At 40.4% G+C, this 139,438-nt stretch overlaps 9 protein-coding genes across 9 annotated transcripts in view; all 9 read right to left on the minus strand.

Annotated features, from left to right (window-relative positions):
* The window catches only part of LOC308401546 (extracellular calcium-sensing receptor-like), a gene marked incomplete at both ends in the record, with an annotated part of 3,166 nt that extends 1,268 nt beyond the window's left edge, over nucleotides 1-1,898 (minus strand). The window contains 4 exons of the mRNA XM_080889817.1: nucleotides 91-312; nucleotides 416-1,240; nucleotides 1,351-1,636; nucleotides 1,780-1,898. Coding sequence (XP_080745943.1) covers nucleotides 91-312; nucleotides 416-1,240; nucleotides 1,351-1,636; nucleotides 1,780-1,898 — 1,452 coding nt within the window. The remainder of the gene's footprint in view (nucleotides 1-90; nucleotides 313-415; nucleotides 1,241-1,350; nucleotides 1,637-1,779) is intronic.
* Nucleotides 1,899-16,704: 14,806 nt separating this feature from the next.
* LOC308401548 (extracellular calcium-sensing receptor-like) lies at nucleotides 16,705-19,918 on the minus strand (the record flags this gene model as incomplete). Its single annotated transcript, XM_080889823.1, has 6 exons — nucleotides 16,705-17,609; nucleotides 17,840-17,963; nucleotides 18,096-18,317; nucleotides 18,405-19,229; nucleotides 19,400-19,685; nucleotides 19,830-19,918. 6 exons carry the CDS (start codon nucleotides 19,916-19,918, stop codon nucleotides 16,705-16,707), a joined length of 2,451 nt encoding a protein of 816 aa, XP_080745949.1.
* Nucleotides 19,919-25,913: 5,995 nt separating this feature from the next.
* LOC308401549 (extracellular calcium-sensing receptor-like) lies at nucleotides 25,914-29,089 on the minus strand (the record flags this gene model as incomplete). The annotated part of the gene is made up of 6 exons (XM_080889824.1): nucleotides 25,914-26,818; nucleotides 26,974-27,097; nucleotides 27,186-27,407; nucleotides 27,542-28,366; nucleotides 28,482-28,764; nucleotides 28,890-29,089. The coding sequence occupies 6 exons, from the start codon at nucleotides 29,087-29,089 to the stop codon at nucleotides 25,914-25,916; spliced, it is 2,559 nt and encodes an 852-aa protein (XP_080745950.1).
* A 3,452-nt stretch (nucleotides 29,090-32,541) lies between these two features.
* LOC308401550 (extracellular calcium-sensing receptor-like) lies at nucleotides 32,542-56,912 on the minus strand (the record flags this gene model as incomplete). The annotated part of the gene is given in 4 exon segments (XM_080889825.1): nucleotides 32,542-33,208; nucleotides 33,210-33,453; nucleotides 56,567-56,693; nucleotides 56,811-56,912. Coding segments are annotated over 4 exon segments (1,140 nt in total).
* LOC308400996 (vomeronasal type-2 receptor 26-like) lies at nucleotides 55,368-56,138 on the minus strand (the record flags this gene model as incomplete). Its single annotated transcript, XM_080889063.1, is given in 3 exon segments — nucleotides 55,368-55,821; nucleotides 55,823-55,874; nucleotides 55,877-56,138. Coding segments are annotated over 3 exon segments (768 nt in total).
* Nucleotides 56,913-57,085: 173 nt separating the features above from the next.
* LOC308401551 (extracellular calcium-sensing receptor-like) lies at nucleotides 57,086-67,241 on the minus strand (the record flags this gene model as incomplete). Its single annotated transcript, XM_080889826.1, has 2 exons — nucleotides 57,086-57,931; nucleotides 66,978-67,241. The coding sequence occupies 2 exons, from the start codon at nucleotides 67,239-67,241 to the stop codon at nucleotides 57,086-57,088; spliced, it is 1,110 nt and encodes a 369-aa protein (XP_080745952.1).
* A 14,816-nt stretch (nucleotides 67,242-82,057) lies between these two features.
* On the minus strand, nucleotides 82,058-93,293 carry LOC308400650 (extracellular calcium-sensing receptor-like; the record flags this gene model as incomplete). The annotated part of the gene is made up of 6 exons (XM_080888487.1): nucleotides 82,058-82,971; nucleotides 90,675-90,798; nucleotides 90,996-91,223; nucleotides 91,400-92,194; nucleotides 92,440-92,737; nucleotides 93,061-93,293. The coding sequence occupies 6 exons, from the start codon at nucleotides 93,291-93,293 to the stop codon at nucleotides 82,058-82,060; spliced, it is 2,592 nt and encodes an 863-aa protein (XP_080744613.1).
* A 12,636-nt stretch (nucleotides 93,294-105,929) lies between these two features.
* On the minus strand, nucleotides 105,930-113,933 carry LOC308400649 (extracellular calcium-sensing receptor-like; the record flags this gene model as incomplete). The annotated part of the gene is made up of 6 exons (XM_080888486.1): nucleotides 105,930-106,843; nucleotides 111,459-111,582; nucleotides 111,767-111,994; nucleotides 112,171-112,965; nucleotides 113,192-113,489; nucleotides 113,701-113,933. 6 exons carry the CDS (start codon nucleotides 113,931-113,933, stop codon nucleotides 105,930-105,932), a joined length of 2,592 nt encoding a protein of 863 aa, XP_080744612.1.
* Nucleotides 113,934-122,332: 8,399 nt separating this feature from the next.
* Nucleotides 122,333-127,299, minus strand: LOC308400652 (extracellular calcium-sensing receptor-like; the record flags this gene model as incomplete). The annotated part of the gene is made up of 6 exons (XM_080888489.1): nucleotides 122,333-123,246; nucleotides 125,020-125,143; nucleotides 125,271-125,498; nucleotides 125,654-126,448; nucleotides 126,537-126,828; nucleotides 127,067-127,299. 6 exons carry the CDS (start codon nucleotides 127,297-127,299, stop codon nucleotides 122,333-122,335), a joined length of 2,586 nt encoding a protein of 861 aa, XP_080744615.1.
* Nucleotides 127,300-139,438: the final 12,139 nt, after the last annotated feature.

Raw genomic sequence — 139,438 nt, forward strand, 5'->3', positions numbered from 1 at the left:
AGGTAAATGATTATGTGTTAACAAGAGAATAATAAAGGATGAGATACTAAAAGTGTACTGCATGTAAAAATAGAGAGACATCATGATTACTTTTTTCCCTGTCCTCCACACTATCTTTTCCTCCTCGATGCTGAGCTTGTAATCACCATTTGCAGCAAATGTCAAATGACCAAGTGTCACATGTTGCACTTTTCCATTTATCAACTGCCAGTTAATGACATCATAAGAAGCAGGAGGATCGCCATTCTCATCAAAAAACACCTCATCACCAAACTGATTTGTGAAATTCACCTTTTGTAACTTTTTACTGACCTAGAAAGGAAAGGATTATGTATTAGGTATGTATAAACGTTCAATTATTGGTTTTGTTTAAACAATTTGAACTATTGTAACTTTCAGTTAAACAATTTCTCACCTCCTTGGGCTTTATTTCTGACAGGTTTAAACATCGCTTTACTGTTTGTGCTCCAACTGGTTGGCAGAATACCAGCTGATGCAGAGCATGTGCAATAGCATAAACTGCTTTATAGACATTATAGGTCACTCTGAGCTCTGTGACATTGAAGAAATCATGCTCGGAATTCATTAATGTTTCATTGCCTGTACATCTTTTGGTTGTGTCCTCAGTAGCTGCATGTACCCCTTGCAAAACAGGTGTGCAGCCCACCATAATCTCCCAGAAATCCTTCACAAAAGGTGCATTGGGATCTGTATAAGGACTAATACTTGTAAGAAAGTGTTTAAGTTTAGGAATAGCCATCTTCTGCATTACAAATCCCACTGTTCCGCCAAAGGATCTATGTATTTCAGGTGTGGATGGTCGAGGTGCTGTTATCCAAGCCACACAAGAAATCCACTGAATTCCTGTAATGTTCTGGTTCACAATCTCTTGCATCAAAGGATAAAAGTCACCCTCAGAAGAAAAAGCCAAAATTACTTTGACAGATGACTGTTTTATTATTTCCACAACTTCTAGAAATTTATCTCTTGTGTACGTGCGTAGAACTGATGCAACAAAAGCAACACAAACCCCAAACTTTTCAACCTCCTCCTTAAAGGCAAGAATTCCATTACGTCCATAATCATTGTCTGCCTGTATGGCTCCAATCCACTGCCATCCAAAATGTTTGACCAGTGCAGCCAAAGCTTTTGCCTGGAAATAGTCGCTGGGGATTGTTCTAAAAAATGTAGGATATTTAGTTCTGTCACTCAGACAAGCACACGTTGAGAAGTAGCTGATCTATAAAAGAGAAAAGAACACTGAAACAGTGTGCATGCAACGATACATCATACAATGCCAAAACATCAAATATCATTTAGCATCATAAAACATACAACTTTATCTCTTACTATTGGCATATGAAATGGTCCAAGAATTCCAGCAGCAGCTATTGACTGAGATGACCCAGACTCTGCTATGAGGGCAGATATAGCTGGAGGGCAATGAGAAGTCACACTTGCCTCCTCTGCTCCACTAGCCAGCGTTAGAGCAGCACGTAAAGTATTTGTAGGAGATGCACAAGAGTTAAGGATCCTATAGCCAAGAGATATGTTTGGAAGCAGAGCAGGATCGTTGTTGATTTCTTCAATGGCAAATATCATTGCCTGTGTCCATCGATAAATTCGCAGGTCAAATCTAAGGACATTTTAGTGATTGATACAAGTCATAAAGTAACCCAGCCATTGCTTCCCATGTATGTAAAGTACAATGTCAAGAATGAAAACACAAATAAACATACATGCATGACAAATGAAAAAGCCACTTGTGGTAACTCATACCCTTCACACTGCACTTTAGGTGGCTCCTTGTCAAATGTATAAGTGCTGAGTATCTCTTTGTTTAAAACTGGGAAGATTCCTCCGATCATTATGTCACCTTCCTTAAACAAACTTGGCATATCAAACCTGCCAAAAAGTTCACAGCCAGATACTGTGTCTGTGCTGAGAACACACAGAAATAGGAGGATACCTCTTTGCATGTTTGCACTGCATTGCCATATAGGCATGAGAGCACAGTTCTTATAACAACAGTATCACATGTAGTCAATGTGCTATAATTTCCCTAAGGCCTCAGTGATCTTAGATTGGCAAACTTGGAATCAGGAAATTAATGCTCTACACGTATTGTTAAATGTCAGTAAACTATCTTGTATCGAAAAGTGTCTAAAACTACTTTTGCAATGCACATTAATCATAAAGAAATTTGAAAGGGACTTTAGAAAACTCTTTAGCTAGGTAATGTATAAGTTATCCATAGTCTTTCAGTTTTTCAGTTTTTCACAGACAGGGTAAATACAATTATTGCCCCTATAAGTAGATTAATTTAGCTTTAAATGATGAATTATTCGTTTTGATTTTGCTTTTTAACCCTTTACAGCCGATCGGAGCGGGCACGCTCTGTTTTGCGTAACTATTTTTAAATCCCGGTAGCTCTGCAACCAAGTAAGCTAGCGCAATAATTTTTTTTGCATATGAAACTGGAGGAGTTGTACTTACATCTTATGCCATCAGCTTGTCCTAGGTCACAGTTTCCTTCCACATATAGCTTTGCAAAAACTGCATAAAAATCACTTGCAGCAACAAAAACATGATATTCCAGAAACACGCTTCGCCGATCCATCAGCTGTTTGTAACACTTCCTACGTCCATCAGCGCGAACTATCACATGACCGCATGACCTGCCCGAAACCGGAAGTGACGTCATTTTGCGGAAATGTAGTTTTTTACGATCGGGGCCTTATGAGCTTGTGTTTTACTTGTTATGTGTTTTAAAAAGTTATGTTTGACTTTATGACTTTCTGTGTCGTTTCTGGGATGCTTAAGACTCATATTGCACTGCTGGAAATAGTTTATTTTGATGCATATGCTGTTATTTTGCAAATTTGCACTATAATATTTATTTTCGTTTTTCCTGCAGTATATAAAAATTGGTGTATTTCAAAAATAAAACTATGAAGACACTCAAAATAAATTTCCTGTGGTGGGAAACTAGTTTGTGTAACTTTTTTGTATTTACAGTTTTGAGGGATAAGCCTCTTAAATTTCTCTAACTAGAAATATATGTTAAAAAAACAAAAACGATTTTCAATTTTTTTGTAGTTTATTGCACTTTTTTGCAATTTATGTAATTACTATGCACCTAATGCAGACATATTATTAAAGTTTGGGCTATAATGGTTGTATTGATGTATAGCAACTTGAAATGCTCCCAAAAATGGCTCCACAGCATGTAAAAATATAATATAAGCTCTGGCGAACTTGGTTCTATGGTAGGTCTTAAAGGGTTAAAAGTTAAATTGCATTACATTTTTGTTTTTGTACACAAAACTATCTATCTATCTATCTATCTATGTGTGTGTGTGTGTGTGTGTGTGTGTCTATATTGCATGAAAAAAAATCTGTCGTGATTCATTGGCAGCATTATTATTAAATTACAATTTTGTGTAATCTATACCTTTGTGCCAATTCCTTGTCTCATAACAGATCTTAAAGGCAGCGATAAACGATTTCAATAGATATATTTAATAATAATAGCAATAGCAACTGGACAGGCAAAACAGAGAAGCAAAAAAGTTCTTTTTTTTTCTTTAGATGGGCTTATTCATCATAAGGGCAGTGCCCTGGGGCGCACTGCCTCTGTCATTGCGCCCCAGGGCAGCTGTGGCTACAATGTAGCTCGCTATCGCCAGTGTGTGAATGTGTGTGTGAATGGGTTAATGACTGAATGTAGTGTAAAGCGCTTTGGGGTCCTATGGACTAGAAAAGCGTTATACAAATGCAGGCCATTTACCATTTACCATATAATTAATTTTGAGGTTTGATGAGCTGCTTAGTAACATGATCACATGATTTACACATTTTTAATATGAAGGCTTCTGTAAAATCAGCCAGAGTGATCTAGATGTGAGTAACATATATATATATATATATATATATATATAAAACACCCAGCACGCCCCTGCGGGCGGTTTATCCTTCAAGCTCGGGTCCTCTACCAGAGGCCTGGGAGCTTGAGGGTCCTGCGCAGTATCTTAGCTGTTCCCAGGACTGCGCTCTTCTGGACAGAGATCTCCGATGTTGTTCCCGGGATCTGCTGGAGCCACTCGCCTATCTTGGGAGTCACCGCACCTAGTGCTCCGATTACCACGGGGACCACCGTTACCTTCACCCTCCACATCCTCTCGAGCTCTTCTCTGAGCCCTTGGTATTTCTCCAGCTTCTCGTGTTCCTTCTTCCTGATATTGCTGTCATTCGGAACCGCTACATCGATCACTACGGCCGTCTTCTTCTGTTTGTCTACCACCACTATGTCCGGTTGGTTAGCCACCACCATTTTGTCCGTCTGTATCTGGAAGTCCCACAGGATCTTAGCTCGGTCATTCTCCACCACCCTTGGGGGCATCTCCCATTTTGACCTCGGGACTTCCAGGTTATACTCGGCACAGATGTTCCTGTACACTATGCCGGCCACTTGGTTATGGCGTTCCATGTATGCCTTGCCTGCTAGCATCTTGCACCCTGCTGTTATGTGCTGGATTGTCTCTGGGGCATCTTTACACAGCCTGCACCTGGGGTCTTGCCTGGTGTGATAGACCCCAGTCTCTATGGATCTTGTGCTCAGAGCTTGTTCTTGTGCTGCCATGATTAGTGCCTCTGTGCTGTCTTTCAGTCCAGCTTTGTCCAGCCACTGGTAGGATTTCTGGATATCAGCCACCTCCTCTATCTGCCGGTGGTACATACCGTGCAGGGGCCTGTCCTTCCATGCTGGTTCCTCGTCTCCCTCCTCTTTCTTGGGTTTCTGCTGCCTGAGGTATTCACTGAGCACTCGGTCAGTTGGGGCCATCTTCCCAATGTATTCTTGGATGTTCGTTGTCTCATCCTGGACTGTGGTGCTGACACTCACCAGTCCCCGGCCCCCTTCCTTCCGCTTAGCGTACAGCCTCAGGGTGCTGGACTTGGGGTGAAACCCTCCATGCATGGTAAGGAGCTTTCTTGTCTTTATGTCAGTGGCTTCTATCTCCTCCTTTGGCCAGCCTATTACCCCAGCAGGGTACCTGATCACGGGCAGGGCGTACGTGTTGATGGCCCGGATCTTGTTCTTACCATTCAGCTGACTCCTCAGGACTTGCCTGACCCTCTGCAGGTACTTGGTGGTTGCAGCTTTTCTAGCGGCCTCTTCATGGTTCCCATTCGCCTGCGGGATCCCCAAGTACTTGTAACTGTCCTCTATGTCTGCAATGTTTCCTTCTGGTAGTTCAATCCCCTCAGTTCTGACTACCTTCCCTCTCTTTGTTACCATCCGACTACACTTCTCCAGTCCGAACGACATTCCAATGTCATTGCTGTATAGCCTGGTAGTGTGGATCAGTGAATCAATGTCTCGTTCACTCTTGGCATACAGCTTGATGTCATCCATGTACAGGAGGTGGCTGACAACTGCTCCGTTCCGTAGTCGGTATCCGTAGCCAGTCTTGTTAATGATCTCACTGAGGGGGTTCAGGCCTATGCAGAACAGCAGTGGGGACAGAGCATCTCCTTGGTAGATCCCGCACTTGATGGTGACTTGTGCTATGGGCTTGGAGTTGGCCTCTAGTGTTGTACGCCACATCCCCATTGAGTTCCTGATGAAGGCTCTTAGGGTCCCATTGATCTTGTACAATTCTAGGCATTCCAGTATCCAGCTGTGGGGCATTGAGTCATAGGCCTTCTTGTAATCAATCCAGGCAGTGCACAGGTTGGTCAGTCTGGTCTTGCAGTCTCGGCTGACTGTTCTGTCTACCAGTAGCTGGTGTTTTGCGCCTCTGGTATTCTTGCCAATTCCTTTCTGTGTCCCGCTCATGTATTGACCCATGTGCCTGTTCATCTTAGCCGATATGATGCCTGACAGGAGCTTCCATGTAGTACTGAGGCAGGTTATTGGTCGGTAGTTGGAGGGGACCGGTCCCTTCTTGGGGTCCTTGGGGATCAGGACCGTCCGGCCTTCAGTTAGCCATTCCGGGTGTATCTCGTTAACTAGCAGCTGGTTCATTTGTGCTGCCAGACGCTCGTGGAGTGCAGTTAGCTTCTTCAGCCAGTAGGCGTGAACCATGTCGGGCCCTGGTGCTGTCCAACTCTTCATACTGGAGACCCTTTCTTGGATATCTGCCACTGTGATGGTTACTGGACCCTGTTCAGGGAGGTCTCTGTGGTCTGCCCTCAGATCCTCTAGCCACTGAGCATTGCCGTTATGGGTTGCATCCTTCTCCCATATGCTCTTCCAGTATTGCTCCGTCTCCAGCCTTGGTGGTGCTGTTCTCTTATTGTTCCCTTGCCACTGAGAGTACACCTTTGCTGGTTCTGTGGAGAACAGCTGGTTTATTCTCCTGCCTTCTATCTCTCTGGTGTACCTCCTCAAGCGGCTGGCCAAGGCTGTGAGTCTTTGCTTGGCAGTTTCCAAGGCCTCAGGTATGGACAGCTTGCTGTATTTCTTAGGCACCTTATTCGTCGCACCTTTCTGCAACTCCGTTGCAGAGTTGCACCTTCTGCAACTCTGCAACTCAATAGGATGAGGGACCTATGGATATATATATATATATATATATATATATATATATATATATATATATATATATATATATATATATATATAAATAAGATCCTGTGGGACTTCCAGATACAGACGGACAAAATGGTGGTGGCTAACCAACCGGACATAGTGGTGGTAGACAAACAGAAGAAGACGGCCGTAGTGATCGATGTAGCGGTTCCGAATGACAGCAATATCATGAAGAAGGAACACGAGAAGCTGGAGAAATACCAAGGGCTCAGAGAAGAGCTCGAGAGGATGTGGAGGGTGAAGGTAACGGTGGTCCCCGTGGTAATCGGAGCACTAGGTGCGGTGACTCCCAAGCTAGGCGAGTGGCTCCAGCAGATCCCGGGAACAACATCGGAGATCTCTGTCCAGAAGAGCGCAGTCCTGGGAACAGATAAGATACTGCGCAGGACCCTCAAGCTCCCAGGCCTCTGGTAGAGGACCCGAGCTTGAGGGATAAACCGCCCGCAGGGGCGTGCTGGGTGTTTTTTTTTTTTTTGTGTATATATATATATATATATATATATATATATATATATATATATATATATATATATATATGCAGAGGAGGCTACCCCCCCCCCCCCCCCCCGTCCCCTTCTGGCTGCCTCTGCCTCAATTTTATCCCACAACTTAGACATTCACATTATTCACACTCTCATTACACATACATATAGGATCTTGGGGGTGGGCACAATCACGGAGTCCAAATTACCATCAGGGTGTATACCTCACCCCTGACGTCGTTGCCCACCTCTCAATTTTAAATACACTTAGTCATTGAGGGCTAGCAGGAGGGACTATGCGCTTACCTGCTGCTCCTTGGCAGGTAGCTCCATGCCCTCCTGGGTTTTAATTGCACCTTAGAACACATATGCATCAACACTACAATGAGCGGGTGGAGGGAGGTTTGGAGTCTTCTCCCACCCCCATTCTCTGCGGCCTGCTGGAGCGGGAGGGCTAGTAGGAGGAGTTGGCCGTCCGACTGCGGTCTGGGGTGTGGGGCCTCCCTGCTGCTGCGGAGTCGGGGTGGTCTGCCTCTCCCCACCGCAGGGAAAAGGGTAACACCACCTGGGTCTGGGTGCAATTCCCCCCTCCAGGGGCAAGGGTACCTAGACCTGGTTTGTAGAGTACGCTTGGGGAGTGTGATTGTGTGTACAGCGTCTCTTTATGTCTGTCTCCACGTTGGTTGAGTGTGGAGTGAGTGCATATGAGAGTATGAGGGTGGGAATGGATGTTTGTGTCTGTGTGTGCCTGTATGTCTGTGTCTATATGTCAGGTTGGGTATCAGACGCCACCTCTCTGGGGACACCTCAGGCCCTCCAAGGTTTGGAGGCCTATCTCCACCCACCACCACTTCCCCTGCCGGTGGCGGACTCCCTCAGGTGTCGGTGTGTTGGTGGTTCTTTGTGTCTGGGGGTGGGCGTCCGGGTACACACCGGCTCACTCCTTGGCGGCCGCTTGTCGGGGCCTGGGGCCTGGGGCTCGCTCGGGCCCCTTTGGAGGTGGGGTGCCCCCGGCCTCTCGGCCTGGGGCTCGGTCACTCAGGCACAGCTGGGGGCCGGCGGAGCTCACGGGCGCGTCACTGCAACTCCCCCTGACTTCTGCTCCGCGGCTGCTGGGCGAGCCCTCATCTGGGACTCTCCTCAGCTCTTACTGGAACAGTGGCGCGGCTGCCCCTCTGTTGGTCTTCCATGGTCTCTTGTGTTCTGGGGGCCTCTGGATGTCTGGAGTTTTGATCTCCTCCATACCCGCTTCACACCCTGGAGGACGGGGCTGTGGCCCCCCCACACTCCCTAGCAGATCATTACATGGAGAAACCTTTGGAATGCAAGCATGCTGATCCACACAGGTATGCACACATGGGTATTCACAGACGCGGACTAAAGCTTTCTTGGCTGCTGCCTCAAAGCACACTGTGCGCTGTCTATCTTGCGTGCTGCACAATATCGTTTATTATTTAGTATCTACTGTTATCTACTGCTAGCTAGTTTATTGTGATGGTGCTTTGTTTTCTCTATTATTATGTTGCTCTTTGTTGTTTGCTGTCTCCTCTGTTTGTTTTTTTTGTTTGTTTGTTTTTTTTCTCCATACAGGTGACCCAGGAGTTCTTTTTTTTTTTCTCTCTCCTCCCCCCCCTTCTCACCGTCTCTTCTCCCCTTTGGTTTTCTTTCTTTCTCTCCCCCTCTTTCTCTCATTCATTCCCCCTGTCCTATTTATTAAAAAAAAAAAAAAAAAAAAAAAAAATGACAAAGGATGAACTGAAGCTCTGCCATCACGTAATGTCGCATACTGCTGTTTCTGATGTCATTTAAAAAAAAAAAAAAAAAAAAAAAAAAAAAAAAAAGATACTGCGCAGGACCCTCAAGCTCCCAGGCCTCTGGTAGAGGACCCGAGCTTGAGGGATAAACCGCCCGCAGGGGCGTGCTGGGTGTTTTATATATATATATATATATATATCTATATATATATATATATATATATATATTAGGGGTGCAACGATATTCGTATCGATATTGAACCGTTCGATACAGCGCTTTCGGTACGGTACGCATATGTATCGAACAATACAACATTTGTAATTTATTTTATCAACTTTCCTTCTGACGATGCTGTGTGTGTTGAGCGCTCAGTGAATCTGCGTTCGACTACTCCGCCTAGGCTGCACTGTCGAGCGCAGATCCACTGAGCGCTCAACACAGACAGCATAGTCAGAAGGAAGAGCGCAGGGCAAGCTAGCGAGACAGAAGTTAAGCTCTCCTTGCAACATGGACCTCCCCCACCCTCATTCAGATCTGGCGTTTGGAATTATTTTGGTTTTCATGTGACGTATGACCCTGAAGGTAAGCGAGTCATGGACTAAAGTAAAACAGTATGTTGGATGTGCCATGCAATGCTCAATTACATGGGTGGGAACTAGTGTGTTAGCGCAGTTAGCTCGTTAACGTGTTGGCCGTCTAGCCCCATGCACGGGGAGATCTGCGGTAGCTCGTTAACGGAGATTTGCCGTGTTGTGGCGTTAAGGTCATTTCAACGAGATTAACCTGAAAGCACTAGTGGGAACACAACGAATATGACTGCACATTTATGCCAACATCATCCTAGTGCAAAGACAAAAACAACAAGCATGCTACTAACTTTAGCCGAGTCATTTAGACAGCTGTTAGCACATGATTCTCCTTATGCTGCTGAGAATATAGCCCAGAAGAAGCGGATAGTATAGCTTTTATTTTGGAAAGAGACATTTCTCTGTAATAAACTCTCTTTTCCAAAGATGAGTGATTCCTCAATCAGATACAGGGCTCGCAATATCGGTAGCCCAACGTCCTGGGGCTAGCGATTTTTTCAGTCGGGCTACCAAAATCTATCTCTGCCCTGCCCGTCGGGCTATTGTAGGAAGGAAAAATATATGTCAATGCTTTTGCATTCTTTCAGAAATGTAGCTGGGTAATTATGTCATTGGCATCGGTGAGCCACTGTCAATATGTGACATATTGAAATCGCGTTTGAATTTGCACTTGTTTTTTTGCTTTCACTTTGCAATCGTGCGAACTGTGTATAGAGAGCGACAGCACTGATTGGTGAGTGATGATAATTTGTGCACCAATTCCTCTGACATCGTCTTATCAATCGTTAGCTTACTATGCAAACATGACAAGTGAAATCTCCCGCAGCAAGCTTAAACATGTGAGAGGTTGATCGCGCAGAGAATCGCTGAGCTTATGTGAGTGCGTGTGTAAAAGCAGCAGGACATATATTTTAGTTCTGCTGAGCCAAATAAGACAGGTCAGGGTGAAGAAGTGACAGCCAAAGAAAAGCTTACCACAAAATGGAGAAGTTATGACAAATCAGACTATAAGGCAAAAAGAAAGTGCAGCTTTATGGTTTCATGGACAAAAGAATTTCTGTGGCTGCAGTATGACGAGCTGAATAACCAGGGCTGCACATAAGTGGTCCGCAGGTGCGCATTCGCTGTCAAAATAAAAAACACGCACAAGGGTTAGGGTTAAATTTAAAAACTGTACTTTTGAGTTAAAATATATATTTATAATTTTAATAAATGACAAATTAAAAAGGCATGAACATTTTTTTTGTATCGAAAAAATATCGAACCGTGACGCCAAAGTATCGAACTGAACCGAACCGTGAATTTTGTGTATCGTTGCACCCCTAATATATATATATATATTAGGGGTGCCTTTTTAATTTGTCATTTATTAAAATTTTAAATATATATTTTAACTCAAAAGTACAGTTTTTAAATTTAACCCTAACCCTAACCCTTGTGCGTGTTTTTTATTTTGACAGCGAATGCGCACCTGCGGACCACTTATGTGCACCCCTGGTTATATAGCTCATCATATTGCAGCCACAGAAATTATTTTGTCCATGAAACCATAAAGCTGCACTTTCTTTTTGCCTTATAGTCTGATTTGTCATAACTTTTCCGTTTTGTGGTAAGCTTATCTTTGGCTGTCACTTCTTCACCATGACCTGTCTTATTTGGCTTAGCAGAACTGAAATATATATCCTGCTGCTTTTACACACGCACTCACATAAGCTCAGCGATTCTCTGCGCGATCAACCTCTCACATGTTTAAGCTTGCTGTGGGAGATTTCACTTGTCATGTTTGCATAGTAAGCTAACGATTGATAAGACGATGTCAGAGGAAGTGGTGCGCAAATTATCATCACTCACCAATCAGTGCTGTCGCTCTCTATACATAGTTCGCGCGATTGCAAAGTGAAAGCAAAAAACAAGCGCAAATTCAAACGCGATTTCAATATGTCACATATTGACAGTGGCTCGCCGATGCCAATGACATAATTACCCAGCTACATTTCTGAAAGAATGCAAAAGCATTGACATATATTTTTCCTTCCTACAATAGCCCGACGGGCAGGGCAGAGATAGATTTTGGTAGCCCGACTGAAAAAATCGCTAGCCCCAGGACGTTGGGCTACCGATATTGCAAGCCCTGTATCTGATTGAGGAATCACTCATCTTTGGAAAAGAGTTTATTACAGAGAAATGTCTCTTTCTGTTAATGGAAAATTGTATTTAGTAGTCAGTATAATCTTTTAGTGATATAAGTTTGCATATGGTAGAATACTGCATGTAGTTATTTGTATTAGGAAATATTCAACCATGTATACTTAGAGGCATATAATTAATTGTGTGTGATCTCTAACAGGCTGCAAAGGCTTGGTGTGTATTCCACACTAGAATGCACACCCACATCCTGGGAGCACGAGAGAGGTCATACCTTCTCTTATTGTTTTACGGCAGGATTAACGTAGCTATGTCTGTTTTAGTTTAAGTGCTTCTTTACATATAGATGAACTGCTGGACTTCCTCACCATGTTATTTAGGGTGAGGGGGAGACTACCCTTTCCTGACCAAGGATGTATCTTTTGTGCTTTTATGACCCTTTGATCAGCAGGACACACACACACACACACACACCACTGAAGTATAAATAAAGACCAGGGCAAAGCTCAGCGCGAGTCTCTGAGACTGCCCTTGCTAGCAAGAACTCTGTGTGTTTCTCTTCTCTGAGTCTTTACTGAAGAAGTGTTTTAGAATATTTTCCCTAACATTTCCAAAATAAAAGCTATACTATCCGCTTCTTCTGGGCTATATTCTCAGCAGCATAAGGAGAATCATGTGCTAACAGCTGTCTAAATGACTCGGCTAAAGTTAGTAGCATGCTTGTTGTTTTTGTCTTTGTACTAGGATGATGTCGGCGTAAATGTGCAGTCATATTCGTTGTGTTCCCACTAGTGCTTTCAGGTTAATCTCGTTGAAATGACCTTAACGCCACAACACGGCAAATCTCCGTTAACGAGCTACCGCAGATCTCCCCGTGCATGGGGCTAGACGACCAACACGTTAACAAGCTAACTGCGCTAACACACTAGTTCCCACCCATGTAATTGAGCATTGCATGGCACATCCGACATACTGTTTTACTTTAGTCCATGACGCGCTTACCTTCAGGGTCATACGTCACATGAAAACCAAAATAATTCCAAACGCCAGATCTGAATGAGGGTGGGGGAGGTTCAATTTGCCATGTTGCAAGGAGAGCTTAACTTCTGTCTCGCTAGCTTGCCCTGCGCTCTTCCTTCTGACCATGCTGTCTGTGTTGAGCGCTCAGTGGATCTGCGCTCGACAGTGCAGCCTAGGTGGAGTAGTCGAACGCAGATTCACTGAGCGCTTAACACAGACAGCATCGTCAGAAGGAAAGTTGATAAAATAAAAATTTTGTATTGTTCATACATATGCGCACCGAACCGAAAGCACTGTATCGAACGGTTCAATATCGATACGAATATCGTTGCACCCCTAATATATATATATATATATATATATATATATATATATATATATATATATATATATATATGTATATATATATATATATATATATATATATGTGGCTGGACAAAGCTGGACTGAAAGACAGCACAGAGGCACTAATCATGGCAGCACAAGAACAAGCTCTGAGCACAAGATCCATAGAGGCTGGGGTCTATCACACCAGACAAGACCCCAGGTGCAGGCTGTGTAAAGATGCCCCAGAGACAATCCAGGACATAACAGCAGGGTGCAAGATGCTAGCAGGCAAGGCATACATGGAACGCCATAACCAAGTGGCCGGCATAGTGTACAGGAACATCTGTGCCGAGTATAACCTGGAAGTCCCGAGGTCAAAATGGGAGATGCCCCCAAGGGTGGTGGAGAATGACCGAGCTAAGATCCTGTGGGACTTCCAGATACAGACGGACAAAATGGTGGTGGCTAACCAACCGGACATAGTGGTGGTAGACAAACAGAAGAAGACGGCCGTAGTGATCGATGTAGCGGTTCCGAATGACAGCAATATCAGGAAGAAGGAACACGAGAAGCTGGAGAAATACCAAGGGCTCAGAGAAGAGCTCGAGAGGATGTGGAGGGTGAAGGTAACGGTGGTCCCCGTGGTAATCGGAGCACTAGGTGCGGTGACCCCCAAGCTAGGCGAGTGGCTCCAGCAGATCCCGGGAACAACATCAGAGATCTCTGTCCAGAAGAGCGCAGTCCTGGGAACAGCTAAGATACTGCGCAGGACCCTCAAGCTCCCAGGCCTCTGGTAGAGGACCCGAGCTTGAGGGATAAACCGCCCGCAGGGGCGTGCTGGGTGTTTTGTTTTTTTTTGTGTATATATATATATATATATATATATATATATATATATATATATATATATATATATATATATATGTATGTATGTATGTATATATATGTATAGGGAACTGTGAAATTACATAAAAGATGAACAAATACAAAAGAGTCGAATGGGTTGTGGATGGGATCTTTAAATGGGGCAGATTATGTTACAGCTGAGGAGCTGAAAGAGTTAAATCCCATCAAATGTTTAAAACCACTTGAAAAATGGCAAAAACTCATGCAATTTCTTGAAAACAACACTTAAACTGAAACATGTTGTTTTACAGCTTATTAAAAGCTTAGGACCATACCTCCAAAAAAAACCACACCCACCCCCCCAAAACAGAAAGTTCCAAACAAGAACTCAGTAATGAGTAACTCCACTGTTATTGTTTTCACTTAATAAAATGTGTTGCAGCATGCTTGATGCAAGCATTTTCATGAGGTGAGTGGGAACATTTCTCCAAGTGGTGAAGACGGCCGCACGGCGGGCATCTACTGTCTGGAACGGTTGTCCATTTTAGAGAACTTCCCTTGCCATCCATCCCCAAAGGGTCTCAAATGGATTTAGATTAGGGAACACGCAGGATGGTCCTAAAGAGTGATGGTATTCTCCTGGATGAAGTCCCTTGTCCTGCGGGCATTGTGTACTGTAGCGTTGTCCTGTTGAAAAAGCCTGTCGTTCCTACACAGACAAGGGCCCTCAGTCATGAGGGATGCTCTCTGCACCATCTGGACATAGACAGTGGCTTTTTGATGCCCCTGCACCTCCTGAAGCTCCATTGTTCCACTGAAGGAAAAATCACCCCAGACCATTATTGTACCGCGACCACTGTGCCGTGTCAAAAACATGTCAGGTGGGATCTGCTTGGCATGCCAGTAATATTGGGAACCATCACGACCATGAAGGTTACATTTTTTCTCATCAGAGAATAAAACTTTCTTCCACCCTTTAAGGTCCTATGTTTGATGCTGTCTTGTAAAGCTCAAATGGTCAGTTCTGTGGTGTTTAAGGAGACTAGGCCTTTGAAGACATTTCTTGTTTTTGAAGCCCTTCAGTCTCAGATACCAGCTGATGTTTATGGGGCTCCAATCAGCACCCCTTTTGATCAGGACTGTATAATAACTAAGAATTCAATTGCACAATTTTTATGGATCAATTTACAACAATCCTACAAATTATTCATAGTTCACCATGTGGGCTACTTTATCATGATATCCAGATGACACATTACTAAAGTCACTTCATCCTTTCCAAAAATGGCCCACATTTACAATTTTACATGGACCAGTTGATGGTCACAGTAAATTTTTGAGCAAATAAATAACATAGAGAGAGTTTTTGAGGTTTTCTTTTACTTATATTTCAGTTTCTGCCTAAACCTATTTTGCTGTTCAGAAGCTCAAAGAGCATCCACTTGGGTTTATTTATTTAGGAAAAAAAGAGGAAGGTGTGTAATTAGGGAAATTTTATTCAACCGCCAACTAGAAGTCGCACAATATTTGCAGCAGGGCTTTAATGAATATTTACTTATACAAAAGTAAATGTAATTTCATTTCATTTCAGGGAAAAACAACCTCTAAAAACAACAACAACAACAAAAAAAAAAAACCGCTTTAGCTCCATGGTGTTTAAATTACCACAGTTTTTCACTTTTCAAGGTCACAGACAGGGGATATACAATTATTGATAGTATAAGTGGAGTAATCTTGCTTTAAATTATGATTTATTCTTTTTCCATCTGATTTTTCAAAGTTACATTGCATTACATTTTTAATGTTGTACACAAAAGCCTATTTCTCTCCATCACAAGCTATCTATTTATCTATCTATTTATATACATCCATACATGTGTTTGTGGAGGGGGGTGTATGTCTATATTACATGAAAAACAGCACGATAAGATAAGATGAGACTTTATTGATCCGATGGCGGGGAAATTTGTGCGTTATGGTGGGGACTATGAAGAATGCATTGCAATGTCTGAGCTCTCAATCAATCTTTCTTCTCTTTAAAACTGGCCATGATCTAGATGTGTCTAAAATATCCCCAATGTATATATTTAACGAAAGGCCGTATATACAACATATATGTTACATATATTGCTACATTGATAGTGTTACTAAGTTACAGGACATTGAAATACTTATAGCTGTACTAGTGAAATATAGCTTATGTAAATCAAAACATAAATGGCAACATCACTGACCCTTTTTTCACCACTGACCCAGCTGTGGTTCCATTTTTTTTAGAGGTGCTTTTAAATGAAGTAACTTTGCTACTGTTTGTGCTAGAGACAAAATTGAAATGATTTCATTAAAAAAAGAAAACAAGCTTTTTAATAAAAAACATATGTGGTGTTTCGTGTTAGTACAAAGCATACACAAGGTATTGTTGTCCAAACACAGACAACAAAATTAGCTCTGCCTAGATTTTACCATGTGTGCTTTACATTAAAATGACTTGTTAACCACTTATGCTATCAAGTCATCCATCCACTCGCTTCCACTTATCCTTTTCAGGGTCGCGGGGGGTGCTGGAGCCTATCCCAGCTGTCATAGGGCGAGAGGCAAGGTACACCCTGGACAGGGTGTACCTTACATTTACTCCTGCATTCACAACTAGTGGCTATTTAGATTTTCCAATTAACCTATCCCCACAAAGTGCATGTCTTTGGACTGTGGGAGGTAGCAGGTGCACCTGGGGAGAACCCACGGGGAGAACATGCAACTCCACACAGAAACACCCTGTCCTGATGGTAGAATTGAAGGATCATCTTGCTGTGAGGCAACAATGATAAACACAATGCCACCGTGCTCTGAATTATTTTGTAATTTTACACCCAAAATTAGAAGACAACTCCAGGCGGCCTGTAGGATACTTGGTTTATAAAGGTTTAACATAGAACAATATCATGTTTCTTTACTTTATAATTTTTCCCATAAGCCATTTCTTGGTATTTTTTTCTGGCTTAAGAAATATTATGTAACACTTGGGTGCAAAAATACAAATTAATAAGCCAAATGCTGAAGACAAAATTGCAAATATTTCCACAGCTACAGTGAACTTTCCAGGTGAACTGGTGTATGCTGGGATGAAGGTAATCCACACAGCACAGAATATCAGCAGGCTGAATGTGATCAATTTGGCTTCATTGAAATTATCAGGAAGTTTTCTTGCCATAAATGCCAGGATCAAACAAATGATTGCAAGGATCCCTATGTATCCCAACACTGCATAAAAAGCAAACTCAGAGCCTGTGTTACATTCCAGAACAATCATCCTATTGCTGTATGTGAACAACGTATGTGGGTAAGGTGGGCTTAAAGTCAGCCACAACACACATGTTATTAGTTGAATCAAAGTGCAGGAGCAAACAATGATTCTTTGTTGTGCGTGACCAAACTGTCCAGTAATTTTATTGCCAGGAAATGTGGCTTTGAAGGCTGTGACAACAACAATGGTTTTTCCCAAGACACAGGAAATGCAAAGGGCAAATGTCACACCAAAAGTGGTGTGGCGCAGCATGCATGTCCAGACTGTTGGCATACCAATGAAAGTGAGAGGACAGAGAAAACACAGAAAAAGAGAAAACAATAAGAAAGAGCTCAGCTCAAAGTTGCTGGCTTTTATCACAGGAGTTTCTCTGTAGTTAATAAAAACCACCATTGTCGCCAAGGAGAGAGAGGCCCCTAACAGGGATACAAGTGTTAGAGCTATTCCCATGGGCTCATGATATTTCAGGAACTCAATAGTTCTAGGAATGCAATCATCTTTTCTCTCATTGGACCAGTATTCCTTTGGACAAGGTGTGCAGTCTGCTGCACCTGTTGATGATAAACAGAAAGGGTGAATAATGAATTGAGAGACCGTGTTAGTCAAAAATTTAACTTCCTTGACAGAAAAAGCAGTGAAATTAATTAGAAATCAAGATGATGCCCTACCACATTAATATTTTAAATATTACTTATTTGTATACACTAAATATGTGATATTATACTGAGTATGCTCGATTTGATAAGACATATACACTTCATATATTGGTCTACTTGTCTACCTGTTGAGTTGGCTATAGTTCCATCAGCACAGGATACACAGTGAAAACAACAAATTGGTTTTCCATTAATCTGAGCTTTTCTGGTACCAGATGGGCAAATATTAGAACACAGTGATGTGGGGACCTGTGGCAAAAGAAATGTTTAAGTATTGTAGCAATGATAAATAAGTGTTGAAATGATCTTACTGCCACAATTCAAATAAAGTTGAGATACTAAAAGTGTACTGCATGGGAAAAAAAGAGACATCAGAATTACTGTTTTTCCTGTCCTCCACACGATCTTCTCCTCCTGGACATTGAGTTTGTAATTGCCGTTTGCAGCAGATGCAAAATGACCAAGTGTCACATGTTGCACTTTTCCATTTATCAACTGCCAGTTAATGATATCATAAGAAGCAGGAGGATCGCCATTCTCATCAAAAAACACCTCATCCCCAAACTGATTTGTGAAATTCACCCTTTGTAAGCTTTTACTGACCTAGAAAGGAAAGGATTATTTATCAGCTTTTTATGAGCTTCTTCTTCAGTCAGAAGAATTGTAACTTTCAATTGCACCATTTCTCACATCCTTGGGCTGAATTTCTGAAAGATTCAAACATCGCTTTATTGTTTGTGCTCCAACTGGTTGGCAAAATACCAGCTGATGCAGAGCATGTGCAATAGCATAAACTGCTTTATAGACATTATAGGTCACTCTGAGCTCTGTGACATTGAAGAAAACATGCTCGGAATTCATTAATGTTTCATTGCCTGTACATCTTTTGGTTGTGTCATCAGTACTTGTGCGTGCTCCTGGTAAAACGGGCATGCAACCCACGATAATCTCCCAGAAATCCTTCACGAAAGGTGCATGTGGATCTGTATAAGGACTAATACTTGTAAGAAAGTGTTTGAAATTTGGAATAGCCATCTTCTGCACAACAAATCCGAGGGCGCCACCAAAAGCTGTGTATATTTCAGGTGTGGATGGTCGAGATGCTGTTATCCAGGCCTCACTTGCGATCCACTGAATTCCTGTAATGTTCTGGTTCACAATTTCTTTCATCAAAGGATAAAAGTCACCTTCAGGTACAAAAGCCAAAATTACTTTGACAGTTGACTGTTTTATTATTTCCACAACTTTCAAAAATCTGTCTTTAGTGTATGTACGTAGAATTGTACCCACAAAAGCAATGCAAATCCCAAATTTTTCAACCTCCTCTTTAAAAGCAAGAATTCCATTACGTCCATAATCATTGTCTGACTGTATGGCTCCAATCCACTGCCATCCAAAATGTTTGACCAGTGCAGCCAAAGCTTTTGCCTGGAAATAGTCGCTGGGGATTGTTCTAAAAAATGTAGGATATTTAGTTCTGTCACTCAGACAAGCACACGTTGAGAAGTAGCTGATCTATAAAAGAGAAAAGAACACTGAAACAGTGTGCATGCAACAATACATCATACAATGCCAAAATATCACATATATCACATGGCATAAAACATACAGTTTTATCTCTTTTACTATTTGCACGCAGCATCATAAAACATATAATTGTATCTTATTGTCTAGTTATCTCTTACTATTGGCATATGAAATGGTCCAAGAATTCCAGCCACAGCTATTGACTGAGATGACCCAGATTCTGCTATGAGAGCAGATATAGCTGGAGGGCAATGAGAAGATACATCTACCTCCTCTACTCCACTAGCCAGTGTTAGTGCAGCACGTAAAGCATTTGTTGGAGATGCACAAGAGTTAAGGATCCTATAGCCAAGAGATATGTTTGGAAGCAGAGCAGGATCGTTGTTGATTTCTTCAATGGCAAATATCATTGCCTGTGTCCATCGAAAAACTCTCAGGTCAAACCTAAAGACATTTCAGTGATTGATACAAGTCATAAAGTAACCAAGCTTTTGCTTTACATGTATGTACACTACAATCTCAAGAATTAAAACACAAATAAACATACATGCATGACAAATGAACAAAAAAGTTTGTGTTAAATCATACCCTTCACACTGCACTTTAGGCAGCTCCTTATCAAATGTAGAAGTGCTGAGTATTTCTTTGATCAAAATTGGGAAGATTCCTCCGATCATTATGTCACCTTCCTTAAAAAAACTTGGCACATCAAACCTGCCAAACGGTTCACAGCCAGATACTGTGTTCATGGTGAGGATACAGAGGAATAAGATGATACCTGTTTTCATGTTTGTGCTCTATTATCATATATGCATGAGAGCACAGTTCTTATAACGACAGTATTAGATATAGTCAGACATTCTCTCATTTCCCAAAGGGCACAGTGATTTCAGATTGGTAAGCTTGAAACAACAAGGAAAATAATTGCTCTACTCATTATATATTTTCAAATGTCAGTAATCTATTTTGTCTGTTGTCAGTAAAAATTCACATTTCTTCTATACAGACTTCCACATATAACCTGTAGATGACCAAGAGTTTGATGTCAAGAGTTTTGTGTTTAGGACTACAGTATACATTTGAGGTTGGTGAGAATAATATATGTTGTGTCTCCTCAAGAAAGTGACAGTCATTTCTTCCACAACAGTTTATTGTGGAAGCTATTGATGTGAAATGCCTGCAAAGCACAGCACTGGCTTTTCAGTAATTAAGATATTAATTGCTGCATAACACTGCATGCATGATTAAACTAATTATGCATATTCATTACTTTAAAAACAGGCCTGCTAAAATTATTATATAGTATCCTGAATTTTTTTAACAAGATGATCATGTTGATGACTGTAGCCACGCATGTCATTCCATTGCAAGAATGTCTGCATTTGTTTATATTCTTGACTGTGTGATACAACACTTTTCATTTCTACACTCTTGTTGTTTGTGTTGGGTGCTGAAAAAACTTTGAAAAAACTCATTTCTAATTTTAATTTTTACAGTACGACACATGGCTGTGTTGTGCGGCCTTACTTGTTCGTTAGATCTACCCTTCTTTAGAAAATTTTGACCACTTTTAGAGACATTTCTCATCACGATACATTAATAGGGATGGGAATTGATTAGAATTTAATGATTCTGATTACATTATTGATATAATTTGTCGGCTGGATTCCTTACCAATTCTCTTATTGATTCTCATTGGCTTTGCTTTGAGACTCAATTAAAAGGGTTTTTAATGACATCCTTCTGGCATGTGATTCTGGTAACCATGTTGTTCTTGTCTTGCTTGACCTAACTGCTGCCTTTGACACCGTAGACCACAATATTCTAATTTCTCGATTACATGATGTAGTGGGTATTGGTGGCACTGCACTTAATTGGTTTAGGTCTTATTTGTCAGATAGAACTTTCTCTGTCAGCCTTCTCGGTTACGAATCGTCTTCTGCTCCTCTGTCATGCGGCGTCCCACAGGGCTCAATTTTAGGGCCACTGCTCTTTTCACTGTATCTACTGCCTCTGGGTTCTATCCTTAGAAGGCATGGGATCTCATTTCATTGTTATGCCAATGACTGCCAAATTTATTTGCCACTAAAACACAAGGATGGCATCTCCATAAAACCTCTCTTGACATGTCTAGATGACATTAAAGCTTGGTTGGCTTTAAACTTTTTAAATTTTAATGAAAAGAAAACAGACGTGTTGGTGTCTGGACCCAGTGGTCCCTGTGAGTCCTCCTCTGTTGTTTTAGGATCCCTGGAATTCTATTTTAAATCTGTTGTTACTGACCTTGGTTTTAAGTTGGACAGTGATTTTAAATTGGTGAAGTCCAGAGCAGTGGTGAAGTCCAGTTTTTATCATTTAAGGCGACTGGCAAGAGTAAAATCTTTTCTTTTGAGGCAGCACCTTGAAACACTGATCCATGCTTTTATTTCTTCCCGCCTGGACTACTGTAACTCACTTTATGTGGGGGTCAGTCAGTCATTGCTCTCACGTCTGCAGCTGGTTCAAAATGCAGCTGCACGACTCCTAACAGGAACTCGAAAAAGAGAGCATATAACCCACGTGCTAGCCTCTCTGCACTGGCTGCCTGTGTCTTTTAGAGTCAATTTTAAAATTCTTATGTTTGTTTTTAAATGCCTTCACAGTCTTGCCCCGCCTTACCTCTCTGAGCTTCTTCATCCCCACATACCCTGTCGGTCTCTCAGGTCAGCTGACCAGCTGCTCCTGGAGGTACCGAGATCCAGGAGGAAGCTCAGAGGGGACAGGGCCTTCTCTATTGTGGCTCCAAAATTATGGAATAATTTGCCCATGCATGTTAGAGAGGCCCCTTCACTGTCCACTTTTAAATCACGTCTTAAAACCCACTTTTATTCCTTGGCTTTTAACCTCAGTGAGAGTTAGTTTTCTCTTTTAATTGAAGTAGTTATTTAATTAATGATTTCACTCTTCTTTTATTTGTTTTTTATTTATATCTCATGTAATTTTATTTTACAGTTCCAATGTACAGCATTTTGTGTCAGCTGTGGTTGTTTTAAAGTGCTTTATAAATAAAGTTGATGATGATGATGATGATAATAAATTAATTAAAGCAACAAAACAACCTGAAGAGCCGGTTGGGAGCCGAAAGAGCCGGCTCTTTTTAGTGAGCCGAGCTGAAAGAGCCGGTTCTCTAAAAAGAGCCGGAAATCCCATCACTACAGTGGATGCATATGTTTGAGTGTAACCCCCATTTGGAACATGCTTTGTCCTGTATAGTGTTTATAGAGAGTTTTGTATTATATACGTTGTAAGTTGGGGCCTTTAGTCTTTTTGCAGGTCCCATCAAGAAGATGGCTAATGAAGAAGAATCTAATATGATGGCATGGCCATGTCAGTGCTCTGTCATTCTCCTTTTCAGACTCTCATTCGTGCAACCCACCCCCTTCCCATCTCCACCTCAACTGAGTCATTCAGAGCTCCATCAAGTCTACATCTTTACCATCACCAGTGTTCAAACTCCAGAAGATCATGCCCTATATCCTATTGCTGCTAGGATTCTGTTCTGTTAAACCCCAAGATGTGTCAAAGCTGCAGATTCTAAATGAGTGCTTAGAATCCATCAAAGGTTGGATGGCTGACAACTTCCTCCAACTTAATGAAGAAAAGACTGAAGTCCTTGTATGTGGTCCTGACAGACATGTACCTATGATAATGAATGCTCTTGGTCCTCTTTCAACATTTGTGAAATCATCTATCGGGAACCTAGGGGTAATTTGTGACTCTGCTCTTACTTTGGATGTTCACTCAAATCTCTGGTTTGGTCTTGCTTCTATCATTTAAGAAACATTTCTAAATTAAGTCCTATTGTATGGACATTGTTATTGCATATTCATTCATTTCAGTTTGTACTAGTTTGGACTACTGTAACTCATTGTTCACTTGTCTAAGCAAGGGCTCCCTGGAGCGTCTGCAAAGTGTCCAAAATGCTGCAGAAAGGCTTCTGACCAAAACATCTAAGTATTCTCATGTGACACTGTTGCTACTACAGCTCCATTGGCTCCCCATTGAATTCAGAGTGCATTTTAAGATTCTGGTTCTGAGCTTTAAAGCTCTTCATGGACAATCACCAGCCTACATTACTAAACTTTTACAGCCCTATGTCCCTAGGAGGTCCCTGAGATCATGTGATCAGTGCCTACTTGTTATTCAGCATACAAGGCTGAGAACCAAGGGAGATAGAGCTATTGCCACTGTAGCCTCCAGACTGTGGAACTCTCTTCGTCTGAGTTTAAGATCTGTGGACTCATTTAAAAACAACTAAAAACGCATCTTTTTAGAATTGCATTTTGTTAACTTTTGTCTATTTCTGTTTTATACTCTGTCATCCCGTTGTGGAGCACTTTGTGATCGTTTTATCTAGAAAGGTGCTTTAAAAATAACATTTTACTTTACTTACTTTAATTTACTTCTACCACGATGGGTCATCTGAGTCTAATCACCCAATTCAATTAATTTCAATAAACTTCAATTCAGTTCAATTTTATTTACTGTATTTTCCGCACTATAAGGCGCACTTAAAATCCTTTAATTTTTTTCAAAAATTGACAGTGCGCCTTATAATCCGGTGCGCCTTATGTATGAATTCTGGTTGTGCTTACTGATCTCGAACTGATTTTTTGTGGTACATGGCGCTCAAAAATATGTCAAAAAATGTTTTAGTACGACTTTGGTAAGCTACGAACCACACCGCTTGATGGATTGTCGGAGCATTACGTCTACCGTAGTCAAGAGCCTCGCGGAGTAATCTGGGTCCAAAACTCCATCCACTTCAGGCCCAAAGTCAAACGTACACTGCAGTATCACTGAGAGTTAAAAACTCTAAATTCTTTCATCTTTGATAAAATGATGAACGTTGCTGCTTTGCCAGGTGTAACAATTGAGTTTAACATCCAGGCATCAATGAAAACAGAATTTATTAAATTTCAGTTAGAAGTTAGCTCGCTAGCTTCAACCTAAACATGATATACTATGTTCTGACTGAGAGATTAGAAGGTACAGCTCTGCTATCACTTCCAACATAAATGAAGACAGAAAACTAAACAGCAATGACATTTGTAGGGTTACTGAAGTTGGACTAGCTGGTATATAATGATGTGCTATGTGATCGCTTGCGACACAGCTATGTTAGCATAACATAAACACAGTGAAGCTGGAGGATGAATGCTAGCTTTTTTTCCACTCGATAAAAGTTAATGTGAGTGTTCCAGATGGTGAGGGACAAATGCAATCGCATGGCAGGATGCTGTAAACGGACCAAACTTCAGTCACGAGAACAACTGTGATAATCCATCCACAATATGAGGTTAGTCATTAATATACTGCAAAAACATGGGAATACAGCAGCTGCGAGAGAATTCAAATCAATGGTACAGAAGTGGAGGAAGCAATAAGAATGAGTCAAGTAAAATTTGATTGAGCTGACTGTTTTGTTTTGCTTAATGCGCCTTATAATCCGTGCACGTTATGTATGAAAACAGACCCGTTCATCGACAGTGCACCTTATGGTCCGAAAAATACGTTTTACAGTACCAAATCATAACAACACCTCAAGGTAGACCCTACAATAATACATGTTCAGTTCTTCCAAATGATCTCTGCCTGTTAAAATAGTTAGATCTGCCTGTAATTGCACTGAACCTCAAACAAATTCTATGAATCTAATTGAATAAAGCTTTTTCCTATTCTTTCTGTCATTCTGAATTTAGCTGTAGGTCCTCCATTAATAGTAGCTCTATAGGCAGCTGGAAAATTTTTAAATGGGCATTTTCTAAGTAAAAATGAGAACAGCCACTGGAAGAGTAAAACAGAAAAGTCATTAAAGTTCCTTCTGCCAGCCATCATTATTTAAACTGTGTAAACATCCAACTGAAGCTCCCTAAATGTTGTGTGAAAATAAAATGTAAATAGATTGACACTGTATACAGGTATGCAAATAATTACTCACATCCATTTCTTTCTGCAGCATATTTAATGTTTTGCAGTGTACTGTAATTTTGTACATAAAGTATTTACAATATTAAGTGGCTCAATATCTATTATTGAAATATACATATATTTCAAAGGCAGCATGATGGCATGGTGGTTAGCACTGTTTGACACCAATGTCTGGCTGGGACCTTTCTGTGTGGAGTTCGCATGTTCTCCCCGTGTTTACATGGGTTCTGTCCACGTACTTTGGCTTCTGCCCACAGTCCAAAGACCACATGCAGCCACGTGCCTATGTGTTAGCCTTCCAAAAGACTGGCAGTCTGTCCAGGGTGTACCCCTCCTCTTGCCCCATTGGCATAATTTTGTGCTGAACATTGGGGAGGTCAAGATCTCTGTCTGAATAAATAAATAAATAAATAAATCTGGGTAAATTCCCAGATGATTCAACATGCAACTATTTTGCTGGTGATACCTGAAATGAGTAAAGAAAATCAACAGCCTATTTATGCAAAACGATACATAACTTTATTGGGGGGGGGTTACATTGGTTGGGTCCGATTATTGGGGGGGGGGTCGTAACCCCCTAACCCACCTGGAAATTATCCCCCTGGCTTGCCCTATGATGGCTGGGATAAGCTCCAGCGCCCATACAACTTGCATTTAGAAACATAAAACTGGTGTTTTAAAATTGAGGAATTATATATTTTTTTACTTAATACTTTTTCCTATAACATGTTTCTTGGTATTTTTTTCTGGCTTAAGAATTATTATGTAACACTTGGGTGCAAAAGTACAAATTAATAAGCCAAAAGCTGAAGACAAAATTGCAAATATTTCTACAGCTACAGTGAACTTTCCAGGAGAGCTGATGTATGCTGGGATGAAGGTAATCCACACAGCACAGAATATCAGCAGGCTGAATGTGATCAATTTGGCTTCATTGAAATTATCAGGAAGTTTTCTTGCCATAAATGCCAGGATCAAACAAATGATTGCAAGGATCCCTATGTATCCCAACACTGCATAAAAAGCAAACTCAGAGCCTGTGTTACATTCCAGAGCAATCATTCTATTGCTGTATGTAAACAACTCATGTGGGTAAGGTGGGCTTAAAGTCAGCCACAACACACATATTACTATTTGAATCAAAGTGCAGGAGCAAACAATAATTCTTTGTTGTGCGTGACCAAACTTTCCAGCAACTTTGTTGCCAGGAAATGTGGCTTTGAAGGCTGTGACAACAACAATGGTTTTTCCCAAGACACAGGAAATGCAAAGAGCAAATGTCACACCAAAAGCGGTGTGACGCAGCATGCATGTCCAGACTGTTGGTTGACCAAGAAAAGTGAGAGGACAGAGAAAACACAGAAAAAGAGAAAACAATAAGAAAGAGCTCAGCTCAAAGTTGCTGGCTTTTATCACAGGAGTTTCTCTGTAGTTGATAAAAACCACCATTGTCGCCAAGGAGAGAGAGGCCCCTAACAGGGATACAAGTGTTAGAGCTATTCCCATAGGCTCATGATATTTCAGGAACTCAATTGTTCTAGGAATGCAATCATCTTTTCTCTCATTGGACCAGTATTCCTTTGGACAAGGTGTGCAGTCTGCTGCACCTGTTGAGAATAAATAGAAAGGCTGTGTTGTGTATCTAGATGTGCATATATTTTTTTAAACCTGAAACATAAACAAACACTGAGTACATCACACTATGTCTTTTGTTTCCTTCTTTTTGGCAGGATGAGTGGGACTGGGGGGCGGTATAGTATACCTGTTGAGTTGGCTATAGTTCCCTCAGCACAGGGAACACAGTCAAAACAACATATAGGTTTTCCCTTAATTTGAGCTTTCCTGGTTCCTGCTGGACAACCATTAGAACACACCGATGTGGGGACCTGTGGCAAAAGACATGTCACATTAACATTCAGGAGAACATACAGTTGTCAAATTCAATACTGCAATGGAAAATTACAGTATAATTACCATTTTTCCTGTCCTCCACACTACTTTCTCCTCTTCAATGCTGAGCTTGTAATCACCATTTGCAGCAGATGTAAAATTACCAAGTGTCACATGTTGCACTTTTCCATTTGTCAACTGCCAGTTAATAATTTCATAAGAAGCAGGAGGATCGCCATTCTCATCAAAAAACACCTTATCTCCAAACTGATTTATGAAATTCACTTTTTGCAAGCTATTACTGACCTGAAAAAACAGAGTGATTATTCATTAGATTTTTATAAGTTTATAAATGACTAATTATTATTATTATTATTATTAATTATTATTATTATAATTTATCTAATAATTCAGAAAAATTTCAGTTGATTATTTCTCACCTCCTTGGGCTGAATTTCTGAAAGATTCAAACATGGATTTACTGTTTTTGCTCCAACTGGTTGGCAAAATACCAGCTGATGCAGAGCATGTGCAATAGCATAAACTGCTTTATAGACATTATAGGTCACTCTGAGCTCTGTGACATTGAAGAAAACATGCTCAGAATTCATTAATGTTTCATTGCCTGTACATCTTTTGGTTGTGTCCTCAGTATCTGCATGTACCCCTGGCAAAACAGGTGTGCAGCCCACCATTATCTGCCAGAACTCCTTCACGAAAGGTGCATGTGGATCTTTATAAGGACTATTACTTGTAAGAAAGTGTTTAAGTTTAGGAATAGCCATCTTCTGCATTACAAATCCCAGGGCGCCACCAAAAGCTGTGTATATTTCAGGTGTGGAGGGCTGAGGTGCTGTTATCCAAGCCTCACTACCAAGCCACTGGATCCCTGTAATGTTTTGTTTTACTACTTCCTTCATCAAAGGAGAAAAGTCACCCTCAGGAGCAAAAGCTAGAATTACTTTGACAGTTGACTGTTTAATCATTTCTACAGCGTCTAGAATTTTATCCCTTGTATATGTACGTAGAACTGACCCAACAAAAGCAATGCAAACCCCAAGCTTTTCAACCTCCTGCTTAAAAGCAAGAATTGCATTACGTCCATAATCATTATCTGACTGTATGGCTCCAATCCACTGCCATCCAAAATGTTTGACCAGTGCAGCCAATGCCTTTGCCTGGAAGTAGTCGCTGGGGATTGTTCTAAAAAATGTAGGATATTTAGTTCTGTCACTCAGACAAGCACACGTTGAGAAGTAACTTATCTGTAGTGGAAGAAAAAAGCAACACCAACAAAATGTGATGAAAATATTCTAAGAAATTGCCTAATAAAGCATAACAAAGCCTTAACATCGCTTAATAAACAACTTTATCTCTTACTATTGGCACTTGAAATGGTCCAAGAGTTCCAGCGACAGCTAAGGACTGAGATGATCCTGCCTCTGCTATGACTGAAGATATTGTTGGAGAACAAGCAGTAGCTTTTATCCCCTGTGGTCTGCTAACTAGTGTTAGTGCAGCACGTAAAGTGTTAGTAGGAGATGAGCATGAGTTAAGGATCCTATAACCAAGAGATATATTTGGAAGGAAAGCAGGATCATTGTTTATTTCTGCAACAGCAAACATCATCGCCTGTGTCCATCGAAAAGCTCGTAGGTCAAACCTAAAATGTGTCATTACAAAAAATCACAATTATAGAATTGCTGCTGAACAATTCTATGTAACATAACATTAAAGATGCAAGCGTAAAGAAGCATGTATGGAGAAGTCTAATGTATCAAGACTTACACTGCACAATTCACTCCAGGAGGCTCACTCTCAAAAGTATAAGTGCTGCTGACCTCTTTGTTAAAAACTGGAAAAATCCCACCGATCATTATGTCACCCTGCTCAAACAAACTTGGCATGTTAAATTTGCCAAGCAGCTCACAGCCAGAAACTATGCTCAAGTACTGTATGGAAAGAAAAACAAAAACAGTTCTCTGCATGTTTACACTGCACTTCTAAAATCAAATGAGGATAGAGCTTTTATAATGAGGCAAATATCCCAAGGCAGCAATCTGAGCACAACAAGAAAAGGTGACTGCTCAAAAGAAGGTTCACATATCCAGTGCTGCATGTAACGTAACAGACATGTCCACATGTAATCAATTCCCTACAGATAAAGCAGTTTATTCAACACACTGATAATTCAAAGAGTGTCAAATGCAAATAATGTACTGAATAGTAACTAAGTATCTATTCAATTTTATTCAGTTTCATTTATACAGTGCTAAATCACAACAACAGTCACCTCATGGCACTTTGTATTATAAGGTAGACCCTACAATAATAATTGTAGGGTCTATTGTAGGGATATCTGCAATGTCTTAAACTGAAGCAATTTCCCCACGGGGATTAATAAAGTATACATTATATTACCTGAACATCTCAGATCATCATTTTACATGAAACTGGGATTATCTGAGGTTAAAGTTATTAATAATTGTTTCAATTTTGCAGGTTGTGCTTAACAAAGGATAGACTATGTCTTCACCAATGTTCCCTCTAAGCTGTGCGCGTGCGCAATTGCGCACTGCTGGCATGGTCTCTGCTCACAGAAAATCTGTGTTGCGCACAGAAAAAAATCTAACCTGAATTGAAATTAAAATTAATACTTTAACAATTCTGTTTTGCAGTGTTAGTCAGTGAGTGACTGGCTGCTCCCGTATGGGGTTAGAACGATGCCCCCCAATCCCATAGTCCAGCCAATAATGCGATTCACATTCGTATATACGCAGCTAATCAATGTCGTTGACAGGCTATGACAGCGCCCTTACGTGCCGACACCAGTGTTTTAGCTAGCAAACTGTCGTGGCTGATGTGGAGTGAAGCCACGTTAATGACAACGTGTACAACCATTGGAGATGTGAGCAGGACAGACGGAACAATTGACGGAAAAAGTGTGGACTTTGTACCAGTTTTTAAATTGTGTTGATAGGCCACGTAAAACCAGAGTTGTGATAAAAATATATGCAATGTTTGGTTTTCTTCCTGAATACTATCATTGTTTATATTTACTGCGGGAAGAAATGGTAAAAACGGCGTTTTATAAGGAAAACGCTCAAAAGCACTCTCTGCCTGTGAGCAAAGACAAAACTAAAAACCCCACCCATTCCTATTCGTCGAAAAAAGTACCATGTCGACCAATCAAAAAATGATATGGCAACATGGCATTTAGTTGTTTAGGAAGGGGGGAAGTTTTAGGAGTGACGGCGGTGTTTTGAGATGTGAGAGATTTTCGACGTTTAGCGTAAATCTTGTGTAGTTAGTGTGTAGTGTAGTCAATAGTTTTGCTGTGTGTGTCAGAACAATGAGGCCATTGCTGAATGTTACAGGTTTTACAGGAGTGATACATCTCCTGTTGTCAGGCCTGCAGGTATCAGGCTGTTGTTCTCCTTTATCTCATAGTGGACAGAAATTATTTTTTGGAGTGGCACAAATAATTTATGTGGCATCAAATTTAATGCAGAACAGCTGATTGTTCTGTAAATAGTTTGAAATGTTTATTTAAAAAAACGCCTTGGCTGCATTTTTAGGTAAACAGCTGCAAAAAACTTTGTTGTTTGCATAACTCAGTTACTCTTTTAAAGAAGTAACCATATAATTAATTGCCCAGCACTGGTCATTATATACTGTATTTTGCAGACAGAGAGTTACAGGACTCTCTCCCAGACCACAGACTCATACTCATAATACAAGTCAGAGCTTTATTAAAAAAGAAAGAAAGAAAGAAAGAAAGAAAGAAAGAAAGAAAGAAAGAAAGAAAGAAATTTGTGTTTTCAAAATTGGAGTTCAAGTTGTTTTTACTTCCAATAGTGTTAACATACTACACAGGTCATGAACAAGATTTTCTTTTTTAATTTTCATTGTAAGTGGGATAAAGCAGTTAATTAAAAGTAGTCTAACATAAATGTAAATGCTGTAATTTGATTATCTTAATAAACCATGGATGGAGTCGATGCTGGCGTGACCACAGTGCTCTCGTCTAATGTTGCTCACAGTGGTCCAAGGGACCGCTTAGGGAGTTTGTGTGTTCGCTCCGACACATGAAAAATTAGACGGAACATTGGTCTTTACTAAAACAAAGTAAAGTTTTTAGGAATTTAACTATTTTTATTGCTTTGAAAATATAGCCAAATTATTTATATAGCCAAATCGCAACAACAATTCTACTAAATACATACAAAAAGCATGTCACGCCTTCAATATGAAATGCAATTCAAAATCTCACTAAGCAGTGCTAGCTCTATTTGCCTGAAAATGTGAAGGGAGCAGTTAAAATCCCAACCTGATTTAGATGTAGCTAATTTTAGTAACATAGTATAAGACGTCTGTGCTGAGTATGGCCTAGAGTCCCGAGGTCAGAATGGGAGACAATCCCAAGGGTGGTTGAGAATGACCGAACTAAGTTCGTGTGGGACTTCCAGATACAGACAGATAAGATGGTGGTGACTAACCAACCGGATGTTGTAGTGGTAGACAAGCAGAAGAAGACGGCCGTAGTGCTAGACATAGCGATACCGAACAACATCCGAGATCTCTGTCCAGAAGAGTTCAGTCCTAGGAACAGCTAAGATACTGTGCAGGACCCTCAAGCTCCCAGGCCTCTGGCAGAGGACCTGAGCTTAAAGGAGAGACTGCCCACAGGGGCGAGAGTGGAATATGTATAATATATATATTATGATACTTCATAACTTCGTAAAGTAATATATATAATATAATTAATTACTTTTCAAGTAACACTAGTACGCCCCAGAACTGCACAAGGGGGTAATTCTGCCCTGCAATAATGGCATTTTTAAGTAAGATTTGACAAAACAAGTAGAATTTTTAGGCAGTTTATTTGTTTTTAAAGATGATTTAGATATTTTCTTTGCAGGCTGTAAAGTTAAAATACAGAAGAATGTGCCAATAAACAAAGGGTAACAAATAGCTAAAGAAAACAAACCGCTAAACCATCTAAATTATTACATTCTCACTGAAAAAGAACATAATGAAAAAAAAGAAAGAACATTGGAAAAAGCTTCTCTGGTAAATGGTAAATGGCCTGTATTTGTATAGTGCTTTAGTTATTCCCTAAGGACCCCAAAGCGCTTTACACTATATTCAGTCATTCACCCATTCACACACACATTCACACACTCTGTGTGAAAATGTATCAAAGAAGGTTTGAAACATATTACAAATGAAGCTTGTGTCAAATATATGTAGTAGTTAAGTTCAAATTTTATATTCCTTTACTCAACAGCCTCCCGGATAAACAGAAAAGAGGAAAAAAACCTTTAATCTATGTTTTCAGTTTATTCAGCATCTCACAGCTAAAAAAATTAAAACAGACTACACAGATACAGTAAAATTATTTCTATGATTCATACACCAGGACCAAATAAATTACAAATTACATCGTTCTTAGTGGTATTTTTCCCATCAAATGCTTTTTAGAATTTTGTTCTGGCCTAAATATGATTATATAACATTTTGGAACAAAAATGCACACCAACAAACCAAAACTTGATGCCAGAATGGCAAATATTTCCACAGCTACAGTGAATTTCCCTGGAGAGCTGACATATGCAGGGATAAATGTGATCCATACTGCACAGAATATCAGCATACTGAAAGTGATCAGTTTGGCCTCATTAAAGCTATCTGGCAGTTTTCTAGCAAGAAAAGCAAGTATAAAACACAAGATAGCAAGAAGTCCAATATAACCCAGGACAGCCCAGAATCCAACAGCTGAACCCAGAGCACACTCTAAGATGATCTTTTCTTTATAGTAGTCAATGTTCATGTTTGGGAATGGGGGGTTTATTGTTAGCCAAAGTATACATATCATAACCTGAATCAGAGTAAATATCAGAACAGTGAGCCTCTGTTGTACAGGCCCAAACCACTTCATGACATTACTGCTTGGAAGTGTAGCTCTGAAGGCCATTAAAACCACTATTGTTTTCCCCAGAACGCAAGAGATACAGAGAACGAAGGTAATGCCAAATGCTGTGTGTCGTAGCATGCAGGACCACTCGGAGGGACGCCCGATGAACGTCAGAGAACACAGGAAACAGTTTCAGTGAGAATAACAGCAGGAAGCTCAGCTCAGAGTTGTTTGCTCTTACAACAGGAGTCTCTTTATGAGTCAAAAATATTACTGATATCATTAGTGCTAAAAACACACCAATACAACTAAATGCAGTTAAAAGTGCCCCCATGATCTCTTTGTAGGAAAGGTATTCAGTAGGTTTTGGAAGACACTTGTCTCTGTTTTCATTTGGCCAAAATTCAGGTGGACAGAGCAAACAGTCAGGAGAATCTGTGACAGATGTAAATGACAGAAAATATAAGTATAGTATATCCAAGATATATAATCAATTGAAACATTCGGTGGTTCAAATATTTAAATGTTTTTGATATATATTCATTCAGGACACTAGAACTGATTTTAAATAGGTATCCTTACTCACTTGTCTGATTACTAATTGTTCCCTCGGGGCATTTAAAGCAGTCAAAGCAGCAAACAGGCTTATTCTTGTTTATAGCCTTTCGAGTCCCTGGCAGACATGGTTCTCTGCAGACAGACCTGGGAACCTGATTCGGCAAAATTCAACATGTTAAAACTCAATACTGAAACACAAAATATGTTTTCTTAATAACATTAAAATGTTTCTAAAACTGCTGTGAAGAAAAGATTATTTTTAAATCTATGAAATGTCCATAGTGTTGAGGGAAATTACCTCACTACTGTTTCCTCCCCAAACTATGATGACATCTTCTTTTAGTCTGAATCTTTCCTCCTTTGGAAAAGAGGCATCATATTGACCAATAATACTAATTTCAGCAGAGCCGTCCTCTTTCATCTGCCAGTTTACTAAGTCATAGAGGGCAACTGATTGCCCATATTCATCAAATAAAACCCTGACCCCATTCTTAGTTGTGAAGTTCACATACTTAATGTGTTCGAGCACCTACAGAAAGACAATTAGCACATTTTGTCATATATAAAATCATTAAATAGTCAGAATTTAACAGAAAACAAACAGAAAACAACAATAAATTTAATGATTAGAGACAAAGATCAAATAATTTCGATATATTAGGACTTACCAACTTAGGTTGAACCTCATTTTTGTTCACACAAAGCTTCCCTGTTGTAGGATTTGAGCCATTCTGACATTGCAGTAGAGTGTGTAGGGCATATGCTACTGAATACACCGCTTTATATACATTATTCTCTTCCCTGAAATATGCCACATCTGTGTAATCATTTGAGACTGTTCGCAGGTCCTCTGCACCAGTACACATAGTAGAAGTGTTTGATGGAGAGTAGCTGCAGTCAAAGAATTCCTCCCAGAAAGCTTTAATTAATGCACTCTGTGGCTCATCAGAAGGCTTCAAACCAAGTAAGAATTCTCCAAGACCTGGTATGGATGCCTGAGGGAGCGCAAAGCCCATTGCCCCATGTAAAATGTGCTTTCTGTCAGCAGAAGCCAGGTCTGGTTGCATTATCTATGACTCTGTGCCAATCCACTGCTTTCCAGTAATTTTATAAGTTTCAATTTCTGACAGGAATGATTTGGCATAAGACAAGGACATAAACAAGAGGACCACATTTGATGAGGACTCCAGTAGTGTGTCTAGAATAACACTGAAAAGTTTTTTGCTTGTTTGTGAGTAGGGCAGACTGTATTCAATACATATGCCTTCTTTCTTTGCTTCCTTAACAAAGTCAGCTGTACCATCCTCTGAGTACATGCCTATTGAATAAATAACTCCCACCCAGCGCCAGTCAAAATATTTCATAAGCTGTGCTAGACCACTGATTTGGTAGCGGTCACTTGGCACCGTTCTGAAGAAGGTGGGGTAAAGTCTTCTGTCACTTAAGCAAGCACAGGTTGAAAGGTGACTCACCTTCAAAAAAAAAAAAAGCAAACACAACAATCCTTTTTATGTTTTAAAGATAGACAAACTCAATAAACAGTATTCAAAAGTTATCCCTCCCAGTCACTTCTGCTCACCTGTGGAACTGATAGTGAACTTAATATGAGGTTTATGTCTCCACTTACTCCTGATGAAGAATGGCCAACTAGAGCCTGGACCTGATCACTGCAGCTTTTTGAATTCTCTCCACTTATAGCCTCTACAGCTGCCCGTATTAGGTTTTCACTCCCGCAGCCATTATACACCCTATAACTCAGACTCACTCCAGGAAGCAGTATAGCATCTCTATTGATCTCCTCCACAGTAAAAATCATTGTCCTGGCAAATTTCAGTTCCCTGTCATTCCGTCTGTAAAGAAAGTGTCAACTGTTGATGCTATACACATAAAAAAAATATTTCACATTATCATAATGCACTATATCAGAAAGACATGAAGTATTCTACTAGCATAACATACAGCTGTTATTTATTTATTTTAATTATATTCACTTACTTTGTGCAGTATGTGTATGGAAGTGCTTGGTAGTTATTATCTATAAGTGTCCTTGTACTAGACATAGAGAAAAGTCCTCCTATAATTAAATCACCTTCTTTAGAAAACTCCATGAATCCTGTCTGTCCAATCAGTCTGCATGTATTGTTGTCAGACTTTATCCTTGCCAGCAGAGTGAATAAAATCAAAGTGATCATACTCATCATGAGCTGCCCTCCCCTTCACTGAAGTAGTTGTGTGCTCGGAGCTGACCTTTATAGTTTTTCTTCAATCATCAGAGAAATGTCTCCATCGATTGTGAGCACTTTCCCCATTCTCAAAAGATTATTTTGTTATTTTGCATCACTGAAACTACTTCTATCTCTACTTCTGCTATTTGACTTGTAAAAGACAAGCAATTAAAATGTTCTTTGAGAATCTAAACAATACTTCATGGTATATTGGTTTAATATTAACTCTATATTATGTGTGATATTCTGAAGCACATTTGATTATGTAATCTAATCAGTATTTCATTTTTAACTGGCCAGATATTCTATCTGTTTATTATTGTTTCTGGCATCAAATTGTGCTTTTTTCTTATCTGATGATGGTGCTTTGTTTATATACAAACAACAATATTTGTATTCATGTGAAAAAAAATGGAATTGTGTTTAAAAAAACATAAAAGCAATACTTCATGGACCAATATTAATGGGACGTGCTCTACGCACTCTTCTGAGTAATGTTTCTTTCCACAAGGAGCAAACAGGCAAAAAAAAAAAAGAACAGGAAAATGGCGTACAAGAGGACACAGATGGATGCTTTTATTATACATCTTTGATCTGCATTAATACAAATGTTCATTTTGTTTTCACATTTCATATGACAGCTGTAGTGGAGAGAGATGGATGCTTGAAAATGACCTTCATATTAACCTATTGATCTTGACAATTAAGAGATACTTTGTTGGAATCCTAGAATTCTGGTGGCAGGTGACCAGTTGCACATGAAAAAGGACACTCAAGAAACTGACTTTTGTTAGGATGGATTGTCGCAAACTTGAAAGGGAAACTAACACACAGCACAAAGTAGCTAATAGTTCTATCTGCCTTAACACACCCCAGGATCTCAGTGCTGATCCATCAGTTCCCTCAATAAGTAGGTCTTTTGACATGTGTTTCATGTTATTATTGAGGAGAAAAATACTAAAGGTCAGCCAGATGAGCAACACAGCAACAAGTTGGGCATTTAATCGATAGCGTGTTGAAAAAAACAATTTCATGACAGGATGAGCTGCCTTGAAGATAATTAATACATGAAAAGTTCTCCCCACTACACAGGTCAAGCATGCAAGTATTATACACCACTGAGATGGCTGGTAGATGTTGACTGATGCAGAAAAGTTGCAGTTATGATGCAGGCTGTCTCTGTTTGATGACATTTCTATTCTTGTCATGTGCATTGCAAACAGCAACAGAGCTGCCTGAAAAATTTTGCCCACCCATTTACTGGAATCTGTTGGCTGCACAATTTTGCCCATGTAAACAGTAACTCTGACGCCATCTGTATGAAAAGAAAGTTACGCTTTTTTATACAACTGTTCAGGCACGGTATTAAAGAACTTGTGTATTTATTTGTTTATTACCTGCTGGTGTTAGAAACACTTCTTTTGGGTAGTGTGTTGAATAGACCTTGGATGACATCTGCTGATGAAATAAAAAAAATAATCTGTTATTGGATCGTCATCATAGACAAAACAAATGGAGATGGACAAAACGAAAATCTCAAAACACACAATTTGACATATTAATTGAACACATATCTTATTGCAGCTAATCTTGACATAAGCTCTTCAGTTTTTCAAAGGATTCTTGGCTCATTTTGTTGTCAGCAACATTAAAATATTAACACACTGTGGAATTTGGGGTCTTTATATACAGGAACGAGAATGAGTTTGCCCTTAAAGTACACATTACAGATGCATATACAATCCATTTTTTTTCTGGTGGTACACCAGGACAAGAGTAATAATGTGGGTTCAATGTGCCAGAGATCTCAGAAGAACAGATGGGCTGGTATTTCTGTAATTTAAATGTATCCTTTAATGATTAGAATATATCTGGATGAAGGCTAATTACAGATAATACATAGGATTACAATTTGTATTGAATTGGCATGAGCAAAAATGTTTCAGTGCTCTAAATTCACATCTCATTTTTTATACAGTAGGATTCATTTTATTTTTCTATCATAAATCCGGCAGTTACCTGTGTCATGTGGGGAACACAGTTGGTCTTGGACAGCAAATATACCAAGAACTGTAGAATTCTACATTTATGTACATGCTTGCTTCCCTTATCTTCATTCACAGTGTACTTATATTCTTGAAGCAGGTGTACACACCCATTGGAGACCATGCAGTTCAAAGGCAGATCCACAAAAACTGTATAGTCTGTTTTGATCCTCTCTTGTGTGAAAATATTATTAGAGCCAACAGTAATTTCAGAAGTCCTAAAAAAATGAGAAAAGAATTATAAACATTTTTAAATAGCATTTTAGAAGTCTTCATGAATTCATTACACTTATTTACAGTCAAATTGCTTGAATTTCCATTTATTCATTATTTGTAGGCACATAAAAATGACTTAATTTCATTTAAATAAGATGGAAGGATAAAATTATGGTAAACCATTTTTAAATATGAAATGCAAAACTAAAAAAAGTATCATAACACAGCACTGAGCCTGTTACTTTGCCTATAATTACAGTAATATACTAATGACTTGAAATTGTAACATATTTGAAATCAAAACATATTATCATTTATGGTATTTAGACTCCCAAATTTCTGGGAAAACCACACCGGCTAACCATGTACACACAGATCACCAGTCAGGTTGTAATTTACTCACCTGTAACATGTCTGTATTAGTTTTGTGCTGTCATTGTCATGAATGGCAACATTTTTACACAATGCTGCAAAGGCCTTTGTTTCTTCATAATGCTCATGCAGGTCCAGGTTGCGCCATGTCTCACATGACAACACCCAAATGAACAGTGTTAGGAAAACAAATGTGACTGTTGTCATCTCAGAGCCTTGCCTTTGGCATGCATGCTTCTTAGAGGGACGTGTTTTATAGCTTCTTCTCTGTAGCAAAAAAAAAGTGTAGCCAAAACAATGGGCCACTCTCATTGGTACATGGAATAACTGTTGTTGCTGTTGTAATCTTTTTTTTTTTTTAATTAGGAATATCAGCTATAACACATGTGTCCGGTTTCCTAAAAATGTTTACTAAAAAATGTCTTCGACTGTTTACTGAGACCAACACAATAAGGGCCTGTAAGTTTTTACAGCTGTTCCTGTAAATCAGCTCTTATATCCATCCACTTTCTTCATTGCTCACTCAGTTTGGAGTGACAGGAATTTTGGATCTATCACAGCTGTAATAGGGTGAAAGGCAGAGGACACCCTCAGTTGTTTGCCAGTCTATGGCAGGGCTAACACAAAGAGACAGACAGCTATTCACACTCACATCTATGTCAAATACAGGAGTCTTTAGACAATTTGAGGAAGTTGGAACACCCAGAAAGAAACCTCACAAGCCCAGGAAAACTATGCAAACTCCACACAGAAAGACATCAGCCAGTCAGTATACTGAAACCCAGGACCTTCACCACTGGACAACAACAACAACAACAACAATAATAATAATAATAATAATAATAATAATAATAATAATAATGATGATGATGATGATAACCAAAATAATAATAACAATTTTATTAATATATATAATTTGTTTGTTAATAGAGTAGAATATGTTGAAGTTCTTTTATTAGGAATGTGTTCTAGGAAACACAGTTGCTAAAATCATTATTAAATATGCTTACAGATTAGTCATTAATGATTATTAGCTTATATAAAATATTGTCTATAAATTAATAATGACAAAAAATAGGTTTGATTTTTAGCAAGAGTATCAATTACTCCTTAAGAGTGTTGTCTTGAAGGCCATTAAATCAATTATTGTTTTCAATAAAGAATATAAATGTGATTCGAATTTTTGTGTATGGCACCATGCAGGAAGCTCAGCAGAGGTCTCGGTCACTACTTGATCAGGCCTATTAATGATGTTAAATAGATCGACGGGAGCTCTGCACAAAAAAAAAGTAGTTTCTGCCTTCAAGAATGCAAGTCTCTATATTTATTAGTATTTTCTCACAATTAGCTAGTAATCAGTCTGACAGTTGAAAATCCCCACCAAGCCAACCTATTTTTAGAAAGAGACAAAATTTACTGATAAATTAATATGCTAATAAGGAAAAAGACAAAGCATATTATAGATATAGCAAAGGCCAAAATTTAATTTGGAATGTTCTTAATGTTTGTTGTGCACAAGAATGTTGTCATAAAAGCAATCATGTATTACCTTCAACAGTCCCTGGAATGGAGGGCAACCATGGCTGTAAAGTAAATGGTAAAATGGTAAATGGCCTGTATTTGTATAGCGCTTTACTAGTCCCTAAGGACCCCAAAGCGCTTTACACGTTCAGTCATTCACCCATTCACACACTGGTGATGGCAAGCTACACAGCCACCCTGGCGCACTGACAGAGGCAAGGTTGCCGGACACTGGCGCCACCGGGCCCTCTGACCACCACCAGTAGGCAACGGGTGAAGTGTCTTGCCCAAGGACACAACGACTGAGACTGTCCAAGCCGGGGCTCGAACCGGCAACCTTCCGATTACAAGGCGAACTCCCAACTCTTGAGCCACGATTGCTCAAGAAGTAACACAGGAACAGTGTGCATGACAATATGGAAGAGTTATATGTACTTTAAACTGTGCTTAAATATTTGCTTCATATTACTATGGTGGATGTGGAAGTTCTGCGCATATATGAAATTTTGACTGAAGTACGGTGTACATTTTAGGACATCGTCAGGTCTCAAGAAAAAAGTTGTCAGGTATCAGACAAAAAGTTGTCAGATCTCAGTTCTCAAAAAAAATTGTCAGGTATCAGACAAAAAATTGTCAGGTCTCATTTCTCAAAAAAAAAAAAGTTGTCAGGTATCAGACAAAAAATTGTCAGGTCTCAGTTCTCAAAAAAAATTGTCAGGTATCAGACAAAAAATTGTCAGGTCTCAGTTCTCAAAAAAAAAATTTTCAGGTATCAGAAAAAAAATTGTCAGGTCTCATTTCTCAAAAAAAAAAAAAAGTTGTCAGGTATCAGACAAAAAATTGTCAGGTCTCAGTTCTCAAAAAAAAAACTTGTCAGGTATCAGAAAAAAAATTGTCAGGTCTCAGTTCTCAAAAAAAAAAATTGTCAGGTATCAGAAAAAAAATTGTCAGGTCTCAGTTCTCAAAAAAAAAAACTTGTCAGGTATCAGAAAAAAAATTGTCAGGTCTCAGTTCTCAAAAAAAAAATTGTCAGGTCTCAGTTCTCAAAAGAAAAAGTTGTCAGGTATCAGAACACAAGGTACCAGAGAGAAAATCTTCCTGCAGGTGGCGGTGTTGTCATGTCCCACCCGAATTGATTTCCAAATACGTCATCAACGTGTGACAGTGGGAGAGCGTAAGGTCATTGACCTCACCGGAGTTTTACCGCAGTTCAGGCTCCTAACGACATAAGGTAAGTTTAAATTTTGTTCATATTTTTGCTACAGTTGTGTTATATTAAGTTGCGGTTATGTTGTGAAAGTTACATATCAGAGAAGGAAAGCTAGTTTTGTACGAAACCAAATCAGTACTATTTTTGTCTGGCTAATTCATTCTAGCTAGCGATAGTGGTGAAACGTGATTTTTTTTGTTTTTTATTCGGAGATGTTTCTGTTTTATTAGGAGACTGTCTCACCCCAACATCGTCAGACTCATGGCAGTTGCCCGCACTGAGTCCTGCTTTTTGTTGGCAGCTGAATACATTCATGGCGCAACCCTGCAGCAAGTGCTTCACACAGACAGCTGCTACTCTAATAGTCTGTGTTGTTGAAGGATTCAGCACTTCTTATGTTTTTTTTAATCCATTTTTAGACAGCGATGAGATCGGCTACACACTCAGAAGCCCAGAGTTACTGTTAATATCAAAAATATAATGCTGTCCTTTGAGATTTTAACATTTAAGACTGTGAGTGTAATGGATCTAAAACTGTTTAAATCTCTACAGCCTGGTAACATGGAAACTTTAAAAACAGCAGCAGAAGGTTTCAGTAGTGTAGTCTAATTTGTTCCTTTCATTTAATAATAATCCATATTATGTATAACAGCTACATTCACCCTGGAGAGAAACTAGTGAGGGAGACCATCAGGACCAAGCTGAGTTTCCTGGGTCCAGAGGTTTGGAGAAACTTCTTCCCTTTCTTTCATCACAGCTGTCCTGTGCCAGAAGTTCTGTTGACCCACTGAAAGAGGCATCATTTAAGAAACACCAGGAACACTGAAGCTCATCGCATTGATCAAACAGGACTCATGATCTTCACCAGCAGCTCCCTCACAGGGAAATCTTCAGCACTCCTCCGTAGGCCTGCCCCAGGAGATGGATAAACCCAGCATTTCATGAACACTGTGATGGAGACCTTTGGTTTGTGTAATGTTATAAATACTCGGATACTCCCCAGAGGCTCCGGACTTTTACACAAAGGTATTATATTCAGTCCTGTAGAAAGTTATATATTTAAAAAGATATGATCCTCTCTGGTTACTCTGGTATGAATAACTCTGAATCACTTTATGGTAAATAACACACTATCTGCAAAAAACTGTGAAAACTGTGACCTTTGACCTTCATCAGGTTTTATTTAATTGTGTTAGAGAAACTCAAATGTGCTCTTTATACAGCTGAGTACATCAAGTGTTTAAAACGGAAGCTGTGCAGGTCTGAGATAAAAACTGAGGTCCTGTTAATGCTGATATATAGTGACACAGTTACATGGGTGATTAATCCTTTTGTTTTTTTGTCTTTAACTTTATCAATAAAAAAGCTGCAGCTTTCACTACAGCACATGTGGTACTTTAACCTTTGTATTGTTTTCATCAGTTCATTTTGCAGTTAACATGTGAACATGTTGGATGATCTGTCTGCTGTCACTGGGTGGTGCTGAGGTCTGAATCTGAGGGCAGCTCCTGTAATCACAAAGAGAACAGAACCATCAAACTCAAATATAAATTTTATCCCTCAAAATTGAAATAAAGCTGATTCTTCTGTCCTCACACACTCAGGATCTGAAGTTGTTCTCTTACATTTTTTTCAGTATTACAGTACACTACAGTACTTTAATCCATAGTTCCTGATTAATGAAGAGCTACAAGGTACAAGCTTCTTTTTTTTTTACGTTATTGTCTTTACAGATGTGGCAAGAGACTGAAAACATGCTGTTGTTTGCACATATTTAATAATCAGCTCTGCACAGGAGCTGAAGCAGGATGCAGCCTGTTGCTTTTACAGTATAATACTTGTAATAAAAGTACAGTAACAGTAATTAGTGACTGAGTAGCCCGGAGCGTTTCTCTTGATTTCTTTAGTCGGTGTAAATTCATTCACCTGCACAGATTAGCTAAACGAACCCTGACAGCCGAGTCCTCATCTTAGCTAGCTAGGTCTCAGGACCGAGCTAAGGACGGTAGTTACGGATTAGCTGACAAACACGTTTAACTTACCGAAAAAGTGCAGCAGGGCCTTGGGTCCTTCTGTCGGGTAGTCCAGTTTACTGAAGAACACCTCAGGCTGTCAGGTTAAAACACTCGGTCGTGTTTTCGTAGCGTAAACGCTGGCCCTCCTCTCAGAGCCTACGTTCTATCTGCTATTCCCGAACAGAGATACGCAAGTTTCTCCGTGACTGCAGCTGCCAGTCAAAGCTGTTATGATGACGTTTCACCCCAATTTAACATCACCGCGGTAGGAATTAGAATCAAACTTATGGGAGAGGAGACCCCTTGAACATCAATAAGCGTGATGAGAACTATTGATAACAAAAGAAAGAACCTTTGGAAAAAAATTATCTGAGGAGAATAAATTAATTTTAGTCTGACCCCAGTCCCATCCGCTAACGTGGGGGAGGCGGGGTTTATGACGTATATACTGCAGCCAGACACCAGGGGGCGATAGAGACGTTTTGGCTTCATTTTTGGGGAGCTGTCGTGTTGTCCATCTTTTATACATTCATTGGGTGGGACATGACAACACCGCCACCTGCAGGAAGATTTTCTCTCTGTATGGTACCTTGTGTTGTGATTAGAGATGGCACGATACCACTTTTTTATGTCCGATACCGATACCGATATCATAAATTTGGATATCTGCCGATACCGATATGAATCCGTTATAGTGTTTTTTAATCAACAAAACTGTTTTTTAAATATCTTGCTGCATTTTGTATAAGTTCATACTCAAGTTTAAAACAACAACTACACTAAAGCTATTCTGTTATACCTGTATGCAAAAAAAAATATTTCATAGTTCAGCAATACTGATCAATCTAATAAACTTAAACCTACACCATCCTCCCTATTCTGGTATTTTAAAGAGTACTTAGCATAAATATTAAGCAACCTAACTAATAGGGTTCCAACTCCCAGCAACAACAAAAATAAATAAATAAAAAATAGGGAACCACCCCTCACGCTCCACCTCATGATGCTTAATCGACGTAATCAACCTTAATTTGATGCAGTGTGAAAAAAAATGCACAGAAATCAATTATTTTTCAAGAAATATTAAATAGATTCAACATCTTTCTTCAACAAAATTGCAGACTGCACAGATGGTACCTTCCCAAAGGAAAAAGTACTATAGCTTACTAGGGTATATATATTAGACTTAATAGTTACTATATACAGTAATTGACTTCTATTCATTTTACATCAAATTAAAACTTTGGGTGTCAGATAATTATTTATTAAAAGCTAGACATTTTAAATGAGAATAAGAAAGAAAAGTATGTCTTTGTGCCCCCTTTTCCCTGTTAATGCCCTATCAGCCCCCCTGGCTAAACTTTGCTAGATCCGCCCCTGCACAGTTACCAGCGTCAGCTACGTAGAAAAAGATCCTCGAGTAGAAAGTAATATTAAATACATTCTAACAACAGCTGATCAAGCTTAAACGTGCTGCTGTTGTTCAGCCGCTGGTTTCCTCTTTCTGGTGCAAAGTGGGCCAAAAGCAAACTAGAGACACGGACTAGCGACAGAAAAGCCGATCAGCTGATCGTTAAGCAGTTTCATGATTGAAGTAGCAGCAAGAAGAGGCAGTCGCTCCATATATCGTTTGTTAAGCTTAACGCAGGAATGCTTTACAAACATTCAGAGATGGACTTACACACTTGCTTTACTTCTCTCGGGATAACTTTGTCGGAGATGAAATGCCGGGTTGCTAGCGAAGCTCCAAATGCTATCCAGACCACCGACAGGTCCCGCATGCCACAGCCGCTCTATCACGTGATGCATACTGCTCCGACGTGCTAACGTTCTGAGGTGAGTTACGGCGTGTTGCAAGTTTTGTGAGGTGCTTTCGTGATATTTAATGGATCGGATTACATTTTTTATTTTTCTCCGATATCCGATCCAGTAATTTAGGTCAGTATCGGACCGATACCGATACGTAATATCGGATCGGTCCATCTCTAGTTGTGATACCTGACAACTTTTTTCTTGAGAACTGAGACCTGACAATTTTTTGTCTGATACCTGACAATTTTTTTTTTGAGAACTGAGACCTGACAATTTTTTTTTTGAGAACTGAGACCTGACAATTTTTTTTTGAGAACTGACCACTTTTTTTTTTGAGAACTGAGACCTGACAATTTTTTTTCTGATACCTGACAATTTTTTTTCTGATACCTGACAATTTTTTTTTTTGAGAACTGAGACCTGACAATTGTTTTTTCTTGAGAACTGAGACCTGAAAATTTTTTGTCTGATACCTGACAACTTTTTTTTTTTGAGAACTAAGACCTGACAATTTTTTGTCTGATACCTGACAACTTTTTTTTGAGAACTGAGACCTGACAATTTTTTGTCTGATACCTGACAATTTTTTTTTTTGAGAACTGAGACCTGACAATTTTTTGTCTGATACCTGACAACTTTTTTCTTGAGACCTGACGATGTCCTAAAATGTACACCGTACTGAAGACCCCAAAATTTAAAGTGACATTTTAATTTAAAGAGACACCTGCTGCTTAAAAATGCATGATCTGCACGATCCTTGAACGTATGTGAGTTAAATGTATGCGTTCATGCCTTGCAACTAAATCTCCATCTTTGGAGATCAAAAATGTCTGCAAAAATATAAAGAAATAAAGAGATTCCGAGGGCCCTTTGGTAAAATTATCATGGGACTGAGTTTGTTTCAAAGGAATATAGAAACTACTGCCCATTCTAGGGTTGTGACCGAAAAGTGGTAAAAGAATTTAGAGGGACTGAAATTTGTTACTGTGCAATCCCATGTAATCAACTCAAGAAACTCAAGAAAATACTTTTGTATTTTTATAATTTGATTGAATGGGATTGCAACAGGTTATCATTGTAGTTTAAAAGTTATTTTTATTTATTTATTTTAACTTAGTAACTAAGAAACCTCTGTTCACACAGGCCCTGTTGGTATTAGATTATCCTTAAAAAAAAATACCCATGAAAATTGCCAAATACAATTCCACTGCCCCATATTTTGCAGCAATTATTATATTTACCAGTTGGATAACGTTTCGTAACTTTGGAATTAGCATAAGCTGTCATTTATTTTACTCTTTTAGTAAATAGATTGTTTAGTTTGTATTCTTTTGGTGTAAAGGCACTACAAGATGTCAAATGCAGCTGTTACTATTGTATGTATGTGTGTGTGTACTGTACTACAAACTGACTATAGTACATTTGTCAGTGAATTCAAAATGTATGGTATAATATTATAAAATCTTTTGATTTAAGCTCTTAAAGACACAAACTTATTCCCAGCACAAAGACAGAACTCTCTTATTAATCAAAAGCTTTTTCATTATACCTATGTTAATATTGTACAATGCAATAAAAACTTTCAAACTTGAAAAAGAGTTTGAAATAAAATTTAATTAAATTACTTATGGATCAAGGAACAGCACAGTTCAGTAGCACTGAGATAATACCTTAAATAAACAAACAGAGGAAAGAAAGGAGGCAAGAGAGCAAGAGATCAAAACAAAGACTTAATTTAATAAACATGTAACAGTTACATGTTGTGACACAGATGTTAACTAAATTAGACCTTATTATTTTCTGCTTGATGGAATATGCCACCTGTTGCTCTTGTTGTTGTGTTAAAGGATGAAGCAATCTGTTTCTGTTTTTAATCCCATGCGGCTCCTTTATTGGACTCTGGTGCAGCTGTCCCATTGGAATAAATCTATTGGGTAATAAAGTCATGCCTGAAACAGATGTGCCTTCCTCAGTTTTTCTTGTTTGTTGTTTTTTTTTTTGTATGTGCAATCTTTTATTTTATATTGCATCATTGTTCATTTGAACTTCAGCATAGAAGTTTGGTCATTACTGAACCCCATTAACGAAAACAATTCCTAATAAAAACGTTCTCGAAAGTTGATAGCAACATAAATCTTAAACAATTCCTATTAACATTTTTTATGAACTAAGTATGGGTAGCCATTATCAGTTTTACTAGTAGAGAGAGTATTAGATTAGCATTATGTTAGATTTTTAAGTTAAATTATTTTCAAGGTTTAACAAGTATGAATGAATGCACATATTTGTGAAGTAAGGCATATAACAATCGATATCCAGCCCATCAAAAAACTTAATGTTTCAACTAGAAAAATTTGCATTTCCTGCGAAAATGCAGTGTGGATGCTTAAAGCTGAAGCTGCATGCAAAAAGTAGCTGAAAAAGCTGAAAAGTTGCAGAAATTGTAAAAACTTTGCAGAAGCAAAGGAACTTTGCTAAAATGGAATAACTTAGCAGAACTGCAATATCTTAGAGGAAACATACTACTTGGCAGAAATACAATAGCATAGCGGAACTTAGCAGAAATATTGTAACTTACCAGAAACATGATAACTTCTCAAAAATACAAGAATTTAGGAGAAATAGTATAAGATAACAGAAAGAATATATTTAGCCAAAAATACTTAAACATTACAGAAACACTATGATTTAGAAAAATAGTACAACATAGCAGAAATATTGTGATTTACCAGAGACACTGTGAGGAACTATGAATATTGTAATTTTAAATTAAGACTATGTTTTAGCACAAATAATATAAAAAGCAGAAATAGTATAATTTAGCAGAAATACTATATTAAGCACAAATCCTATAAAAAGCAGAAATGGTATGATTAAGCATAAATACTACATTTAGTAGAAATACTATGTTTTAGCACAAATCCTATAAAAAGCAGAAATACTGTACTATGATTTAGTAGAAAAACTATAAATAATCAGAAATACTATATTTGGCAGAAATACTATATTTTGCACAAATCTTATAAAATAGCAGAAATAGTATGATTTAGCACAATAGTAATAAGTTAAACAGAAAAATTGGAAAAGCAAAATGGACAGCTGAAAAAATGCTAAACATGCTGAGGGTCCCTCAAATATACTTGTTAAATGAAAAAATCAGCAAAAAAATCTATAACAGTCACACAATCACAAATATGTACACATAAGGAAACACATGCACAAAGACACACACACACAAGATCCAATTCAGTCAACCAGTCTAAATATATTGAATTTGAATCTTAGAATGAGATCATCCCATTAAAAGGCTTCTCTCTCTCTCTCTCTCTCTCTCTGTCTCACACACACACACACACACACACACACACACACACACACACAGGGAGAGAGAAGCAAGTTTTCAGTCAAGCAGCCTGTGAGCTGCTGAATTTGAATCCACCAATCAGAGAGGCTGTGCACTTTTTCCCAGCAAAACAGGCGCACGCAGGACAGAGACAGAGAGACACAGGATTTTTGCAGTCTATTTCTCATAATGACGACTCCCCTCAAACAAATGACCATAATTTCCTAACCGTAGGGGCTAGAGCGGTCATTCTTACACTGTTTTGTTCAGAAGAGATGGGGAAATCTTCAAGTGTTGACAATTTATCATTAAAATATGAATTTTTAGAGATATATGACATGGATGACTTGTTGACTTAGAAGCCACGAATTCCCCAATATGCAAATTTGAATGCCTGAGGCCACATATATGATTGGCTGGCTGGGAAGCCGTGCAGGCCCTGATTTGTGGATTTGAATTCCTCAGCCCTCAGATATGATTGGCTGGCTTAGAAGCCATGAAGGCCCCAATATGCAAATTTGTATTCCTCAGACCACATATATGATTGGCTGGGAAACCGTGCAGGCCCTGATTTGAAAATTTGAATGTCTCAGTCCTCACAGAGGATTGGCTGCCTGGGGACCTGGCAGAAATATATAGAAATAGTATGATTAAGCATAAATACTACATTTAGTAGAAATACTATGTTTTAGCACAAATACTATAAAAAGCAGAAATACTATAATTTAGCAGAAATACTATATTAAGCACAAACCCTATAAAAAGCAGAAATAGTATATAATGCAAAAATCCTATAAAAAGCAAAAATAGTATGATTAAGCATAAATACTACATTTAGTAGAAATACTATGTTTTAGCACAAATACTATAAAAAGCGGAAATACTATAATTTAGCAGAAATACTATGTTAGGCACAAATCCTATAAAAAGCAGAAATACTATATTAGGCACAAATCTTATAAAAAGCAGAAATACTATAATTTAGCAGAAATACTATGTTAGGCACAAATCCTATAAAAAGCAGAAATACTATATTTTAGCAGAAATGCTATAGTAAGCACAAATCCTATAAAAAGCAGAAATATTATATTAGGCACAAATCTAATAAAAAGCAGAAATACTATAATTTAGCAGAAATACTATGTTAGGCACAAATGCTATAAAAAGCAGAAATACTATAATTTAGCAGAAATACTATATTAGGCATAAATCCTATGAAAAGCAGAAATAGTATGATTTAGCAGAAATACTGTATTTAGCACAAGTACCGAAAAGTACCAGAAATACTATGATTTAGCAGAATAGTAATTACTTATTGAAACAGAAATGCACAGAGGGACACACAAACACAGGCTCTAATCCAGTCAACAAGTCTAACTATGTTCAATTTAAATCCTACAATGACATGCTGCCAAATATGGGTAGGGTTCTCTCTCTCCCACTAAACACACACACACACACACACACACACACACACACACACACACACACACAGAGGGAGAGAGCTGCCGAATTTAAATCCACCAATCAGAGTGGCTGTTTACGTTTTCCCGCCAAAACAGGTGCATCCTTTTTACACACGCAGCACAGAGAGGCACAGGATTATTGCAGTCTATTTCTCATAGTGACGACTCCCCTCAAACAAATGACCATAATTTCCTAACTGTAGGGGCTAGAGCCGTCATTCTTACACCGTTTTGTTCAGAAGAGATGGGGGAATCTTCAAGTGTTGACAATTTATCATTAAAATATGAATTTTTAGAGATATATGACATGGATGACTTATTGACTTAGAAGCCACGAATTCCCCAATATGCAAATTTGAATGCCTGAGGCCACATATATGATTGGCTGGCTGGGAAGCCGTGCAGGCCCTGATTTGTGGATTTGAATTCCTCAGCCCTGATATGATTGGCTGGCTTAGAAGCCATGAAGGCCCCAATATGCAAATTTGAATGCCTCAGAACACATATATGATTGGCTGGGAAGCCGTGCAGGCCCTGATTTGAAAATTTGAATGTCTCAGTCCTCACAGAGGATTGGCTGTTAAGTGAAGTGGAAGTTAAGTGAAAATTGAGCAAGTAGCAAACAGAAGAGAAGACTGCAAAACCTTCAGTGACACACTGGAAGCCAAGAGCATAGCAACCATAACAACGCATGTATTTTGTGAAAAATCACAATTTTGCAACTCAAAACTTTAAGAGGCATAAAAGTAAAACAGTAAAAGATTTGAAAAAGCTGAATCATACATGAATAGCCCAATAATTTGTGAACATTTTAAAGTTTGAATGGTTGTTCTAGGCAAAAGTATGAGGAAGTAGTTAAGTTTCAAAAACAAGCAAAATTTAGCAGAATTGCTGAAGTTTCCCATTCATTTCAATGGGACAAATTAAAGGAAAAAAGTGGAATATTTTAAAAAGTATAATAGTTAAAAATACCAAAAGTCATAGCCGGAAAGAGCAAAAATAGCAGAATAGTTTAAAATTTGAACGGTGAAAATCGGCTGAAAATTGTGGAAGTAGTTAAGTGCCAAAAAGTGTACGGTAGTGATGTGCGATACCACTGATTTTCTCTCCGATCCGATACCAAGTAATATTCAGGGTGGTATCGGCGATACTGATCCGATACCGATACTTTGTACAAAAACTTATTGTGTGGATGCTTTAAGCATCCACACTATTGAGTTCCTCTTGGGACTTCCGTACACTTTTTGGCACTTAACTACTTCCGCAATTTTCAGCCGATTTTCACCGTTCAAATTTTAAAATATTCTGCTATTTCTGCTAATTCCTGCTATGTCTTTTGGTATTTTTCACTATTATACTTTTTAAAATATTAAGCTTAATTTGTCCCATTGAAATGAATGGGAAACTTCTGCAATTCTGCTAAAATTTGCTTGTTTCTGAAACTTAACTACTTCCTCATATTTTCACGTAGAACAACCATTCAAACTTTAAAATGTTCTCAAATTATTGGGCTATTCAGGTATGATTCAGCTTTTTCAAATCTTTTACCGTTTTACCTTTATGCCTCTTAAAGTTTTCAGTTGCAAAATTGTGATTTTTCACAAAATACATGCGTTGCTATGGTTGCTATGCACTTGGCTTCCAGTGTGCCACTGAAGGTTTTGCAGTCTTCTCTTCATGTCCGAACAACTTCTTGCTACTTGCTCAATCTTCACTCAACTTCCACAAATTATACATCAAAACGTAGGTATTTTTGCTGGGTTTCAGAAAATGTCACTATCATTGTTGTGGGATTTATAGAATTTTGGCAAATCTCCTCAGACCAACACAAAGTCGCAAAACTCTCCATAGAAAGTCAATGGAGAGCTTGTTCAAAATCACCGCTTGATTTCTGTAATGAGAGGCATATTCGAATCGTCATATCTCCTTAACGAAGCAAAGTTAAGACATAAGGCTTGTCCCAGTATATCTTCAGACACTCCTGACGCTCACAATTCAAGAATTATTTTCTCACCTATTACCGTTCTGAAATGAGTTAGACTTGTTTGAGGGTAGGAAATTCGTCCTTCGCTCAGATTTCTTCAGATTTCAAACTCTGGAAATGAACCACTTTTTTCTCTCGTCATATCTTTTTAATGGATTTCCACAGAGACCTGAAAATTTCCATGATTGTTCACCAAAGCCTGCTGTCTCTTACGGTGAAAGAATGATATTGATACTCCAAATAGATTTAGAGTTAGAAAGCGTTGTTTGAGGGCAAGTCAAGGCAGTTTTTGCTTTGCTCTACTCAGTTATGGTGCATTAGAAGTCAATTATCTTTAATAATTCATATTTTAATGATAAATTGTCAACACTTTAAGATTCCCCCATCTCTTCTGAACAAAACGGTGTAAGAATGACCGTTCTAGCCCCTACGGTTAGGAAATTATGGTCATTTGTTTGAGGGGAGTCGTCATTATGAGAAATAGACTGCAAAAATCCTGTGTCTCTCTGTGCTGCGTGCACCTGTTTTGGCGGGAAAAAGTGCACAGGCTCTCTGATTGGTGGATTCAAATTCAGCAGCTCCAAGGCTGCTTGACTGAGCGAGAGAGAGAGAGAGAGAGAGAGAGAGAGATGATCTCATTGTAAGATTCAAATTCAATATATTTAGACTGGTTGACTGAATTGGATCTTGTGTGTGTCTCTCTCTGTGCATGTGTGTTTCCATATGTGTCCATATTTGTGATTGTGTGGCTGTTATATTTTTTTTTGCCAATTTTTTTCATTTAACAAGTATATTTGAGGGACCCTTAGCATGTTCAGCATTTTTTCAGCTGTCCATTTTGCTTTTCCAATTTTTCTGTTTAAGTTATTACTATTGTGCTAAATCATACTATTTCTGCTATTTTATAAGATTTGTGCTAAATATAGTATTTCTGTCAAATTATAGTATTTGTGCTAAAACATAGTATTGATTTAAAATTACAATATTCATAGTTCATCACAGTGTCTCTGGTAAATCACAGTATTTCTGCTCTGTTGTACTATTTTTCTAAATCATAGTGTTTCTGTAATGCTTAAGTATTTTTGGCTAAATATATTCTTTCTGTTATCTTATACTATTTCTCCTAAATTCTTGTATTTTTGAGAAGTTATCATGTTTCTGGTAAGTTACAATATTTCTGCTAAGTTCTGCTATGCTATTGTATTTCTGCCAAGTATTATGTTTCCTCTAAGATATTGCAGTTCTGCTAAGTTATTCCATTTTAGCAAAGTTCCTTTGCTTCTGCAAAGTTTTTACAATTTCTGCAACTTTTCAGCTTTTTCAGCTAGTTTTTGCATACAGCTTCAGCTTTAAAGCATCCACACTGCATTTTCGCAGGAAATGCAAATCTTTCTAGTTTTATTTATTGTATCTCAAATTATAGCGTCATAATGATTACAGGACATCAGATTATTTGTTCTTATCACTTAATAATGCAGGGTTCTTCATATAGAAATAAAAAAAATGAAGTTGTGCTATTTGAACACCTTGCCTGCCTGCAGCACTAAAGGACTCTGTGAGAGACGTCTGTCTCGCCCTAGCAGCACCTGACTCTCTCCTCCTCTTCAGTTCACCTCAACATACGCTCGTCATATTCTGTGATATGATTTACTCTGAGGTGTTTGACAAGGTTAGTGATGTTGCCACAACCATACATGCCAGCCCTCCCGATTTTTCCGAGAGAATACCGAATTTCAGTGCCCTCCCGAAAATCTCCCGGAGCCACCATTCTCCCAAAGTTCGACCGATTTTCTAGGACAACAAAATTGAAAAATCATATTGCAGAATTCATAGCGGGCCCAGCCAATTCCAGTTTCCAACACTGGCAGCAGCAACTTAGTTTTAATATTACTCTTATTTCTCTTTTTGGGTCGCAAAAAAACTTTTAACATATTTTCAGGTGAGAATGTAGCTGTGTGAACTTCAAATATCTGAGCCGACTGATCGTCTTCAACCCCCCCCCCCTCTTTCCCTATTCGGGTTAAACATGATATATAAGTCACTTTGATAACTTAAAAATGTTATTGTTTGGCTTTTTCAGTGTTTTATTTGTTCGTGAGTAAATCGGTTTGGCTGAGATTAAAGTTATTAGATTTGATTAAATTAAATTTGACTTTATTAATCCTTCGGAAGGGTTCCTCCGTGGTTTTCACACAGCTGAATAAACGTCAAACAGAAAATGGTTAAACATAAGTGTGAGACGGTCGAGAGTTTACGTCAGTTCCCGGTTATATTTTAGATGGCAAGGAGCAGACGGCTGAGTTTCACTCCACCGAGGGAGCTCGTGACCTACTACCCGGCTTTCTTTAGACCGCGAAGGCCGGGTCCTCCTCTGAATTTGGACACTCCCGCTGTTTCCGGGCCGGCCAATAATAACGGTGACATTTAACGTATTTTATCCGATAAATAAACCCTGTAAAATGTATTCCCCCCCCAACAGCCCTTTTGAATGTCTCCCTAGTATGGCCACAACACCTCACTCTTGGAGCACTTTTTTTGCCACATGTATTGCAAACCACGTCTCAGCTGTGTGTGGAGGTAAAATACGTCCGCACATGACTTCAATTACGCTCAGCCATTGTTGCGAGTGCGCACGCCAAGGGGCTGCGAGACATTTATACAGCCGTATTTCGCACATGACTATGAAAGGCGGAAGAGAAAGTAGTTCCTTTGAATGTAGACAATCCGAATGTTATAGTTTCTTTCCACTGTGTTGCTGTTAATGATAAACTACAAATTTACCCTAAATTACTAAAATATCGATATTTTAATGTGAGAATCGATTCTAGAACATAAATGATTGGTATCGGAGGAATCGATATTTCAGGATCGATCCGCACATCACTAGTGTACGGAAGCAACTAGAATAAAGTATAAAGATTAAAGAGAAACAGGAACTCAATAGTGTGGATGCTTAAGCATCCACACAATAAAGAGAAACAGGAACTCAATAGTGTGGATGCTTAAAGCATCCACACAATTAGGTACTGTTCAATCTAAATGAGCAGTATAACATGGGCCTAAACAAGGAATGGGGAAAGAGAAGGCAGATGCCAGCAAAAGTTCAGATAGAGGTACACCACTCAATGTTGTGTGAAGGTGAAGCACATGATTTATATTTGAGGGAATTAGGGGTACTTTATTCAATATATTTTGTTATGTCACATAAAATGTGGAGATGGGATTAAATAAGTTTGCACTTTTTCTCGCTCCTTTTTGATATGTAACTGAATCAGAACGGTGAAGCAATATTGAAATCTATTACCTTTATTTTGTATAGCATTTTTTTCTCTTCTTTACTTTGCTAAATGAACTTTGTATATTGTTTAGATGATCGAAATAAATTAAAAACAAACAAATAGAATTAAGTGTAAGTTTAATACAAAATGTGTATTTCGCAACATCATGGTTGGACTAATCATCACAAATGTAACTCTACTGTCTTTCACTTGCCAGACTGGTCACAACATATGACATTTATTCACATTAACAATCATTATAGGAAGATTGTGTAGTGTCAACCCAGCCCTGGAATTTAAACTCTTAATATTGTATATCATAATTTGATGTCTTTCCCATTATGTGTTTCTTAGTATTTTGTTCTGGCCTAAACAGGATTATATAACATTTTGGTATAAAAATGCAGAAAAGTAGTCCAAAGCTGGAAGCCAAAATAGCAAATATTTCTACAGCCACAATAAACTTTCCCGGTGAGCTGATATAGGCGGGGATAAATGTGATCCAAACTGCACAGAATATCAGCATGCTAAAGGTTATAAATTTTGCTTCATTAAAATTATCAGGCAGCTTTCGAGCCAAAAATGCAATTGCAAAACATGATATAGCCAGAAATCCTATATATCCTAGAACAGCGCAGAACCCTACAGCTGTGCCTGTATCACACTCTAAAATGATTCTGTCCTTATACAGTAGTAAATTCCTAAAAGGAAAAGGTGGGTTTATTGTTAACCAAAGTATGCATATCAAAACCTGTATAAAAGTAAAGACCAGAACAGTGAGTCTCTGCTGTAGAGGGCCAAACCATTTCATCACATTTGTCCCTGGAAGTGTAGCTCTGAAGGCCATTAAAACTACTATTGTTTTACCAAGAACACAAGAGATGCAGAGGACAAAGGTGATGCCAAATGCTGTGTGTCGCAGCATGCAGGACAATTTGGTTGGCCGTCCGATGAAGGTCAGAGAGCACAGGAAACACAGAGTTAAGGAGAAGAGCAGCAAGAAGCTCAGCTCAGAGTTGTTTGCCCTTACTACTGGGGTTTCTCTGTGACAGTAGAAGACTAATGTCGTAACCATAGTTAGAAAAACTCCCAGCAATGAAAATAACACTAACACCAACCCTAGAATTTCATCATATGCCAGGAATTCTACTTCTTTGGGGATGCAGGCGTCTCGTTGTTTGTTTGACCAGTACTCTGGTGGGCATTTCGCACAGTGTATTGAATCTGCAAAATTAAAAATAAAGTAGGGAATTATCAAACAAACAACCTTTATTTGTCACATACACAATCATACAGAGTACAACATGTAGTGAAATGCTTGTGTCCGAGCTACGGTCAGACTACAGACATAGCCGCGCCATTCCAGCATGGATGGTCTAGCCAGGACCCTTACTGGATAGTGGGTGGGAATTGAACTTGCAATTCCCACTCCAAAGGTGTGTAGTCTTACCAATACAGTATCCAGCTGCTTAATTTTCTTTGTTTCTTTTGCTATTTATTCACCTGTCACATTACTGATCTCTCCTTCTGGGCAGGGTATGCAGTCATAACAGCAGACTGGCTTTCCTTTCTGAAGGACCTTATGTGTTCCAGGGAGACACATCTCACTGCACACTGACACAGGCACCTCCTACAGGCATAAAAACAATCATATTCATTTTGTACTATCTCTATAGTTAAATAAGAATTTAAAAAACATAAAAGTTAATATTTATATGAAGATTTCAAACTTCAGTTTCTATGTTACCTCAGTCAACCCATTGCCCCAGACAACTGGGATGTTGTTCATGACAAATTGATTTCTCTCTGGAAGAGACGCATCAAAAATGCCAATGGTTCTTCCCTCCATTGTTCCTCGAATTGTAAACTGTAAATTAACAAGTTCATATCTTGCTGGGGTGTCACCATTTTTGTTAAAATACACCCTTTCCCCTTTTTTTGTTGTAAAATTTACAGTGTTAAGATACTGTAAGACCTAAAAATGAAATTCCATAGAAATTAAATTAAGCATTTCAACTCTTATCATATTGTCAGAATGAACTGACAGTCACTCACTTGCCATGGTTTAATGTGTTTGGGGTCAATGCAGCTCTCATTAGAAAAGGACAGTTGATCATTATCACATTTGATCAGCATGTCGAGAGCATGAGCCACTGCGTAAACTGACTTGTAGACATTATCAGTAAATCTGAGCTCAGACACATCAGTGAACTGTGATTCAATGTTTTGCAAGCTCTCATGGCCACTACATGGCTGTTTTTGAGTGTTCACAGTTCTATTGAGAGAGCAGTTAAACACTTCTTCCCAGAATTCCCTAACAAACTGACTATCGGGGAACTGTGAGGGGTAGAGCTGCTTTAGATACTCCTCTAGCCCTGAGATCTTAGCTTTAGGGCTGGTGAAGCCTAATGAGCCCACCAGGATTTTGTGTCCCTCACTGTCAGTCAGAGAGTGATCTGTGATCCATGCATCACTGCCAATCCACTGGAGTCCTGTAATGCTATGCGTGTACAGCTCAGTAGCCAGCAATTTAATTTCTCTGTGAGACATAAAAGCCATAATAACTTTGGAAGTGGACTGCTTAATGATTTCTATTATTCTCTGTAGTCTGTTTGGTGGATCTGATGATGAAAATGCTTCAGAATACTCAATACACACTCCATATTCTTTTGCAGCTTGGATAAATGCTGCTATGCCATTGAAGCCATATTCATTATCCACAGCTAACGCCCCAACCCAGGACCATCCAAAGTGCTTGACAAGCTTGGCAAGAGCTCTGCTCTGGTAGTAGTCACTGGGAATAGTTCTGAAAAAGGTAGGGTACTCTTTCCTGTTGCTCAGACAGGCACAGGTGGCAAAATGGCTGATCTGCATTGAAATATACAAATATCTGAATAGCATTGGCAGAGCAAACATTAAATATTGCCATTTTAGGCTTATGCATTACCTGTAGCTATAATTTTACTCTTCCAATTTTGCAAGAGAACTGTAGAGGTGCAAAAGTGCAATATGAAAAGCGAAATTATACTTCAATGACTTGTTTTCTTTGACTTACCACAGGTATCTGAAACCTTCCAACAACCTGTGCAAATGCAATAGTTGGGCTTGATCCAGAATGTCCCAAGATTGCTTGCACCGTCTCAGTGCAGGTGTCCTCACGGAGTTGTCTATTTAACCCACTCAGCAGTGTCAGTGCTGCTCTCAGTATGTCCATGGTTCCACAGTTATCATAAATCTTATAGCCAAGTTTAATATTAGACAGCATGTGGGGATTTTTGTTGATTTCATTTATGGCAAAGATCATTGTTTGAGCAAATTGAAATTCTCTAAAATTAAAGCTGTAATTATTAATAAAAGTAACAAAAACTTTATGTTAAAGGTTCCAATGCAGAACAAAATACACACAAGCATAAACTATTTCAAATGAAATGTAAATTTAACACATTTCTCGTATAAAGTAGGATATAGGATAAATAATACATACTTTTTGCATTTTCGAAATTCTGGCATTGTCTGGAATGTGTTAGTTACAGAATCCTGGCCTGTGCGAAATGAAAAAATGCCTCCAATAATAAGATCCCCATCCTGGGTTAGTTCAGGTGGTTGTGCCAAGCCTTGCAGCTGACATGCAGAATTTCCTTTCTCCAGTAATAGAATGAAGAGTAGCAGTCTCAATAATACCATATCTCTGCTGTTGCCTGAACATTACCCCAATCAGCTTTACAGTTCATACTGGAGCTTTATACACTTTTTAAGTTGTCATGGCTCAATGTAGCCTCTAGAGACATATGCACACCTTAGGCAAAAGATGTTTTGATCAGTTTTATTAGCATTATAGTATATTGTATAATTCATATGGCATACAATATAAGGCTAATATATTTATATGATCTAATCACAGTTGTTTTCAACGATATACTGCATTCATGCTATGACTGGACAGGTATTTCAGTAACTTCAGAGAACCATCTATTCAGTTTGGTTAACAATTATGTAGAAATGTTACAAATACAAAGAAAACATTGTTTTCATTTTTCAAAATAAATGGGTTGCCTTCTTCCCCATCATGTTCTTCTTAGTATTCTTTTCTGGTTTCAGTAAGATGATATAACATTTGGGCATGAAAATGCAAATCAGTAGACCAAAACTAGATGCAAGTATAGCAAATACTTCTACAGCAACACTGAACTTTCCTGGAGAGCTGACATATGCTGGGATAAATGTAATCCATACTGCACAGAATATTAGCATGCTGAAAGTGATCAATTTGGCTTCATTAAAATTATCAGGCAGTTTCCGAGCTAGAAATGCAAAAATGAAACACAAAATGGCCAGTATTCCAATGTATCCTATCACAGCCCAATACCCTACAGCTGAGCCAAGGGCACACTCTAAGATGATTTTATCTTTGAATTCCTTAAAATTCTGAGATGGGAAAGGAGGTGAAGTTGTTAACCAAATGATGCATATGATAACTTGTATCAGAGTGAAACCCAGAACACAGAGTCTTTGCTGTACATGTCCAAACCACTTTTTAACATTAATACCTGGACCTGTAGCCCTGAAGGCCATTAACACAACCATTGTTTTTCCCAGAAGACAAGAGATACAGAGGACAAAGGTGATGCCAAATGCTGTGTGTCGCAGCATACAAGACCAGTCAGATGGCTTACCAATGAAGGTCAGAGAACACAGGAAGCACAGAATTAACGAGAAGAGCAGCAGGAAACTCAGCTCAGAATTGTTTGCTCTGACAATGGAAGTTTTCCTATATTTGAAGAAAATGAGTATCACACTAGCAGTCATGCATGTCCCAAATAAAGATGCTGCAGTGAGCAGTGCTCCCATAATTTCTTCATATGACAAAAACACTGCTTCCTTCTTTATACAGGCATCTCGTCTTTCATTTGACCAAAACTCAGGGAGACATCTCACACAGGTGGCAGAATCTGAAAATTTTATATTGAAGCAGATTTTACAGTTGTTGAGTAAAGTTATTTCTGTAACTGCTCCAAGGAAGAAATGTGTATACAAAGATTTCTGAAGACATGCACGTGCTTTCTCTCTTACAAGCAGTATTTACTGTGAAAAAGGTTTGACATTCAAGCTGATGGTAAAAGGCATACTGCACTGATCACAACAGCAAAATTTTGGCATCAAGAAACCAGTCCCGAACTGGCCTTTCTGCAGGCCATAACTTTCAATATTTTTAAAGAATTTGGCACATAATTAAAATAAAAACTTGACAAGACCCACTCTGATGAGCAGCTAGAATCCTGTATCAGACAAGAATAGGACAATATTCTTCTTTCAGACATTTACACAGAAAAATGAGCAAACAAACAACGACAACAGCAAAAACAAAAAAAAACAAAACTGGAAATAATAATCAAAATATTGCTTTATGAGATGTGCAAATAAATGCATTCTGCTTTTCTGTATATTTTAGGCCGGGATGGCCAGGGTGCGGCTCTTTGCCTGGTTTAATGCAGCTCTTACATACATATCAAAGTTTGTGTTTGTGTTTTGAAGTTTTTTAAGTGTGCCTATGCCAAGAGGCACACTTATTACTATTCGTCGGATTTATTATTCTTATTATTATTTTCCTACAGTTTTGACACAAGGGTTACATATGTTATATCATTTTGTGCGGCTGGGTCTGGACTAGTATGCTATGACTTTTGGTGCTTATGACTTTTATAGTTTTTTAAATATTTAGATTTTAGTGCAAATTTTGGCCCATTTGTAGGCCCATGAGAAAGATTCAACTTTTGGCCCCCTAGAAACAGATTTCAAACTTAATTTGTGGTGTGTTGGCTCTCTCTAGTGGTATGTCGGGAGTGGTATGGCCTGTCTACCCGTATTTGGATTACCGTAATGACGACAATATCAATGGCGCGCACAGCGTCGCTGCTTTCAGGAACCATTTGAATTTTTAAGGTTGCGCGAACCATTGAATAGTTACGGTAACCGCAAGGGTGTATGCTTGGTGGAACACTCCATATCCCACAATTCATAGCACACCTCTACCGACTCAAACAATGGCGGCCACCACTTCGTTTAATATATTGCTTTTATTACTGTTTCTAGGTCACAAAATAAACTTTTAAGATATTTTCAGGCGAGAATGTAGGTGTGTAAACGTCAAATATCTGCTCGTTTGTCAAAACATATTAGGAACAGTGCTCTTACGATATTGCTGCTAGCACGGCTAGCTAGCTAGCACGGCTAGCGTCTCTTCGCTAAAAAGCACCCGGGCTTGGCTTACAGTGAGGCGGCTGACACTCGTTTCACCACCCGATCACTCGCCAAGAGACTGTTTCTCAGCTGGACTTACAGTATTTTTCGTTTATATGGGCCGATAATTCATTTATTCATTTTAGTAACGGTATAAACAGTGAAAGGTGGTTGTCCAGATGCTGGTCGATGTGGGAAAAATAACTGAGTTTTTGGTGGTGGCTAACGCAGAGCTCCAACAAAGGGCAGCTAGCCCTGACAGAAAGGACATGCGGGAAAAGAGACATGCGAGGCGACCGCCGATCGACCGGTGGTGGCTAACGCGGAGCTCAATCATGAATAAGGGAAACCAAAGGCAGGAGCGTGAGGTGAACTGAATTTCAGGTAAGAAGTTATGAACTGCACTCTATCTGGGTCAGATATAAACCGAGTTTAGGTGTAGTTTATTTTTGTTGTGCTGACAGTTACAATAACTCGTACTGCGTGCTAGCTAGCACGACGGAGTTTCTATACAGCTGTGTGCGTGCTAAGTTACTGATGTTGAACTTTATGACAACCTTTCCTGTCATTCTCTCGCCTGTTGAAACTTCAATCATGAAACTGATCAATGATCGGCTTTTCTCTCGTTTGTTTATTGCGCTAAACAACAGCAGCTGCACGTTTAAGCTTGATCAGCTGTTGTTAGAATTCATTTGATTTTAGTTTCTAGTATCAGCTGATGTTTGCTGGAGCCACAGCTGTAAAAAAGGGCTGGTCGAAACCAGGAGATGTCCTTACTGAATCATCAGAGCTGAACTGGTGATGGAGAAACAGGTTTACAGGTACCTTTTAGGTGACATGAATGAGTTGAAGGGAAGTTATGAACTGTTTCTGAGAGACAAATAACACCAAGCTCCTTTTTTTGTGTAGCTGACAGCTGGTAACTGTGCAGGGGCGGATCTAGCAAAGCTTTTGGCAGGGGGCCAGGTAGGGCATTAACAGGGAAAGGGGGACACAAAGATATACTTTTCTTTCTTGCTCTCATATAAAATATTTAGCTTTTATTAAATAGTTATCTGAATCTTACAACCAACGTTTGTATAATAATACACAAGATTGGCTGTAGACCATTGTTAATCATTCAGAACACTGTGTAAAAATAACAAAAAACAAAAAGTGAATGCAAAAGTGCATAAATATTTATTTTACGTGTTTGATGTGTGTGGCAGGCCGTGGTCTACAGTGCCGCTGCAGGGGAGGTGGACCCACGGGCGTAAAGTCTGTGCTCTCTCGACTGTTTTTTTTTTTGGTGTGTGTCGGGCTGTGAGTTGAAAAGCTACAGCCGGCTGTTTGGGTACACCAACCATGTGTGAAAAGTGGTCCATAACGTAATGCTTCAAAGCGTGTTCATGCAAACATTGTCGGGTCTGCCGTGGTACAATGGGACTTCTGCTCATTAACCTCTGTGCACAGCGTCTGCAAATCGGGGCTGTACGAAGTCACCTCATCTTTACACAAAACTGTAAGCTGTCATCTGTGAGGCGCGAGTGGTGTTTTTTTTTACCATAGTTCATGGTGGAGAATGGCTGCTCTGCTGAGTTTTGCTCTCTGTAGCCGTATGAATGGCAAACTACACTGATTATCGGCGGCATAGGCACACTTTAAATTTCTTCTGAAATTTTCGCTTTCTAGTTTGTTGTTATTGGTTTTTTAAAATGTGCGCATTCGCTTTGCTTGAGTTCAATATGGTATTTTCATCGAATGCGCATGTGTGTGAGATGAAAATACCGCAAAGTTTTCCAGTAGGGGCAAGTTCACTCTCAAAATGGCAGGGGAAAAATGCACAGCTAAACAAAAATATGCTGGATTGGAACATTGCACGGGCTAAAAAGCCATACAATGAAGGGGAGTTTGTTAAAAAAAATGCCTCAGTGACGTTGTCTAAGGAGCTTGGAAAGAAAAGTGTCTGGACTTCTTTAAGTTGCTTGAAGACCTTTCACCTCTCATCCGAGAAGCTTCTGCAGTTCTTCAAGAAGGTTCAAGAAGCTTCTCGGATGAGAGGTGAAACGTCTTCAAGCAACTTAAAGAAGTCCAGATGCTTTTCTTTCCAAGCTCCTTAGACTACAACGACCTGGATGACTGAGAACCTTCACAGACTCAGTGACGTTGTTGAAATCTTTTCTCCTGAAAACGACAAAAGTAAAACGCATGGTATCGTCGGACGTCCAACTGTCCCGCCACACTGTTAACACAGAATATCAGACATTAACACAGCTATTGAATTACAGTTGCACTCTGACCTTCAAGCATGTGAGTATTTTAGTGTCGCATTGGATGAGAGTTGTGATATACAAGACAAGACTCAGTTGGCAATATTTGCACGGTCTGTGTCAAACGATTGTGTGATCAAAGAAGAACTCCTTGATATTGTGCCATTAAAAGAGAGAACCCATAGATGTGAAAGAAACCATGATGGCTGCATTTGAAAAATCGAATCTGCCTATAACGAAACTAACTGCAATAACCACAGATGGAGCACCAGCCATGATGGGATCTGTGAACGTGCTCATGGGGTTGTGCAAGCTGACCAAACATTTCCTGAGTTTTGGAAGCAACTCGTGTCTAAATCATTGAATTTAGATAACGTCATGAAGCCTTTGATGGGAATCGCCAACTACATCCGCACACATGCGCTTAACCATAGCGAAATTCAACAATGTCATCGCTGAGCTGGACCAAGGGCTTCCAGGTGACCTGCCACTCCACTGCACTGTGAGGTAGCTGTCAAAAGGCCAGGTACTCTCTCACTTCTTTGAGCTTTTGGAATCCCTGAAACTGTTTATGGAAGAGAAGGACAAGGACTATCCCGAGCTCTCAGACATCAAGTGTATTATGGATCTGGCATTTTTGGTCGACAAGCTGTGTCACTTGGATAGACTGAACCTGACCCTGCAGGGTAAGTTAGAAAATGCTGCCTGACCTAGTGGAAAGTGTGTTTGCGTTTGTCAACAAACTGAAGCTGTTAAAGGCACATATTCAAAAGGTAGATTTATCGCATTTTCCCACTCTGCTAAAAGCCAGCGGTTAAGTCGCCAGCACCACCCTGAGTAAGGAAAGAGACAGATATGCAGTGCTGGTTGAAAACTTGCACAAAAGCTTTGTGACCCTGTTCCATGATCTACAATTGAAAAGGCCACAGATTGCATTCATTGTCGACCCATTTAATGCAGAGACAGACTGTTTGAAAGTCCCGCTGGTCACAGATGAAGCTGCGGCTGAGTTGGAGATGATCGATCTTTATAAGGAGGACCAATTGAAACCTGCTTTAAGGGAAGGGACCCTTGAGTTCTGGAAAGGTGTGCCAATGGAAAAATACCGCAATGTCAAACGGGCTGCGCTTAAGATACTGTCAATGTTTGGTTCAACATACGTCTGCAAGTCTGTGTTTTCTACCCTAAAACATGTGAAATCAAAGCATCGATCTGTTCTGACTGACACTCATTGCTTCGAGTGGTAACAACGGAATACAAGCCAGATTTGAAGAGGATTGTTCAAGGCAAGGAATGCCAGAAGTCCCACAAAACAACATGCATTGTAAAAGAAAAATGCTATTGTAGATTATTATATTTTTGTTTGTGGACTTAGAGTTTGTGTGTGAGAGACAGTGCACACAATATTCATTGTTGAAAATGACTGGCCTGTGGTTTTAGTACTGTAGGAGTCCATTCCTGTCATTATCATGTTGGTGTGTGACATTTACAATAAATCTGGCTGAGCAGAGGTGTGTGTGTGAGTGTGTGTGAGAGAGAGAGGGAGGAAGGGATGGGTGATGTTCATGTGTGCCCATGTGTATGATGTGGCTCTTTGCGGTAACACAATAAAAAAAAGAGTGGCTCTTGGTCTCTGACTGGTTGGCCACCCCTGCTTTAGACAATGTTTTGGATTTATAAATTTTGTAGGAAACAATTCATCAAAATTATTAAATAATTCTTCAGAGGAATTAGTCCATATTTTTGGATGGCATGTGAAATTTTTGCTATGTGCGAAACTTAAAAAAAAAAGAGATCTAACCTGTAACATTGCTGATTTCTCCCTCTGCACATTGTATACAGTCATAGCAGCAAACAGGCCTTCCTTTCTGGAGAACCTTGCGTGTTCCTGGCGGACATTTCTCGCTGCAAACTGACACAGGGACCTGCATGAATAATTACATAAAACTTTATATAAAATATGAAAAACACTGCATGGTGTCATCTTTCCAACATGTAGCAATAAGCAAAAAACATAGCGTGAAACTATATAAAAATATGTATAAAATATGTACAGTTATAATATAATTTTTGAATATTTTATAGCTTACCAGCTTTGAGTTTCTTGCCCAAATTAAAGACTTGTTTTGGAAATTTAGCTTTTTTTCTGGAGCTAATGATATATCATAAAGACCAACTGTCACAAACTCCACAACGCCGTTTTCTTTTGGCTGCCAGTTTATAATTTCATACTTTGCTGCTGGATCTCCATTCTCATCAAAGTAAACCTCATCCCCTTCCTTAGTTGTGAAGTGACTCTTTCGTATGTGTTGTAAAATCTAAGAAATATGTCATAACTCAGTATATTGCATGACTGAGATCTTGCACACCCATTGACTTGCGAATATAAGACATTAGCTCTTTTCTTAAAATCATTTTTCTTTCTAATTGAACTTAATGTGTTAACAATAGTATTAGTTGGTTTTAAGCTCACCGTGAATGGATCTAGCTGGACTTTGTTGCTACATGCTTTATTACAGCTGACAATGTTGTGAAGGGCATGGGCCACAGCATACACTCCTTTATAGACATTGTTAAAGATAGGCATGAGAGACATATCAGTGAAGCTGTTTTGAACTCTGTTCAGATCTTCATGTCCAGTACACTCTCTCTGAATGTTTGCTGATGACGTTGACTGCCTAAACTTACAGTTAAATAATGTCTCCCAGAACTCAGTAAATAGTTCATTGTTAGATGAATTGAGTGACTTCACATCCAGTATGAACTCTCTCAGGCCAGTGACATGTGCTTTGGGAATGGAAAGGCCTATGGCACCATTCAGTATGTGATGTATATCCATTTTTGCTGTTTGCGAATCAAATATCCAAGACTCACTGCCTACCCACTGATACCCAGACAAGTTATGGTATGAAAACTCATGTATCAGAACATCCATCTCCTTGTGTGACAGAAAGGCAATGATCACCTTGGAGGTTGAAGCCTTTATAGTGCGAATTATTTCTCTTATTTTGTCAGATGGATCTGTTCTAAAAAAAGATACAGAATACTCCAGACAGATGCCCAGGCGCTGTGCAGTTTCTGTAAATGTGGCCATGCCATTATTTCCATAATCATTATTAGTTCTGATAGCTCCAACCCAAGTCCATCCAAAATGCTTGACCAAATGGGCCAGGGCTCTGCTCTGGTAGTAGTCACTGGGTATTGTTCTGAGGAAGGATGGGTACTTGGTTTTGTCACTGAGACAAGCACATGTGGCAAAGTGGCTGATCTAGAATTAAACATAAAGAACTTATATTTGAAAAAGACACAGAATGAGAGAAGATTAAGATGTTAAAAATAAGACAAACACTTAATTAAATTTGCTCAGAGGAGTTGGGAAAATGATTTAGTTACATTATTTCATTTTATAAAATATCAGTTCTACTCACTACTGGTACATAAAATGGTCCAATAACAGTGGCTATTGCTATGGTTGGAGAGGAAGAGGTCTCTCCCATTATGGCCTGTACGTGTGCAGGTCTGGTACATGATGCCTTGGAGGGTACAGACACAATTTCATTACCATTAGCCAAAGCCAGTGTAAGTCCTACACTTCGGGCAACATTGCCACAAGTATTAAAGATTTTATAGCCCAGAGTGACTCCCGGCAGTAGGTCTGTACTGTTATTAATCTCCTCAATGGCAAAAAGCATAGCTTGGGCAAACTGCAAATCTCTGAAATTTAAATTTAATTGAGACAATTATTAATAATTCATAAAATAGAGAGAAAAAGTATTTCAAACAAAACCATTTAATGTCAATGATTTATATAACTGAAACCAAACATACATAATACAAAATATTTATCAAGTTTTATTTGTATCAAATGACTTCTAGGAGATTCCTTTAATCTAAATGCATTTCGTTGATGAGACTTACCTGGTGCATTGAAGTGGCAGTGGTTTGTGCGTGTAGGTATCCTTTCTGTCTTTCCAGCTGGTGTGAAACGAAAACATACCCCCCAATATAATATCCCCATCCTTACATAGCAGTGGGTTCCCAGGATCTCCTCTCTGCCTGCACACTGGCTCCTCAGCATGAGAGACAGATGCCACTAACAGCAGTTGTAGCAGTGCCCATCCCTGCTCTGGCCATACCTGTGTTGATGTCATTTTTCAGCTAAATCAATTAGTGGCACTGAAAATGAAATTTACAGTGGTATTTATACCTTTTGGTGAAACATAAGAAATGATAGAAGAGTGGCAGTTCATTCTCAGTAGACCTACAAGGTTGGGCAAAAGGAGGGACATGCCCTAATTTTCAATTTAATGTAGGTTAAAGTGTGTAAAATAAATAGATAAATAAGATAAGATAAGAACTTTATTTATCCCGAGGGAAATTATTTTGTCATACACATGCTCAATGCAGCAAGAGAGACAGAGGAACAGTAATAAGATATACAATATGTACAATAGAATACAAGTAAATACATACATATACAATACAATAAATACATACATACACTTTAGCCATGCCCATTTAAATATGAAGTCACAGTGTAAAATAGAACTCCCTACAAATACATATGCTTTGCAAATTATTTTTCCCATGGGAAATTTGCAGTGATTTCTTCTTCTATGGCAATAAAGGTCATATATTTACCATAAATTCTAGACTACAGAGTGCACCTGATTAAAAGCCACATGCTCTAATTTTAGAAAGGAAATCTATTTTGTACTTATCGGTAACACACAAGTTATGTTGCTTATGTTTTTTTACTGAACAGTGAATGAACAACATTCCAATATTTTCTAACGACCGGTAAAAATATATACCGTATACATACGACAGCCTACCAGGAAAAGTAATTAATCGCCTTCTTCGTCTTCCTCCTGACAACTAAAACCATCAAAGTCGTCTTCTTCAGTGTCCAAATTGAACAGCCTTAGGCTCTCGCCATACTCTTCAGTCTCTTTGTTGTCGCTCTCACTTGAGCACAGGTGGTGCTCTTCATCACGCAGCAGTCCAGCCTTTTGAAATCTGTTGGTGATGGTGGATGTTTTGACACAGCTCCACACATTTAGGATCCATTGGCAGACTTTAGTTAAAGATGCTCTTTGCATGCGGCCTGTTTTGGTAAATGATTTCTCGCCGCTTGTCATCCAAGCCTCCCACTCAAGGCGCAGTGCCACTTTAAATGCCTGGTTCACGCTGATGTCCAGTGACTTCAAATACTTAGTGCTGCCCCAAGGAATCACAGCTGGAATTGAGTTTGTACTCTTGTTAGCAGTTTTTGCTGAATCTGTTATATGGGCCGTCATGCTGTCCATAACAGCAATGCATTTTTTCTGTGAAAAAATCCCCCAGCCGCTAAAAAATCACCGTCGGTGGAAGCTTTAGCCTGGATGCTGTGTAGCTCAGAACACAAGTAAAATGCGTTCTCTCATGGTCACTTGTTTTCTGTGTGATGGACAAGTCACCTTTTTTATTAACAATCTGAGTGAGAGGCAGGTCAAACATCAAATGTATTTCATCCACATTTATAATATCATCTGGCTCGATGGAGTTTTCCACTATCTTTGTTTGAGTGACTGTGCAGAAGTTAGCGAGTTTTTCCTCGTAGTTGGGAGGGAGCTGCTGACACAAAATTGTGCCCTGATGAGCAGGTCTTTTCGTCTCACAAATCTAAATCACTGCAATGGTCCACTTCTAAAATCTTCAATTTTCATTTCGGTGGCGATTGCTTTAGCCATCAGTCTGATCTGCACGGTGGAAACACCGCAGCCCCCTTCTCTCTGAGTGTTAATCCAGTTTTCAAGAAAGTTTTCAAGTTCGGGCCATCTGTTATGATTACCTCTGAAAGCTTTTGTCATCTTTTTGCATTGACTCAGTTTTTCACACTGGCATCTCCACTGTCTCATCATCAATTCATTTATGCCAAGATTACATGCAGCGGGTTGTTTTCCTTCTTCAACCGCCAGATTGATTGCCTTTAACTTTAATGCATACATAATGTTAAAATTTGGGCTGCATCATATGCTTTTCTTCGAGTGTTTTCCATGTTGATGAGGATGATTTACAATAATTTAATTGTGAAAGTATGCTAATGTATCACACAATTTCATTGGACCTCTGTGAACTACTTATCAACTTTATTGGTCTACTGTTACAAGGCAAAATGTTTTTGGTAGCATTGAAAAAAAAATGCATTAGCTGCACCTTAGTATAGGCCGCAGTGTTCAAAATCTGGGAAAAAAGTAACGGCTTATAGTCTGGAATTTACGGTACTTTCTTAGTAATTCAATATCTTATTAAATACGTGGATGCACTGAAAATTTTATTTATATTTTTTTGTACAGTATTGTGGGCTACTCTTAGAGCTTTACACAATATATCACAGTCACCATTCATGTTGAGATTCACATCTGTGCATCACTGATGTGAATGACAGTTGGTGAATCTACCGGTGCTCTGAACGGATAATTGGAGGTGAGCTTCCCTTCCTCCAAGACATCTACAGGAAGCGGTGCCTGAGGAAAGCGGGAAGGATCATCAAGGACTCCAGTCACCCCAGCCATAAACTGTTCAGACTACTTCCATCAGGAAGGAGGTTCTGCAGCATCCGGTCCCGTACCAGCAGACTGAGAGACAGCTTTTTCCACCAGGCCATCAGACTGCTGAACACGTCATAGACACCTCACCTTCACTACTGGAACTTCAACATTATGCCACTTGTTTTGCACATGTCCAACTACCAACTTCTGTATATTTTATATATTTTATTTTATTGTTTACTCTATTTAATTTGTAAAATATGTAACACACACACACGTAGAAAAACATATTTAGTATACACATCCAGTAATGCATACACTCTTATATTGTACATATATTTATTACTGTCAGATTTAGCCATTTTTATATTTTGCTTGTTTTATGTTATTGTATTTTGCACAACTCTGTTGCTTGTGAAGCTCGCACACAAGAATTTCACCCGCATGTGCTGTACCAGTGTGCCTGCACATGTGATGTGACAATAAAAGTGATTTGATTTGATTTGGGTAGACTGATGCTATTCTTTCTCATTTAACATCAGCAGCAATGTACCGGTGGCTGTACCAGTAACACAGCATAGAAGAAGGTAACAGTTAATAGTCTTTACAGCTTTGAAGCAACAATGGCGCCTGTGTTTGGCTTTGCCGCCGCTGCTACAGCTCGTTGGAGGCGACAGTGTAGTTTTTCACTGTCGTCGCTTGTCGTTTGCAATATACTTTTCGCTCTTTTGTATTCTGACTTTGCTTCTGCTGCTTTAATTTATGATCGGGATACACTGTTAAACATCAAAGATTCAATGGAGATCTACTGTGACAGCTGGGACAGCTACAGAAAAACTTTTCCTCCTCCTCTGGTGTGTTCCTCACCTGAGTGCGTGCTACTGTGCACAACCCGCGGCATTTCCACCCTCAAGAGACGAAAAAGGGGAACGAAGGCCAGCATCCAGGTGAAACGGAGAAGGTACCGGAGGCTAGCTGCTTGGCTGTGGGGTGCCTGCGACCAGTTCCTCTCCTGTTGTTTGCTGGGGATGATACGCCGCCGCCTGGGACCCGAGCCCCATGGCTCGAAAGCAGTTTGCTCACTCTGTGTCCGTCATCCATTTTCCGTTTTGCTGGTGACAGCTACGTCTGCTCATCGATCAAGGTTTTTCCCAACTCTGGAGTCGCTGCCCTGCCCGGCAGGTCCATAGGTTTGCACATACGGTGGCCCCTAGAGACAAAGCACGTACAAACTCCAAAACACTTGCAAACTCCAAAACACATGCAAACTCCAAAACACATGCAAAATCCAAAACACTTGCAAACTCCAAAACACATGCAAATTCCAAAACACAACGGAAGTGCTCCAGGACGCTAGGGGCAGTGTGTAGCTTTTGTTACCTAGTAACTACACAAGCCAGGAAGTACCAATGACCGGATTTGGGCTGCATCCCAATTCAGGGTCTGCAGCCTTAAAGGCCGCATTTTAAGGCCGATTACGTCACAGCGACACGACGAAGGCTGTCCCAATTCAAAGGCTGCTCAAAATGCGGCCCTCAAATGCGTCCTTAATTTCCCTGAATTTTAAGGATGGGTCAGTGTAGCCTTCATGGCCCAACATATCCCAGATTTCATAGTGCGGCGGTGGTGTGGATAATTTTGCCGAAAAAAAAGCGGAGCCTCCGAAGAGTAAACTTTCAGAAGTAAGTACTGAATATTATGTCACTTATTTATGCGCAAATGTTTTTATAATGAAAAACATTAAAACATTACTGTTGGCCACATGTCGGGAAAGTTATGTGACATTAGCGATGTTTGTACTAACTTGGTTTTAAAGCCTTTACTTCAAAATATATGCCGTTCAATAGTTGAACTTACAGAGATTGTGATGATTTTATGGATAATTAAAGTCAGTCATATATCCACAAACACAACAAGCTGAAAGTCAGTGATGCTGCTCGGTTTGCAGTCCTGAAAATCACGGCACAAGCAGGATTCACTGCACTGTTAATGTTAGCTATGTTATATTACTGCCTCTGTTCTGTGGTGTCGAACCAAACGGACTTTAACGTGTGTTTGAACGAGCTGACGGTTCACTCGTTAAGCTGAAAGAAAGATGCTTTAATCACAGGAGTCACACATGTGTCCACTGTACCATCTGGGAACTCTTCTTGTTTCGTAATAACACAAACATTAAATCCTCCTTCTTTTGTGCTGTTTTGTAGCAGTGTATACACCTGAGACTGTCACCTGTCTGTCTGTCCTGCACTCTCTCTCTTTTTCTTTCTCTCTGATTGTCTAATAAAAGTATGAACATGTATTTATAAGTTACACTTGTGTTTGAACCCTGCAGCTTATCACAGATTTGATTTCCATGTGTGACAACTGCAAGTGTCCAGAGTGAGGACAGACTGAGGGACCCACTGCTGCACATCATCTGGGAGGCTTTGCACCCCTGATGATCTACCAGGACAAACTCAGCAGTGTGTGAGGAAGAGGAGGAGGAAGAGCCAGCAGCAGCTGACAGATGGAGAGAATAGACAGACTGTTCCTTGTTTTTGAAGGACTGCTAGGAAAGTTTAACATAACTAATTGTCTGTCCTGAATCAGTCTTATTAGGTAATGTTCAAATAATTGTATCATTCCAGTGTTTTCAGTGTGGGAGAAAGTACTCAGGGCCTTCAAGTTCAAAGGCCTATGAAAGGCAGCAACAAGTTTAATATTCAGAAACCTAAAGTATGTATCAGCAGCAGAATGGAGCTAAAAAAATGTTTGTTTCAGTTCTATGAAGCTTTGAGTATTTTGGATTAGTAGCACTGCTGTGTTTGTTGCATCATATTGCTGTAATTGTTTATATGCTTTATATATTCTGAGGTAAGTTGATCTATAGTGTTACATCATATTCTATAAGGATGTTATGTGTTTGTATACTTTCTGCCCAGTTTGACCCATTTAGCAGAAGTCAGCCTGTTTAAGGCTCTGATATTTATTCTGTATGACTTAAAGCAGTTATGACATGGTCTGATTTTCTCACCCAATAAAGGAATATTCAATATATCAGTCTACTCTTCATTTTATCAGAAACAGTTATCACAGCTTGTACATTTTCTTTTAGGACATGGTGGAGGACTTGCTGCTGTTTACCAGGACAGACTCATATGCAAACTGATGACCTCGGACTTCTTTTCTTCATTTGAGTCACAGATGATGAAGGTCGGTTCTTTGAAAACCTTTTACTGTATTTTAATCTATCGACCTCCTGGACCTGCTGGGGTCTTTCTAACTGAATTTAACGACCTTCTGACATCGATCATTAAACTGGAGAAAGTTGTAATATTGGGAGACTTAAACCTTCATATTGATGACGCTTCCTGTAACACTGCTGCTGTGCTCATCACTATCACTGAGTCTTTTAACTTTAAGCAGCATGTTTTTTTACAAAGGGCCACACTTTTGATCTTGTTTTCTCCCTGAGTATAAATATACATGATGTATGTGTGGAAGATGTCCATGTGAGTGACCATAGTTGTATATTCTTTAATTTGTCATTTTACGTGGATCCTTCCCCTCCTAAATTGATGATCCAAAGGCGGATTATAAACGAGGATGCTGCTAGAAGGTTTTCTGGCATGTTTGTCCCTCGCATGGCTCAAAATCATATGGATTCACTTATTTTGTCTTTTAACAATCAATGTAAATCTATTTTAGATAAGGTGGCACCTCTGAAACGAAATGTCCATTCATCCATTCGCTTCCGCTTATCCTTTTCAGGGTCGCGGGGGGCGCTGGAGCCTATCCCAGCTGTCATAGGGCGAGAGGCGGGGTACACCCTGGACAGGTCGCCAGTCTGTCGCAGGGCCAACACACAGGGACAGACAACCATTCGCACTCACATTCATTCGCACATTTACACCTAGTGGCTATTTGGATTATCCAATTAACCTATCCCCACAAGCTGCATGTCTTTGGATGGTGGGAGGAAGCCGGAGTACCCGGAGGGAACCCACGCAAACACGGGGAGAACATGCAAACTCCACACAGAAAGACCCCGGCCTGATGGTGGAATTGAACTCAGGACCTTCTTGCTGTGCGGCAACAGTCAGTCATCCTGGACTATAACTATTCATTTTCTGGTATAATTACTCCTAGCTCTCGTTCCCATTTCAGCGTTATATATATGGTTGTATTGCCTTTTCTGTCCGACAGTTGTAGATAGGATTCTATACTTTTTTAATTGTATGTTTCAACTCTGTATCTTTCAATTCTAATGAGTCAGTTTATATCCAGGTTGACCTTATGTTCAGTGATGGCGAGTAACGGAATACATGTACCAGCGTTACATATTTAAAATACAAAATATGAGTAACTGAATTCTGCTACAAATACCGTTTAGCCCTTTAAAACTGGTCAGAGCGGGCACGCTCCATTTTGCATAACTATTTTTAAATCCCTGTAGAACTGCAAGCACATAAGCTAGCGCAGTATTTTTTTTTTTTTTTTTTTTGCAAATGAAACCGGAGGAGTTGTACTTCTTATGCCATCAGCTCGTCTTAGGTCACGGTTTCCTTCCACATATAGCTTTGCAAAAACTGGATAAAAAACACTTGCAGCAACAAAAACATAATATTCCAGAAAAACACTTTGCCGATCTGATCAGCTGTTCATAAAACTTCCTACGTTGCAATAGACGTCAGAATGAACTATCGCATGTCCGCCATTCCCTGCCTGAAACCAGAAGTGACAGCATTTTTGCGAAAAATGTAGTTTTTTACCTTCAGGGCCTCATAAACCTATACTGGTGTTTAAAGTCATGTTTGACTTTATGCTTTTCTGAATAGTTTCTGGGATGCTAAGAACTCAAATTGCACTGCCGGAAATAGTTTATTTTGATGCACATGCTGTTTTTTTTGCAAATTTGCATGATAATATTGTGGCGTGTTGGGGGAGCAGCTCGTTCTCTCCCATCAAGGCTTGGGACATGTGCTGCTGTTTAGATGTTCTCATTTTATTGTTTATGGTTACGTTACTTTTAACTGTTATCTTTAATATTGTGTTTGTACTACGGTACAAAGTCACTGACAATTATTGTTTTATAGAAAGAATGCAGTACCATAAGTGAGTTCTGTTATGCTGTTATTGACCCTTGAAGCACATTGTAGCATAGGCAAGTGTTTAATAAAGAGCTCCCCCTACCAGCTTGGGGTTGAACAGACAAGCTCCAACCTTCTGTAGAGCTTCTTTGCTAAGATTCCTCTCCATGCCATGATATTTAATTTCATTATTCCTGCAGTACATAAAAATATAAAGATAAGCTCCGGCAGACTTAAGGCAGTCTTAAAGGGTTAAAAAGTTGGTCTTCAGAATACAGTCACTTTGTTGAAATAAATGGATTACATGGCAGTCTTTTCCTGTTTCATATGCTATGCTATGCCTCTATTTTTGTTAATTCCACGCTGGTGGAAACCCAAACAAAACACACATTAAGAGGCTCTAATGCCTGGGTCTCAATCTCACGGCCCATGTCACCACTACTTGCGGCCTGCATAATGACATGAAGAAATGTTTTTTAAAATTATTATTCAAAACATAATTTAATATGAAGGCAATAAGCAGAGTGTTGGGTCTGCGCTTCCACAGGCCCCGCTGGTTTAGAAACTTATTCCCGTTAACGACAAGGATGCAAGGCAATCAGCGATCGATCGATTTTACTTGCTAGCAAGGGAGGCTGGTCGGAACCAGGCTCTTGGAGCTGAACGCTCCTCACCGGTCTCCTAGCCAACTTCAAATAAACAGCCTTCCTTGCCGCCTTTTATTGAAAACAGTTAGAGTACACACAAGCACCACCCATTGTAAAAAAAATCCTATGGTTCTAAAAGATAAGGTACTGTGTGTGTGCATGTATGTGCGAGCATCTGTATGTGTGTGTGTGTGTGTGTAGGCGCATGTTTGTGTTTGGGGGCCCACAAAAGGGTCATAAAGGCAGGAAGCTTACTAAACAAGAAAACAGAACCCTCACATAGGATGTCCCTATAATAAAACACTATAGCCTCCCCCACCAACAGACTGGCTGGGGAGGGAGTCAGAAACAAAGGAATGTCTTTTATCCTACAGTTTGAACCAAGACTTACAAATTTAAGTAACATAATGACAACATTTAGCAATTTGACTCCAACACAGAGTGTTACAGGCATAAACCTAAGGAATGTAGCCTCATGGGCAGTGTAATCCCTGCTGCAGGGATAATGGACTGCAATACCCGTTGTGTGTCTGTGAGCGTGAGGGAGGGAGAAAAAAGAGAGTCAAAAAGTACAAGTTTTCACCGACCAGAAACGGGAGATGGAAGCAGGTAAATATAATAATAACCACTGCAGCTAAAAAGAGCGCCTGACGAGCCCAGTTATAAGTAAGCTAGGGTGACCAACCTTCCTCTTTTCCCCGGACATGTCCACTTTTCACGTTTTGTCCGGGGTGATTTTCGAGGTGAAAATGTCCGGGTTTTCCTACAGAGAACCCATTTGTGTAACGTCATCCCCGAGCTGCTGCTTTGTGAGTTGTTGTTCTGCGCTCACAGACGACACAGACAGCGCGCAGTAGCACACCTGATGATGTTTAAAAGATGCCAAAGCGCAACTGCAGCTTTTCAGACTAACTGTAAAAGAAATTTCCCTCGTACCGTCCCGGTACTGGTAATTTTTTTTTTTTTATACAGATGAGGCCTTATTTCTGTACCATTATTTTATTCCAGAGGTTTTTAAATTTTTTGCCCTTGTTGACTTGTAAAAGCCTATATGACATTTTTTGCTTCACCATTCATTAACCGCACAGAGAAGGCGTCGTTTAAATGTGTTAAAATTTTCTTTAAGCAAACAGTATTGCCTCGGACTTCCAGTGTTAAAGTTCTTCCTGACTTTTTGGAAATCAAAATATGGTCACCCTAAAGTAAGCTATTAAGAATCGACTGTACACTGTGTTCGGGTTTTCCTCCAAAATAATAATTTCCGTTGGAGCAGCCTTTCAACTCCTCTCTCTGTCTCTCACTAGCAAAGTTGACCCAGACAAAGTAAAGCTAGTTTTCAGCTACGAGCCTGACACGGAACCCAGCTTATTAGCCAGAGGTCCCTTTACTACGGTTCAGAGCCGCGGACTTGTTTTATATACGTGTGAAATTGTTTTCTATACAAGATCGCTGCAAAAAGTGCAGCCTTATCTAATGTCCACCCTACTGTTACTCATTTTATATTAAGATTTAGAAATCTAGTTGGTATTGGTATTGCGACTAACCTTCAGTAATAGCAATAAATCACACAGTAATGGTACAGTCATGTAGTTGTAAAAAGCATGATAATATATTAAGTAATCCAAAGTTTTCAGAACGTTTCTCTCATTGAGTAACGTAACGTAACGGAATACATTACAAAATACATTGTGAGGCATGTATTCCGTAATCTGTAGTGGAATGTATTTTAAAAGTAACCTTCCCAACACTGCGTATGTTTTACTTCTTATGTCATTTTTACTCCTTTGTTCAAATCTCTGGTTAGAGAACCGGGGGTAAAGCGCCTGTCATAAGCTATCCACTAAGTTATCTCAAGGTCTTCCTCCAGTTTATATTTGTGTACTATATTAAACCACATCTTTAGTGTGAACTTGGTGACACTACCCATTTGGTCGATTACACTCATTGCTCCCTCTCGGTCTCTAATGAGATTTTGAATTTCCCTTCCCTGTATATATTGTTCTAGAGTGTTCCATTTGGATACAAAGTCTCTGTCACACCAACAAATTATAGGTCTAATTTGTTTTGCATGAAAATATTCTTCATTCTTGATCTATGACCATTCTATAGTTATCTAGAGATGATTTTATCCCATAATCTATATTGTTTTCTGGGATTGTTGTTTTAAATCACTGCCTATTGAGATAGGCAGTGATTTAAATAAGTAGAGAAGCTGGGAAAAAATACTTATTTTTATAGTCTCTATTCTTGAACCAATATCTAATGAAAGAAGGTTCCACCCTTCCACGTCACTCCTTATCTTTGTCTATTTTAGTGAATGGACAAAGAAATAAGGAATGAACACTGGGCTGTGAGTTCAGTTCTTTGATCATTAATATGCAAATTGTCATGACCACTCATCAACAATTACTGATCACTTGGATTCGTTAATGATCTGGTTCATATCTATACAGTGGTCCCTCGTTTATCGCGGGATAAAAATAACCTGTGATAGTTGAAATCCGCGAAGTAGCCAACTTAATTTTTTTTATTATTATAGATGTTTTAAGGCTTTAAAACCCCTCATTACACACTTTTCTCAGACAGGCATGAACAATTTCACACTTTTCTCTCATTTAAACACTCTCAAAGTTCCAACCTTCGTAGAAAAATAAGTCCAGTATTATAGAAAGAAACCAATGGCACCCGCAGGTGCCTTTGACGGTGCACGATTTGTTGACATTGTTGTGTTTGTTGGGGAGAAAACTTGTCCAAATTGTCCATTGCTATTTTCTTCTTGGTTAAAATTTTTATCTTTCTTTTACTCTTGAGTTACTACTTTGTATTTTTCCTCTGCCCATTTAGTTTGACCTCCAGATAAACTGCACAGCGATCTTATACACCTGCTTCTTGAATTTCACATTTCTTTACCCATAGTTCCTTCTTATGTGTAAAAAAACAAATAGTCAATTTTTGTGTAGCTGTTATTGGTCCCTGAGTAGTGTATAGTCCCTCTTTTAGGGGTGTACTGCCCTCCAGATGTGAACTATCCCAAATTCTTTGTCTTAATTGTTTTTGTAATGAGGTTAGTATTTTTCTTCTTATTTGTTGTGTCCAGTTTACTGTCTAAAACGATATTAAAGTTGTCACCACATATTAATATCCCTTCCATTTCCAGACTTATGGTATCAAAAAAGGTTTAAAGAAATGTTTTCCACTGTTGGGCTATGCATATACAGTACATGAATCACTGTGGCCATTTCATCTTCTAGTCTTCCTTTCACAAGGACAAATCTCCCTTCTTTTTCCTTAATTTTTTAATGCACTCATTTTGCTTAAAAGACAGAAGGTGAAAGTGGGAAGTGCATCCTTGTTTTGTTAACATAAGACTTATTGCCGCTACTACGGGCACTATAGCAGTTTTTTTAAGAGCAGGGCTCCATGGAGTAAGTTTGCCTTAATAACTTTGTGTCACTGACAATGGGCCAATCTACTTAGCCCAATCTACTTGAATGGAGGAGCCACAGTGTCTGCTGGCCGGGGGTGGGCTAACGACTTGAATCTGTCTTTTAACAGATTTGACAATGGCCCACTTATCACCTCTCCCACCCCCCAGGTTCCATTAACCCCCCCCCCCTCCAGTTGCCCCCCCCCTCCGGGTGCAATGCCATTGTCACCTGAGCTCTCCTCTCACCACAACCCTGCTTCACCCCTATCCACACATCTACCCACAACAAAGCCAGCCCCCCCCCCCCCCCCCCCCCCCCTCCAGCTCAGCCTCACATCTACTTCACAGCTGATCAGGTGAAAAATCAGCTCAAGAGGACGAAGGCAAGGAAGGCTGCAGATCCGGATGGAATCTGCTCCAGACTGCTCAGGGACTGTGCAGACCAGCTCTGTCAGGTGGCCCTGTACATCCTCAAACTGAGCCTGAGCCTGGAGAGAGTTCCTGAACTGTGGAAGACTTCCTGTGTGGTTCCGGTGCCAAAAATCGCACACCCCAAGTAGTCCAACCACTTCAGGCCTGTTGCCTTGACTTCTCATCTGATGAAGACTATGGAATGGCTCATCCTGCACCACCTTCGGCCACTGGTGGGCTCAGTGATGGATCCCCTGCAGTTCGCCTACCGTTCTGGAATTGGGGTGGATGACGCTGTCATCTACCTGGTACACCGATCCCTCTCTCATCTAGAGCAGGCGGGGAGCACTGTGACGATCATGTTTTTTGACTTCTCCAGTGCTTTCAACACCATTCAACCTGCACTACTGAGAGGGAAGCTGGAGAGAGCCGGAGTAGGCAAACAGCTGACTGCATGGACCATCGACTACCTTACCAACAGACCACAGTATGTGAGGCTCCATGACTGTGCGTCCGAGGTGGCAATCTGCAGCACAGGAGCACCACAGGGCACGGTTCTCTCACCTTTCCTGTTCAGCCTTTACACTTCAGACTTCTGTTATAATTCGGATGATTGCCATCTACAGAAGTTCTCAGATGATACAGCCATCATTGGATGCGTATCAGACGGGAATGATCAGGAATACAGGGGGGTCATCAGTGACTTTGTTGGCTGGTGTGAGACCAATGTACTCCAAAACAACGCCGGCAAGACAAAGGAGATGATCATAGACTTCAGGAGGAAGTCACCCACTACTACACCGGTGAACATCCAAGGGAAAGACATTGAGATAGTGGACTCTTATAAGTACCTGGGTGTTCACCTCAACAATAAACTGGACTGGACTACAAATACAGACATCCTGTATAAGAAGGGCCAGAGTCGACTCCACCTGCTGAGGAGACTGAGGTCCTTCGGAGTCTGCAGGACTCTGTTAACCCTTTAAAACCGGTGAGAGCGGGCACGCTCCGTTTTGTGCAACTACATTTAAATACTTGTAGAACTGCAACCACATAAGCTAGCGCAATAATTTTTTTTGCATATGAAACCGGAGGAGTTGTACTTACATCTTATGCCATCAGCTTGTCCTAGGTAACGGTTTCCTTCCACATATGGCTTTGCAAAAACTGCATAAAAAGCACTTGCAGCAACCAAAACATAATATTCCAGAAACACGCTTTGCCGATCCGATCAGCTGTTCATAACACTTCCTACGTTACAATAGACATCAGCGTGAACTATCGCGTGTCCGCCATGACCTGCCCGAAACCGGAAGTGATGTCATTTTCGCGGAAATGTAGTTTTTTTTTTTTTTTTACCATCAGGGCTTCATGAGCCTATACTGGTGTTTTTAAAAGATATGTTTGACATTATGACTTTCTGTGTCGTTTCTGAGATGCTTAGAACTAAAATTGCACTGCTGGAAATAGTTTATTTTGATGCATATGCTGCTTTTTTGAACAAAAAAGCAGCATATGCTTTTTTGTATATTTTTTTTATGCACCAAAAAAAATATAGTGCAAATTTGCACTATAATATTTATTTTCGTTTTTCCTGTTTTGCTGTTTTTCAAAAATAAAACTATGAAGACACTCAAAATAAATTTTCTGTGGTGGGAAATTATTTTGTGCAACTTTTTTGTATTTACAGTTTTGAGGGATAAGCCTCTTAAATTTGTCTAACTAGAAATATATGTTTAAAAAAAACAAAAACGATTTTCAATTTTTTTGTAGTTTATTGCACTTTCTTGCAATTTTTGTAATTTCTATGCACTTAATGCCGACATATTATTAAAATTTGGGCTATAATGGTTGTATTGCAACTTGAAATGCTCCCAAAAATGGCACTACAGCATGTAAAAATATAATATAAGCTCTGGCGGACTTGGTAGGTCGTAAAGGGTTAAGGACATTCTATGACACTGTGGTAGCATCTGCCCTTTTCTATGCAGTGGCCTGCTGGGGGAGTGGATGCACGGACAGGGAAAGGAGCAGGATTGACAAACTGGTGTGGAGGTCTAGCTCCGTGCTGTTATGTCCCCTGGAGTCTGTGGAGGTGGTTGGCGAGAGGAGGATGTTAGTTAGTTAGCTGACATCCATCAGGAACAACCCACATCACCCACTGCATGAGTATGTGAGTGGGCTGAGCAGCTCTTTTAGTCAGAGACTGAAACACCCTCGCTGCAGGAAGGAGCGCTTTCGCAGATCTTTCTTGTTTGAATAAGTAATTAAAATGCATCAAAAAAGGAGAAGTAGTTTCTATAAAGACAGTATCAATTGGAGTGTATCCTGCTGACAGCTTCTTTCTATTCTGACAGGATGGTGACAAACTAATTATGTACAAATGATCAAATTAAAATCCCATTTTACCACATTCATTTTTCAGAGTGAATTTGGTGCCTTCTTCCCCATCATGTGTTTCTTTGTATTCTTCTCAGGTTTCATTAAGATTATATAACATTTGGGTATGAAGATGCAAATTAGCAGTCCAAAACTGGAAGCAAGTATAGCAAAAATTTCTACAGCAACACTGAACTTCCCAGGGGAGCTGACATATGCTGGGACAAATGTAATCCATACTGCACAGAATATCAGCATGCTGAAAGTGATAAATTTGGCTTCGTTGAAATTATCGGGTAGCTTTCGAGCTAAAAATGCAAAAATAAAACATAAAATAGCCAGAAGTCCTATATAACCAAGCACAGCCCAAAAGCCCACAACTGAGCCGAGGGCACACTCCAATGTGATCTTGTCTTTGATTTCCTTAAAATTCTTAAATGGAAAAGGAGGAGAAGTTGTTAGCCAGATGATACATATGTTAATTTGTATAAGAGTAAATGCTGTAACACAGAGTCTCTGCTGTGTCTGCCCAAACCATTTTTTAACATTACTACCTGGACGTGTAGCTCTGAAGGCCATTAAAACAACCATAGTTTTTCCCAGAAGACAAGAGATACAGAGGACAAAGGTGATGCCAAATGCTACATGTCGGAGCATACAGGACCAATCAGAGGGCTGACCAATGAAGGTCAGAGAACACAGAAAACACAGAATTAAGGAGAAGAGCAGCAGGAAGCTCAGTTCAGAGTTGTTTGCCCTGACAATAGGAGTTTTCCTATACTTTAAGAAAATAAGTATCACACCAATCGTCATGTGGGCCCCAAATATAGATGCTGCAGCCAGCAGTGCTCCCATAATTTCTTCATATGATAGAAACACTGCTTCCTTCTTTATACAAGCATCTCTTCTCTCATTTGACCAAAACTCAGGGAGACATCTCACACAGGTGACTGAATCTGGAAATTAATATTAAAACAGACGTTACTTTTACCCAGTACAGTTGTGTATGCCTCTGCCATGATATATTCTACTGGTGCTTTAGAATTAGAAGTTGAAAAACAACATTATTATTGAATGACTGCTACACTGTTTTGTGATTAAATGACGATTGACACAGCATTCATCAGAGATTGTGAATGTAGTATACTTTCCCCTAGAATTTTAAAGGAATATGCATATAATTTTAAAAAAAATCATGAGCATACACAGGCAGAAAGATACATAATTCTCCTGTTAGAAAATCAAACATGTCCCTTTTATCCTAACGATATCTATATATCTATATCTATCTATTTATATGCATATGTATATGCATGTATATATATGTGTGTGTGTGTGTGTATATATATATATATACACACACACACACACACACACACACATATACATATATATACATATATGTATATATATATACATATATATATGTGTATATATATATATATATATATATATATATATATATGTGTGTACATATATCCCCAAGAAAGAGGAGGAACCATCATGAAGAATAGGCCTCTGCACAGTATGTATGCTGGCAGACAGAGGAAGTGGCTGACATCCAGAAATCCTACCAGTGCCTCGAAAAAGCTGAAAGACAGTACAGAGGCACTAATCATGACAGCAGAGGAAAAAGCTCTGAGCACAGGATCCATAGAAGCTGGGGTCTGTCACACCAGACAAGACCCCAGGAGCAAGCTGTGTAAAGATGCCCCTGAGACAATCCAGCACATAACTGCAGGATGCATGTTGCTAGCTGGCAGGGCATACATGGAACGCAATAACCAAGTGGCTGGCATAATATACAGAAACATCTGTGCCGAGTATGGTCTGCAAGTCCCAAGGTCAAATTGGGAGAAACCCCCTCGAGAATGATCGAGTTAAGATTCTGTGTGGCTTTTTGGTAGGACTTGACAAAGAAGTGCAGGAGACAGATGCTGTCCAGTGTAGCAAGTGATTTATTCACCATTTTGTGACCAACCAATATTTACAAAAATAAATAAAAAACTCAACTCCAAAATTAACTCAGTTCAAATAAACATAACTAAACTTAAATCAACGGAAATTAAGGTCAAACTGCACACAGCTACACTGCCCTGGTCCTTCCTTCCTTAACACCTGCTTTCATCTGCTTAAATAGTCCATTCACCCCTGGACTATTCCATTAGGGTAGGTATGGCAAACATTTCTATACTCAAACCTGTACTACTACTTATCCTAGCAATAAAACTCTAAGGTATAGTCACTACATCCATCCATCCCTTTGCTTCCGCTTATCCTTTTCAGGGTCGCAGGGGGGGCTGGAGCCTATCCCAGCTGTCATAGGGCGAGAGGCGGGTACACCGTGGACAGGTCGCCAGTCTGTCGCAGGGCCAACACACAGGGACAGACAACCATCCGCACTCACATTCACACCTAGTGGCTATTTGGATTATCCTATTAACCTATCCCCACAAGCTGCATGTCTTTGGATGGTGGGAGGAAGCCGGAGTACCCGGAGGGAACCCACGCAAACACGGGGAGAACATGCAAACTCCACACAAAATGACCCCGGCTTGATGGTAGAATTGACCTTCTTGCTGTGCGGCATAGTCAATACATATTAAAACAAATCCATTTCTCTACTAACACTCTAAAAATCAGCTTTATTAAATTACAAAGAGTCTCCTCCTTCTTCACCTGGTCTCTTCCTGTGACCTCAGATTAACCAGGAAACTAAGCTACATTTCCTCCTTTTGTTCCTGGAACACAGGTAGGTAAGGTGGGTTCAAACAAAACCAATTAACAGTTGAAATAAATAACATGTTAACTTAACAAACTTGTCAGAATTGAGTTAAACCAAGATGTTGCACAATCTGTAAAAGTGCAAAACATAAACAAACCCAGGATAGTAGATGTTTGCTTATTGCAGACTACATATGAGATATGGCTAAATCAAAACAAGAATGTTAACTAAAAATATGGACAAATGGTGTTCTCACCACTTTGTCACAGGCTTTCAGATACAGATGGACAAAATGGAGATGGCTAACCAACCGGACATAGTGGTGGTAAACAAACAGAAGACAACAGCCGTAGTGATAGATGTAGCGGTTCCCAATGACAGCAACATCAGAAATAAGGAACACAAGAAGCTTGAGAAATACCAAGGGCTCAGAAAAGAGCTCAAGAAGACGTGAAGGGTGAAGGTAACAGTGGTCCCAGTGGTAATCGGAGTGCTAGGTGCAATGACTCCCAAGCTAGGTGAGTGGCTCCAGCAGATACCAGGAACAACATCTGAGATCTCTGTCCAGAAGAGCGCAGTCCTAGGAACAGCAAATATACTGCACAGGACCCACAAGTTCCCAAACCTCTGGTAAAGGACCTGAACTTGAAGGACAGACCACCCACAGGGGCAAGAGGGAGTTTGTTGAAATATATATGTATACTCTTCTAAGGTAGCACGTTTTATTACAGCTCAGTACTTAAATAGTAATAGTCAGGTAACAAGGCAGAAACAAAGTAGTAATGCAGTTATCGGCCCCTCTGGTGTCGGCCAGAGGGGCCGATGGCGCGATATGGCAGCCTCGTTTCTGTCAGTCTGCCCCAGGGCAGCTGTGACTACAACTGTAGCTTGCCTCCACCAGTGTATGAATGTGAGAGTGAATGAATAGCGGCATTGTAAAGCGCTTTGGGTGCCTAGAAAAGCGCTATATAAATCCAATCCATTATTATTATTATTATTATTATTAGTTAAGTTGCGCCTTAGGGTCGGGGAACGGGTCCTGACTGTCATCTGCGCTTATGCGCCGAGTGGCAGTTCAGAGTACCCAGCCTTCTTAGAGTCCCTGGGGGGGGTGCTGGAGGGTGCTCCACCTGGAGACTCTGTTGTCCTGCTGGGAGACTTCAATGCTCACGTGGGTAACGACAGCGAGACCTGGAGGGGCGTGATTGGGAGGAACGGCCTCCCTGATCTGAACCCGAGCGGTGCTCTGTTATTGGACTTCTGTGCTAACCACAGTTTGGCCATAACGAACACCCTGTTCGAACATAAGAGTGTCCATAAGTGCACGTGGCACCAGGACGCTCTAGGCCGTAGGTCGATGATCGATTTTGTATCAGCAGACCTGCAACCATATGTTCTGGACACTCGGGTAAAGAGAGGGGCTGAGCTGTCAACTGATCACCACCTGGTGGTGAGTTGGATCAGGTGGCGGGGGAGGACGCTGGACAGACCTGGTGCACCTAAACGCGTAGTGAGGGTGTGCTGGGAACGTCTAGCAGAGGCCCCAGTCCGCGAGATCTTCAACGCACACCTCCGGCAGAGCTTCAACAGCATTCCGAGGGAGACCGGGGACATTGAGTCCGAATGGACCATGTTCAGCGTCTCCATTGCCGAAGCTGCTGCATTGAGCTGCGGCCGCAAGGTGGTGGGTGCCTGCCGTGGTGGTAATCCCCGAACCAAATGGTGGACACCAGAGGTGAAGGGAGCCACCAGGCTGAAGAAGGAGTCCTATCGGGCTTGGTTAGCCTGTGGGACTCCGGAGGCAGCCGACAGGTATCGACAGGCCAAGCGGAATGCGGCTCGGGCAGTGGCTGAAGCAAAAACTCGGGTGTGGGAGGAGTTCGGAGAGGCCATGGAAAAAGACTTTCAGACTGCCTCGAAGAGATTCTGGCAAACCGTCAGACGTCTCAGGAGGGGAAAGCGGTGCTCTACCTGCACTGTGTATAGTGCTGGCGGAGCGCTGCTGACGTCGACTGAGAAAATTGTCAGGCGGTGGAAGGAATACTTCGAGGACCTCCTTAATCCCACTGACACGTCTTCCGAGGAGGAAGCAGAGTCTGGGGATGAGGGGAATGACCCGCCAATTTCCGGGGGCGAGGTCACTGAGGCAGTTAAACAACTCCTTGGTGGCAGACCCCCTGGTGTTGATGAGGTCCGCCCCGAGTTCCTGAAGGCTCTGGACGTTGTAGGGCTGTCCTGGTTGACACGCCTCTGCAATGTTGCGTGGAGATCAGGGGCAGTACCTGTGGACTGGCAGACCGGGGTGGTGGTCCCCATCTTTAAGAAAGGGGACCGGAGGGTGTGTTCCAACTACAGGGGGATCACACTCCTCAGCCTGCCTGGGAAAGTCTATGCCAGGGTGCTGGAAAGGAGAGTTCGTCCGTTAGTTGAACCTCGGATACAGGAGGAACAATGCGGTTTTCGTCCTGGTCGCGGAACACTGGACCAGCTCTTTATCCTCTCCAGGATACTTGAGGGTGCATGGGAGTTTGCCCGACCAGTCTACATGTGTTTTGTGGACTTGGAGAAGGCATTCGACCGTGTCCCTCGGGGTGTCCTGTGGGAGGTGTTGCGGGAATATGGGGTGTCTGGCCCATTGCTACGGGCCATTCGATCCCTATACAACCGTTGCAAGAGCTTGGTTCGCATTGCCGGCAATAAGTCGGACTCGTTCCCGGTGGGTGATGGGCTTCGCCAGGGCTGCCCTTTGTCTCCGGTTCTGTTCATAATTTTTATGGACAGGATTTCTAGGCACAGCCAAGTGGCGGAGGGCTTTCGCTTTGGTGGCCTCAGAATCTCATCTCTGATTTTTGCAGATGATGTGGTTCTGTTGGCTTCATCGGGTGAAGGCCTCCAGCTCGCACTGGAACGGTTCGCAGCCGAGTGTGAAGCAGCGGGAATGAGGATCAGCACCTCCAAATCCGAGGCCATGGTTCTCAGCCGGAAAAGGGTGGAGTGCCCACTCCGGGTCGGGGATGAGTTCCTGCCCCAAGTGGAGGAGTTCAAGTATCTCGGGGTCTTGTTCGCGAGTGATGGGAGAAGGGAGCCGGAGATCGACAGACGGATTGGGGCTGCAGCTGCAGTAATGCGGACGTTGCACCGGTCCGTCGTGGTGAAGAGGGAGCTGAGTGTAAAAGCGAAGCTCTCAATTTACCGGTCGATCTACGTCCCTACCCTCACCTATGGCCACGAGCTGTGGGTAGTGACCGAAAGAACGAGATCGCGGATACAAGCGGCAGAAATGAGCTTCCTCCGAAGGGTGGCTGGCCTCTCCCTTAGAGATAGGGTGAGAAGTTCAGCCATCCGGGAGGGGCTCAGAGTAGAGCAGCTGCTGCTCCACATCGAAAGGAGCCAGCTGAGGTGGTTCGGGCATCTGACAAGGATGCCCCCTGGGCGCCTCCTGGGTGAGGTGTTCCAGGCATGTCCCACCGGGAGGAGGCCCCGGGGCAGACCCAGGACATGCTGGAGAGATTATATCTCTCGGCTGGCCTGGGAACGCCTTGGTATTCCCCCGGACAAGCTGGAGGAGGTGGCTGGGGAGAGGGAGGTCTGGGCCTCTTTGCTTAGGCTGCTGCCCCCGCGACCCGACCCCGGACAAAGCGGATGACGATGGATGGATGGATGGATTAGTTAAGTTATTACCATGCTATTACCAAAATAATAACCACTTAATAACCAAGTAATATTATGGTAGCAACATTTGTAACAGGAAAGGAATATTATGCTGACATTTATGTTAATGCATAATAAGCACCCAAAAACTAAGTTTAATACTGTAGAAATACAGCTCGGTAAAAGAGTGGTAATAGTAGGGTAAAAAATGCAGTTTTCAAGTAATAACTACTGAATTACCACTGGTGGTTTCTGTGTAATAAGCAGGAAACAGAACTGCAAAATGCAAATCTGCCTCTCTATTTAATAACATATTAATCAACTATTAAAGCAGACGTAAGAACGTTGTGATTACCTGGAAACACCTGTGGTAGTTTTTCTGTTATAAGCATAAATAGAAACAACCTACAAAGAGCTGGCTGCCAGTAGGTGGCAGACTGCTGTCTACTGGGAATCTGTCATTTGTATTTTAGCCCTGGATAAAAACAAAGAAGAAGTAGTGTGTCTTTTTGGCTTGCTTCTTGGAACGATGCTTACACAAAACAATGGATTATAACAGTATATTGGACAAACGGGAGAACATAGATGGCATCTTATTTTTGTGTACTGGACATTTTAAAAATTAGTTCCACTTCCTTTCCTACCTGAAATATTTTTACGATACTATGCATTGTCATCCATATTTAAACTATGCTGTGAAAGAGGGTCCTTTACACTTCTATGCACACCTAATATATTCATATGTATTATTCTTTTAAGCTTAATTATTAGTATTTTACCTAAGTTTTTTCACTTCATTACAGACTTCCTGGTTCTTGTTTCATTCAGTTATAATGATCATGGAATTCAATTCCTGCTTATTAACCCTTTAAGACCTACCATAGAACCAAGTCCGCCAGAGCTTATATCATATTTTTACATGCTGTGGAGCCATTTTTGGGAGCATTTCAAGTTGCTATACATCAATAAAACCATTATAGCCTAAAGTTTAATAATATGTATTCATTAAGTGCATAGTAATTACATAAATTGCAAAAAAGTGCAATAAACTACAAAAAAATTGAAAATCGTTTTTGCTTTTTTAACATATATTTGTAGTTAGAGAAATTTAAGAGGCTTATCCCTCAAAACTGTAAATACAAAAAAGTTGCACAAAATAGTTTCCCACCACAGGAAATTTATTTTGAGTGTCTTCATAGTTGTATTTTTGAAATACACCAATTTTTATACACTGCAGGAAAAACGAAAATAAATATTATACTGCAAATTTGCAAAAAAGCAGCATATGCATCAAAATAAACTATTTCCAGCAGTGCAATATGAGTCCTAAGCATCCCAGAAACGACACAGAAAGTCATAAAGTCAAAGATAACTTTTAAAAAGACGAGTATAGGCCCTGAGGCCCTGATAGTAAAAAAGACTACATTTCCGCGAAAATGACGTCACTTCCGGTTTCGGGCAGGTAATGGCGGAAATGCAAAAGTTCGCGCTGACGTCTATTCCAACGTAGGAAGTGTTATGACCAGCTGATTGGATCGGTAAAGCGTGTTTCTGGAATATTATGTTTTTGTTCCTGCAAGCGCTTTTTATGCAGTTTTTGCAAAGCTTTATGTGGAAGGAAACCGTGACCTAGGACAAGCTGACGGCATAAGATGTAAGTACAACTCCTCCGGTTTCATATGCAAAAAAAATTTTTGCGCTAGCTTACGTGGTTGCAGTGCTACCGGGATTTAAAAATAGTTACGCAAAACAGAGCGTGCCCGCTCCGATCGGCTGTAAAGGGTTAAGCAGAAAATGCCAAAGGTGTTTCCTGGTGGTCATCACTACTTTTTAAGTTTGGTTATTAATTTGTTATTAAACAAAAATGGGCAGTTTTGCAGCGCTGCTTCCTGCTTATTACACAGACTCTTTGACAAGTAATTGAGTGGTAATAACTTAGAAATTACCACATTATTACATATTTGTTTCTGCCTTGTTTCCCTAGTCCAATAACATTAATGTTAGTTTAATATTTCTTAACTATAACCACTGTTGCTACCATGATATTACTTTGATGTTGAAAGGTTATCACTTTATAAACAAGCTGTAATAGAATGTGCAGGCATACAGACTAACCTGAGGCAGTGAGTTAAATATTTTCAAATATTTTAATCAGGCATTCTAGATGGAGATTATCTCTGCATAAAAGCATTAATCAAAATGATTAAATAGTTCTCATATGGCCTTCCTACATATATAACTTTGCTTTGCAACACACCAAAATTAAATGAAATATCACCACACCGGTAACGTTGCTGATTTCTCCTTCTGCACATCTTATACAGTCATAGCAGCAAACAGGCCTTCCTTTCTGGAGAACCTTACGTGTTCCTGGGGGACATTTCTCACTGCAAACTGACACAGGCACCTGCATGATCAAGAACGTTTAACTGTCTATAGACATTGAGAAAAAAAATGTCTCTGTGATGTTCTTTGTTAAAAAACAAATAAATAAAACTCTTAATGTTGAAGCATCAAAACCAAAATAAACAAAGTATGTACATATGTATAAAATTAAAAAATAGAACAAAAACATAAAAACAATGAAATTGTACGATAGCTTACCTGCTTTGAGTTTCTTGCCCAAATTAAAGACTTGTTTTGCAGATTTAGCTGTTTTTCTTGAACTAATGATGGATTATACAGACCAACTGTTACAAACTCCACAACACTGTTTTCTCTTGACTGCCAGTTTATAATGTCATACTTTGCTGCTGGATCTCCATTCTCATCAAAGTGAACCTCATCTCCTTCCTTAGTTGTGAAATGGATCTTTCGTATGTGTTGCAGAACCTAAGAAATATGTTATGACTCAATTTATTGCGTGACAAAGATTTTGCACACCTACTGACTGAAAAATATACAGAAGAACTGCAAAATGAAGTTCTTGAAAATATTTTTAACTAAAATATCTTTTTAATAATGTATCTTAATGTGAACATTGTAATGTAAATTAGTAAAAAGCTCACCGTGAGTGGGTCTAGCTGCACATTTTTGTTACATGTTTTATTACAGCTGAGGATATTGTGAAGTGCATGGGCCACTGCATACACTCCTTTGTAGACATTGTTAAAGAGAGGCATGAGAGACATGTCAATGAAGCTATTTTGAACTCCAGTTACATCTTCATGCCCAGTACACTCTTTCTGAATGTCTGCTGATGACGCTGACTGCCTAAACCTACAGTTAAATAATGTCTCCCAGAACTCAATAAACAGTTCATTGTTTGATGAATTGAGTGGCTTCTCATTCAGTATGAACTCTCTCAGGCCAGTGACATGTACTTTAGGAATGGAAAGACCTATGGCACCATCCAGTATGTGATGTGTGTCCATTTCTGCAGTTCGTGAATCAAATATCCAAGTCTCACTGCCTATCCACTGATACCCAGACAAGTTATGGTATGAAAACTCAGGTAGCAGCACATTCAAATCTGCACGGGTAAGGAATGTAACAATCACCTTGGAGGTTGAAGCCTTTATAATGTCAATTATCCTTTGTATCTTGGCAGATGGATCTGTTCTAAAGAAAGGTACAGAATACTCCAGACAGATGCCCAGCTGCTGTGCAGTTTCAGTGAATGTGGCCATGCCATTATTTCCATAATCATCATTGGATCTGATAGCTCCAACCCAAGTCCATCCAAAATACTTGACCAAATGGGCCAGGGCTCTGCTCTGGTAGTAGTCACTGGGTATTGTTCTGAGGAAGGATGGGTACTTGGTTTTGTCACTGAGACAAGCACATGTAGCAAAGTAGCTGATCTAGAATAAAAAATGAAAAACTTATAAATGAAAAAGACACAAGATGAAAAAAATGAAGCTGTTAAAAATAAAATATTTGAATTTTTTTTTTAACAGCTGTGATGCATATGCATAGATACAAAAATAGCAATTCTACTCAGTACAGGTACATAAAATGTACCAGGCAAAGCTTTGATCTAAGAAAACAAAATATTTTTAAAAGTATTCAAAGATTTAAAAAAAAATTAGATATGTAAAATACCCACCACTGGTATAAAAAAAGGTCCGATGACAGTAGCTACTGCTATGCTTTTAGAAGAAGAGGTCGCTCCTATAATGGCCTGCACATGTGCAGGTCTGGTGCACGTTGTCTTTGACGGTACAGACACAATTTCATTACCATTAGCTAAAGCCAGGGTAGCTCCAATGCTTCTGGTATCAGGTCCACAAATGTCATAGATTTTATAGCCCACAGAGATTCCTGGCAGTAGGTCTGTGCTGTTATTAATTTCCTCAATGGCAAAAAGCATAGCCTGGGCAAACTGCAAATCTCTGAAATTTAAACTTAATTGAGACAAACAATTATGAATAATTGTGTTCCTTAAAACAGACACAAATATTTATGGATAAATGTTTAAATAGAAACAAAAGCATTTCTCATGAAAACATTTAAGATAAGATATGATAAGATAACATTTATTAGTCCCACACATGGGAAATTTGTTTTGTTACAGCAGAAAGTGGACAGTGAAAAGTTACATAGAAAAATTAGAAAAACCCCTAATGAAAGGAATTTAAACGACTGAAAAAATCAAAATAAATTTTATTCTACTTTTGATTCCTAACAGATTTCGTAAATGTAAATGGATTTGTATCTTGTCATTTACCTGGTACATTGTAGTCGCAGAGGTTTGATCATGTAGGTATCTGTTCTGTCTTTCCAGCCTGTGTGAAAAGAAAACACCCCACCCAGTATAATTTCTCCATCTTTAAATAGCAGCAGGTTCTCAGGATCTCCTCTGCGCCTGCACACTGGCTCCTCAGCAGAAGAGGCAGATGCCACTAACAGCAGTTGCAGAAGTGCCCATCCCTTTTCTGGCCATCTTTGTGTTGATGTCATTTCTTGAGCTAAACCCTTAGTAGCATTAAAGTACTGTAATGACGATGAAATACTTAGACTGGTATTTATACCTTTTGGTGCAGCATAAATAAAAATCGAATAGAGACAGTTAATTCCCAGTAGATGTACAAATTCAGCAAAATGAGGGACATGCCCAACTTTGCCATTTAATGTAGTTTCATATATGTAAAATAAGGATATACACAGGTTCATTTAAATATGAATTAACAATGCAAATCACAATTCATTACAAATGAATATGTAGAAAAAAAAATTATTTTTCCAAAACAGTACTTTTATGGAGTATATTTTTACAGCACTCTTAGAGTTTTATGAAACAAGTTACAGTCATCCATTCACTTCCACTTTCACATCTGTGATGCATAGATGTGATATTAAGATCTGTCATCAGTATGATACTAATTTCATTCTGAAGTTTACATGACATGCTGAAGAAAATTTACACCATTGAACCCTCCTCTCAGAAACTGTAGTGGATTTAACAATGTCTTTGAAGTGTGGTTTAAGAAAAAGTGATTTTACATCATGTGTAGCGCCATCTTGTATCAGTACAGAACCTGATTGTTTCGTGTTACATCTTTTACTAGATGCACTGAAATGGGGTAATCCACCTGTGGGCCGTAATGTTTGGGTTTGTAGATCACTTTGCAAATGACAGTTGTGTGGATAAGTACTTGCTTGAGTCAGTTGCATAGGTGGTTCAACAGACCCACAAGTTGAAGCTGACACTGTCCCCTCTGTGTTGTTGAGTCATGATGTGGAAAAACCAAGCGTTGCAATCAGCTGGCAGTGCAATATCCTTTTTCAATGAGTACCAAGCACTTCCAACCAGTTTACACCAGTTTGCAACCAGTGTGGGGGGTCAGTACTCAAGAACAATAATGTATTACACATTATGTGTTACATTTAAGTAAAACAGTATGTTATATACTCTTAGCCTAAAGTTATTTGTTATGTTACTCAATACTTTCTGGTAACTTTGTAAAATGACCGGTTATGTTGTTGCTTTCAGACATGTTTTGTTGGATGCGCTAACAAATTGATTGAGTGATTGATTGTTTGAGTGATATATCAACTAGGTCGTATGTTGAGTGTCTGTATGGGGCCTTAGGCCTGGATTGCTTGGGTGTATCTACGGTATGAGAATACTGTATTTTATATGTATTTCTATCTTTTATATCCTATCATTATAGTTTTTAAGTATTTAATTATAGTTTTTAAGTATTTATCTTTTGTGATGTTGCACTGACCAGAGACATCTTTCAATTTCATTGTACCTGTGACAATGACAATAAAGAATATTCATTCATTCATTCATTCATTAGATGAGCTGCATTTTATCACATAAAATATTGCTGATTGTATCCAACGGGCATCTGCTCTGCCAGCTTGTTCTGTATACTGACCCAGCGAAGAGAAATCAAATCTGGCTTTAGCCTGTTGGTCCAGTGAACCACTGGTTCTACTTAGATGACAGATTCCATTCAGCATCAGCAACAACGTACCAGATGTGAGATGAAGAACAAACACAGCACAAAGGCAAGAGTACATGATCAGCAGTTTAGAGGTATTTTAGACATTCAACACCAACAGATTTTTTTTATTAACTGTAATTTTTGTTTACACTAAAAACTCATGTTCTAAAATACCATATATTATATTCTGTTGTAATTCTATACGAAAGAAGAGCTTGACTGTTATTGCTGTTACCAATATATTAAGAGAATAAAGGTAAACTTTCCTGATTTCATTTGCTCTGTATCTGTGTCTAGCTGCTCTTTGAGAATCATGCATGAAACTGAGGTAAGTGACGGAAGTGACGGACAAGGTAAGCGACCCTTGTTGTAGGTGACGTCAGACGCCAGAGATTTTGGCGGAGAAAAAGCAAATGGTAGCATAGAGTTTAACAAAGGTTTTTCAAGCTTCAGTATTACCAAATATACTAATCAACTGTCATATAACTAACAACATCTGTTTTATCATCTCTAACACCCTGGAGGACAACGGGGAGAGTTTAGACGCTCTCCAAGATTACATCGACCGCTGTTTTCAAGATTTAGTAATGAATAAGGCCCAGAGTGCATCTTCCCCGGCCAAAATTGAGACGCCGTCATCGAAGAGATGTCGCCCGGCAGACTCCCCCGGTACAACATCGCCTGCCGGCAAAGACATCGCAGACATCCTGGAGTCAATCGACAAGCGATTGTCCAGTTTCGATGCGAGGCTGTCCCTGGTGGAGATTTTACACCGGGAATTTAAATCTCTGAGAGAATCCCTGGAATTCAGCCAGCAGCAGGTGGAAACGCTTGCCGCTGAAAATGCCACGCTACGGGAGTCGGTCAAATCTCTCACCGATAACGTGACCCAGCTAAACATTGAAAATAAAAAAATAAAAGAGTCCGTTATCGATCTACAAGCCCGTAGCATGAGAGATAATCTTGTGTTTTCTGGTATTCCAGAAACTGCTGGAGAGGACGCAGAGGCAACGGTGAAAAGCTTCATTAAAATCCACCTGAAGCTGCCGGAGGACACCGTAAAGAACATCAACTTCGATAGAGTACATCGCTTGGGGGGCGTGCGGTCGCGGACCGGGAGACCACGGCCTATTGTGGCCAAATTCGGTCAATTCAAACAGAAGGAACAGGTGAAGAGTCGCGGCAGAGAGCTGAAAGGAACGGACTTCAGCGTGAACGACCAGTTCCCCAAAGAGATCCTGGAACGACGCAAGGTCCTGTTCCCAGTTCGACGTAGCTTCATCCAGAAAGGCTCCCGTGCTGTCATCGCCGTGGACCGGCTCTACGTGGACGGACAGCTCTACCGCGACCCCGGCACCACACCGTGGTTATATTGACTGCACTCCAGATAAGAACCCGCTATACTCTTTTCTTATTCATTCACACTTTCTCTTTTAACATGGGTTTAACCTAGTAATATCAATATGATGTCATAGCAGATATAACACCGTCACCCTCCGTCATTGCTTGGAATGTTTCCGTTTCGTTTCTTTTTTGTTGTTGTTGCTCACAGTTCATGTGGTTTCTTTCTTTCTCTTGTCTTTCACTGCTGTGGTCACCTACTTCCCCACTCACCTACAAACAACACCCTCTATTTCTCCATATTTTCACACCACGATCACGCAAACACATCAGCTCAACGGCAGCACATTCACAACAGCCTCACAGCACGCACAGACTTGCAGGACACATAAGCAAGCCACGCTTGTTCATATTAGTGAATATTCACACACATAGTCAGACTTATGGAGCCTCTCACCACACTTCTTTTTCTCTTTCTATTTACAAACAAGGGATGTTTCCACATTCTCTCCACCTGTCTAAACGAAACACCCAGCATACTTCATTAGACATACACACACAATTATGGGCATGCTGAGGTTTGTCACATGGAATGTAAATGGAGCTGGCTCCAGAGGAAAGAGGTTAAAGATATTTAACCAGCTTAAAAAACTACAGGCAGATGTTGTTTTATTACAAGAAACTCACAGACCTGTCACAGGTTTAAACGAACTTAAAACACCTGAGTTTCCTAACGTGTTTGCAGCCTGTTATAATTCTAGACAACGGGGAGTAGCAATTTTAATACATAAAAATGTTAATTTTACAGTACTCGATACAGTTATAGATCCAGAGGGTAGATTTCTAATTATTAAACTATCAATATTGAACAAAAAACTATGTATTGTAAGTATATACGGTCCAAATGTTGATGAACCCTCATTCTTCCACGGATTTTTTAGTGCACTCTCTGAACACCTTGATTGCACACTCATTCTTGGCGGTGACCTCAACCTTGGACTAAATGAAGACATGGATAGGCTCAACACAACAGGAACTCAGCGCAATTGGCAGTCCACAAATATAATCAAACAGTATATGAGCGACTTTGGTCTTTGCGATGCATGGCGCTCTCTTCACCCCACCAGTAAGGAATATACTTTTTTCTCACATGTTCATCACTCTTACTCTCGTCTGGATTATTTTTTGGTCAGCAGCTCACTGCTGTGTGACATTTCAGACACTGAGATTCATCCTATAGCTGTCAGCGATCATGCTCCTGTATCTTTAACACTAATGCACAAGAATAACACTACGCCAAGAAAAAACTGGAGATTTAATATATCACTACTTAAAGATGAAGACTTTATTAAATATTTTAAAAAGGAATGGACTTCATATTTAGACTTTAATGACACTCCCAGAATATCTGCTTCTGTTCTATGGGAAGCAGGGAAAGCTGTGATGAGAGGTAAAATAATTTCTTTCTCATCACACAAAAAGAAAGAAGAAAACAAAAATATTCAGGAATTAGAAAAAAACATCAAATCACTAGAAGAAGCCTACGCGTGCGACCAAGATCAGGAAACATTGAAAAAAATATGCAAAACAAAACTAGAATTAAATGAAGTTATTAATAAAAAAACACAATTCCTTATACAAAGACTTCGCTTGCAGAATTTTGAACACAGTAACAAATCAGGTCGATTTCTAGCTAACCAGCTAAAAATAAATAAAGAAAAAACAACTATATGTGCTGCTAAAGATTTATCGGGGAACATAATATATGATCCTGGAAGAATAAACAACATTTTTAGGGATTTCTATGAAACTTTATACTCACCACAAATAAACCCATCTAAAAATGAAATTGATCTGTTTCTTGACAACGTAACTCTTCCAAAATTACTAGATAGTCAAGCAATGGAACTGGATTCGCCACTGACGCCAAGTGAACTCCAGGAAGCCCTGATAAGTATGCCCAATAATAAGGCTCCAGGTCCAGACGGCTTCCCTGCAGAATTCTACAAAGAATTCTGGATAATTTTGGCACCAGTATTCCACTGCATGTTGCAGGAAATCGAGGAAAATGGCAGACTACCACCAAATATGAATTCTGCCAACATTAGTCTCCTGCTAAAACCAGGCAAAGACCCTTTATTTCCCTCAAGCTATCGTCCAATTTCTCTTTTAAATGTAGACCTTAAAATAATCTGCAAAGCTCTCTCAAAGAGATTAGAGAAAATGACCCCCCTCTTAATTCATCCTGACCAAACTGGTTTCATAAAAGGTCGGCACTCCTCAACAAACACTCGTAGATTACTTAATTTAATAGACTACTCATACGATAAAAACATCGAAACCATAATATTATCTCTAGATGCAGAAAAAGCATTTGACAGCGTTAACTGGAAATTGTTATTCGCAACTTTACACAAATTTGGTTTTGGAAACTCTTTCATAAACTGGATAAGAATACTATACAATTCCCCAACAGCTCGTATCAGAACAAATGACCAGACATCCTCCAGCTTCTATCTCCTGAGGGGCACCAGACAGGGATGCCCACTCTCCCCTTCACTTTTTGCAATTTTTATCGAACCTCTAGCAGCAGCATTTAGACAGGCTACAACAATTAAGGGCATAAAATGTAAGAACATAGAACATAAAATCAGTCTCTATGCGGATGATGTGTTGCTTTTTCTGCAAAACACACAAACCAACCTCTCTGAGGTAATTACTTTAATAAACTGGTTTTCAAGAGTTTCAGATTATTCAATTAAATGGCCAAAATCTACAGTTCTCCCCATTAACTGCTCCTTCCATAATTCTTCCTCTGCCCCACTGCAATCGGGAAATATAAAATATTTAGGTATTAATGTCTCTCCTAAGCTTTCAGACTTAACTAAATTAAACCACATCCCACTTCTAAAGAAAGTAGAAGGCGATCTGACTAGATGGAAATCTTTACCCATATCACTTATGGGAAGGGTCGCCACTATAAAAATGATGATCTTGCCAAAAATAAATTACTTATTTTTGATGATCCCTAACAAACCATCACAAGATTGGTTCAGATCTCTGGATTCATATATTTCCAAATTCCTTTGGAAAGATAAACCCCCGCGTATCAGCTTAAAAACGCTACAAAGAACCAAGGATAGAGGAGGATTAGATCTGCCTAATTTTCACCAATACTTCTTAGCCAACAGGCTTCAGTTCATCTCAGAATGGTTAAAACATACCTTCTTAGTTGAGCCCTGGCTAGATGTTGAACAGGCACTATGCAAGGATCTAGAGATTTCAGACCTACCATTTATTAGCTCAAACATCAAAAGACATGAATGCTTTAAAAGTATCAACATCAGCTTTTCTCTGACAGCATGGTGGGAGTTTCTAAAAATAACGGAGTCTTCATTAATCCCATGCAAACGTACACCTATCTGGAATAACCCTGACATATTACAAAACAATAATATAATTAATTTCCCAGAATGGAGTTGTAAAGGAATTAAATACTTAGAACATATATTAGAGGGAACAGAATTTATTCCATTTGACAGACTAGTTGCACAATATGGGATCAACAAGACAAGATTTTTAGAATATCAACAAATTAAATCCATAGTAAAAAAGAAATTTAACCTCAGTCAAGTTGAATTACAAACACCACTAAGTGCGGCACATTTTCTTACTCTTAAATCCCCCAAATTATTATCTAAAATATACAGAACACTTTCTAAATTAGATGAATCAATATCCCTTCCTATTGCAAAGTGGGAAGCAGATTTATCAGTCAGCTTAGACCAAAACTTCTGGTCTCAGATTTGCTTAAAAACCTTTAAATTAATTAAAAATCCCAGTCTGCAATTAATACAATACAAAATACTACATAGAGTGCACTATACAGGTCATCGGATGTTCAAGATGGGCTTTACATCTTCCAACAACTGCTCACACTGTCAAGGCAATACACCAGACAATTACATCCACGCTCTTTGGTTCTGTCCACCAGTGCAAAAGTTTTGGCGCGAGATATGTGAAGACTTATCAAAGTGTCTGAAATGTAACATTCCAACCTCCCCCTTAGTGTGTTTACTGGGCAGCTTAGATAATGTCACTTCAGAAAAGAATATAGCCCATATGATTTTCACTGCCCTATGCATAGCCAAGAAAACAGTCCTCATGAACTGGAAAAATAAAAATAATCTTAATTCTAACCAATATAGAAATTACCTATTAGATTACATTAGTCTTGATACAGCCTCTGCCACCACATCAGATCAATTGCTCTGGACTCCTTTTATCAGCTCCATCACCTAGTGGGGGTGGGGGGTCATAATTTGGTCCCACCTTCACTGTTGTGATTGGTGTGGGGGTAGGGACAGGCTTAGGGCGTCGGGGGGGTTCCCCGGAGGCATCTTCCTTGGGGGGCTCAACCCGGGGTAGCGGTCATGTCCGGTTGGGGGCTCTGTTGGCTCTCAGGTGACTGTTTCCTCGCGGCTGCGTGCAGCGGGGCTAGGGGAGGGTCTGCGCTGACGGACGTGGGTTACTGACCTGGTAGCCTGGCTGGCCCTGGGTGGGTCCGGGATGGGCGTGAGGTTCTGGGGGCGCTCCGTCTCTGGGCTGGGGCCCGGGCCGGGCCTCGGGGGCTTGGATCCTGGTTGGTGTGTTGCCGGGGTTGTGGGTGGGTGGGTGCATGGGGGCCCGGCCCTGGAGCAGGGTGCCGCCGGTGCGTCGAACCACCTGGGGGGCTCTTCAACTGGTGGGGGAGATGGTCACATCTTGCAGGAGCTTTCCTCTCTTCAGGAACTCTCTCTGCAGGAGGGGGAGATACAGGAGAGGTGGAGGAAGATCTCAGCCTGGGCGTTTATTGTCTTATGTAGTCTGGAAGATGAGTGGATGGTGGGGTGGGTGCAGTTTTCTCTGTGGTGGGGTTGGGTGGACTGTCCCGGGCTGTGTGGGGCCGGGAGGCGCTGCTGCACTGGGCCCCGGTCTGGATGGACCTGGGCCCCCTTTCCCTGGCGGGTCGCGGAGTGTGGGAGTGCCTACTGGGGTCAGCGGGGGAGCTGGCCCCAGGGAGGGGTTACCTGCCCCTCCCTTCCTTCCCTCCCCATCTCCAGCTGCCTCTCTCTTCCCGCTCCACCACAACCACCCACACATGCAGGGCCTTGGAGTAGGGGTATGTCACCAGGGTGCAGAGGAGGCTACCCCCCCCCCCTCTGTCCCCTTCTGGCTGCCTCTGCCTCAATTTTATCCCACAACTTAGACATTCACATTATTCACACTCTCATTACACATACATATAGGATCTTGGGGGTGGGCACAATCACGGAGTCCAAATTACCATCAGGGTGTACACCTCACCCCTGGCGTCGTTGCCCACCTCTCAATTTTAAATACACTTAGACATTGAGGGCTATCAGGAGGGACTATGCGCTTACCTGCTGCTCCTTGGCAGGTAGCTCCATGCCCTCCTGGGTTTTAATTGCACCTTAGAACACACATGCATCAACACTACAATGAGCGGGTGGAGGGAGGTTTGGAATCTTCTCCCACCCCCATTCTCTGCGACCTGCTGGAGCGGGGGGGCTAGGAGGAGGAGTTGGCCGTCCGACTGCGGTCTGGAGTGTGGGGCCTCCCTGCTGCTGCGGAGTCGGGGCGGTCTGCCTCCCCCCACCGCAGGGAAAAGGGTAACACCACCTGGGTCTGGGTGCAGTTCCCCCCTCCAGGGACAAGGGTACCTAGACCCGGTTTGTAGAGTACGCTTGGGGAGTGTGATCGTGTGTACAGCGTCTCTTTATGTCTGTCTCCACATTGGTTGAGTGTGGAGTGAGTGCATATGAGAGCATGAGGGGGGGAATGGATGTTTGTGTCTGTGTGTGCCTGTATGTCTGTGTCTATATGTCAGGTTGGGTATCAGACGCCACCTCTCTGGGGACACCTCAGGCCCTCCAAGGTTTGGAGGCCTATCTCCACCTACCACCACTTCCCCTGCCGGTGGCGGACTCCCTCAGGTGTCGGTGCGTTGGTGGTTCTTTGTGTCTGGGGGTGGGCGTCCAGGTACACACCGGCTCACTCCTTGGCGGCCGCTTATCGGGGCCTGGAGCCTGGGGCTCGCTCGGGCCCCTTCGGGGGTGGGGTGCCCCCGGCCTCTCGGCCTGGGGCTCGGTCACTCAGGCACAGCTGGCGGCCGGCGGAGCTCACGGGCGCGTCACTGCAACTCCCCCTGGCTTCTGCTCCGCGGCTGCTGAGTGAACCCTCATCTGGGACTCTCCTCAGCTCTTACTGGAACAGTGGCGCGGCTACCCCTCTGTTGGTCTTCCATGGTTTCTTGTGTTCTGGGGGCCTCTGGATGTCTGGAGTTTTGATCTCCTCCATACCTGCTTCACACCCTGGAGGACGGGGCTGCGGCCCCCCCACACTCCCTAGCAAATCGTTACATGGAGAAACCTTTGGAATACAAGCGCGCTGATCCACACAGGTATGCACACGGGTGTTCACTGCTCGTAGACCCAAATTACACCTTTCTTGGCTGCTACTTCGCAGCACATCTGTCCTGCGTGCTGCACAACAACATTGAATATTTAGTATTTACTGCTGTTTACACTTAGCTAGATTAATGCGATGGTGTTGTGTTTAGTATGTTGCTTTGTTTGGTTTTTTTTTGTTTTTTTTGCTTGTTTTCTATTCTTCTCTCAACAGGTGATCCAGGAGATTTTTTTTTTTTCTCCCCCCATTTCTCACTGTCCCTCTCCCCTTCTGTTTTTCCTTTCCTTCCTCTTTCTCCCTTTCCTATCTCTCACTCATGTCTGTCCCGTCTGTAACATCTGGAAATAAAATATAATAAATAATAAAAACAAAGATCGACCAAATGGACCAATACGGCAATGCCACGATGATCCATTTGGCAAAGTAAATCCATTGGGTATCCTTGTTGGTCTTCAGACAACAATTCTGATGGCTAAAGAACCAAATGGGACAGGCGGGAAAAAAAAAAAAAAAAAAAAAAAAAGAGAATCATGCATGAAATGCATACAATATTTTTTGGACTACGAGGCGCACTTAAAATCCTTCTCCCAAAAATCAACAGTGTGCCTTATAATCCAGTGCGCATTATGTATGAATTCTGGTTGTGCTTACTGACCTTGCACAGATTTTATGTGGTACACGGCGCTCAAAGATCTGTCAAAAAATGTTTTAGTACAACTTTGATAAGCTACGAAGGTGCACCGCTTGATGGATTGTCTGAGCATTACGGCTACTATAGTCAGGAACATTGCGGAGTAATCTGCGTCCAAACTGCGCTTCAGGTCCCAAAGTCAAAAGAACAATGTGGCATCACTGAGAGTTAAAAACTGTCTATCAAATGATCAGTGTTGCTGCTTTACCAGGTGTAACAATTAAGATTAACAGCCAGGCATCCATGAAAACAGAATTTATTAATGTTCTGATATCAAAAGTTTTTAAGGTAGACTGTTTTCTTAGATTTGGTAAATGTTTAAATATGCAATTGTAACTCTCTGGTGCCACCTTAAAACATGTAGTCGGTAATAGGACATGATGTCGTTGGAAAACAGGAAGTAAGTCTGTGAATTAAGGAGAAGGCATGTGCAGCATGGTGGCCTTAGCCAGATAAATCCAGTGGCATCCACATACATCCTATGCATTTGGTAGCATTGTAGGTATGTATGGACTTGTTTTATATTTTATGTGCATGTATAGACCACTTTCTTTTAAGTAAGTTAATTTTTCTGTAAGTTTAATGATAAAACCAATCTTATGCAGTTTACGCTAGCAATCGCTTATGGAGCTAGTTAAAGGGGAATGACAAACGAATTGGAGGCATTCATTATAGCAAGACTTGTTAAAATCATAATTTGATGTTTGTATTTGAGTTAAAAAGGGAAGTAATTCATATGAACGTTGCATGTTGACATATTAAAAAAACTGGGTTAATATATTTTCATCATTATATATGTACATGGTGAATAAGTACAGTGATTATGCCTTGTACTGTTTGTTACAGTTTCACCTTTCCCTGTGTCAATAAACCTGTGAACTGGGAATTGTGTCATCAGAGTCTTGATGTGGGGAAGGAGTTTAGCTGACTGCCCAACCATAGCAGAGGCAGTACAATTAAACTTACCAGAGTTAGAAGTTAGAAGGAAGTTAGCTCGCTAGTTTCCATCTAAACATGATATACCATGTTTTGAAATTTGTGAAAAAATTTAAACATACAGCGCTGCTATGACTTCCAACATAAATGAAGACAGAAAAATAAACAGCAGTGACGTTTGTAGGGTTAATGAAGTTGGATTAGCTGGTATATAATGATGTGCTAAGTGCTAGCGATCACTTAGCACATCATTATATACCAGCTAGTCCAACTTCGAGACAGTTATGTTAGCATAACATTAGAACAGTTAAGCTGGATGATGAATGCTAACTTTGTTCCACTTGATAAAAATTAATGTGAGGGCTTCCAAAGGTGAGGGACAAATGCAATCGCATGGCAGGATGCTGTAAACAGACCAAACTTCTGTCAGGAGAACACCTCATATAATCCATCCACAATATGAGGCTAGTCATTAATATACTGTAATAACATGGGAATAGAGCAGCTGCGAGAGAATTCAACATTAATGAATCAATGGTACGGAAGTGGAGGAAGCAAGAAGAATGACTTGAGTAAAGTTTGACCTATCTGACTGTTTTGCTTAATGCCCCTTTTAATTTGGTGCACGTTACGTATGAAAACAGACCCGTTCATCGACAGTGTGCCTTATAGTCAGAAAAATTCTGTCATGGTGAATTGGGTTAAAGGACTCAGGTGCGAGACTCCTTGCAGAGTGACAGTGAATTTATTCACAGTGAAAAAATAAGGCAACAGTTCGAGTCTGTAATCCAAAAAGGGCAGTGCAGTGATACGGTGGCTTCTCCCCGTGGTGACAGTGCAGTGACAACCCAAAACAACTCCTTGTGCCCGCTCCTCCTTCGATCCCTGGATCCTGGAGGCAGATGAGAAAAACACACGCACGGTAACGAAAAATTTCTCTCTCCTTCACAAACTAGGTATGCTAATCGCGACTACGCTACCCGGTTTAGCTCAACGTTCCAGCGTTGGTTGTGACTCGACTGCACCGTTAAATAGGTCTGCTTCGGATTAGTAGTAGCCGGCGAAGTGATTAAGCACAGGTGCGACGATTCCAGCTCAGGATACTCCCCCCGGGTCAGCTGCCGTTCCGTGCCACGGCTTCCGGAAGTACACGTTCCAGCATACAAACACACATGCACAGGATGGAGAGGAGAGCACCACAAAGTACACACAAACACAACAAAAATTGGCAAGGCGACCGATGAGGACCGTCTAGCCGTGACAAATACGGTACATGGAAAACGCAAACCAGCGATTGTCATCTTTTAGACTGTGCTGCACACTAAATTTTAACAATGGATACACATAGAGGCTTCTTGAAAATTAAAACAAACAAGATAGAGAATTATAGATACTCTTACTGATTTTACCTTCATTTGCATATTATTCAAATCAAAACCTTCCCGAGTTTTACAGAACAATATAAAAGCATGTCATGATGAATGTGTGAATGACTCAATAACCTTTAGCTATCACTAACTTGGTATGGTTTCTTGTTTGAATAAGTGATTAAAATGCATCAAAAAGGAGAAGTAGTTTCTATAAAGACAGTATCAATTGGAGTGTATCCTGCTGACAGCTTCTTTCTATTCTGACAGGATGGTGACAAACTAATTATGTACAAATGATCAAATTAAAATCCCATTTTACCACATTCATTTTTCAGAGTGAATTTGGTGCCTTCTTCCCCATCATGTATTTCTTTGTATTCTTCTCAGGTTTCATTAAGATTATATAACATTTGGGTATGAAGATGCAAATTAGCAGTCCAAAACTGGAAGCAAGTATGGCAAAAATTTCTACAGCAACACTGAACTTCCCTGGGGAGCTGACATATGATGGGACAAATGTAATCCATACTGCACAGAATATCAGCATGCTGAAAGTGATAAACTTGGCTTCGTTGAAATTATCGGGTAGCTTTCGAGCTAAAAATGCAAAAATAAAACATAAAATAGCCAGAAGTCCTATATAACCAAGCACAGCCCAAAAGCCCACAACTGAGCCAAGAGCACACTCCAATGTGATCTTGTCTTTGATTTCCTTAAAATTCTTAAATGGAAAAGGAGGAGAAGTTGTTAACCAAATGATACATATGTTAACTTGTATAAGAGTAAATGCTGTAACACAGAGTCTCTGCTGTGTCTGCCCAAACCATTTTTTAACATTACTACCTGGACGTGTAGCTCTGAAGGCCATTAAAACAACCATAGTTTTTCCCAGAAGACAAGAGATACAGAGGACAAAGGTGATGCCAAATGCTACATGGCGGAACATGCAGGACCAATCAGAGGGCTGACCAATGAAGGTCAGAGAACACAGGAAGCACAGAATTAAGGAGAAGAGCAGCAGGAAGCTCAGTTCAGAGTTGTTTGCCCTGACAATAGGAGTTTTCCTGTACTTGAAGAAAATAAGTATCACACCAATTGTCATGCATGCCCCAAATAAAGATGCTGCAGTCAGCAGTGCACCCATAATGTCTTCATATGATAGAAACACCACTTCCTTCTTTATACAGGCATCTCTTCTTTCATTTGACCAAAACTCAGGGAGACATCTCACACAGGTGATAGAATCTGGAAATTAATATTGAAGCAGATGTTACATTTACTCAGTACAGTTTTGTATGCCTCTGCCATGATATATTCTACTGGTGCTTTAGAATTAGAAGTTGAAAAACAACATTATTATTGAATGACTGCTACACTGTTTTGTGATCATCAGAGAATATGAATGTGGTACTCTTTTCCCCAGCATTATAAAGGAGTATGCATATATATATGTGTGTATATATATATATATATATATATATATATATATATATATATATATAGAGAGAGAGAGAGAGAGAGAGAGAGAGATAGATCCAAGAAAGAGGAGGAAGAGGAGGAACCATCGTAGAAGAATAGGCCCCTACACGATATGTATGATGGCAAACAGAGGAAGTGGCTGACATCCAGAAATCCTACCAGTGCCTGGAAAAAGCTGGATTGAAAGACAGTACAGAGGCACTAACCATGGCAGCAGAGGAACAAGCTCTGAGCACAAGATCCATAGAGGCTGGGGTCTATCACACCAGGCAAGACCCCAGGTGCAAGTTGCAAAGATGCTCCTGAGACAATCCAGCACATAACAGCATGATGCATGTTGCTAGCTGGCAGGGCATACATGGAACGCAGTAACCAAGTGGCTGGCATAATATACAGAAACATCTGTGCCGAGTATGGTCTGCAAGTCCCAAGGTCAAATTGGGAGAAACCCCCTCGAGAATGACCGAGTTAAGATTCTGTGGGGCTTTTAGATACAGATGGACAAAATGGAGATGGCTAACCAACCTGACATTGTAGTGGTAGACAAGCAGAAGAAGACAGCTGTAGTCATAGACATAGCGTGCTGATAGCACTACATGTTATACACCCCCCTTGGTTGATGATGTTGTTAATTCTATGTTGTCACCTGCTCCTCTATTCTGGACACAGTGGCCCCAGTAAAGTTGAAAAGTCCCAGATCTTCATCTTAACCTTGGTTAAATGACTCTATATAAGCCTTGCGATGTGTCTTTCGTCCATCTGAGAGGAATTGTAAAAAAGACAATCTTCAAGTATCCCTTGACACTCTACGCAGGAACCGTTCTATATACCAGGACTCTGTTAAGACAGCTATAGCATTTTTCCTGTTGGATATTATTATAACTAATAGTCATAACCCCCGAATCCTGTTCAAGATCTTTAACTCTGTGATCGATCCTTGTCCTGGAATGTTGGATTTGGCCTCCCCAGCTCTCTGTGAGCAATTTTTAAATAATTTTACAAGAAAAATTGTATTGTTATGGGCCTCACTTTTACACCCTTCTGTGGTGAATCCTCTTCCTACTTCAAGATTTCTGTCGACTTTTTATCAGTTTGAGCCAATCCCACTCTCCAACCTCAAGAGATTAATTGAACAGCTGAGAAGTTCAAATTCTGTACATGACATTCTCCCCTCCTGCATTATTAAGGATGGTTTTGATGTAATGGGGCCTTACATTCTATCTTTGATGGACCTATCAGTACTGGTGGGCTGTCTCCCAACTGCTTTTAAACACACAATAGTGCAACCTGTTCTAAAAAAAAACCCAGCCTTGACCACAATGAACTTGCGAACTATAGACCGATCTCCAAACTCCCGTTCTTATTTAAAGTTTTAGAGAAAATTGTCTTTTTGCAACTACAGGCCTACTTAAACACAAATATTGGTGACAAATTTCAGTCTGGTTTTAAACTACGCTACAGTACTGAAACAGCTCTGCTGAGGGTCTTCTACAATTTTCTTTTAATTACTGACTCAGGTTGCCCTGCTTTTTTAATTTTATTGGACTTGTCTTTAGCTTTTGACATGGTGGACCATAATATTCTTTTAACCCTCCTGCCATCCTTTAAAAAACTCACACCCATCACCCTAGGGACCATTCTCAGCCACGCCATAAAAAGACCATATATCCATATTTTATTCCACTTTAAATTAGCCAACCTTGTAAAACTACTTCTCCCTGAAATATTCATGTAAAGTTTTAATTATATTTTCGTTGTTTTAACCCTTCAAATCCCAGTGTTATTACATGAGCGCCCTGTGTTATAAGCCCCAAAAACCAAAAAACGAAACTAAATATTTCCACAAAAAACCAGTTGAAGTAATATGTGATTGTCATTATAAGTAGGCCTTTAGATGGACCAAAGATTGGCACCAACATACATTTTGACCTGCCATTATTTTTTTTGCATTTTTTTTGCAATTTAAAAATTAAAACTTCAAGGCCCTGAGTCTTCATTGACATCCAAGAAAAGAAGAAAAAATAAAATCATATGATGATAATTTGGGGTTGAAAAATAGCGTTTATAATGGAAGTCAATGGGCAGAAAATGGTCCCCAGGGTGATGGGTGTGGGGATTTCTGCTGCTCAGCCATTTTAGGCTGATTTAAGGAATTCACACTGGAATATTAACATTGACAGGTAAAAACTATCCTGTGGCAAGTTTGGTTATATTCCACTGAACACAGTGGAAATGGCAGCCATTTAACACATAGCAGTGGCACAAAAAGGTCCCAAGAAGGCAGGAAGGTTAAAGAAGCTAGAATATGCTTTAGGCATTAAGGGTTCTGCCCTTAACTGGTTTAAGGTCTTTTTCTGTGAAGATGGGATGTTATTCATCCACCATGGCTCCTCTTTGTTGTGGCCCCAGGGGTCTGTGCTGGGCTCTTTGTTGTTTTCTTTGTACCTGCTATCTCTGGGCTCTATTTTTGATATAAAATCGCTTACCACTATTATGCTGACGACATTCAAATTTATTTTCAATTGACTGATGATTTGTCATTTTCACTGGACTGCTTGTTAGATTGCATGAAAGAGGTCAAAGATTGAGTGTCAGCCAATTTTCTTATTTTGAATGAAAGGAAAACTGAGATTGTGGTGTTTGATAGTCATATCCCTCAGGACCAGTTAGCCTTTCTATTTGGGCCACTTGCCATCTTCCTCTCTGACACTGTAAGCAATCTAGGTGTTTTCCTGGACAGTTCATTTAAGCTCGATAAACAAGTGTCCCCAGTAGTCAAATCTGGCTTTTATCAATTGCGCCAAATCGCTAAAGCCAAACATTTTATACCGTGCAACAATCTTGAAAAACTTAAACACATTTTTGTGACTTCCAGATTAAACTACTGCAATTCCCTTTACTTTGGTCTTCAATCCGTACACCTTCATAGACTTCAGCTTGTTCAAAATGCTGGGGCTCGTCTCCAACCTGAACCCAAAAATTTGCTTCCATTGCTCCAGTTCTTGCTGACTTACATTGGCTACCCATCAAATATCGTATTGATTTTAAAATCTTGTTGCTTACCTTTAAAATTTTAAATAATGTTGCTCCTAGCAATCTTGCCGACCTTCTTAGCTTGTATACTCAAGCATTAAGATCATCTGGTCAACTACTCCTGGTCCAACCTAGGTCCTGCCTAAAGACCAGGGGCGATGGTGCTTTTGTCTCAGCTGCCTCTGGAATAGTCTTCCTGTTACTATTCGTGCCTTGGACTCTGTTCAATCTTTCAAAACATGGTTGAAAACGTACCTAATTAATTTGGCATTCCCCACTAGCTAATGCTCTTATCTAATCTATTTTAACCTTTTACTGCATTATTCCTGATTCTCCTAGATAATATTTTATATTTTGAATTGACCCTATCTCTGAACTGAGGCCCGATATCTATTTTATTTTGCCCACACTCCTGGTTTAATTAGTGCTTCCTGTCTGTTAGTATTAGTACTGGTGCTTGTTTTGTACTTTGTTAATGTTTTATATCAATGATTTATTGCATTATTGTGAAGCACTTTGGTCTACCTTTGGTTTTAAATGTGCTATATAAATAAAATTGTATTGTATTGCATTGTAAGGAACATGAGAAACTGGACCAAGGTATCAGAGAAGAGCTCAAGAAGATGTGGAGGGTGAAGGTAACAGTGGTCCCAGTGGTAATCGGAGTGTTAGGTGCAGTGACTCCCAAGCTAGGTGAGTGGCTCCAGCAGATGCCAGGAACAACATCCGAGATCTCTGTCCAGAAGAGCGCAGTCCTAAGAACAGCAAAGATACTGCGCAGGACTCTCAAGCCCCACACGTCCTGTAGAGGACCCGAACTTGAAGCATAGACCACCCACAGGGGAAGGAGGTAGCACGAAGTTGGACTAGCTGGTATATAAGGTAGCACGTTTTATTACAGCTCAGTACTAAAGTGGTAATAGTAGGGTAGTAATTCAGTAGTAATTCAGCAGTTATTACTTGGAAACTGCCCTGTTAACCTACTATTACCACTCTATTACTGAGCTGTATTTCTACAGTATTACACCTAATTTTTGAGCCCTTATGATTCAATAACATAAATTCCAGCATAATATTACTTTACTGTAATCAGTGTTGCTACAATGATAATACTTTGATGTTATGTGGTTATCAATTTATAACCAAGCTGTAATAGAAAGTGCAAGGAGATATACTAATCTGTGGCAATGAGTTAAATATTTTCAAATATTTTAATCAGGCATTCTAGATGGAGGTTATCTCTGCATGAAAACATTAATCAAAATGATTAAATAGTTCTTGTATGGCCTTCCTACATATGTAGCATTGCTTTGCAACACACCAAAGTTAAAATGAAATATAACCACACCTGTAACGTTGCTGATTTCTCCCTCTGCACATCTTATACAGTCATAGCAGCAAACAGGCCTTCCTTTCTGGAGAACTTTGCGTGTTCCTGGGGGACATTTCTCACTGCAAACTGACACAGGAACCTGGATAATCAATAAATTTTAAATGTGTATAGACATAGAAAAAAATGTCTCTTTGATGTTCTTAGTCAAAAAAGCCCCTCTTAATCTTGATGCATCAAAACCAAAATAAACAAAGTATGTAAATATGTATAAAATGAAAAAAAGAACAAAAACATAAAAACAATGAAATTGTACGATAGCTTACCTGCTTTGAGTTTCTTGCCCAAATTAAATACTTGTTTTGCAGATTTAGCTGTTTTTCTTGAACTAATGATGGATTATAAAGACCAACTGTGACAAACTCCACAACGCCGTTTTCTTTTGGCTGCCAATTTATAATGTCATACTTTGCTGCTGGATCTCCATTCTCATCAAAGTGAACCTCATCTCCTTCCTTAGTTGTGAAATGGATCTTTCGTATGTGTTGCAGAACCTAAGAAATATGTTATGACTCAATTTATTGCGTGACAAAGATTTTGCACACCTACTGACTGAAAAATATACAGAAGAACTGCAAAATGAAGTTCTTGAAAATATTTTTAACTAAAATATCTTTTTAATAATGTATCTTAATGTGAACATTGTAATGTAAATTACTAAAAATCTCACCGTGAATGGATCTAGCTGCACATTTTTGTTACATGTTTTATTACAGCTGAGGATATTGTGAAGTGCATGGGCCACTGCATACACTCCTTTGTAGACATTGTTAAAGAGAGGCATGAGAGACATGTCAATGAAGCTATTTTGAACTCCAGTCATATCTTCATGTCCAGTACACTCTCTCTGAATGTCTGATGATGACTTCAACTCCTTAAACTTACAACTAAATAATGTCTCCCAGAACTCAGTAAACAGTTCATTGTTTGATGAATTCAGCGGCTTCTCATTCAGTACGAACTCTCTCAGGCCAGTGACATGTGCTTTAGGAATGGAAAGACCTATGGCACCATCCAGTATGTGATGTGTGTCCATTTCTGCAGTTCGTGAATCAAATATCCAAGTCTCACTGCCTATCCACTGATACCCAGACAAGTTATGGTATGAAAACTCTCGTAGCAGCACATGAAAATCTGCACGGGCAAGGAATGTAACAATCACCTTGGAGGTTGAAGCCTTTATAATGTCAATTATCCTTTGTATCTTGGCAGATGGATCTGTTCTAAAGAAAGATACTGAATACTCCAGACAGATGCCCAGCTGCTGTGCAGTTTCTGTGAATGTGGCCATGCCATTATTTCCATAATCACTGTTGGTTCTGATAGCTCCAACCCAAGTCCATCCAAAATACTTGACCAAATGGGCCAGGGCTCTGCTCTGGTAGTAGTCACTGGGTATTGTTCTGAGGAAGGATGGGTACTTGGTTTTGTCACTGAGACAAGCACATGTAGCAAAGTAGCTGATCTAGAATGAAAAATGAAAAACTTATAAATGAAAAAGACACAAGATGAAAAAAAAATGAAATGGTTAAAAATAAAGATTCTGTATTACTGTAAAAATACAAAAATGACAATTCCCCTCAGTACTGAGTACATAAAATGTACCAGGCAAAGCTTTGATCTAAGAAAATAAAATATTTTTAAAAGTATTCAAAGATTTAAAAAAAAGATTAAATATATAAAATACCCACCACTGGTATAAAAAAAGGTCCGATGACAGTAGATACTGCTCTGGTTGTAGAAGAAGAGGTCGCTCCTATAATGGCCTGCACATGTGCAGGTCTGGTACACGGTGTCTTTGACGGTACAGACACAATTTCATTACCATTAGCTAAAGCCAGGGTAACTCCTGCACTTCTGGCATCAGATCCACAATCATCATAGATTTTATAGCCCAGAGTGACTACCGGCAGTAGGTCTGTGCTGTTATTAATTTCCTCAATGGCAAAAAGCATAGCCTGGGCAAACTGCAAATCTCTGAAATTTAAACTTAATTGAGACAAACATTTAGGAATAATTAGCATTGCATTGTGTTCCTTAAAACAGACACAAATATTTATGGATTAATGTTTAAATAGAAACAAAACCATTTCGTGTGAAAAGGACTTTAAACAACTGAGAAAATCAAAATACATTTTACTCTTCTTTTGATTCCCAACAGATTCCTTAAATGTAAATGGATTTGTATCTTGTCATTTACCTGATACATTGTAGTGCCAGAGGTTTGATCATGTAGGTATCTGTTCTGTCTTTCCAGCTTGCGTGAAAAGAGAACACCCCACCCAGTATAATATCTCCATTCTTAGATAGCAGTGGTTTCTCAGGATCTCCTCTACGCCTGCACACTGGCTCCTCAGCAGAAGAGGCAGATGCCACTAACAGCAGTTGCAGAAGTGCCCATCCCTTTTCAGGCCATCTTTGTGTTGATGCCATTACTTGAGCTAAACCACTTAGTGGCATTAGAGTACTGTAATGAAGATGAAATAGTTATTCTGGTATTTATACCTTTTGGTGCAGCATAAGAAATAACTGAATAGAGAGAGTTCATTCCCAGTGTCAGCAAAATGAGGGACATGCCCAACTTTGCCATTTATTCAATTCAATTCAATTTCTTTATTGTCCCACAAGGGGAAATTAGTTTAGCAGCAGGAGGATAAAAATAAACAGAACAATACTATAAAATAATAATAACAATAATAATGATAGAAAGTTCAAGGACAATTATTTGCCATAAAGGAGACAAGACACCGTAGGGATAAAAGAAACCTGGAGTCTTTTAGTCCTCCTCGGAGGTACTCTAAAACGGCGGCCGGAAGGCAACAACTCAAACTCACTGTGGATGGTTCACACAATTAATAATAGAATGAGCCTTTCTAAGCACATTTCTATTGTAAATGGCCAAAAGTCCATCTTGCCAGCGCCCTGAAAGTTTGCTAGCAGTTTTTACCAGAAGTCCCAACCGATTCTTATTCTTCACCGTCAGGTTACCAAACCAGGCAGCAATACAAAAAGACATCACAGATTCGATAAAACTTCTATAAAACAAGGACAACATCTCAGATGAGACATTAAAAGATCTCATTTTCCTTAAAAAGAACAGTCTTTGTTTAACTTTTTTAGTAGTGGCATCAGCATGAGATTCAAAACACAGTTTATGGTCAAGTACCACACCTAGATATTTATAACTCTCAATGATCCCAATATCGGCAGTTTTAATGATAGTGGGTGATGAGCTATAAGAGGACTTCCTAAAATCAATAATCATGTCTTTAGTTTTTGACACATTAAGGGAAAGGAAGGACTCATCACACCAATTCACAAAATCATCTACAACCTGTCCATGGCCTGACTCATCCCCCACTAGAAGACTGACGATTACTGTGTCGTCAGCAAACTTCAGGATGTGTCTGTTTGTGAAATTGCTGCGACACTCCGTGTACAGAATGAACAGAAGGGGAGAGAGGCAACAACCCTGGGGTGATCCAGTAGAGGAGGAAAGCACATCAGAAAATACATAATTCACCCTCACACATTGTGACCTATTGATCAGAAAGTCTGTCACCCAGCCGACCAGACTAGTTCTTGGTGATTTTGATTCAAGCTTGAAATGATTGTAAAGCCTGTCAGCGAGTAAGAGAGGTTGAATTGTATTAAATGCAGATGAAAAGTCAGCAAATAATAATCTTGCATGGGTGTGGGGGGCCTCAAGATGCTTATACAAGAGATGCAGGAGTGTGACAACAGCGTCCTCCACACCTCTCCCTGCTCTATAGGCGAACTGCACTGTAAAAAAGAAAAAGTTGAGAAAACGTAAAATTTCAAGGCAACATGATGCAAGAGATTTTTGAGTTTTCTCAACTTTTGCAACTGTTGTTGACTTAACTAAGATTTACAAGTTCTGCCAACTTGGTTCTTCTTTATAATTAAATTATAAATAAATTAGGACAGTCTTACCTCCTCAGAGTAAAACAGCGCAGGTCATCTCTCCTGGACACACACACTGGACACCATAGGCTGACACTCTACAACCTCTCTCCGCCTGAGAGAAAATGTTTGCAATAATGAAACATTTCAATATAACAGAAAAAAAAACGAGTTACGGATTGGACTCCCTGATCCTTACTGCGCATGTGCGAAGTCAGACCGTACAGATCGCGTCTACCCGTGGAATTGTACATAAAATCAATACTCCACCAACACAAAGGCTCTCAAAACAATACCATACTTTCCACAGCTTTGAAGGATGGGTCAGGTGTATCCTTCGTGGCCCACCCTATGCCAGAATTCATAGCGCGGCCCAGCTGATTCTAGTCTCCAACAATGGCGGAAGCCACTTAGTTTTAATATTACTCTTATTACCCTTTCTGGGTCACAAAGTAAACTTTTAAGATATTTTCAGGCGAGAATGTAGCTGTGTAAATTTCAAATATCTGCTCAGTTTATTAAGATAACACATATTTGCAAACATGCTTCTATGTTTTCGGAGACGTCTGTTACCACCGGCTATGGTAGCTAGCTGGTATATCATTTTCAAACCCCCCACGCAGTCCTTCGCTAGCTTAAGCATGATATATAAGTCACTTAGATAACTTAAATATGTTATTGTTTGGCTTTTTTTCAGTGTTTTACTCATTCCACCCTCCTGGGTCCTGAGGAGGATGCAGCCTAGGCGCTTGTAGAAAATCCTAATAATAGATCTCGTTAGCTTACCTGCTAGGGCAAATAGTCAGCTTGTCCTGTTCAAAAAATACACTCCAACTTCAGACCAGGTAAAATCTGTAATGGTCGAAAAATTTTAATTTCCATCCAACTTTGGACACGTGTCTTCAAATTTTCTTAGCAGGTTTTCAGTCCAGAACACATTGACAAACCACTATCTATCACACAGCTCAGGTCTGCTCAGGCTCGTTTGGTCTAGTTCAAACTTGGCACAGACCACGTGTGCCAGTCATCTACGGGGTTTCCCACTGGTTCCCAACTTGACTCGAAAAATCTACTCAAAAGATGATAATCTTTGTTATGCTCTCTAGAAAATCTTAGTTAGGACAACAATGGAAGAAATTTGTTGGGCAGACATGCTTTTTCAGGTTGTAAATGGAAAGTTTTATTTCTAAGTCAGTTTAATTTGAAAACTTTAATCAAATCAACAATTACTAGTTATCGTTTTTACAGTGTGGAAGGGGTCAAGATGGTGTTCAACCTGCATTAAAATCTCCTTCTTAATTATCTTCTCAAATGTCTTCATCACTAAAGAAGTCAGAGCCACAGGCCTAAAATCATTCAGTGCTTTAGTAGAACTGCCCTTATCAACAGGAACAATAATAGCATGTTTCTAAATCTTAGGTACTGTCTGTAGCTCTAAAGAAAGTGAGAAGATATAGTGAAAAATCCCACTCAGCTGATCAGCACAAGTTCTCAGTACCTGTCCACAGATGTTGTCAGGTCCAGGACTCTTGCTTTTGGTGTGTCTAAAGAGATTAGCTACCCCCCCTCTCATCAATATAAATAGATGGGGGAGTGATAGTCTTTTCCCTCAGTGTGCTGGTCTGCCTAGAACAGTCATAGTTCTCAAAACGAAGGTAAAAACTGTTAAGACTGTCTGCCAGATGTTTGTCAGAGGTAAACCCCTCTAAGGTAATGCTACTTTTACCTTTCGTGTGTAGCCCTGCCATTGTTTTCATACCAAGCCAAGCTCTTTTGAGGTTGTTACTGCTGAGTTCTGCGTCAATCTTATTTCTGTACAACATCTTGGCGATCTTTATTGCAGCCCTCACCTCCTTCCTCAATATTCTCATAGTGGGAACGTCTCCCTCGTTAAAAGCAATTTTACTTTTAAGAATCAGATCCTTAGTATCTTTAGAGAGCCACGGTTTGTTATTAGGGAAAGTCTTAAATTCTCTGACTGGAACCACAGAGTCTTTGCAAAATGAGATGTAGCTACACACCACATCAGTGAGTTCATCCAAATCAGAAGTGCTCTCTTGAAACAAAGACCAGTCAGTGCAATCAAAACACCCCTGAAGGGCAACACAACTGTCTTTTGTCCAGACATTAGTCCGCTTCACACAGGCCTTCTCCCTCCTAATCACAAATCTGTAAGCAGGGAGGAGGTGAATAACATTGTGATCCGAAGAATCTAGCGCAGGTCCAGCCACAGACTTATATGCCCCCTTAATTGGTCCATAACACAAATCCAGCATTTTGTTATTCCTTGTAGGACAAGTGACATATTGAAAGAAATTGTTCAGTGATTTCTTAAGATTACAATTGTTAAAATCACCAAGAATAAAATTAGGAGCATCCGGTGAGAGAGTCTGCAGATTGTGTACCACTTTAAAAATGGCATCGGCAGCAACTTTAATGTCAGCCTCAGGATGAATGTAAACAACAGTGACAAAAATTTGAGGGAACTCCCTCGGTAAGTAAAAAGGCCTGACAGATACTGAAAGGAGCTCGATGTCAGGAAGACACAACCGTTCCCGCACAGTAAAATTATTACACCAGCCCTGGTTGATATACAAACAAACCCCTCCTCCGTGAGATTTGCGTGTTACTCCACAGTTCCGATCCAATCTGACAGGGGTCCCAAAGCCGCCACCAAGAATCACATCTGTCCGAGCATTAGAAGAGTCGTACATAGACAAACAGGACCACCGTAATCCAAGTAGTTCCTCGCGTGTATAAGTGATTGTCAGTGAGAGTGAATGACTCCAGGTGAATATCGCCAACAACAATAAAACTAACGTGTAGAAGATCTCCATCTCGGCAAAAAGTTAAAACCACGGTTAAGAACAGAGTTAAAACAAAGTTAAAAGCAAAAAGAAAAAGAGAAAGAAAACACTAATAAACACCTGCTTCAGATCGCCACAGGAGCAGCGCCCTCACATGCACAGCGCCCTCACATACACATTTAATGTAGGTTCATATCGGTAAAATAAGGATATACACAGGTTCATTTAAATATGAATTAACAATGTAAATCACAATTCCTTACAAATGGATATGTAGAAAAAATATTTTTCCAATACATACTTTTATAGAGTACGGTTATACAGTACTCTTAGAGTAAGTTACGGTCATCCATTCACTTCCACTTTCACATCTGTGATGCATAGATGTGATATTAAGATCTGTCATCAGTCTGATACTAATTTCATTCTGAAGTTTACATGACATGCTGAGGAAAATTTACAACATTGGACCCTACTCTAAGAAACTGTCGTGGATTTAACAATGTCTTTGAAGTGTGGTTTAAGATAAAGTGTATAATGATTTTACATCATGTGTAGCACCATCTTGTATCAGTACAGAACCTGATGTCACTAGGTTGGTTGTTTGGTGTTAAATTTTTTTGCTAGATGCACTGAAATGGGGTAATCCACCTGTGGGCCGTAATGTTTGGGTTTGTAGATCACTTTGCAAATGACAGTTGTGTGGATACTTGCTTGAGTCAGTTACATCAGTGGTTCACCAGACACATAAGTTGAAGTTGACACTGTCTGTTCTGTGTTTGCCATTGAGTCATGTGGAAAAACCAAGCGTCACATCAGCTGGCAGTGCAGATGTCCTTAATGTTCAATGAGTAACCTAGGCTAAAGTTATTTGTTACACTACTCGATACTTTCTCATTAGTCTGTAAAATGACCAGTTATGTTGTTTGGATGAGCTGCATTTTATCGCATAAAATATTGCTGATTGCATCCAATGGACATCTGCTCTGCCAGCTTGGTCTGTATACTGACCCAGCATGGAAAAATCAGATCTGGCTTTAGCCTGTTGGTCCAGTGAACCACTGGTTCACCCACACAAAGAGCCTCTCCTCTACAAAGTCCTCATATATAAAGTAGGGATGGACCGATCCGATATTACGTATCGGTATCGGTCCGATACTGACCTAAATTACTGGATCGGATATCGGAGAAAAATAAAAAATGTAATCCGATCCATTAAATATCACGAAAGCACCTCACAAAACTTGCAACACGCCGTAACTCACCTCAGAACGTTAGCACGTCGAGCAGTATGCATCACGTGATAGAGCGGCTGTGGCATGCGGGACCTGTGGTCTGGATAGCATGTGGAGCTTCGCTAGCAACCCGGCATTTCATCTCCGACAAAGTTATCCCCGAGAGAAGTAAAGCAAGTGTGTAAGTCCATCTCTGAATGTTTGTAAAGCATTCCTGCGTTAAGCTTAACAAGCGACTGCCTCTCGCTCTCCGGCTGCTACTTCAATCATGAAACTGCTTAATGATCAGCTGATCGGCTTTTCTGTCGCGAGTCCGTGTCTCTGGTTTGTTTTTGGCCCACTTTGCACCAGAAAGAGGAAACCAGCGGCTGAACAACAGCAGCACGTTTAAGCTTGATCAGCTGTTGTTAGAATTTATTTATTATTACTTTCTACTCGAGGATCTTTTTCTACGTAGCTGACGGCTGGTAACTGTGCAGGGGCGGATCTAGCAAAGTTTAGCCAGGGGGGCCGATAGGGCATTAACAGGGAAAAGGGGGCACAAAGACATACTTTTCTTTCTTATTCTCATTTAAAATGTCGAGCTTTTAATAAATAATTATCCGAATCTTACACCCAAAGTTTTAATTTGATGTAAAATGAATAGAAGTCAATTACTGTATATAGTGACTATTAAGTCTAATATATATACCCTAGTAAGCTATAGTACTTTTTCCTTTGAGAAGGTACCATCTGTGCAGTCTGCAATTTTGTTGAAGAAAGATGTTGAATCTATTTAATATTTCTTGAAAAATAATTGATTTCTGTGCATTTTTTTTCACACTGCATCAAATTAAGGTTGATTACGTTGATTAAGCATCATGAGGTGGAGTGTGAGGGGTGGTTCCCTATTTTTTATTTATTTTTGTTGTTGCTGGGAGTTGGAACCCTATTAGTTAGGTTGCTTAATATTTACGCTAAGTACTCTTTAAAATACCAGAATAGGGAGGATGGTGTAGGTTTAAGTTTATTAGATTGATCAGTATTGCTGAACTATGAAATTTTTTTTTTTTTGCATATAGGTATAACAGAATAGCTTTAGTGTAGTTGTTGTTTTAAACTTGAGTATGAACTTATACAAAATGCAGCAAGATATTTAAAAAAAAACAGTTTTGTTGATTAAAAAACACTATATCGGATTCATATCGGTATCGGCAGATATCCAAATTTATGATATCGGTATCGGTATCGGACATAAAAAAGTGGTATCGTGCCATCTCTAATATAAAGTACTATACAACACTCAGCATTACAGTTAACAAGTGGATTCTCCCATTTCAGTGCAGCATTTACAGCATTTACCAAAAAACAAGATAAGGACAAGTATAAAGCAGAGATGTGTTTCTGTTAGAGGAGTTAACCTGTGGAATAGTTATGACAGTGATTTAAAAAGGTGTAGTCCATTTTCCTTGTTTAAAAATATGTTTAAAAATAGAGTATTAGAAAAATATATATATCAAGAATGAAAAGAGCAAAAAAAAAAGAAAACCCCCAAAATAACCTCTTGACTCTTTTGCTTTGATGTAGTTACTTATCTAAGGTGGAAAGTTTTTTTTTTCTTGTTTGTTTGTTTGTTTGTTTTGTTTGTTTTGTTTTTGCTTTGTTTTATTATTTGCTTCGAGCCCTGTGTACAGGAGCTGCATGCAAAAAGATCTTTTGTTAAAAGGGTTGGTGTAATAAGCAAATGCTTCAGCCAATACCTTTTGATTAGCCTTGTCTCATGCTTTCTTGCTTTGTGGTAGATCTTTGTTCTGTCTTCACTGAGATATTTGAATGCTAATCAATAAAATCAAATCAAATGAAAGAAAAGCAAGAAAAAAGAAACACCTATTGCTTAAAACATGGAAGGTGAAAGTGGACAGCATCCTTGTTTTTTTTTAAACATAAAACTCATTTCCGCTGCTAGGAGCAGTATGACTCTTTTTAGAGCAGTGCTCCTTGGGGTAAGTTACCCTTAATACATGTAGAGTTTAATGTCCACCTTCAGTAGCTAGACTTTGTGTCACTGACAATGGGCCAATCTACCTGGGAGACAGATTCCATTCAGCATCAGCAACAATGTACCAGATGTGAGATGAAGAGCTAACACAGCGCAAAGGCAAGAGTACATGATCAGCAGTTTAGAGGTATTTTAGACATTCAACACCAACACATTTTTTTTTGTTAACTCTAATTTTTGTTTACACTAACAACTCATGTTCTAAAGTACCATATATTGTATTTCGTTCTGATCTTACACCAATGAAGAGCTTGACTGTTATTGCTGTTACCAATATATTAAGAGAAAAAAAGTTAATCTTTCCTGATTTCATTTGCTATGTATCTATGTCTAGCTGCTCTTTGAGAATCATGAATAAAACACATCCATAGACAATGCAAAGCAACTACTGTCATCAAGTTAGACTGTGCTGCAGTCAGCAATGGTTATGCGTGGAAGCCTGTTGATAATGAGAACGAACAAGATAGGGAATAATAGATACTCTTACTGTTTTTATCAGCATTTTATTGCATGTTATTCAAATCAAAACCTTCCCGAGTTTGACAGAACAAAATAAAAGCATGTCATGATGAATGTGTAAATGACTCAATAACCTTTAGCTATCAGTCACTTGGTATGGTTTTTTTTTGTTGTTTTTGTTGTTGCTGTTGTTTAGGTAAGTTGCAAAGTAAGTAATAAAAACACATCACAAAGGAGAAGTAGTTTCTATAAAGACAGTATCAATTGGAGTGTATCCTGCTGACAGCTCCTTTCTATTCTGACAGGATGGTGACCAACTAATTATGTACAAATGATCAAATTAAAATCCCATTTTACCGCATTCATTTTTCAGAGTGAATTTGGTGCCTTCTTCCCCATCATGTGTTTCTTTGTATTCTTCTCTGGTTTCGTTAGGATTATATAACATTTGGGTATGAAGATGCAAATTAGCAGTCCAAAACTGGAAGCAAGTATAGCAAATATTTCTACAGCAACACTGAACTTCCCAGGAGAGCTGACATATGCTGGGACAAATGTAATCCATACTGCACAGAATATCAACATGCTGAAAGTGATAAACTTGGCCTCATTGAAATTATCGGGCAGTTTTCGAGCTAAAAATGCAAAAATAAAACATAAAATAGCCAAAACTCCTATATAACCAAGCACAGCCCAAAAGCCTATAGCTGAGCCTAGAGCACACTCCAATGTGATCTTGTCTTTAATTTCTTTAAAATTCTTAAATGGAAAAGGAGGAGAAGTTGTTAGCCAGATGATACATATGTTAATTTGAATAAGAGTGAATGCTGTAACACAGAGTCTCTGCTGTGTCTGCCCAAACCATTTTTTAACATTACTACCTGGACGTGTAGCTCTGAAGGCCATTAAAACAACCATAGTTTTTCCCAGAAGACAAGAGATACAGAGGACAAAGGTGATGCCAAATGCTACATGTCGGAACATGCAGGACCAATCAGAGGGCTGACCAATGAAGGTCAGAGAACACAGAAAACACAGAATTAAGGAGAAGAGCAGCAGGAAGCTCAGTTCAGAGTTGTTTGCCCTGACAATAGGAGTTTTCCTGTACTTGAAGAAAATAAGTATCACACCAATCGTCATGCATGCTCCGAATAAAGATGCTGCAGTAAGCAGAGCTCCCATAATGTCTTCATATGATAGAAACACTGCTTCCTTCTTTATACAGGTATCTCTTCTTTCATTTGACCAAAACTCATGTAGACATCTCACACAGGTGACTGAATCTGGAAATGAATATTGAAGTAAATGTTACTCTTACTGAGTATAATAGTTTATGCCTGCATTTGCATCTACAACAACATCCATGTAATATTCTACTGGTACTGTACAGTCAGAAGATGATAACCAACAAATATACTCAGTGACTGCTACACTGTTTTGTGGTTAGGTGAGGATGGATAAATGAGACATTTAAAGTGTTCAATAGCTCTTGTGATTATGGCATATTTTTTGTTTACATTTTAAAGCAAAGTGCATAATGTTATAATTTCTTTCCAAGGAGCACAGAAGTAGAAATGTTCATATACAAATTCATAAAGCTCTGCATACACCTCTGTTTTTTGGATATAAAAATTGGCAATGAAAACAACCTCAAATACTATTTTGGGACCTCATTTCTGTTATTGAGAGGAGAAAAAAATGAACTCAATGAACTCAATTATTTTCCATCAACAACAAACACCAGCTACTATTGAGAGGCCTAAACAAGAATTATCATGTCACAGTAAGAAAGTGGACTACTGTATGTATAAATATGATTTTGTAAGCCGCCAAAATAAATACAGAAAATAAAGTGAACTTATGCAATTTAGCACAGACTACTTTTTGATTTCTTCACGTAGTTCATCTTTCTGAACTACTCCACTTATACAATCCCAACAGAGCACTTGGATCGTCCAATCACATGCTCAACCTAGGTCTCAACTTAAGTCAAGAAGTGATCGGGCCTTTGCAACCGTGGCACCTAGACTCTGGAATAACCTCCCTGTTCATATTCATACCGCCGAGTCTATCCAGTCTTTTAAATCTCATCTTAAAACCCATCTTTTGATTCTAACTAGTTGGCTGTTCTAGCTTGTTGTGTTGTTACCTATTGTTTGTTGTCCTGTTTTATTGTTTTGTCTTAATTTTCTCATGCTTTTACTGACTGTGAAGCACTATGGTCAACATTGTTGTTTTTAATATGTGCTATACAAATAAATTTTGATTGATTTGATTTGATGTGAGAAATTTTTATCTGATTTTATTTTTCAATTCTAATTCATGACTGAGACCTGGATGAGCACCAGAAAATGGATGGATGATTTCCACTTCACCATATACCATATTCATATTGATAGCTAAAGAGGTTTTTACTGTATAACCATATCCACACTGTACACTGAACTCAAGATTACTCTAAACAGAAGACTGTGTTTTTATTATGAATGTCGATTATGTGTAATATTTATAATTTTCACTTTGTTGTTGTTACTCCTTTATATGTTTTTTTTTATTATTTTGGTTGTATTGGATTATTATAAGGCATCAGTCCTTATTTTGACAGTGCAGCATCATTTATAAAATGACAAGTATCTCTTGTTATTTTATATTGGTTACTGGTATGAAGTGTGTTAAAATACCAGAAATGGTCTGAAAACCACGCAAACATTTCTTATTGTGTTCATAGAGCTACAAACTGGAGCAATGTTCTTGATCATGTCTTTATCTTTCTACAAATGAAAATAAACATAATAAAAATTCAACATGAAATATATGGTAAAGATGGGATTTAATTTACATTTCTATATGTGGCTTTACTGTTCATAGTTTAAGAAGGCGATCTGGATGCTGATGTTATCTGCAGTAAATATAAACCAATTATTTAATTTTAAAAACATAGTTTAAAATGATTCAGAAATTCTCCAATGAGCTTCTAACATGTGTTGGAAGTATTTATAACTGACAATAACTTGCCAATGAAATGCAAAAAGCCTTAAAAAAAAATATCACCACACCTGTAACGTTGCTGATTTCTCCCTCTGCACATCTTATGCAGTCATAGCAGCAAACAGGCCTTCCTTTCTGGAGAACCTTGCGTGTTCCTGGGGGACATTTCTCACTGCAAACTGACAAAGGCACCTGGATGAATTTTAAGTAATTTATTAAAATTTAAGCATTAAAATAATGACAATAATAATGCAAAATAATTTAAATACAAACTGATATCTTAAAAGTAAAATAGAAGGGAAAATGTATCGCAGCATACCTGCTTTGAGTTTTTTGCCCAAATTAAAGCCTTGCTTTGCAGATGTAGCTGTTTTTCTACAGCTAATGATGTATCATACAGACCAACTGTTACAAACTCCACAATTCCGTTTTCTCTTGGCTGCCAGTTTATAATGTCATACTTTGCTGCTGGATCTCCATTCTCATTAAAGTAAACCTCATCTCCTTCCTTTGTTGTGAAGTGACTCTTTCGTATGTGTTGTAGAATCTAAGACATATGACATAGCTAAATTAGTTTTGACAGATATGCTGAAAACGGACTGGCTGAAGAATATGAAAGAAACCATTTCTTTAAATTAAAACTATTTTCTTGCCAATGTGACTTAATATGAAAAATATAATTTAAGCTAGTAAAAAGCTCACCATGAATGGATCTAGCTGCACATTTTTGTTACATGTTTTGTTACAACTCAGGATATTGTGAAGTGCATGGGCCACTGCATACACTCCTTTGTAGACATTGTTAAAGATAGGCATGAGAGACATGTCAATGAAGCTGTTTTGAACTCCAGTCATGTCTTCATGTCCAGTACACTCTCTCTGAATGTCTGATGATGACTTCAAGTCCTTGAATTTACAACTAAATAGTGTCTCCCAGAACTCGGTAAACAGTTGGGTATTAGACGAATTCAGTGGCTTCTCAGTCAGTATGAAATTTCTTAGGCCACTGAGATGTGCTATGGGAATGGAAAGACCTATGGCACCATCCAGTATGTGATGTCTGTCCATTTCTGCAGTTTGTGAATCAAATATCCAAGACTCAGTGCCTACCCACTGATACCCAGACAAGTTATGGTACAAGAACTCATGTAGAAGCACATTCAAATCTGGACGGGAAAGGAAAGTAACAATCACCTTGGAGGTTGAAGCCTTTATAATTTCAATTATCCTTTGTATTTTGGCAGATGGATCTGTTCTAAAGAAAGATACTGAATACTCCAAACAGATGCCCAGCTGCTGTGCAGTTTCTGTGAATGTGGCCATGCCATTATTTCCATAATCACTGTTGGTTCTGATAGCTCCAACCCAAGTCCATCCAAAATGCTTGACCAAATGGGCCAGGGCTCTGCTCTGGTAGTAGTCACTGGGTATTGTTCTGAGGAAGGATGGGTACTTGGTTTTGTCACTGAGACAAGCACATGTGGCCAAATGGCTGATCTAAGAGAGTACAAAATTTATATATATATAAAAATGACAAAAAAATCTATCTATCTGTCTTTAGATATAAAGAAAGAAGTCTACACACCACTGGTAGAAAAAAAGGTCCGGTGACAGTAGCTAACGCTATTGTTGTAGAAGAAGAGGTTGCTCCTATTATGGCCTGTACATGTGCAGATGTGGTACATGGTGTCTTTGACGGTACAGACACATTACCATTAGCCAAAGCTAGTGTAACTCCTACACTTCTTGCAACATTGTCACAAGTATCATAGATTTTATAACCCAGAGAGATTCCTGGCAGTAGGTCTGTACTTTTATTAATCTCCTCAATGGCAAAAAGCATAGCCTGGGCAAACTGCAAATCTCTGAAATTTAAACTTAATTGAGACGATAATAGACACTTATGAATAATTTGCTTTGCATCATGTTCTTTAAAACAGAGACTAATAATTATGTATAAATCATTAAACAGCAACATAAGCATTTCAAACAACAATATTTGATGCAAACAATTTATAAAACTAAGAACATTAAAATATTTATCAAGTCTTATTAGCATCTACATATTTCAAGCAGATTCTTTTAAACTAAATTAATTTCTGCGGTGTCATTTACCTGGCGCATTGTAGTGGCAGAGGTTTATTCATGTAGGAATCCTTTCTCTCTTTCCAGCTTGTGTGAAAAGAGAACATACCCCCCAGTATAATATCCCCATTCTTAGATAGCACTGGGTTCTCAGGATCTCCTCTCTGTCTGCACACTGGCTCCTCAGCATGAGAGACAGATGCCACCAACAACAGTTGTAGAAATGCCCATCCCTGCTCTGGCCATTTCTGTGTTGATGTCATTTCTTGAGCTAAGCCACTTAGTGGCATTAAAAGTATCTTGATGAAAATGAAAGTGTACTGGTATTTATACCTTTCAGTGCAACATTAGAAATAATATAATAGTAACAGTGTATTCTCTATAGACCTACAGGGTTGGGCACAAGGAGGGACCTGCCCTAATTTGTATTTTAATGTAGTTTAATATATGTAAAATAATAGTATACACACATATCCCCATTTAAATATGTAACAGTGCAAAACTTCTTAAAAATAAATATGCACAAAATTTTTTTTGCGCATGTGAAATGTGCATTGAGCTCTTCTTATATGGCTATGAAGGTCATATATTTACTCTCTTATCAAGTCAATATCTTAATTAACAAGTGGATGCACTGAAATATTATTTACTGTATTTCATACAATATTTTGGGCTACTCTTAGAGCTTTACACAACAAGTCACAGTCACTTATTCATCTCCATATTCACAGTGAAGATGTAATATTTTGAGTCTAAATTCATTTGCTCACTCTCACATACATACATTCTTCTTTCACATTCATATATTACTGTATACATGTTTATGAGGGCATATTTCAATTCATTTTAATTCAGTTTTATTTATATAGCCCCAAATCACAACAACAGTTTCTTCAAACCACTTGATATTGTAAGATGAAAAACCTATAATAATACAGAGTAACCCCAACAATCACATGCAATCACTTTGGTGAAAGTGGTAAGGAAAATTACCCTTTTAACGAGAAGAAATCAATGACAGAGCCAGGTTCAGAGAGGTGCGGCCATATGCCATAACCAAGTGGGGGTTAGGGGAGGGAGACAGGACAAAAGCCATGTCGTGGAAGAGAGCCACAGATTAATAATAACTTGTAATTAAATGTAGATTTTTTTTTTTTTTTTTTTTTGCCTGTCCCGTTTGGCTCTTTTGCCATCAGAATTGTTGTCTAAAGGCAAAGAAAGATGCCCAACGGATTTACTTTACCAAATTGACCATCCCAGCCTTGCCATAATGGTCCATTTGATTCACCTTTTATTGTTTATTTTATTTTCACTTACTGAACATGGGACAGACTTGACTGGGGGAAAGAAGGGGAGAAAGAAAGAGGGAAAGAGAAACAGCTGAGAAGAGGGACGGGGGAGAAGGGCAAAAACCAAAAACCAACAGAATGAGCAGGAAAAGAAAAAAAAGAAGAAAAAAAGAAAAAAAATGCATATATCAATCACCTGGGTCACCTGCTGAGAAAGAAAAAAGAAAACAAGCAGAAGAGAACAAGAGTAATAGAATAAACAACATCACAATGATATATGGGAATATGACAGTAAATACTAAATATTAAACATTATTGTGCAGCACATAAGATCAACAGAACACAGTGTGCTTTGAGGTAGGAGCCAAAAAGGGTGTAGTTTGTGGGTGTGATCACCCGTGTGTACACCTGTGAGCATGGACGCGCTTGTTTTTTGTTTTTTAAAAGGTTCCTTCATGTAATGATCTGCTAGAGGGTGTGGGGGGGCCACAGCCCCGTCCTCCAGGGCATGAAGCAGGTATGGAGGAGATCAAAACTCCAGACATCCAGAGGCCCCCAGAACACAAGAGACCAAGAAAGACCAACAGAGGGGCAGCCGTGCCACTGTCCCAGAAAGAGCTGAGGAGAGTCCCAGATGAGGGCTCACTCAGCACCCGCGGAGCAGAAGCCAGGGGGAGTTGCAGTGACGCGCCCGTGAGCTCCGCCGGCAGCCAGCCGTGCCTGAGTGACCGAGCCCCAGGCCGAGAGGCCGGGGGCACCCCACCTCCGAAGTGGCCCGAGCAAGCCCCAGGCTCCAGGCCCCGATAAGCGGCCGCCAAGGAGTGAGCCGGTGTGTACCTGGACGCCCATCCCCGGACACAAAGAACCACCAACGCACCGACGTCTGAGGGAGTCCGCCACTGGCAGGGGAAGTGGTGGTAGGGGGAGATAGGCCTCCATACCTTGGAGGGCCTAAGATGTCCCCAGAGAGGTGGCGCCTGACACCCAACCTGACATATAGACACAGAAATACAGGCACACACATATACAAACATCCATTCCCACCCTCATGCTCTCATATACACTTACTCCACACTCAACCAACGTGGAGACAGACATAAAGAGACGCTGTACACACGATCACACTCCCCAAGCGTACTCTAAGCCCCGGGTCTAGGTACCCTTGCCCCTGCAGGGGGGGGAACTGCACCCAGACCCAGGTGGTGTTACCCTTTTCCCTGCGGTGGGGGGAGGCAGACCGCCCCGACTCCGCAGCAGCAGGGAGGCCCCACACTCCAGACCGCAGTCGGACGGCCAACTCCTCCTCCTAGCCCCCCCGCTCCAGCAGGTCGCAGAGAATGGGGGTGAGAGAAGACTCCAAACCTCCCTCCACCCGCTCATTGTAGTGTTGATGCATGTGTGTTCTAAGGTGCATTTAAAACCCAGGAGGGCATGGAGCTACCTGCCAAGGAGCAGCAGGTAAGCGCATGGTCCCTCCTGCTGGCCCTCAATGTCTACGTGTATTTAACATTGAGAGGTGGGCAACGACGCCAGGGGTGGGGTGTACACCCTGATGGTACTTTGGATTCCGTGTATCGTGCCCACCCCCAAGATCCTATATGTATGTGTAATGAGAGTGTGAGTAATGTGAATGTCTAAGTTGTGGGATAAAATTGAGGCAGGGGCAGCCAGAAGGGGACGGGGGGGGGGGGGGGGGGGTGGCCTCCTCTGCACCCTGGTGACATACCCCTACTCCAAGGTCCTGCATGTGTGGGTGGTTGTGATGGAGCGGGAAGAGGGAGGCAGCTGGAGATGGGGAGGGAAGGAAGGGAGGGGCAAGTGACCCCTCCCTGGGGCCAGCTCCCCCGCTGACCCCAGTAGGCACCCCCATACTCCGCGACCCACCAGGGAAAGGGGGCCCAGGCCCATCCAGACCGGGGCCCAGCGCAGCAGCGCCTCCCGGCCCCACAGAGCCCAGGACAGTCCACGCAACCCCACCACAGAGAAAACTGCACCCACCCCACCATCCACTCTTCTTCCAGACTACATAAGACAGTAAACACCCAGGCTGAGATCTTCCTCCACCTCTCCTGTATCTCCCCCTCCTGTAGAGAGAGCCCCTGAGGAGAGGAAAGCTCCTGCAAGATGTGACAATCTTCCCCACCAGTTGAAGAGCCCCCCAGGTGGCTCGATGCACCGGCGGCACCCTGCTCCAGGGCTGGGCCCCCATGCACCCACCCGCCCACAACCCCGGCAACACACCAACCAGGACCCAAGCCCCCGAGGCCCGGCCCGGGCCCCAGCCCAGAGACGGAGCGCCCCCAGAACCTCACGCCCATCCCGGACCCACCCAGGGGCAGCCAGGCTACCAGGTCAGTAACCCACGTCCGTCAGCACAGACCCTCCCCTAGTCCCGCTGCACGCAGCCGCGAGGAAACAGTCACCTGAGAGCCAACAGAGCCCCTAACCGGACATGACCGCTACCCCGGGTTGAGCCCCCCAAGGAAAATGCCTCCGGGGAACCCCCCGACGCCCTAAGCCTGTCCCTACCCCCACACCAATCACAACAGTGAAGGCGGGACCAAACTATGACCCCCCACCCCCACTAGGTGATGGAGCTGATCAAAGGAGCCCAGAGCAATTGATCTGATGTGGTGGCAGAGGCTGTATCAAGACTAATGTAATCTAATAGATAATTTCTATATTGGTTAGAATTAAGATTATTTTTATTTTTCCAGTTCATGAGGACTGTTTTCTTGGCTATGCATAGGGCAGTGAAAACCATATGGGCGATATTCTTTTCTGAAGTGACATTATCTAAGCTGCCCAACAAACACACTAAGGGGGAAGTTGGAATGTTACATTTCAGACACTTTGATAAGTCTTCACATATCTCGCGCCAAAACTTCTGAACTGGTGGACAGAACCAAAGAGCGTGGATATAATTGTCCGGTGAATTGGTTTGGCAGTGTGAGCAGTTGTTGGTAGACGTAAAGCCCATCTTGAACATCCGATGACCTGTATAGTGCACTCTATGTAATATTTTGTATTGAATTAATTGAAGACTGGGATTTCTAATTAGATGAAAGGTTTTTAAGCAAATCTGAGACCAGAAGTTTAGGTCTAAGTTAACTGATAAATCCGCTTCCCATTTTGCAATAGGAAGTGATATTGATTCATCTGTTTTAGAAAGCATTCTGTATATTTTGGATAGTAATTTGGGGGTTTTAAGAGTAAGAAATTGAACCACACTTGGTGGTGTTTGTAGTTCAACTTGACCCGGTTTAAATTTCTTTTTTACTATGGATTTAATTTGTTGATATTCTAAAAATCTTTTCTTGTTGATCCCATATTGTGTAACTAGTCTGTCAAATGAAATAAATTCTGTTCCTTCTAGTATATGTTCTAAATATTTGATTCCTTTACCACTCCAATCTGAAAAGTTTATCATATTATTGTTTTGTAATATGTCAGGGTTGTTCCAGATAGGTGTACGTTTGCATGGGATTAATGAAGACGCTGTCAATTTTAGAAACTCCCACCATGCTGTCAGAGAAGCGCTGATGTTGATGCTTTTAAAGCATTCATGTCATTGGATGTTTGAGCTGATAAATGGAAGGTCTGAGATCTCTAGATTATTGCAAAGTGCTTGTTCTAAATCAAAGTCAAATTCAAATTTTATTTGTCACGTACACAGTCATACACAGTACAATATGTAGTGAAATGCTTGGACAACTGCTCGTGACCTAAAGAAAACAAAAAAGGAAAAGGCTATGAATAAGATAGGAAATAAATATGAAAAATTAAAAAGGGTAAATTTAACTAGGAAGGAATAAAATATAAATTAAGGTTAAAAATGAAATAACTGTACAACACAAATTAGAATGAAGGGTAAATTTAACTGGGAGAATAAGATAAAATATATAAATTAAAGTTGAAAATAAAATAACTGTACAACAAAATACACAATACACAATATAGAACTATATAAGAATGTATGAAGAAATCTAAATATAAATAAATATATACACAATAACAGCAGCTGTACAAGTATTAACCGGAAATGAAGAATATAGTGACCAGTGTTGTGCAAAAACAATGTCCAGAAAGTCCAGTGTGTGTGTAAGAACCATATGTGTGGGTCAGTACTGTGTGGTGGTGTGATTGAGAGACCGTATCGCCTGCGGGAAGAAGCTCCTCCTCAGTCTCTCTGTGTTGGTCTTCAGGGAGCGGAATCGCTTTCCTGACCTCAACAGAGAGAACAGTCTGTTGTTGGGATGGCTGAGGTCCTTCACGATCTTCCTGGCCTTGGTCCAGCACCGCCTGCTGTAGATTGAGTGCAGGTCAGGGAGCTCGGAGCGGATGGTGCGCTCAGCTGACCGCACAACCCTCTGTAGAGCTCGTCTGTCCTGCATGGTGCTGTTCCCGAACCAGGTTAAGATGTTTCCCGCCAGGATGCTCTCTATGGTGCACGAGTAAAAGTTCCTGAGCACCTTGGAGGGCAGTTGGAAGTCTCTCAAGCGTCTGAGGTGGTAGAGACGCTGTCGGGCCTTTTTCACCACGGTGTTGATGTGACAGGACCATGACAGGTCCTGCGTGATGTGAACTCCGAGGTATTTGAAGCTGTCCACTCTCTCCACTGGGCACTCGTTGATGACGGGGGTCTGGTAGTTCCTCTCCTGCTTAGTGCTGAAGTCCACTATCAGCTCCTTTGTCTTACTGACGTTTAGAAGGAGGTTGTTCCTCTGGCACCAGTTCTCCAGATTCCTAATCTCCTTCAGGTAGGCCGTCTCGTTGTTATCAGAGATCAGGCCCACCACGACGGTGTCGTCAGCAAACTTGATGATGGTGGTGGAGCTGGTAGTGGCCACACAGTCATATGTGTACAAAGAGTACAGCAGGGGGCTCAGAACACACCCCTGGGGGGCTCCAGTGCTGAGAGTGGTGGAGGCTGAGACATGTCCGCCCATCCTTACTGCCTGTGGTCTGCCAGTTAGGAAGTTGGAGATCCACTGACACATAGATGAGCTGAGTCCCAGATGCTCCAGCTTGGTGGTGAGTGTGGAGGGAATTATGGTGTTAAATGCAGAGCTGTAGTGTATGAAGAGCATTTTAACATAATTCCCCCTTCTAGTGTCCAAGTGAGTGAGTGATGTGTGGAGGAGATGAGAGATGGCATCGTCTGTGGAACGATTTGGACGGTAAGCGAACTGTAGTGGGTCCAGTGTGTCTGGTAGTGAAGAAATGATGAAGTCTCTGACCAGGCGTTCAAAGCACTTCATCACTACTGAGGTGAGGGCTACAGGGCGATAGTCATTGAGAGAAGCAGGGTGGGGTTTCTTCGGGACAGGAACAATGATGGACTCTTTGAAGCATGTGGGGATCACCGACTGAGATAAAGAGATGTTGAATATCTCAGTGAACACAGGAGCTAGCTGGTATGCGCAGTCTCTTAGGATACGACCTGGGATGCCGTCTGGTCCTGCTGCTTTCCTGGTGTTCACTCTCTTGAAGGCTCTCCTTACTTCATGCTCGGAGATGACGAGCACGTTTCCGGTGCTGGCAGTATCTTCCTGTCTGCAGCCGTTAGCGCCGCTAACACTAGCATTGTTGGAGACCTTAGCTGCAGCCTCGAAGCGAGCATAGAAAGTGTTCAGCTCGTCTGCCAGAGTCACGGCCGCGTTCGTCATACCGGTTGTTGGTGCTTTATAGTCCGTTATTGTCCTTAGTCCCCGCCACAGGCTCCTAGAGTCACTCTGTTGGAGTTGTGACTCTAGTTTCCTCCCGTAGCGCTGCTTCGCCTCTTTCACCGCCCTCCGCACGTTATATGACGCGGCTTTGTACGGGTCCATGTCCCCCGTCATGAGTCCCGTGTTGTAGGCAGCGGTGCGGGATCTCAGAGCGTCGCGGATGGTTTTATCCACCCACAGCTTCTGGTTGGGAAACGTTGTGATAGTCTTTGTCTCCACGGTATCATCTGCTAGTTTCCCGATGAATCCCACAACCGCTTCCGTAAACACGTTGACGTCATCGTCGGAGCTGTTTCTGAACATGCCCCAGTCTGCGTCATCGAGTGCGTCCTGTAACGCGGCCACCGATTGATCCGTCCAGCGCGCGACCTTCCTCTGAACCGGAACTTCCTGTTTCAGCCTTTGTTTGTATTTTGGCATGAGGAAGATGGCGGCGTGATCAGATTTGCCAAACGGGGGGCGGGATTGTGCCTTGTAGCCGTCCTTGACCATAGTGTAGCAGTGGTCCAGTGTCCTTTCACCCCTGGTGGGGCAGGTGATGTGTTGATAAAAGTTCGGTGCTGCGCGTTTGAGGTTGGCGCTATTAAAGTCCCCCGTCACAATAAGCGCAGCGTCCCGGTGTTGTGTCTAGTGCTGTGTGAGTGCCTCATGCAGCTCGCATAAGGCGGTGACCGTGTCCGCTTGTGGTGGAATATAAACGGCACTTACAATGACCGATGTAAATTCCCGAGGTAGATGAAAAGGACGACACATGATGGACAGTAGTTCCAGATTTGGTGTGCAGGAGCGTGTGAGAGGAACAACGTTCGCACTGTTGCACCAGTTGTTGTTCACCATTAAACACACGCCGCCTCCCCTTGACTTCCCCGAGTCCCGTGTCCTGTCCATGCGGTGAACCGAGACGAACTCGGCCGGCTGGATGGCGTGGTCCGGCACCGCTGGGTTCAGCCATGTCTCGGTGAAGCAGAGGAGATTGCAGTCCCGAATGTCTCTCTGGAACTTTATCCTGGCCCTGAGGTCGTCAAGCTTGTTCTCCAGTGACTGGACGTTGGCGAGCAGGATGCTAGGCAGAGGTGTGCGGTGTGCACGAGCTCTCAGCCTGTTCCTGACGCCGGCTCGCTTCCCTCTAGGCCGCCGCTGCTTCCCTTTGTTCTCCCTCGAGATCTCACTCGGCCAGCTCGGATCCGGAGTTAAAAACTTCGAATTGTGAGTACATTGTATACCAATAGAAACAAGAGTGTCACTGTCATACCTAATGTACCCAATGGTGATGATTTTGCCGATTTAGAAACGCTGAAAACTAACTTAAAAAACAAAGACAAAGAAAAAGTGTCACGGGCGAGAATGCGGTGGACTCAAGAGCAGACTCAATTTGCTTCGAACTGTGTATAATTTATTGAAAAGAACAAAACGTGAACAGAACTGGGTTTAACAGAAACCATACGCAGAAACTAAGGGAAATCCGTGGGCGGAGAGACCGGCGTAGAGCACGGGGAGAACTCTAACAGGAACTTCTGTAAACACAGGAGAGAGATGTTACTGAATGGGAAAAAAACGAGTAAGGGACAGAGGTACGGAGTGCCAGTGGATAGTCTTGGGCTTACTTGGAGACCCTAGTTATTAGGCGGGAAAAGGGCTGCCGTGGGAGTATTCCAGAGAGGGTCAAGAGTGTGGAGAGTCCGGTCCAGATTCCAAGGAGGTGGAGAATACGGACTGAAGGGCAGGCTGAGGAGAAGTGGAGTATATAATCCTCGGGTTCAGAGCAGACGGAAGAACAGAATGGAGACCAAACCAGCACTACTGATGAGTGCGACGGGTGGTGAATCTGAAGAATACAGGAAACAAAAACACATTAACCCATGGTCCAGATATACAGAGTCAGAGCTCAGAGGAGGGCGAGTTTACCACAGATGGTAGCAGGACGAACTGGCGAGGAGTGGCAGGCCGTGCCGGCTTAAAAACCCTCTAGGTGGAGCCCCGGAGATTGACAACAGGTGATGAGCTGGCCAACTCCACCCCCAGGGACGAATGACAGGAACCTGGACCACGCCCGACCAGACACTCCCACAGCATATGACAAAAAGTGGTCGGAGCAGTCGTGACGGCAGCCGACCTCACCGGCGCCATCAGGATTTCTACATCTAGCCAAGGTTCATCTAAGAGGGTATGTTTTAGCCATCCTGAGATAAACTGAAGCCTGTTGGCTAAGAAGTAGTGCTGAAAGTTAGGCAGTTCTAGGTCTTGGTCTTTTGTAGTGTTTTTAAGCTTATACGTGGGGGTTTATTTTTCCAAAGGAATTTGGACATACATGAATCTAGAGATCTGAACCAATCTTGTGGCGGTTTAGTTGGGATCATTGAGAATAAATAATTTATTTTTGGTAAGACCATCATTTTTATAGCGGCAACCCTTCCCATGAGAGATAAGATAAGATAAGATAGAACTTTATTAATCCCTCGGGTGGGTTCCTCTGGGAAATTCGACAAGTGATGAGTGATATGGGTAGACATTTCCATCTAGCCAGATCATCTTCTACCTTCTTTAAAAGTGGGATATGGTTTAATTTAGTTAGATCTGCAAGCTTGGGAGAAACATTAATACCTAAATATTTTATATTTCCCGATTGCAGTGGTGTAGAAGAGGAATTATGGAGGGAGCAATTAATTGGTAGAACTGTAGATTTTGACCAGTTAATTGAGTAATCTGATATTCTTGCAAAAGAGTTTATCAATTCAATCACCCCAGAGATATTGGTTTGTGAATTTTGGAGAAAGAGTAACACATCATCCGCATAAAGGCTGATTTTATGTTCCACGTTCTTGCATTTTATGCCCTTAATTACTGAATTCTGTCTAATTGCTGCTGCTAGTGGTTCAATAAAAATTGCAAACAGTGAAGGGGAGAGTGGGCATCCCTGCCTGGTGCCCCTCAAGAGACAGAAGCTGGAGGATGTCTGTTCATTTGTTCTAACACAAGCTGTTGGGGAATTATATAATATTTTTAACCAGTTTATTAAAGAGGATCCAAAACCAAATTTGTGTAAAGTTGCAAATAGAAATTTCCAGTTAACTCTGTCGAATGCTTTTTCTGCGTCTAAAGAGAATATTGTAGTTTCTAGGTTTTTACTGTATGAGTAGTCTATCAAATTAAGTAATCTACGTGTATTTGTTGATGAGTGCCTACCTTTTATGAAACCAGTTTGGTCAGGATGAATTAAGAGGGGGGTTATTTTCTCCAGTCTCTTTGAGAGAGCTTTGCAGATTATTTTAAGGTCTACGTTTATAAGGGATATTGGACGATAGCTTGAGGGATATACAGGGTCTTTGCCTGGTTTTAGCAGGAGATTAATGTTTGCAGAATTCATATTTGATGGAAGTCTGCCCTTTTCTTTAATTTCCAACAACGTTCTGTAGAAAACTGGTGCTAGAATCGACCAGAATTCTTTGTAGAATTCTGCAGGAAAGCCGTCTGGACCTGGAGCCTTATTATTGGGCATACTTATCAGAGCTTCCTGGAGTTCAGTGTCAATGGTGAATCCAGTGCCATTGCTTGAGTGTCCAATAATTTTGGAAGAGTTATGTTGTCCAAAAACTGATCAATTTCTTTTTTAGATGGGTTTATTTGTGGTGAATACAACGTTTTATAGAAATCCCTGAAAATGTTGTTTATTTGTATCGGATCATATATTGTGTTCCCAGATGAATCTTGAACAGCACATATAGTTGTTTTTTCTTTATTTATTTTTAGCTGGTTTGCTAGAAATTGACCGGATTTATTACCATGTTCATAATTTTGTAGGCGTAGTCTTTGTACTAAGAATTTTGTTTTTTTATCAATTATCTCATTTAATTCTAGTTTTGTTTTGCGTATTTTGTTCAATGTTTCCTGATCTTGGTGGGACGCGTAGGCTTCTTCTAGTGATTTGATGTTTTTTTCTAATTCCTGAATATTTTTGTTTTCCTTTTTCTTTTTATGTGATGAGAAAGAAATTATTTTACCTCTCATCACAGCTTTCCCTGCTTCCCATAGAACAGAAGCTGATGTTTCGGGAGTGTCATTATAGTCCAAATATGAAGTCCACTCTTTTTAAAAATATTTAGTAAAGTCTTCATCTTTAAGTAGTGATATATTAAATCTCCAGTTTTTTCTTGGCGTAGTATTATTCTTGTGCATTAGTGTTAAAGATACAGGACCATGATCGCTGACAGCTATAGGATGAATCTCAGTGTCTGAAATGTCGTTCAGCAGTGAGCTGCTGACCAAAAAATAATCCAGACAAGAGTAGGAGTGATGGACATGTGAGAAAAAAGTATATTCCTTACTGGTGGGGTGAAGAGAGCGCCATGCATCGCAAAGAGCAAAGTCGCTCATATACTGTTTGATTATATTTGTGGACTGCCAATTACGCTGAGTTCCCGCTGTAGATTGATGTATAAGCACATGGTGAGTGAAAAGGGCTGAGAGAAGGAGAAACGCTTAGTGTATCATGAGATGCCAAGTCTATTGCAACATAAGGGTGGAAAAAGAGAAACATATACAAACTAGTGGACATGTCCACATGGCCTTCTCAGCTTTCAAGCTGACTCCTCTCCTCTCTCCCATCCTGGCGTCACTGAAAAAGGAAGACACTAATTAGGAGGATAAGGAACAGCTGCCCTGTCAGCCTCACTGGCATTGCCCCTCAAGCCTGCTGCTTCATCCCTCCCCTGCACCTACCCCAAAGACACATCCCCACCACCACCCTCACCACCTGGCCGAGACTGGGGAGCCATCTGGCCGAACCTACTCCTCCTGTGGGTGTGGGAGAGGAAGTCGGCCACTGCCATCTGAGGACCAGTCCTATGGATCACCTTGAATTTAAAGGTCTAAAAAGCCAGATCCCACCAGGTGATCTGGGTGTTGGCATCCTTCATGCGCTGGAAGCACTGCAGCGGAGCAGGGTCTGAGCAGAGGGCAAACGAGTGTTCCGGGAGGTTCCGATGGAAATTTTTTTTACCTTAGTGTACTGATCACGTGTTCTGACGATAGTATACATATGTATTAGTGATATTAGTTATATATGAAGGATAACTTGTTTCCCACTCGCTGGTTGAACAAGAAGGGTCCTTGCAACTGGAAGAGGGAAGTAACACAAGCACTTTGTCTCCTGGTGAAAACTGCCTGAGTCTAGCCCCTCTGTTGTACAGGTGCTGCTGGGACTTGAGCAGTGTCTCTCATGACAACCTCCCCAAAGTGTACGGCTTTGGTCTCAGGTCCAGAACCTACTGAATCTGATTTTTTGCTGGGCTTGGACCTTCCTCTCAGTTTTCTTTAAGCAGGTCCAACACCCCTGCGGCTTTCTGCAGGGGGCACTTCATGCACTGCAAACAACAGAGGGTCTAACC

Source organism: Rhamphochromis sp. 'chilingali', assembly GCF_963969265.1.
Source record: "Rhamphochromis sp. 'chilingali' genome assembly, chromosome: 8".
NCBI classification, from domain to species: Eukaryota; Metazoa; Chordata; class Actinopteri; order Cichliformes; family Cichlidae; genus Rhamphochromis; species Rhamphochromis sp. 'chilingali'.